General features: G+C 43.4%; 3 protein-coding genes across 3 annotated transcripts; 1 reads left to right on the forward strand and 2 right to left on the reverse strand.

The window, feature by feature from the left end:
* The first annotated feature begins 1,856 nt into the window (after window positions 1-1,856).
* On the forward strand, window positions 1,857-3,388 carry LOC129868875 (P2Y purinoceptor 14-like). The gene has a single exon (XM_055943198.1). The coding sequence runs from the start codon at window positions 1,857-1,859 to the stop codon at window positions 2,922-2,924; it is 1,068 nt and encodes a 355-aa protein (XP_055799173.1). The 3' UTR covers window positions 2,925-3,388.
* Window positions 3,389-11,996: 8,608 nt separating this feature from the next.
* LOC129868876 (V-set and immunoglobulin domain-containing protein 1-like) lies at window positions 11,997-16,393 on the reverse strand. The gene is made up of 7 exons (XM_055943199.1): window positions 16,351-16,393; window positions 15,994-16,157; window positions 14,386-14,590; window positions 12,973-13,131; window positions 12,748-12,864; window positions 12,503-12,638; window positions 11,997-12,400 (listed from the first exon to the last, which is right to left on the reverse strand). Exons 1-7 carry the CDS (start codon window positions 16,391-16,393, stop codon window positions 12,250-12,252), a joined length of 975 nt encoding a protein of 324 aa, XP_055799174.1. The 3' UTR covers window positions 11,997-12,249.
* Window positions 16,394-28,538: 12,145 nt separating this feature from the next.
* Window positions 28,539-104,272, reverse strand: LOC129868872 (gamma-aminobutyric acid receptor subunit beta-4-like). The gene is made up of 10 exons (XM_055943195.1): window positions 103,021-104,272; window positions 101,409-101,503; window positions 62,140-62,207; window positions 58,215-58,435; window positions 41,702-41,784; window positions 38,302-38,439; window positions 36,939-37,091; window positions 36,272-36,528; window positions 35,586-35,675; window positions 28,539-35,233 (listed from the first exon to the last, which is right to left on the reverse strand). Exons 1-10 carry the CDS (start codon window positions 103,098-103,100, stop codon window positions 34,880-34,882), a joined length of 1,539 nt encoding a protein of 512 aa, XP_055799170.1. The 5' UTR covers window positions 103,101-104,272; the 3' UTR covers window positions 28,539-34,879.
* Window positions 104,273-144,179: the final 39,907 nt, after the last annotated feature.

Genomic DNA, 144,179 nt, shown 5'->3' on the forward strand with positions numbered 1-144,179 from the left:
AGAAAGATGAACGGAGCAAAGTACAGAGAGATCTTTGATGATCTGCTCCAGAGCTCACAGGACCTCAGACTGGGGCGAAGGTTCACCTTCCAACAGGACAACGACCTTAAGCACACAGCCAAGACAACGCAGGAGTGGCTTCGGGACAAGTCTCTGAATGTTCGTGAGTGGCCCAGCCAGAACCCGGACTTGAACCCGATCAAACATCTCTGGAGAGACCTGAAAATAACTGTGCAGCGACGCTCCCCATCCAACCTGACAAAGCTTGAGAGGAACTGCAGAAAAGAATGTGAGAAACTCTCCAAATACAGGTGTGCCAAGCTTGTAGTGTCATACCCAAGAAGACTCTAGGCTGTAATCGCTGCCAAAGGTGCTTAAATTAACAAAGTACTAAAAAAAGGGTCTGAATACTTATATAAATATTTTTTATTTGTGATGAATTTGCAAAATTGTCTGAAAACCTGTTTTTGCTTCGTCGTTATAGGGTATTGTATTGATGAGAGAAAAAAACGATTTAATCAATTTTAGAACAAGGCTGTAATGTAACAAAATGTGGAAAAAGTGAAGGGGTCTGAATACTTTCCTAATGCCCTGTAGATTGAATACAAAACCTCCACTTGTGTTCTTGCTAATTAAAACTCAGAGAGTGGATGGAATGGGAGTGATTGTCTCCATAGGACTCCATAAGTGCACATAGCAGTTAACTGCAGATAGTTTTTAATGACGAACCAGATCAATTATACATATTTTTTGGTCATGAAAGGATAATAAACCTTCATCCTTCATTATGTCCGAAAGTTTATGAATTCCTTGTTCAGGCCATTGTTTAAAAATAATAGGTATCCAGGTCTGTATTGAGTGGGCGGTGATTGGTCCAAACTGAGTACGGAAAAACTTAGGAGGTAAGGCAGAGAACAGTACATATTGCAATGTAAATGGTGCCACTATATTTTCTTCTAGATCCAACAAAGGAAGACATTTACCTTGATAAAACCATTTCTTAAATGGGCGGAGCACTAGAGACAAAGCATATAACCTGAAGTTGAGTAAACCTAGACCCCCAAGACCTTTGGGTTGCTGGAGTGTGGTCATTTTAATTCTGTGACGTTTCCCTTTCCATATAAAATTCAAGACTGAACTTTGAATCTTTTCCCAGTACCCTAATGGCGTGGGCAAATTAAAAGTAATGCAATAAGTAATCATCTATTTTTCCAAAAGTATCTGTAATCTGATTACAATATTTATTGTCTTCACAACGCTTGTTTGTAACTCCATAGACCCAGGAGCAGTATATCATAACCTCATATAGTCCCCAAAACAATGAAGTCAAGACAATGTTGGTTTTTCTTCAAATATTACTCATCCTCATCTATCTAGAGATCAATGTCATGACAGGGCCCTCAGAACTGTCTGTCTCATTTTCCCTTCGCTGAAAGCTTTGCGATTGAGGAAGCAACATAAGCTGTCTTAACAGGGATGATTTGATGGTTGACTCACGTCACATCTCAGTATTTCCTTGATGGGACTTGGTTCTGTCAAAAGCACTGCTCATGCACAGGAACTCATTCATTTCAGTCTGAGACTGAGAGTGGAGCAGAGGGCAGGAGCAGCTACCCATGTAAGTTCTTGTTTTCTGGTTGTAATAACATGGCTTGATGATAGTTTATTTCAGACTTCAATCAACACAGCATAATATAACAAATATCGCAACTTTCATACATTTTGTTTATTTGATTTGATTATACTTTTTCTTGCATTGAAAGAAAACAATTGTATACATGGTGTTTATAAAACACTGTCTTTGAAATATATGGGTTTTAATTAAACTTTTGCCTTTCTTTAGCTGATTGATCAGCATGTGTCGTCCATGTGATTCAGCTTGTGTCTCGGCCTTTGGGACTAGATTGAATACCACCGTTAGTGGGACGATGATGGAACTAGGAGTAAACACCAGTGGAGTTGATGTAAACGGCAACTGTGAGATCCATGACGGCATCCTGTATCCTGCCTTACCCATTCTCTACTCAATAATCTGCTTCTTCGGCCTGGTCAGCAACACCATGACCATATTTGTGTTCTTCCTGAGGAAGCACTCCGGCTCGTCCATGGCTGTGTACATGAGACACCTGGCCATAGCTGACTTCCTGTTGGTGCTGTGTCTGCCTATGCGGGTCTATTACCACAACAGCCAGGGCCCCTTCTACATCTGCAAGGTGCTGGGCATCTTCTTCTACGTCAACATGTATGCCAGCATCCTGTTCCTCAGCCTGATCAGTCTGGATCGCTACCTGAAGATCATCAAGCCTGTGTGGGTCCTGAGAATCCACAGGGTGCGGTGGAGCCACCGGGCGTCCTTCTCGGTTTGGGCAAGCCTGGTCCTGGGCATGTCTCTGTTCTTCCTCAGGAATGACAGGCAGCAACCCTGTGACATGATCTGCTTCCACTTCCACCGTAAAGGTCTCCTGGGGGGCCTGGCCAACCTCACCATGGTGGCCTTCTTCTGTGCCACCTTCATCCTCGTCCTCTGCTTCTACGCCAGCATAACCACCAAGGTGAGGACCATGTCCTTAGGGAACCGGGACCCCAAGGCCCAGCGGAGGAAGAGCAGGGTGGTCCGGAAGACTTTTGTGGTGCCGGTGATCTTCACACTGTGCTTCCTGCCATACCACCTGGTGCGAGTGCCCTACGTGCTGGCCCAAATGGATCTGATTCAGGCCCTGGACAGTAAGCAGATTCTTCACATCCTCAATGAGCTCACTCTGCTCCTGTCTTCCCTCAACAGCTGTCTGGACCCCATAATCTACTACTTCCTGTCCTGCACCTATAGGAGGACCATCCTCTGTGCCCTGCAAGGACAGTTCAAGACCATGTATGCTGTTACCAGTAGACACATCATTATTAATCAATCTATCACAGAGATATAGAGCTATCTAAGGCAGGGAGTTTTTAACATTTTGCACAATGGGGTTAGAAATCTATTTAGATTAGTAACTGAGAAATGATGTATAATAATGTACAATACATGTTAATACTGTTGATACTATTGACTCTATAAAATAAAGTATAGAAGGGTATTATTGAATGTACATTATGAAAGATGAATATATATATGAACTATTGTTATCAAGTTCTTACTGGACTTTGTAGATATAATTGTTGGTCCAGTAAGAATGGTGTTTGTATGAGTATTTGTACAGTCTGCGAGTATATTACTCACACTTATGGTGACCTTAGGTTGTCATTGTTAAAAGGGCATTATAAACCGGGTGGTTCGAGCCCTGGATGTTGATTGGCTGAAAGCCGTGGTATACCACGGATATGTCCCCCAAAATTTTTATTGTCACAAAACTTCTGTTGACTGAAAACGTATTAATTCAATGAAGTACTAACAAAAGCTGTAATGGCCATGTTGTGTCAGTCTTGTACACTTTTTAAAATGTATTTTTCATGAGATCAATAAATGTATATTTCCACACAATAGAAAGCCTTGAAGTTTATTCATGTGAATATTTGCCTTTTACAGTTGCATAAGTTCATTAAAGATACTGATTAATTAAGTTCACCAAAGTTAGTTTCTTTTGATGTTCATGATGTCACGCCCTGGCCTTAGTATTCTTTGTTTTCTTAATGATTTTAGTTAGGTCAGGGTGTGACATGGGGAATGTTTGTGTTTTTGTCTTGTCTTGGGTGGTTATATGGTAAAGGGGGCGTTGGGTTTAGTGTATGGGGTTGTGTTTAGTAAATGTGTCTAGGTATGTCTATGGTTGCCTGAGTGGTTCTCAATCAGAGACAGCTGTCTTTCATTTGTCTCTGATTGGGAGCCATATTTAAGGCAGCCATAGGCATTATGCGTTTGTGGGTAATTGTCTATGTTTAACGTTTGTAGCTTGTGTATGCACTTACGTTTGTAGCTTCACGGTCGTTTGATGTTTTGTTTTGTAAAAGTGTTCGTTTTTCGTGTTTCGTCTTCTCTAAATAAAAGAAGATGTATTTTTCACACGCTGCGCCTTGGTCCACTCATTATCCTCAAGACGATCGTGACAGAATTACCCACCAAACCGGGACCAAGCAGCGTGTTAAGCAGCAGCAGGAGCAGCGCATAAAGGATCTTGGACTTGGGAGGAGATACTGGAAGGTAAGGGACCTTGGGCTCAACCGGGAGAATATCACCTCCCTCGTGAAGAGCTGGAGGCAGCTAAAGCCGAGAAGAGGCGATATGAGGAGGCAGCACGGAAGCAAGGCTGGAAGCCCGAGAGTCAAACCCAAAAATTTCTTGGATGGGGGGGGGCTACAAGGGAATGTGGCGAAGTCAGGTAGGAGACCTGCGCCAACTCCCCGAGCTTACCGTGGAGTGCGAAAGTACAGGCAGACACCGTGTTATGCGGTAGAGCGCACGGTGTCTCCTGTACGTGTGCATAGCCCGGTGCGGGTTATTCCACCTCCCCGCACTGGTCGGGCTACGGGGAGCATACAACCAGGTAAGGTTGGGCAGGCTCAGTGCTCAAGGGAGCCAGTACGCCTGCACGGTCCGGTATTTCCGGCGCCACCTCCCCGCCCCAGCCCAGTACCACCAGTGCCTACACCACGCACCATGCTTCCAGTGTGTCTCCAGAGCCCTGTTCCTCCTCCACGCACTCGCCCTATGGTGTGTGTCTCCAGCCCGGTACCACCAGTTCCGGCACCACGCACCAAGCCTCCTGTGCGTCTCCAGAGTCCTGTGCGTCCTGTTGCTGCTCCCCGCACTAGCCCTGAGATGCGTGTCCCCAGCCCGGTACCACCAGTGCCGGCACCACGCACTAGGCCTAATGTGCGTCTCCAGGGTCCAGTATGCCCTGTTCCTTCTCCCCGCACTAGCCCTGAGATGCGTGTCCCCAGCCCGGTACCACCAGTTCCGGCACCACGCACTAGGCCTAATGAGTGTCTCCAGGGTCCAGTATGCCCTGTTCCTTCTCCCCGCATTAGCCTTCAGGTGCGTGTCCCCAGCCCGGTACCACCAGTTCCGGTACCACGCACCAGGCCTATAGTGCGCCTCGAGAATTCAGTGTGCCCTGTTCCTGCTCCCCGCACTAGCCTTGAGGTGCGTGTCTCCAGTCCGGTACCACCAGTTCCGGCACCACGCACCAGGCCTACTGTGCGCCTCAGCAGGTCAGAGTCGGCCGTCTGCCCAACGCCGCCTGCACTGCTCGTCTGCCCAGCGCCGTCTGAGCTGCCTGCCTGCCCAGCTCTGTCTGAGCCATCCGTCTGCACAGCGCCGTCTGAGCCATCCGTCTGCCCAGCGCCGTCTGAGCCATCCGTCTGCCCAGTGCCGTCTGAGCCATCCGTCTGCCCAGCGCCATCTGAGCCATCCGTCTGTCCCGAGCCATCTGAGCCGCCCGTCTGTCCCGAGCCGTCAGAGCCGTTCGTCAGTCAGGAGCCGCTAGAGCCACCAGTCAGCCAGGATCCGCCAGAGCCGCCAGTCAGCCAGGATCCGCCAGAGCCGCCAGTCAGCCAGGATCCGCCAGAGCCGCCAGTCAGCCATGAGCAGCCAGAGCCGCCAGTCAGCCATGAGCAGCCAGAGCCGCCAGCCAGCCATGAGCAGCCAGAGCCGTTTTGTTTTGTAAAAGTGTTTGTTTTTCGTGTTTCGTCTTCTCTAAATAAAAGAAGATGTATTTTTCACACGCTGCGCCTTGGTCCACTCATTATCCTCAAGACGATCGTGACACATGAGGGATTATCTCCTCAGATAACCCTGATCCTTTCATTATTATTTTCTTGCTTTCAAAACATTTCTATTAAATGTATATTAAATGATAATAGAGTACTGATCAATTTAAGTAAGCATGTGAGTAGTATGTATAGTAGAGGCAGTATATTATCAAACTTTTAAGTAGTCTAATCCAATCACTGTCAGGATTTACTCAGTTATTCAGTAATTTATCAAATAAATGATGGGTTGAATTATTTAGTTTTATCACCTACTGCACAAAAACAGGCTGGGCTTCGACTGACAGCATAGATTGATCACAGAGGAGCGGAGGAGCAGAGGAAAGAGGGATATATACCTGTTGTTCAAAGCTAGACGCTCACTTTGATGATATCACTGTCTCTGGTGGATGATCAGCAGCCTTTCATTAAAGAGAACAAAGCCATTTCCAGTCTTTATCTTGGATAAATACTGTTTGGTGCATATTTAGGCTATTTGCATTTGGATGAGTTGACCTTGCAGTACAATACCTGAAGTAACAATGTCCATAGCTGACAAACATATTTTTTGTCATTTGTATAATAGAATGTAAATGATCCTTTGTCTGACATTTCTAACCGATTCTTATCCTTTTTAATCAAGGCAGTGCACAGACCTTTCAGGGGGCAGGTGCTCAAAATAAAAATACTTTCATAATTCATATCTTGATATTCCTAAAATATCAACTGCCTCTGTAGCGATGTATTTTTATTTTTAAGAAAAGGGCCATTTATTTGTACCAGAACACACTCATTACAAATTGTAAGCCTCCTAAAGACATGATTGACAGGGGAAAGAGGGTGGGCTTTCAGCTTGTCATTGTTGATAATTGATGTTAATCTGCTAGTTAGCTAGCTTGATTTTTTATTTTTTTGTACTGATTGTAATTTATCCTCCATGTTCTTAAATTCTTAAATAATAACTTTATAATGTAATACTCATAATCTTCTAACTCATGATATATGGCTGGCTGGCAAGTGGCTTGTATTGATATTTTAGTATTATGGTGGTCAGCACCAGTAGACTACCTGTGTTCCTGCTGCCCTGACACATGGTGCAACTCGCAGACTGAAGAAGGGATGGACTGAAGAAGGCATGGAGTTGAGTTAGAGGGTCCTTGATGAAGACGCTCCTCTGTCTTTCTGCCTCTCTCTGCTGTGTGTATTAGCCAACCAGACCAGGTATTGATGATGCTATTAATCTAGTGTTATCAAGTGTTAATAAAATATTATGCTGATGTTGCAGTACTGCTGATATTTAAACTAGGTAGCTGGCTAGTTGCAAAGGGTCGGAAACTTTCCGGTAAATTTCCGTATATTTTCCAAAAATCTTTCATGGTAAGTTAAGCCTGGGAATTTTGGGAATTTTGCTTAAATTCATCAAAAAAGTTAGCTTATAACAGTGAACCTTTTTTGTGGGATACACATAAGGCAATTCTAGGTCTGTGGCATATTTTGGTTAAACTATCCTCAATTCAATGGAATTGCAACCCTCTGCATGCACAGTACATTCTTCCATCACATGGGCAGCTGATTCTCAAGATCTTGCACACTAATGAGATGCTGTTGAGCCCACACTACTACACTGTCTGAGCCAAGGACTACATGCTTTCTGGTAAGCTTTGATTACAATACTGGGTGGGGTGAATATATTTTATATGACATCCATTATTTTTTTGTTAACTAGTAAATAGTAGCCTACAGCAAAGTGTGTTTAAATAATTTATAACTTGTTAACAATTTCTGCTAGTTAGTTTATGCTACCATGTGGGTTTTAGCTTGCTTGAGCCTGCTAAGTGAGAAGTGTTAATTCACCTGTTTCCATACATGTTTCATTAAAAAAAATATATCTTACAAAGGAGTTGTTTATTCTAACTGCTTAACTATTTACATAGATTGTACATAGATTGTATTCGTTTTTTTTACTCATTTTTTTCTAACCTTTACAGGAAAATGCCACCGGCACTATCTGATGTGTGGAAACATTTCACTGCAGCTAATGTAGAAGGAAAGCTGTGTACATTTGCAAATACTGTGCCAAATCATATGTGAAGAATGGAACAAAGATGCAGAATCATCTGGCCAAGTGCATTAAGTTCCCTCAGCGCTCACAACAAGCAACCTCTGACAAAAGTCCCTCTACTTCTATTCGAGGTGAAAATTATGAATCAGACACCTTATCGATAGCAACAGCTCACGGTCCTCCTGGACTTAGAAGTTTTTTGACTCAATGGAGGAACGTAGTCAGAGAAATGCTGATGAATGTCTTGCTCGGGCTGTGTATGCAACTGGTTCACCTCTGATGCTCACAGGCAATATGTATTGGAAGAGATTTCTAAATGTTCTTCACCCAGCATACACCCCTCCAACCAGACATACTTTATCTACTCATTTGCTGGATGCAGAGTTCAACAGAGTTCAAGTGAAGGTCAAGAAAATCATAGAGAAAGCAGACTGTATTGTAATCATCTCTGATGGGTAGTCGAATGTTCGTGGGCAAGGAAAAATGAACTACATCATCTCCACCCCTCAAACCAGTATTCTGCAAGAGCACAGACAGAAGAGATGACAGTCAAACCGGTCTCTACATTGTAGATGCGCTGAAGGCAGTCATCAATGACCTTCGACCACATAAGGTATCTGCACTGGTGACAGACAATGCTGCGAACATGAAGGCTGCTTGGTCTAAAGTGGAGGAGTCCTACCCTCACATCACACCCATTGGCTGTGCTGCTCATGCATTGAATCTGCTCATCAAGGACATCATGGCACTGAAAACAATGGATACAGTCTACAAGCGAGCCAAGGAAGTGGTTAGGTATGTGAAGGGTCATCAAGGTATAGCAGCAATCTACCTCACCAAGCAAAGTGAGAAGAATAAGAGCACCACATTGAAGCTGCCCAGCAACACCCGTTGGGGTAGTGTTGTCATCATGTTAGACATGGAGAGGAAGGAGTCTCTCCAAGAAATGGCCATATCACAGTCTGTCGATATGGACAGCCCCATCAAGAGGATCCTCCTGGATGATGTATTTTGGGAGAGAGTGGTAAGCAGCTTGAAACTCCTGAAGCCTGTAGCAGTAGCCATTGCACGGATTGAGGGAGATAATTCCATCCTGTCTGATGTTCAGACTCTGCTTTCAGATGTAAGAGAAGAAATCCGTACTGCCCTGCCCACTTCACTGTGCTCCAAGCAGAGGAAACTACAGTTCTGAAATACTTCAAAAAGTGTGAAGATTTCTGCCTGAAGCCCAACGTACATGTTGGACCCCAAGTATGCTGGCAAGAGCATCCTGTCTGGTGCAGAGATCAACGAGGTCTATGGTGTCATCACTACCCTGTCTCCCCACCTTGGCCTGGATGAGGGCAAGGTTCTTGGCAGTCTGGCGAAGTACACTTCCAAGCAAGGGCTTTGGGATGGAGATGCAATAAGGCAGTCGTGCCAACATAGGACTGAGGCTCTTTCCCCTGTTGCCTCCCTCATCCTTCAAATCCCACCATCATCAGCCGCCTCAGTGCGCATCTGGTCCTTGTTTGGGAACACACACACCAAAGCACGCAACAGGCTGACCAATACAAGGGTGGAAAATTGGTGGCCATCCGTGCAAATTTGAGGCTTTTTGAGCCTGACAACGAGCTATCCTCAACAAGGTTGGAAAGTGACAGTGAAGATGAGGCCTCAGAGGCTGATGTTCAAGAGGTGGACATTGAGGAGGTGCAGGGAGAAGACATGGAAGCCTGAGAGGAACCAAAGCTTTAGTTTCTAGACTTTCATTTTATGTTGAAAATGTTTTTGGGAGATGCGATGGATCATTGGGAATCATTCAATATTCACTTTCTTTTGTTGTTCAGTGAAATCATCCCATGTGAAGAGTCAACTCATTTAATTAAAGTTCAATTCGTAACAAATATATATATTTATTTTTCTATTGGAAGGATTTAATTATTTGCAATTATGTCTACTTATGATAAGGTAAAAGGTTTATGGTTCTGTCTCCATATGATATGGTAATTATATCCAATGCAAAAAACATCTACATTTAAATGGTATTAATATTAATTTGCATATATTTCCATTAATTCCCATATATTCCCATTAATTCCCATATTTTCCCGTTAATTCCCATGGAAAGTTTCCACCTCTGAATATTCCCCAAAATGTGCAACCCTAGTGGAGGGTGGTGGGGCATTGTGATCAGAACGATGACAAAAACTGTATACAAAAAACATACAGTGCCTTCAGAAAGTATTCATACCCCTTGACTTTTTCACCCATCAGACTATCCTCAATTTAAACTTGTATTTACTAATATGCTGTTACAGCCTGATTTCAACATTTAATAAATGTATTATTTTTCTCACCCATCAAGACACAATACCGCATAATGACAAAGTGAAAACATGTTTTTAGACATTTCTGCAAATTTATTGAAAATGAAATATCTTTACATAAGTATTCACACCTCTCACACCTCTCAAAATTCTTCAAGCTCTGTCAAATGGTTGTTTATCATCGCTAGACAACCATTCTCAGGTCTTGCCATAGATTTTGAAGTAGATTTAAGTCAAAACTACCTCAGCCACTCAGGAACATTCACTGTCTTCTTGGTAAGCAACTCCAATGTAGAGTTGGCCTTGTATTTCAGGTTATTGTCCTGCTGAAAGGTCAACTCATCTCCCAGTGTCTGGTGGAAAGCAGACTGAACCAGGTTTTCCTCTAGGATTTTGCCTGTGCTTAACTCCATTACGTTTCTTTTTTATCCTGAAAAACTCCCCAGTCCTTAACAATTACAAGCATACCCATAACACAGTGCTGCAACTTTGGTTTTAGATGTTTTTTTTTTTATCCAGTCGGATAAACACTCCAAACCACCTACCCAACGCTCGGAGGAGTCCGCATGGTCCTAAAGCACACCATCGCCTCAATTCATATCACATTCCAATGATAAAACTGGGGGGGGGGACAAAAATGTCACGTCCCCCCGTCCCCAGTGAAAGTTGCATCCCTGCCATAACATGATGCAGCCACCACTATGCTTGAAAATACGGAAAGTGATACTCAATTATGTGTTGTATTGGATTTGCCCCAAACAATGCTTTGCTTTCAGCATTTGAAAACCTCCTTGGTCTTTATAGTTGAATCTGTGCTTGAAATTCACTGCTCGACTGAAGGACCTTACAGATAATTGTATGTGTGGGGTACAGAGATAAGGCAGTCATTCAAAATCATTTAAAACTATATTATTGCACACAGAGCGAGTCCATGCAACTTATTATGTGACTTGTTAAGCACATTTTTACTCCTGAACTTATTTAGGCTTGCCATAACAAAGGGGTTGAATACTTATTGATTCAATACATTTCAGCTTTTCATTTTGTATTCATTTGTAAAAATTCCCTAAAACATCATTGCACTTTGACATTATGGGGTATTGTGTGTGACCCAACCCAGTGACCCCCAAAAAATCTAAATTTAATAAATTTTAAATTCAGGCTGTAACACAACAAAATGTGGAAAAGTTAAGGGGTGTGAATAGTTTCTGAACGCACTGTATATATACTACCACCCGAAAGGGCACTTGGCGAGTGGGAGTGCAAAGGGGCAGGTGCCCCTTTAACAAAAATGTATCTTATCTGTGCATGTATCTGGCTCTAATGTCAGTTAATTTTCCTGTGATTTTCCAGTTCTGGCCTTTCAGCTCCCCCTACTGGTCATTAATACTGTCTTTGAATCAGTATGTGGCATAATATTTGACAACAATGTTTTTTCTTTCTGTTCGGGCCAATTTTCTGGAGTATCCATCTGTCCGCACCAGAGACTTAAAGGTCCACACTCCTCTGTTTTCATGCATATATGAATCATGACTGTGGGATGAGATGGACTCTGTACTCACACAGCTCTCTCCCTCTCCTGATAATGAAAAAGGTGAAGGATTAACAGAACATTAACACAGAGCTCTATTCTAATCTTTTATACCATTCTTTTTCTCCATGGGCTCATTCTTAGAAATGTATTTCTTGGAGACAGCAGCAAGGTGTTAAGGTCAAGTGGTAGAGGCCACCTCTGATTGGCTGTGCTACTCTCATGTTGCTCTCCTCAGGTTGCCTGGAAAGGCCACAGGGAGTCATCACAGTCATTTCAGACCAAACATATTAGAGCTCTCCTCAGGATTTACCCCATGTCATTCCAGACCATGTGTATATCAACATTAGTAATGAAACGCTTGTCTCAGTTATGCAAAATTACATTTGTGTTTTATTGGTTAGATTGTCACAATGAATATGAAATGGGAATAAACATTTTGTCAGGGAAGGGGTGGATTACCACATTAATCAGGGTGTAGAGTGATTAGCATTTTTTTGGGTGTGTGAAATCAAGACAATTGGAATTCCTTATATCACATAAAACAAACATGAACCATTACTTAAATTGTGAATAAAAAAAAAACATCATACAAAAACACAAACTCCAGTGGAGTATTGTTTTTCAGAGTAGTGAGGTCACCCCAGACGTGTGTCAGGCCTCTCCTAAGCTTCGGCCTTCTCTCCGTCAGCGTCAGAATGGACGTGGCTGTTTGTTGCCATGGGAACCCCTCCGGAGGTCACATAGGCTTGATGGCCACTCCCCCTGGTAGGGACGCCTTCATATGCCACTGTGGCCGAACTCTTAGGGATGGCTCTGGCGGGGGAAAGGGAAACTGTAGGTAAAACACTGCACCACACATTTTAATTGTATTATTGTGAATGCGTGAAAAGTGCAGCACAAATCATAATCACTCACTGCATCTTTGTTGACTTTGAAGCCTTGTATTTCTGCTTCTTCATGGAGTGTGTCATGTACCAGATAATAAGGATAATAAGGACAGCTCCAAGAAGTGCTCCAATGACTGCACCAGCAATGGCCCCGTCTCTTAACTCTGTTAATGGTGGGATATTGGTGAGATGAATTACAGCAGTGTGTTTAAAGATTATATAGCCACATTCAATAAAAGTAAAAACAACAGCATACATATATATTACCCATACCATGGTTGAGCTCCACAGTGCAAGTAGCAGATCCTACAGCGTTAGAGGCACTGCAACAATACTCTCCAAACTCAAACTGGGATATGTTTCTGAAATACAAGGATCCTATTTTCGGATCTGAAAAGAAAGAGAAAGAACACAAGTCTAGCAAAAGCATTCTAATGAATCAGAGAACAACAGAGTGGTGGGGAATGTGTGTTACAGAGGAACAGTATGGCAACCCACCAGTGTTCCCCATTACAGGTGTCTTGGTCTTGTCCTGATCCACTCTGATCCAGGTATAGGTGGGGGTGGGGCTTCCCCGCTCACTGTGGCAGGTGAGGGTAACCAGGTGACCAGACTCCACATCACCATGGACAGCACAGAAAGGCACAGATGGCCTCTCTTACAGACCATGTAATAGAGAGAGAGAGAGCAAGAGTTAAGCTTACGTAATATGCTGCAAGCTGGACCCAGTTGATCCAACTACCGGCAATCAGAGAAAGTGCCCAAAGGGTATGGCCAAGTTAGACATAATAGTCAACACTTTGCCCTGGACCAGTAGCTAGCTATTTAAAATAATGACTTTATTATTCCCATGGGGACATTTTGGTTGCGACTCTATTCATAGATAAAAATATTATGAAACATAGACAAAGAACATATGCAATAAGTACAGGTAGAAAAGGGCAGTTCATGAGCGATCAATGATGAATCTGTACATTATACACTATACACAGCAGAACTACAGCAGAACTACAGCAGAACTACAAATTCAACTGTAGGCCAGCACGCTGGTCCTACTTGGGGTTTTTAACACTCAGGATTTGGTCTAGTACTAGGTACCGTTGACGCTGGAATGCAGAACACTGAATGCCAGGGCTTGATACGAGTCGTTACAGTGATACTTCATACATGAGCAGTCTAGTAAAGACGATGTCATCGCCCTGAGTGTCTCTTATGCTTTGCAATGGTGACAAAGGTGGCATTGTACTGTGCACAATGATACTGGCAGGGTTTACGGTGACTAAAATGAAGAATTTATACAACAGACATGACCAATTAAGACAATGATATATTTGTAAGATGAGCAGCCATTGGTACAATCAAATGTGTATGTAAACACAGCATGAAAAATAAAAGGCCAAGACCATTTCCATGGTAGGACTGAATACCGTGTATTACCTTCACCATATTGCTTCACTACAACCTCTCTGCTTTATCGAACTGGGAATCATTAATTTCATCTAAAATAGTCATGTGTCTCTCCAGTCTATTCCTGAGGAGTACAAGACATGTCGGAAGGCGGTCTTGTACTCCTGTGTTCCTGTTCTAATTTCTGACACTGACAATGAAGATACTAGTCTGCTCCAGTTCCCATGGAAACTACTGTGGACACTGAGGCCTGCAAGGTTGGCCCTGGTAAATCTGTGGATGAGTGGAATCACAGAAGGCACGTAATTCAACGATCACCAAACTCAGACTAGGAAAAACAGTGTAACTATTTCATAGATCTGCTCGCGTGTTGTGGTGACACTGAAATAGGAAGAAGATTTACGTTACTATTCAATTTATTAAATGTGACATCATTGTATTCATTTATGAAGTAAACCATGACTAATTTCAAAGCATTTGACCAAATGTAAAAACAGAACTTACCAAGAACGTTGACAATGATAGTGGCCTCAGTCTTCCCATTGACATCAGGGAAGTTGTGGACTTCGCAGGTGTAGGCCCCTGCATCTGACACTTGCATGTTGCTTATTGTTATTGAGGCATTGCTAGTAGTTGGATAGGTGGGAGCCTTCAACCTGCCTTCATACGGTTTAGAAATAACGTCCTCTCCTGACTGAGAGTAATACACCTAGAAAGTAACAGCAAGAATGTCTTATAGCTTACAGAAAAACAACCACTGGACAACGAACAGACTTTGTGCTGATATTTCAGAGACCTTACTCATTCTACAGAAGAAAGTTACAATATGTCTGTCACGCCCTGACCTTAGAGATCCTTTCAATTCTCTATTTTGGTTAGGTCAGGGTGTGACTAGGGTGGGCAATCTTTTCCTATTTCTTTGTTTGGCCTGGTATGGTTCCCAATCAGAAGCAGCTGTCTATTGATGTCTCTGATTGGGGATCATACTTAGGCAGCCTTTTTCCCACCTTAGTTTGTGGGATCTTGATTTTGTATAGTTGCTGTGTAGCATGCAGAACTTTACGTTCGTTGTGTATTGTGTTGTTTTTCGGTGTTCATTTAAACGAAAGTAAGATGTTTGCCTACCACGCTGCACCTTGGTCTCCTCATTCAAACGACGAAAGTAACAATGGCAGAAAAGTTGGAGCAACCTCAAGTGTTAGTGACTGTGTGACGTGAGAATTCTGATGTCTGAGGTTTTGCTCTACTGTAACACTGCCTCTGGTAAGAGGGCAGGGAGCCACTTGTGCTCTGGTGACTGTGCTTTTTTTTGTCGTTCCAAGGTGTGTCACAAAATGGGCGCTCAAGAGCAACCACCATATTGAATAGTACCTGCCTTGGCTTTTCTGAAAATACTGAAGCACAGCAATCAAGAGCGACGATGTACTGTTTGTGATTTAGGGGAGGTCCAGAATGAATTGCACTTTTTATTTTATTGTACTTTATATGATGATTTGAGAGCTATACTGTTTGATAAAATATTGAAAATATAACAGGAACTGTTCTGAATTAGAAAAACTTGAATGGTTATTTAGGAAAGAAGTATTCCTGGTTTCAAATTGTATCTCCAGCTTGGAAGACAAGATCAGTTGTATATTTGAAATGTTTTTGTTTTGTTCTCTCAATAGTTTTTCACTGCTGTATAAACGTATGTTTATATACTGTTTATGTATGTGTGCACATACAGACATAATGATTTTATTTTGCTACAGAAAATACAATGTCTTATATGCCCATGTGGGCATCCAGAAGATGCATGACACTGTAATAATAAAACAAATCAAATCATCGATCCTTGTGGGACCTCCTGCTATCCAACAGCATGCCCATCGACTGCAATGACTCTCCTGAACTTCCATGTATACCTGAAAGCAGTTCGATCACACATTTTCAAATTCAGACTTCTTTGTAAATCCCTGTAAGCACGATAACATTGCCTTTAGCACTCTTGTCCATGAACTGAACAATATCCTTTGGCGCACTAGGTGTGTAAAATGGTCCAGGTGAAATTGAGGACACAGAGGGAGTGTGACCATGTGGCAATATAAGACGTAGTAACGTCAGCCTACATACCTGCTGTGGCCCAATGGAGGTTTGGGCATCAAAACTCCACTGGATGATGATGTCGCTCGTGTTCTGAACGGTGGTAACAAACGTGCACTGGAGAAGAGCACTTTCACCATTTGTCACGTTCACAAATTTCTCGGGAACCGTCACTGTGATTAAATGCCCACATCCTAGAAAAAAAGAAGAATGTTAAAAAACTAAACTTTAAAAAAACTTTTATGAGTATTTTCCTCTGCTTGAACACGATCCTTTAATCTCAAATATGTCACACTCCAATGTGTAAGGCCAAGATATATACAGTAGTTACACAATCCTTCATTACTGTTTTTAAAAAGTATAATACAGGAACATATAGTTACTCACCCATCATGCTGAACAGCAGCGCCATTCTCAGTGTAGGTGACATTTTAAAGGAAATGTTCATGTGTCGTTCAATAAGCCAGTCGAGAGTGTTATCGTAGCAGTACCTGAAAAGCCCTCACCTTACTCAGTCCTTACCTATCAACTAAGGAGTAATGGGCAACGGCCAGGCAGAGTGTACTGTATTAGCCCGTGGTGACACTGTAGTAGTGGTCAGGCTGATTTTGTGCCTGTAGGTATCATGGGGATGTTTGCACAGCCATGTTTTCCATATCACCTAGACTGGGCGGGAACACTCTGACTGTTATCTTTCAAAATGCGGATTTGCATTTCCAAATTATTATTATTTGTTCATACTTCAGTGTTTAGACTTACAGGCAGGCCATGATGTCTGTGCTAAAGAATATATAACACAATTTAATATATGTTTTTGCACTTTACACCATCAGTTGTACACTATACCTTTTTGATTCTGTCTGTTAACCTTATTCCAGTGGCCCACTATGTATTGACAGTAACTGTTCCAGTAATTCATTATTTAGTATTTGGGCTGATGCTCATCTCTCCCTCTTCTATGCTCCAAATGTACCTTGTAATTCATTCTGGGTCAGGGCTTCTGAAAAAGGAATTAATGTAATGTAATCTCTACTTGGACTTTATCACCTGCCCCGAGGAAGTGTGAGCCAGAGCACTACAATACTCTGCTTATCTTTGGGGAGTTCACTCCCTGGCACTGCCGCTGAGTTATAAAAGCCAGTTTTGCCTGTGTCACTCTGCTCGTGCTAAGTGATCGACACGGCAGTAGGGGGGACAATGAATCACGTATAATTAATTGTGCATAATTACAATAAAGTGACATAAGAAATGAATGATGTGGAAATGTTGATCAGCAGTGACTAAACTGTCAGAGGGAAAACAGGGAAGGGGGATGTAGAGGGAGATGTGGAGAATGGAGGTGGTGTTGAGGAAGGGGAGTGGGAGGCAATCAAGTCATTGGGCACAGAGCTCATATACAGTACCCATCAAAAATTTGGACACACCTACCCATTCAAGGGTTTTTCTTTATTTTTACTACTTCTACATTGTAGAATAATAGTGAAGACATCAAAACTATGAAATAACACATACGGAATCACGTGGTAACCAAAAAAGTGTTAAACAAATCAAAACATATCTTATATTTGAGATTCTTCAAAGTAGCCACCCTTTGCTTGATGACAGCTTTACACACTCTTGGCACACTCTCAGCTTCGTGAGGTAGTAACCTGCAATGCATTTCGATTAACAGGTGTGCCTTGTTAATTTGTGGAATTTCTTTCCTTCTTAATGTGTTTGAGCCAATCAGTTGTGTTGTGACAAGCTACGTGTGGTATACAGAAGATAGCCCTATTTGGTAAAAGACCAAGTCCATATTATGGTAAAAACAACTCAAATAAGCAAAGAGAAATGACAGTCCATCATTACTTTAAGACATGAAGGTCAGTCAATGCAAAAAATGTAAAGAACTTTGAAAGTTTCTTCAAGTGCAGTTGCAAAAACCATCAAGCCCTATGATGAAACTGGCTCTCATGAGGACCGCCACATGAAACGAAGACCCAGAGTTACCTCTGCTGCAGAGGTTAAGTTCATTACAGTTACCAGCCTCAGAAAGGAAAGGAAGACCCAGAGTTACCTCTGCTGCAGAGGATAAGTTCATTAGAGTTACCAGCCTCAGAATTGAAAGGAAGACCCAGAGTTTCCTCTGCTGCAGAGTATAAGTTCATTAGAGTTACCAGCCTCAGAAAGGAAAGGAAGACCCAGAGTTTCCTCTGCTGCAGAGGATAAGTTCACTAGAGTTACCAGCCTCAGAAATTGCAGCCCAAATAACTGCTTCACAGAGTTCAAGTAAGAGACACATCTCAACATCAACTGTTCAGAGGAGACTGAGTGAATCAGGCCTTCATGGTCGAATTGCTGCAAAGAAACCACTACTAAAGGACACCAATAATAAGAAGAGACTTGCTTGGGTCAAGAAACATGAGCAATGGACATTAGACCGGTGGAAATCTGTCCTTTCGTCTGATGACTCCAAATTTGCGATTTTTGCTTCCAACCGCCATGTCTTTGTGAGACGCAAAGTAGGTGAACGGATGATCTCCTCATGTGTGGTTCCCACCGTGAAGCATGGAGGAGTAAATGGGATGGTGTGGGGGTGCTTTGCTGGTGACACTGTTTGTGATTTATTTCTAATTCAAGGCACACTTAACCAGCATGGCTACCACAGCATTCTGCAGCGATATGCCATCCCATCTGGTTTGCGTTTAGTGGGACTATCATTTGTTTTTCAACAGGACAATGACCCAAAACACACCTCCGGGCTGTGTAAGGGCTATTTGACCAAGGAGAATGATGGAGTGCTGCATCAGATGACCTGGCCTCTATAATCATCAGACCTCAATCAAATTGATAATAATGGCCCTGGAGGAGATTGCTGACAGTTTACGGTCCCGTAACCAATTGTGCTATAAGACAAGGGGTGGCGGTCTATGTGTATTTGTAAACAACAGCTTCTGCACGAAATCTAAGGAAATCTCAAGGTTTTGCTTGCCTGAGGTCGAGAATCTCATGATAAGCTGTAGACCACACTATTTACCAAGAGAGTTTTCATCTATATTCTTCGTAGCTCTCTATTTACCACCACAAACCAATGTTGGCACTAAGACCACACTCAATGAGCTGTATACGGCCGTAAGCAAACAGGAAAACACTCATCCAGAGGCGGTGCTCCTAGTGGCCAGGGACTTTAATGCAGGGAAACTTAAATCCGTTTGACCTAATTTCTACTAGCATGTTAAATGTGCAACCAGAGGGAATAAAGCACTGGACCACATTTACTCCACACAGAGATGCATACAAAGCTCTACCTCACCCTCCATTTGGCAAATCTGACCATAACTCTATCCTCCTGATTCCTGCTTACAAGCAAAAATTAAAGCAGGAAGCACCAGTAACTTGGTCAATTAGAAGTGGTCAAACGAAGCAGATGCTAAGCTACAGGACTGTTTTGATAGCACAGAATGGAATATGTTCCGGCATTCTTCCGATGTCATTGAGGAGTACATCACACCAGTCACTGGCTTCATCAATAAGTGCATCGATGAAGTCGTCCCCACAGTGACCATATGGATTACAGGCAACATCAACACTGAGCTAAAGTGTAGAGCTGCCGCTTCAAGGAGTGGGACTCTAACCCGGAAGCTTATAAGAAATCCCGCTATGCCCTCCGACGAACCATCAAACATGCAAAGCATCAATACAGGACTATGATTGAATTGTGCTACACCGGCTCTGACGCTCGTCGGATGTGGCAGGGCTTGCAAACTATTCAAATCAAATCAAATTGTGTTTGTCTTATACACATGGTTAGCAGATGTTAATGCGAGTGTAGTGAAATGCTTGTGCTTCTAGTTCCGACAATGCAGTAATAACCAACGAGTAATCTAACCTAACAATTCCACAACTACTACCTTATACACACAAGTGTAAAGGGATAAAGAATATGTACATAAAGATATATGAACAAGTGATGGTACAGAACGGCATAGGCAAGATGCAGTAGATGGTATCGAGTACAGTATATACATATGAGATGAGTAATGTAGGGTATGTAAACATAAAAGTGGCATAGTTTAAAGTGGCTAGTGATACATGTATTACATAAAGATGGCAAGATGCAGTCGATGATATAGAGTACAGTATATATATATATACATTATATTAAGTGGTGTTGTTTAAAGTGGCTAGTGATACATTTTTGATCAATTCCTATCAATTTCCATTATTAAAGTGAGCTGGAGTTGAGTCAGTATGTTGGCAGCAGCCACTCAATGTTAGTGGTGGCTGTTTAACAGTCTGATGGCCTTGAGATAGAAGTCGTTTTTCAGTCTCTCGGTCCCTGCTTTGATGCACCTGTACTGACCACGCCTTCTGGATGATAGCGGGGTGAACACCTCCCTCTGCAACTGGATTCTGGATTTCTTGACGGGCCGCCCCCAGGTGATAAAGGTAGGCTGGCTGGTTGGCTGACTGGTTGCATCACTACCTTGTATGGCAACTGCTCAGCCTCTGACTGCAAGACACTACAGAGGGTAGTACGTATGGCCCAGTACATCAATGGGGCCAAAGCTTCCTGCCATCCAGGACCTCTATATCAGGAGGTGTCAGAGGAAGGTCCGAAAAATTGTCAAAGACTCCAGCCACCCTATTCTAGGTCCAAAAGGCTTCTTAACTTCTTTGGGATATGTGGGACGCTAACGTCCCACTTGGCCAAAAGCAAGTAAAAATGCAGAGCGCCAAATTCAAATAAATTACTATAAAAATCTAACTTTCATGAAATCACACATGAAATACACCAAATTAAATCTACACTTGTTGTGATTCCAGCTAACATATCTGATTTCAAAAAAGATTTATGGTGAAAGCACACCTTGCGATTATGTTAGGTCAGTACATAACCACAGAAAAACACAACCATTTTTCCAGCCAAAGAGAGGAGCAACAAAAAGCAGAAATAGAGATAAAATTAATCACTAACCTTTGATGATCTTCATTAGATGACACTCAAATGACTTCATGTTACACAATACATGTATGTTTTGTTCGGTAAAGTTCATATTTATATCCAAAAATCTGAGTTTAGGCGGGACGCTACTGTCTCACTTGGCCAAAAGCCAGAGAAAATGCAGAACACCAAATTCAAAAAAATTACTTTATAAATCTAACTTTCATTAAATTACACATGAAAGATACCAAATTAAAGCTACACTGGTTGTGAATCCAGCCAACATGTCAGAATTCAAATAGGCTTTTCGGCGAAAGCAAACAATGCTATTATCTGAGTTAGCACCATAGTAAACACTTACTTTAATGTTAGTAAACACTTTCTTGTATGTTTACATACCTTACATTACTCATCTCATATGTATATACTGTACTCAATACCATCTACTTCATCTTGCCTATGCCGTTCTGTACCATGACTCATTCATATATCTTTATGTACATATTCTTTATCCCTTTACACTTGTGTGTATAAGGTAGTAGTTGTGGAATTGTTAGGTTAGATTACTCGTTGGTTATTACTGCATTGTCGGAACTAGAAGCACAAGCATTTCGCTACACTCGCATTAACATCTGCTAACCATGTGTATGTGACAAATAAAATTAGATTTGATTTGATTTGAGAGAGAGAGAGAAGCATATTTCAACCCTGCAGGCGCAACACAAACGCAGAAATAAAAATATAATTCATGCCTTTGACGAGCATCTGTTGTTGGCATTCCAATATGTCCCATAAACAACACAAATGGTCCTTTTGTTGGATTATTTCCGTCGATATATATCCAAAATGTCCATTTATTTTGCGCGTTTGATCCAGAAAAACACCGGTTCCAACTTGTGAAACGTGACCTACAAAATATCTCAAAAGTTACCTGTAAACTTTGCCAAAACATTTCAAACTACTTTTGTAATACAACATTAGGTATTTTTTTACGTAAATAATCAATAAAATTGAAGATGGGATGATCTGTGTTCAATACAGGATTAAAACAAACTGTAGCTAGCTTTCAGGTCACACGCCTCTAACTAACAGTAGACCCTCGTTCAAGATGGCCTTACTTCTTCATTACACAAAGGAAAAACCTAAACCAATTTCTAAAGACTGTTGACATTCAGTGGAAGTGGTAGGAACTGCAAGAAGGTCAATTAGAAATCTAGATTCCCAATGAAAATCTATTGAAAAGAGAATGACCTAAAAAAAAAAAATCTGAATGGTTTGTCCTCAGGGTTTCGCCTGCTAAATAAGTTCTGTTTTACTCACAGACATGATTCAAACAGTTTTAGAAACTTCAGAGTGTTTGCTATCCAAATCTACTAATAATATGCATATCTTATCTTCTGGAGATGAGTAGCTGGCAGTTGAATTTGGGTATGCTTTTCATCCAAACGGGAAAATGCTGCCCCCTATCCTTTAACAGCTAATCAAATGGCTACCCAGACTATTTGCATTGCCCCCCCCCCCCCCTCTTTTACGCTGACTAACCGGTGCCCCCGCACGTTGACTCTGTACCGGTACCCCCTGTATATAGCCTCGCCATTGTTATTTTACTGCTGCTGTTAAATTATTTGTCACTTTTATTTTCTATTTTTTACTTATCAATTGTTTTACTTACCACTTATTTTTCTTAAAACCGCATTGTTGGTTAAGGGCTTGTAAGTAAGCATTTCACTGTAAGGTACACCTGTTGTATTCGGCACATGTGACAAAGACAATTTGATTTGATTTGATTTGAGATGGTTTGGGATGAGTTGGACCGCAGAGTGAAGGAAAAGCAGCCAACAAGTTCTCAGCATATGTGGGAACTCCTTCAAGACTGTTGGAAAAGCATTCCTCGTGAAGCTGGTTGAGAGAGTGCCGCGAGTTTGCAAAACTGTCATTGAGGCAAAAGGTGGCTACTTTGAAGAATCTAAAATCTAAAATACATTTTCATTTGTTTAATACTTTTTTGGTTACTACGTGATTCCATATGTGTTTTGATGTCTTCACTACAATGTAGAAAATAGTAAAAACAAAGAAAAATCCTTGAATGAGTAGGTGTGTCCAAACTTTTGACTGGTACTGTACGTCTGCCAAGGTGTCATACCATGACCATCATTAGGATGTATGAAAAGGATCATCTGAAACAGCACCAGAAATGTCAGAGCAAAGCATGTCCATGTTATAGTTCTGCTGGGTTTATGAAAATGAAATGTGGCCATTGTGAATAAAACCTTATCAAACGGCATGACTAAACACACACACAAAAGAGAAAGAAAACATACAGGTTAATCATTGAAATCTCTAGGGCCTTACTGGTGTGGCCCTGCTAGCTCATCTAGTTTATGCAAACTGAAACTCAAGTATGCATCCACAGCAACCATACTGGGTGGGTGCTTTGCACTGAATGTGACATATAAGAGTGAGGAATGAAGACAATGTTATTGTTGGAAGTTACGTTTTAATGCCCAACAATTACAATAACATTTTGTCACCAATTAAATCAAAGAACTCAGAACAACATCCTTCCCAACATTATCTGTTGTCTGACTTCTCTCTTTGGTTGTTGTAGTTCTTTTTTTTCTTCAGGACATGGTCATGATTCCAATTGACCCTGAGAGTATCCAAAAATCCAACATGCAAGTAATTTACATTGGCCATAGATGCGGTAAAGAGGTCAATCGAACTCGACCAAAACAATGGAATTGCCATGGAAACGTGTTGGGGGAATGGGCTGTGGTGGAAAGATCCTCAGTCTCCTCATTGCCCCCCAGCAAAATTAGCCTACATTTAGGCTATTGTTTAAATGTGTATTTCTCACTAAGTTGAGGTAAAAATCGGAGTATAATACTTGTATGGATGTCAACCCCAGTACATATTCATGTCATTGTCACCAATCAACTGCATTACAGTTAAAAACGACTTTGACTACCACCATCGATTTATGTATGGTTGCTATGCTACCAGCTTATACAAATGGGAGTTAGCATTTAGTAGTCACTTCTTCTAAACCTGAAAAGGGACTTCAGCCAAATGTATCCAAATCGAGCTTAAGTAACCACATTGTGGGCCTGTTACAATACATAAATCATGACGGATTTGATGAATATCCACTTTGTTAGATTTGTTGAATGTGCGCCAATCTGGTCAATGGAACCTCTGCGTTCCATTGACTCCTTTACCGCATCTATGGTTTGTCACTGTGCTCTAGTCATCTTTGCCATGGAAATGCTCTAGACCTTTCCAAAGTTTTCCTCAGCATTCAGAAAGACAACTTCTGATATTTGAAGCACATTGGAAAACCTTATCAGTCTGCCTTTTTGAGAAATGTAAACAAAAAATGAACCGAAAAGTCTCCCAACAACGTTTGGCGATGGATAAGACGTTAAATACATTTTTATATCCGGATTTGAAATGACAACTACAGTGTATCAACATTTGTATTACAGGAAAGCCTAAAGGGGGTCTCACAGTAGTTTGAAGTTTGACATTACACAGTAGTTTAATATTTTACATTACATTAAGGCCTAGATTAATCATGAATACTCCATTTGGAATTCTGTTCAGAAATGACACATCGTTAACTGTTTTGAACAGGAGTTTATCATTCATGAGACCCAAGTCGTCTCTTCCAGCGATGGGTATGGACAAGGACAGGGTGACCTGGAGATAAAGACTGAGACTGCTGGGGCGTCCCAGCCAGAGGACTCCCAGCCCATCCAGAGCATCCAGAACCTCTCCTATGGCATGTACTATCCTACACCTTTGTGCCTGGGTATAAGTGATCGACAGGGCATCCATCAAAAGACACCGCGACGAGTCTGATGAAGAAGAGGAAATGTTTCAAAGACCCCTCTGAATTCCTCACAGGTACTCACATCTCTTTTTCTTCACTGTAGTGCAGAGAAGTGGACCAAGCAGTCACCGAATCCTGGAAAGAGCTTGGCGCCTTGCCCAATCAGTGATGGATGCAGAGAACGACTGTGGTCATATTTATGACATGGTGACCGGTCAGAGCGATAGTAGCAGTCGTCCTGTCATGCTGACCCTGGTTGTGAAGATGTCAATATTAGCGGTATCAGCCCATGTAGATCCTGAGGAGGACCACTGCACGCTGGTCCTGCCTCCCAAAAAAGGAGGCCCTGTCTGATTGATGCAGCATATTTACCTAGTTTAATAAAACTATCTATTAAAACTCCGCTTGTGACCTGTCCTCTCTCTCTCTCTGTCCATTAATCACGCTATAAAAAGAGGCCTTTGTAACTCTTCCAGGAGTCGTGACATGGTCTTAAATTCCAACGTGGCTCTCATATTTTAAACCTCTCTCTTGCACTCATTGATTTTTATGGTCTCTTAAAATGATCCCAATCAAGTAAGTGTCAATGTTTAGTGATATGATAAACTATGCTAGCTCCCTCAAACGCAGAGAGCCGAAGGGCTTCACTCTTACTGTGCTTTGATGAGAATATTAGCCTGGAGAACACAGTGTGCAGGTCTGCCTGTAATTACATATAATCATCTCATATTAGATTCGATTAGGTAACAAAGACGTTGGTTTTGGCTGCTGTTGTTGTTCAGCCAGAGTGGTTCATAAGAGATGTGATTTAGCAGTGGTGTAGTTAGATCCTCTGCCAACAGAGAGCAGTGTTGGCTGCCGACTGATGAGTGGGAGGGAAGGCCATTTGGGAGATGGAGGTGAGGGGAGTTTGAGGCGTGCGATGACAACAGAGAGAAGACCTCCTCTCTGTCCTCAACATGGCTCACTCCTTGCCCCTCGTCCCATCTTCCCAGCAGCCTGGGGAAAACAGGCCAGACATGTAGCATGACTTCACACAGTCCCCACAGCCGCTGAAAATACCATCAACACAAAATAGGGAGGGGACACATTGCAAATTCACATATGTGACAACAAACAACCATGTAAAAACTCTCACTAGATTGTTAAAAATAAACATTCAGGATTCGTTATTCAAAGGCAAATGCAATGCCAATGAACCATTCTCCTGCATTGCCGTCAACTGCAGGGATGCAATATTGTTCTACTGGAACTGTTGTAGTCATTTTGTTTGAAGCAAGATAAAATAAGAGAAGCCTAAACAGAGACAGTCAGCCTTTCTTGTCTTTTTTCCATCTCTGCCATTCCAAGTGTATTTGGTAGACATTTGTAGAGGTTTCTTTGTACGTGCTGAATAAACAAGGAAGATAAAATGAGGTAGATATAGAGACATAGAGAGAGAGAGAGACATAGAGAGAGAGAGAGAGAGAGAGAGAGAGAGAGAGAGAGAGAGAGAGATAGAGAGAGAGAGAGAGAGAGAGAGAGAGAGATAGAGAGAGAGAGAGAGAGAGACATAGAGAGAGAGAGAGACATAGAGAGAGAGAGAGAGAGAGAGAGAGAGAGAGAGAGAGAGAGAGAGAGAGAGAGAGAGAGAGAGAGAGAGAGAGAGAGAGAGAGCTAGGGATATAGATAGAGAAAGACATAGATCCAGCAGTGCAGCGATGGTCACATTGTATTGGATAAAGGAGCTGGGTCTTAATATTTTATTAGACGCATTCCGTCTCCACTCCCCCTCATTTCTCCACTCTTTCTGCTCAACCCCAAAACAGGAGCTCCAAAAGCAAAACATCTCAAAATGGATGGACATCCCAGAGTGAAGTGACCTCTCCCTTCGAGAGACACCACGGCCAGTCAGAACATGGTTTCTCTAAAGGTAAAAGCAACAAAGACGCGTATTCATAAAGTCATCAGTCACCAGTAAGAAATAAAGGTTTCTACGAGTAACATTTTGATCTTTAATTTGTTTTTATTTTAAAAGACCATCACTTACCAATGTGTGTTATCAATAATGAGGAGTTGGGGATGTGACTGCTGATATGAAGTAGTCATTTTCTCTCCCACTACTGAAGCACCTTCCAGAGAATCATAAGGAGTCCTTTGGAAGTCTGGCCTCTAACAAGACATTTCATTTCCTCAAGCAGTTTGCCAAGTCTATTTAAAAATCAACTCAAACAACACCAAATATCTGTCTCCATGAGATATTTGAGTAGATGATGCTCAGTGGCTTTTATCAAGCACAATTGTGACAACTACTGCCTTGCGCTTTACATTGTCAAAATCTGTGTTTGAACTAAACAACTCCATTCATCGCATAAGATGGCATGGTGATGTCAGGCTTATGATGACCACAGTTTTGAATCCATTGTCTTGATATCATCATCACGTTTACAGCTATGTACAGGTAACTGACAAAATAAAGGAAACACCAACATAGTGACTTAATAGGGCGTTGGGCCACCATGAGCTGCCAGAACATCTTAAATGCACCTTGGAATAGATTCTAAAGTGTCTGGAACTCTATTGGGGGGGATGTGACACCATTCTTCCAAGAAAATTCCCCTAATTTGGCGTTTTGTTGATGGTGACGGAAAACGCTGTCTCAGGAGCGGCTCCAGAATCTCCCTTACGTGTTCAATTGGTTGAGATCTGGTGACTGAGACACACAAACCCCTTTAAACCTCCCATGCTCCTTTGAGAACCCCTCTTTCAAAGTCACTGAGATCTCTTCTTCTAGCCATGGTAGCCAAAATAATGGGCAACTGGGCATCTTTATACATGACCCTAAGCATGATGGGATATTAATTGCTTAATTAACTCAGGAACCACATTTGTATGGAAGAACCTGCTTTCAAAATACTTTTTATCCATCATTTAGTCGTGTTTCCTTTATTTTGGCAGTTAACTGTTTTTTTACATAATCTTTTGTAAAAAATCTGATTTTACCACTAAACCCCAGCCAGTGCAGGGTAAGGGTTAGCTTTGCTTGTGACACAACAGATCAAAATACATCACTGCAGTAGAAAGTGTAAGCCATGAAGCTAAAGCATCATCTTCTTTATGACCATTTCTGCTCCTTTTTCCTCAGTGGAGCAGCCATCAATTTCTGGCCCATGTTAATGCACCCTTTCAATATTTGATGTTTTTATATGGAGTGCTGATAATAGAACATGGAAATGGAGGGCACATTTTGCCGATCTAGTTCAATGGCTCTGCATCCATCTTCTTAACAGAGCAATGCACTCCAATCCTGTGAGTGCTTCTCCTCCACCAGCCCCTCCACTGGGGCCATTTCCAAAGTTTACCATAGAAAGAAAGACAGAGCGAAAAGGGGGAAAACAGCAAAGATGTCTGGCTACCCATGGCATCATGGTAAGAGTTGCTCCTGGATCTGTCTAACATGTCCCACACCAAAAGTCATGGAAAACATGTATGGAACTAGGATCTACAGAAGCTCTTCAATAACAGAATGTGACTGTTTCTGAATGATAATCTTTAACTCCTGTAAGTATCAATGTGCTAACTTCACAAGACCAGATAGATGACTCTGGTCACGTGCTCTTTGTCCTCTGCTATCTCTCCAAATACCTTCACCACTCTACATACTCCAAAACATGGAACAGACTCAATACGAGCCAGAGGACTGAGCGGTCCAGCAAAATGATCTTAACGATAGTAGAGCAGTTAGTGCTAGGTGTCTATATTATGTTATCCATCTCTCTTCATGCAGATAAGGGGTAAGCAGTGCTATGGCTTGAGTTGAATAAGGGGCAAACATTACACTTCTCAGCAGGAATCACTTTGTGTCTTTATTCAGGAAATAGGGCATGAAAGGAGGTATACTCTCATTAATGCGTCATGGTTGTAATCAAATTAAAATCTGTAACAAGAAGACACTCTCTTGTCTTTTCTCTCTTTTGTACTCATGGCTGATAGCCCAACAGCCCTTATGAGAAAGCAACACACCAACAAATAGGTGAAACCTCCCACGACAGCTTGGAATTGCAATGGTAAAGAACTTATTTCGTTTTTCAATAGATTTTTTTTGCAACAGAGTATGTTATTTACCTTTTGGGGACTAACACATTAAAATGAACTCAGGAAAAATGTTAATTAAACAATAGATATTAGTCCTCAAAGGGCAAACAAAAAGACATTGTCATTCTTTACTGTATAAGCCTTTATTAGTAAAAAGTCCGTTGTTTGAATGATAACCCTTTTATACCACATACTTTAACACCTTGTATTTGTAAAAAACACATTTTGCTCAAACACCTAAAAAAGCTGATTGACACTATAACATTAATTGGCACTGACAAAAAAAAGTTAATACAACTTCATACTATACAAATGTTGATTCCATGAGTACAACTCATCCCCCAAATGAAATAAAACACCTCATTAGATAACTGAATCAAATAAAGCGCCCAATGTAAACTCAACAATTACAGTGCAAAAAATTAATACATTTTACTTCCAGGGTAGGTTGTAAGTACATGTCCTTTTTATGAGAAAACAACAGTAATAATAACAATCCTTAACAAAACGCAACAAATACAGCCAATTACGAAGAAAAAAAATCGAAATAAAAATAAATATAAAATACTGATTGAAATCTTTAAAATAGATATGGGCAGGTGGCCTTTCAATTTATTAATTTTTTAAATTTTTTACAGAATTTTCCCCATAGCTATTTGTTTTACAAGTAGTGTTTTCCCTGGTAAAAACTTATTGAGAGGGAGCTATACTGATGTATAATTGGGACTCAGCACAGCCTCCTGCAAGTATCATCATAATCAGTAACACACCAGAACCCCCCAGTCCAGAGGCAACTCATTTAAGAGAAACGGCTGGGAATACCCACTCAGCATGCAATCTCATGGCTTAAGTTCAGATGCTACTGGTAAGCATCCTTTACATCCTTTGTAGTTGAAGGGCGATTGATGTTAGTGCTAAAGCTAAACCTGATAAAACTACAGTATGTACTTGGTGCATTGATTCCAAATTGTATGTGCTTCGGGTACACAGTAAGTGAATATGATTGAGAGGTACATATTAATCATGTTGACCATGAATCATATAATGTACATCCTATTTTTCAGTTTTTCTCCAGTTTTATTGAATGTACAGTTTGTTTTACAGTGTTTTGTCGAGCTGGCTGTAAAACAAGTGCAACTAGAGCATGTAAACACTGGGTCCTTCCTTTCCTGGCTGTGAGAATGGAGCTGATGAACAGTGTGAAATAGAAAAATACGAAAATAAACCTTTCCAAACTTAGGTCATGCAAAACAAAACCTTAATCTTCTCTTCTTAACATTTTTTTTTAGGTTTTCTTTGCAGAAGTATGCCAATGCCATAGAAGCTGTCCATGCCATTAGCAGTGAAGCTAGCTGCTATTACGTACTGCCCTGTTTTGTTCATGCATTAAGAAATATTCAGTGAAAGATATCATATTTACAGTACAATTCACATATAATTACACATATACACAAGAGGCAAGAAAATTCACATTGAAATCAGTTCAACAGCTGTTTTTTTTTTTACCTCCACTAATTTTTACCTCCACTAAATGAATGTATCAACAAAACATATGTGGCATAACCAAAATAAATCATAACATGAAAAACATGTAGCTGGTATTTCCTCACAGCTTTTGAGACATGAAAGTGGTTTACATTTGCACGTAGAGTAGGTGTGAGTTCAATGTAATGAGTATATTTACTGCAAGCATGCAAGGGTTTCCATACAGACCAATCATAAGTTATTTCTGGTAAAAATGAAATCCTTTTCCACTGTATGTTATACTATGAAATTAACTGTCATTGTGTGAAAAACTAAAAAAAACACGTATAAGCTATTTAGTGCTTAGTGAAATTCAGATCAAATGGATTATTTCCAAACAAAAGGCCAAAAGTTGTAATCCATCTCTTACCTTTACTTGATATTTTCACTACGCAGTTTAAATGCAAAGTGCAACTGCTTAGCTAGTACATCTGGCCCTAAGTTGTTTGTTAGAGTTGGATGGCTTTATGTATTTTCTCCTTGTTTCTCAAAGCGTTGTATAGTATGCCTTTGTAAGACTTGTTTAGCATTTTAAATCATTTAATTTATTGTATTGCCATTGAACATTTTCACAAAATGTTTTGTGACCACCGTCTCGAAGCTATGTAAGCCAGGGTGATTTGCTATTTAGTCATATCTCATTTTGCTCAAGTCCTGGCAATTTGAAGGTGGGGAGGTTACCTAGCATGACGTTTAATATCCAGTGGGCTTTATCCATCCAGCCCAAACCTAACACACCATAGGTAGGGAACATGTGTAGTGTATGTTGGATCACTAACAGATGAAAATTGGACATCTAGTGCTACTCTGACAATATGATCAGCTGGTTGGACATCTAGTGCTACTCTGACAACATGATCAACTGGTTGGACATCTAGTGCTACTCTGACCACATGATCAGCTGGTTGGACATCTAGTGCTACTCTGACAATGTGATCAGCTGGTTGGACATCTAGTGCTACTCTGACAACATGATCAGCTGGTTGGACATCTAGTGCTACTCTGACAATATGATCAGCTGGTTGGACATCTAGTGCTACTCTGACAATATGATCAGCTGGTTGGACATCTAGTGCTATTCTGACAACATGATCAACTGGTTGGACATCTAGTGCTACTCTGACCACATGATCAGCTGGTTGGACATCTAGTGCTACTCTGACAATGTGATCAGCTGGTTGGACATCTAGTGCTACTCTGACCACATGATCAGCTGGTTGGACATCTAGTGCTACTCTGACAACATGATCAGCTGGTTGGACATCTAGTGCTACTCTGACAACATGATCAACTGGTTGGACATCTAGTGCTACTCTGACAACATGATCAGCTGGTTGGACATCTAGTGCTACTCTGACAACATGATCAGCTGGTTGGACATCTAGTGCTACTCTGACAATATGATCAGCTGGTTGGACATCTAGTGCTACTCTGACAACATGATCAACTGGTTGGACATCTAGTGCTACTCTGACAACATGATCAGCTGGTTGGACATCTAGTGCTACTCTGACAACATGATCAGCTGGTTGGTGTCTCAGTGACTGAGTGAGTGATAGCTTACAGTAAATACAACATGGCACATAGTTACTTATGAACTCTGAAAGCTAAAGCCCATGTAAGGCCATCTTAACCATGACACAATCTATACCAAAACCGTTCATAGAAATCCTGATGACACTAGCAAGCCTAAGTCCTTATATGTGACACCACAGGGGTCGTTTGCCAAAAGGAGATGCATGGTTAAAACAAGAGTTATGCCATGTTTATGAAGTATTGTGTAGGCTAGTTTGACATAGATCAATAGGGAGCAGAAGCGGAAGGTCCTTAAAATCTGATACCAGGTTCCTGAGTAACATCAAGTGACGTCATACAGTATTTCTTCCCCCTACGGATTAGCATCATCCACTGATTACGTTTTAGACTAAACAGAAACTCTTTTTTTCAACCTTTAGTCTCAATAGCTACACTGTACTGCTTCATTTTCTGCTGTAGTATAACCTGGCATTGCAGGTTGGACTTAGTGCAAACTCTGGTTCATTTCTCTCAAATGTGTTGCAGAGACGAGCCGTCATTGGTGGCGTAACATTGTAACCAGTGACAACAGTATGCTACAGTATCCCAGATACAGTTCCGTTTACAGTCAACTACAGGTAGAACATTGGAGTGGGATCCAACTCACTGGGGCAAAAAGCGTCAGGATCCAAGATCTCTTCTTTGCTCCACACTATGATCTTTCTCCTTTTCTGTATCTCTGTTTCTCGCTCTCTGTCCGTCTTTCTGTCTCTCCTCTCTCTCTGCCCCGTGGTGCATCCTGTCCTGTGCTAGTCCTCCATGGGGCCCGGGGCTCCCAGTTAAAGGTCCGTTTCCTTCCTGTCTGGTACCGGCCAGGGGAAGGAGACGTTGGAGAGAGAAGCTCTTGGAACTTAGGGGAGCCCATCAGTGAGTTCTGAGGAGATTGGTCCCTGCAAAGTGCAAGGCAGTAACTGTGATGCTCTCAACATTCTCTCCTCTCCTATCCTCTGGTACGTCCAAAGGACCCCATCTCTTTGTTTGGCTACCCTCTATCTGACCTGCGACTTTGCCTCCCTCTGTCACCCCATGTCATTTGATAACCATGCAAACCCAGTAGATTCAACAACGCTCTGCATGTATCAATCACAACCACATTTGACATTCCTTAGCATGAATATTCAAATCCACTGCGCTTCATTGCATTGTTGAATCAATGCAATACTAGTTTGAACACAGAGATAGCCTGTAAACGCCAGTTTAAATTGAAATGCCTGTTTAAATGTATGAATGCATTTGCTCTTCTCTTCACTCTAGGCAGAACCAAATAATGAAAAACAAGGTTGTCCTTTAAAGGTACAGTGTGGATCAAAATGGCATGGCATCAACTCTGCAGTGGACATCTCATTAGTGAGTGGATCTGAGCAGATGGAATGTAGTGACATTAAGAGCAAAACCCCAAAATAACACGGGGATTCTAGGCCTTTTTGGTTCTCAATTCAGTTCATGGCTATATTTATCACACATCTTGTCTTGCCCCTAAAAACTGAAAAACAATTTTTCCCGATTCTGCTGATGTTTCTGATCTTTGGGGTGTGATCCTCAGAGCCCATTTGAAGGGTGGGTATGTCTGCAGTGTTTTCAGAGCTAATGGATGTAATAGGTTGATTCTTTTTCTTCCTCTAATCCCGTTCCCCGCTACAACCGCTACTAAATAGTACATTTGAGAACACGGCCATTTGAATTTTAAGACAGGCACGTTTCATAGGAATTATAATATCAGTGCCCAACATTCTCGGGGTGAAAACTGTTTTACAGTGATAGAGTGTTACATTCAACTACAGGTCAAACTATGGGCTGATATGTTGATTTCACTCTCAAACAAATAAACAATGGCGATATCCCTTTTTTAATACACAATATTGTTTCTCGCATTTTTATAGTGGAATAACTTCAAATCGTTCATTCTAGGTATCGTTTCTTCCTTACAGAACACAGAGCTGAATATGAGGCAATATATACTGTATCTACAGAGCATGTGAAGCACTAGGAGGATGGTAAAGAAAAAGTACAATTATATTTGCCAACTATGTCCATGAGGATACTGAATTACAAAATGTACAGTATATGTCTATTTTTCAAACAATCAAAATGAGCAATTCATACCTGTGACTTTTTTTCTAGTAATGCACTAACTAGAACCTCGTTAAGTGACACACTCCCAAAAGCACAGTATTTTCAAGACAAAATAATAATTACAATAATCATCATCTGTATAACCATAATGAAAATACCCAAAGGAACTGCTCTAAAAACAAACATGAGTAGAGAAATGAAGAGAAGTTTGCACTGACTCTGAGCAGGAACGCAGTGGTCTAACAACCCATCCTGATGGCCCCCCAAACGCAGACCAGCATTGTACCAGAGCTGATGTCCCATAAAGAGAACGTCACTCGAAAAAAAGCCAAGGAACGACACATAATCCAAACAAGGTTGCTGTACAGAGTCGAACCGGAGAATTCCGTGTATGTTATCCATGGGAAATGGGGGGGGCTGGATATTAGGGACTTGACTCAGCCGATGCCTGAACACACGAGCCACCTGATTTGATGAGCTGCAGTAGAGGACGCCGATTACGGAGTATCAATAAAAAGCCAATAAGACTCTGAGACATCTCTTCTCTCAAGAGCTTTCGCTTTCTTTTTTAGCAAAAATATCATGCAGTCTTTAGTTCCAAAATCCCCCAAAGGGATCTGATGGTTGTTAGTTCGTTCGTTTCTTTGCTAGTTTGTTTGTTTCACAAGGAAAAGGAAACTCAAAGGCTTGAAATTATTCTTAAACATTCAAGTCATTCTAATAATACTTTATACAGGAGAAAAGTCCTTCAGATTTACACACACACACGTGTATATATAAATATAATATATAGAAATATGCATATACATACTGTATGTATCAACTTGTATATGTGTATACATATTTTCCAACTGTATCAAAGCCAATTTAATGTGCTCTCAAAATATGGCCCATGATTCCTAGTGGGATGCACATCAATTCACATAGTACAACCAGTAGATTAGGTTGAAAAATCCAAACATGATGGGGAAAAGGACCCGGGACCATTTGTCAATGGTGCTGACATCTGCCAGATTGGGGATTTTCAGCTTGAGCTTGGAGGAGCGCCGTCGTAGCCGACAGTTGGCCCTGCTGCGCATGGCGCTGCGGTCCAGTGAGTGGTGGCTGAAGCCGTCCCGGGGAGCCATGGGCTTCCTGAACTGGACCCCGGAGCTGTCGAATGACATCACTGAATTCCGGGAGTCACTGACGCTACTTCCCACATCTGACGGCATCACCTCGTTATTCATCTCCAGCGTGGTGAGCAGGATGTTCCCGTACGCGTCCACCTTGGAGGACAGAGGAGGGGTAGAGAGAGAACGTCAGGGAGAACCAGAACACGGTGACATTACCACAAACTGTCCGACCAAAACTCTACACCCACCCAGCGTTTCATTTCCAATTTTCAAGCTAAAGCAAATGTAATGATGATGTGGAAGGACATTTCATTTTTTTATGCCTCTTTAAAGAATTCTGAACTGATGCACTTTTCCCATTTTCTTCCTTATAGCTGATGCCTTACGGTGCTTTTTCACTGAAAGTAAATCGACACAAATGAATTGCCATCACTCAATCAACCATTGTATCAGACCTCTATTAGGCCACAGTGCCACAACTCATATGATTTCAAAATGCATGTACCCCAACTTTTCTTTGCTCCTCGAGGTACAGATTTCTTCTCTGTGTATATGACCTGAGGGTGTTGGTTTGAAACGGCGTGGCGATGGAGTCCTTGCAATGGAAAAAGAAAAGTGAAAAGAACATTAAACGCCTATAAAACACTGACAATTAAGCACAATTTCTTAAAAATACAGAATGCATAAACATAAGGTTAACAAGAACAACTTTGCATACGGATGACATGTCATTTTTCAGACACAAAGACAAGGGGCTTCGTTCAGTCGGACCGTTTTAGCATTTTCCTTTGAATACTAATGTTTCTGGCTGCATACCCATTACGATTTGTTACATTTTAGACGGAAGTGGGTGAATGTCGGTAAGAAAGCGACTCCCAGGACAGAACAGAGATAAGACTGAATCAAGCCCACAGCAAAAACATAGACAACAACCTGAGAGGAGAATGAGAATGTAGTTTTACACATCTCCAGAGTTAAATAAACAGCCACAGTATATCTCCAAGCCAAAATACTATGCTCAATCAAATCAAAGTGTCAGTGCTGGAGGAAAAGCAATGGAGGATGGTTGTTGGATGTGTATCTGGTGAAAGTGGCATCTATATGCTTGTAAAAGTACTGTCTTATGACAAACTAACATAGGGAGGGAGTGCGTAAAATAGGCAGAGAGAGAAGCCAGCTGAAGATACAAACCTGTTCTCTCAGGCGCTTCTCTTCGTATCGCGGGCGCTCGTTGTTGGTTTTGTTCAGCCGCTCGTGGATTTTCTTCTGTTGCTGGGGGCCCCGGCCAAAGAACACGTAGTTTACGAAGGCATATTCGAGCAGGGCCAGGAACACAAACACAAAACAGCCCATGAGGTAGACGTCGATGGCTTTCACATACGGGATCTTTGGGAGGGTCTCCCTAAGGTGGGTGTTAATGGTTGTCATGGTGAGCACCGTTGTAACACCTGGAAATTGCAAACACAAACACAAAGAAATTATTATTAGTAACAAAAACAATCAATAGTCATCGCCATCAAAGTAAGGTATTGGTCATCAGGAAGACCAACATGCAAAGTAATGATTGTGAGTGGGAAGTGTGTGCCTCTAAACATTGCTTGACAATTTGTTCCTGCTGGGTGGAGATTTATTCAATGGAAAGTGCACATTATTAGTGGTTGTAAGGGCTCCTTTGTGTAAGTGGGAGTTGGCCACTAATCTGTTTATGACGATTCCCAATTGTGCTGTGCGTAGCATTTCGTACTGCAACAGCAACATAAGTCACCTCAATGTTAGAGCAACCTACAAGGCAACCTTACCCACTCTGTTCACTGGGAATACTCTGTGTTGTAACACTGCAGTGGAAGCGGAGTCTTACCAAGGGCCACCCGAGCTGCAGAGGCATCGTAATTGATCCAGAAGGAGACCCAGGAGAGGATGGTGATCAGGATGGAGGGCATGTATGTCTGCAGGATGAAGTAGCCAATGTTCCTCTTAATCCTGAAACTCAGTGATAGCCTGGGATAGGAACCTTTCACAGAGAACAAGAGAGAAGGAGAGGATGGAGTGATGGAGTGATGGAGTGATGGAGCGGGGCAGAGGAAACACATCAGTGAAGAAAAGAAACGCTGGCACAACTTATGAGTTCCAAAGTCTGCACTTTGACAATACGCGGGGTAGTCATTTCTCCATTTGTTCAGACGGAGCACTTAATTTCCCCAAAGCAATGGATTCCTTTCCAGGGACAAGTTCGATTCCAATTAAACATGGCAGAAAGTCGCAAACAAGGCAGATTTTTCCTCAACCCCCCCATCTCAGCAGGCAGCTCCAGCGTCCCTGTGAGAATTGTCACGGAAAGCTGCTGTGCTTTTCTCTGTTTAGCACTTTCTCTGTCCTCTAAATAGCACCAAAAGGGGATTTAAAAAGGTCCGTAATTGGAGAGCACATCTTCTCACTACTTAAGTGAGAAGGAGGAACCCACATGAGACTGTGATGTAGCTGGTGGGGTGAACCTATGGCGCTTAACATTTATGCATGTTGCAGAGAAAAATGTCAGCTCGTTGTGATGCGACATTCATTGGTTCTATTGAATGTATTGATTATTCAAACAAGCTCAACAACAAGTTGTTAAAGAGAAATGCATCTCAGGATATTCCCCTGTGGCTTTGACTTTCCCATACTTCAGCTAGAGAGAAATGTTTACCGCTATGGATGCATAGCTAATTCCATCAAGGGAGTTTGTACGGCCACTTTATCAAAACGAGAGAAAGGGAATAAGAGAGCCATGATGGTTTTAATTTAAATGGCAATCGACTGTGAGATGCACAGAGTGAGAAATGACCCTATCATCTCGCTGGTCTGGTAAATCTTTTAATGAATCAATATTCAGGCATACATATTTTATCCCGGCAGGTCCTTCCTGCTGTACCTCGTGAATCTAAATAAACAAGTGCACGCACAAGGGCAAGACTACTTCAATCATGACAACCTTTTCCAAAGGAACTCAAGTTAACTGTCACATTAAGAGATGACACTAAATCTTCGCAGAATTGTTAAGCAGCTAGTTACAAGTGCTCCCCATTGGAATAACATTAACAACACAAAGCAGTGAGAGGAACTGGACTGACAATTTAACTCATCCTACAAGCACGCGTACATTAAAATATGTTTCTGAGAATGTATTCTTATGCCGTACTATACCCCTTCAGCACAGATAGGAGGTGTTGAAGTGGAGGCCTTACCTGTGGTAAACCTGACCTCCCTGGACACCAGCCGAAGCGCCACGATGGAGAACTGGGGAAGCTCCAGTTTGTCCACCCCCGTCACCGCATTGTCCCCTCCGTGCCAGTAGAACACTATGTCGTCTGTGGTGTACCCATCTGTCCCAGGTTACAGAGAATAGGTGGAGGGGATGAGAGGAGAATGAACAGGTTCAGTACTGGTACAACCTCTCACCTTAGACATTAGGGAAAGCCGAATAGACCAAAGCAGAGGAAAATAGGCCTTCATTCCATTGGTACTGTATAGAATATGGTCTAAGCTTATGTATGTCTCCCACTTCAGCAAAACTGAACTATATAAGAGCATGCATAATGACATGGCTAAGTTACGTCAGACAAACATGAATATTTATCACGTGTCAAGTCATGCTTCTGTTTATGATTCATGTTGACTCCACGGGGCTCCATCAAAATGCCAGTGGAATCAAAGCGAGAAGTGTAAGGTAGATTTATGTAGTGCAGTTCAGGCGATATACTGCCTTACATTCACTGTTAAACCTCATGGCAATTACATTTCCTGGATATAGGTGCCTTTACTGTATTTACATTTAATGACCACTCTTCTGCCCCCTGGCTGTGCCAGCTCTCTGTCCATGGTTATATACCAGCCAGCACCGGAGCACCATTCATCCACTTTTAATCTTTTTCTAAAGTTAGAGGTCCAGGAACTGAATTTGAATTTGACATGTTTTCATAAGTGGATGCTCCTTGTTAATCTATGATATTGAACGGTTGTTAATGAATTTTATCCCCCATGGCATTCTGCCTCTCCCAACATGTAGCAGGATATAGAAGATGTTAATTTCACAGCATGTCCAGATTTCCTCCCTTATCGACATGTAGTGGAAAAATATGTTATTGAGGGTGTGGGGTTATGGATGTGGTAGGTCTATCCATAATTACACTTTATGTCTATGGGGACCTAGGTAGGGCCAAGCCATGGACATGTTATGTTGCTTGGCTGTCACTAGTGGGGAAATCAATGGCATGAAATCATTGGTTTGGAGAGGAATACTGTAGCTGTGACTTCTCTGCATACATTGCATGTTTCACATTTGCATAAGTTAGGATGTGACAAACCTTTTTCACTCTGGCTGTAAAATTAAGGGAATTTGGGTTGATAAAGATATCCCTCCAATGCCATGCCTCTGTGCTGCTTTGCCATGAAAGGAGCATCGATGTTGTTATGACAGACGGGGTCCATCTGCCCACTCAAGTTGCATTCAGTGGTCAATATGTAACGGCTTCTAATTGAAATACAAGCAAGCATTAAAAATTTCACCTGCTTCCGTCAACGCAGTCACTGCCCTCTGAGTTAACGCATCTATAAGAAATGGCACTCAGAGTCAATGATGCCAATAATGTTGGCCAGGATAGCTGCTTTAAATGTTCCATAATGATCACATCTGCTGACAGCAGGCCTCTGCAGACTGGACCCAGAACCAATCCAGTCAAAGATACATCAGTACAGCTTAGACCTAAACCACCCCGGAGTCAAAGATACATCAGAACCACCCAAAGATACATCAGTACAGCTTAGACCTAAACCACCCCGGAGTCAAAGATACATCAGAACCACCCAAAGATACATCAGTACAGCTTAGACCTAAACCACCCCGGAGTCAAAGATACATCAGAACCACCCAAAGATACATCAGTACAGCTTAGACCTAAACCACCCCGGAGTCAAAGATACATCAGAACCACCCAAAGATACATCAGTACAGCTTAGACCTAAACCACCCCGGAGTCAAAGATACATCAGAACCACCCCGGAGTCAAAGATACATAAGAACCACCCAGAGATACATCAGAACCACCCCAGAGTCAAAGATACATCAGTACAGCTTAGACATAAACCACCCCAGAGTCAAAGATACATCAGAACCACCCATGCTGACATCAGGCCTCTGCAGACTGCACCCAGAACCACTCCAGTCAAAGATACATCAGAACCACCCATGCTGACATCAGGCCTCTGCAGACTGCACCCAGAACCACTCCAGTCAAAGACACATCAGAACCACCCAGGAGTCAAAAATACATTAGAACCACCCAAAGATACATCAGAACCACCCGGGAGTAAAAGATACATCAGAACCACCCGGGAGTAAAAGATACATCAGAACCACCCGAGAGTCAAAGATACATCAGAACCACCCGGGAGTCAAAGATATTAGAACCACCCTAAGATACATCAGAACCACCCGGGAGTAAAAGATACATCCGAACCACCCGGGAGTAAAAGATACATCAGAACCACCTGTGAGTCAAAGACATATTAGAACCACCCAAAGATACATCAGAACCACCCCAGAGTCAAAGATACATCAGTACAGCTTAGACATAAACCACCCCAGAGTCAAAGATACATCAGAACCACCCCAGAGTCAAAGATACACCAGAACCACCCATGCTGACATCAGGCCTCTGCAGACTGCACCCAGAACCACTCCAGTCAAAGATACATCAGAACCACCCATGCTGACATCAGGCCTCTGCAGACTGCACCCAGAACCACTCCAGTCAAAGACACATCAGAACCACCCAGGAGTCAAAAATACATTAGAACCACCCAAAGATACATCAGAACCACCCGGGAGTAAAAGATACATCAGAACCACCCGGGAGTAAAAGATACATCAGAACCACCCGAGAGTCAAAGATACATCAGAACCACCCGGGAGTCAAAGATACATCAGAACCACCCGGGAGTCAAAGATACATCAGAACCACCCGGGAGTCAAAGATATTAGAACCACCCAAAGATACATCAGAACCACCCGGGAGTAAAAGATACATCAGAACCACACGGGAGTAAAAGATACATCCGAACCACCCGGGAGTAAAAGATACATCAGAACCACCTGTGAGTCAAAGACATATTAGAACCACCCAAAGATACATCAGAACCACCCGGGAATAAAAGCTAGAGGGTGAAGTAAGACTGTATGGAGAATTTTGGCCTAAGGACTTGGGCTTCATCTTTCAGTAAGGATAATACAAATGGTTCAATTCCAAATATGTTTTGTGAATATTGACAGAAACAACTTGAGATGCAAAAGGCTCCTTTTGTATTTTTTGTCTAGAGACAAACAGTATGACAGGTCTAAAAGTTGACTTTTGCCTTAAATGTATAGAGACGTGAGCTGAATTATGAAAAAAAACACAAACTGCCTGCAATCATGGGCAGTCCCTTGCTGTGTTTTTAAAACGCTGTGATACCCAGTGAAAATGGCAGGAAGACATTCCTGCTGAGATGCTTGAGAAGCCAAGGCAGGTAGTTGGGGGAGGGATGGGAGGTTACTTAGCTAGAGTAGAGAGGAATGGGGCAGAAGACGTTTGTATTAAGTCCACCTACAGCTTTCAATTTCCAAGGTGCAGTTCTGTTCGTCGAGGGGGTACCTCCTCAAGTCCATCATGCAAGCTGCTGTGGTGGTTATTCTGGAAAAGATAGAGAGCAGAGACATAGAGGGTGAGAGAAAAGGGAGGGTAGAGAGAACCGCTGTTACCTTGGTAACCTTTAAGAAATCGTAGCTTAGCCTTCACTGCACGATGTGGATCTTTAATTGAGCAATGTTAGGCAGTTGTCTCGTGTTGGGAAAAAAAGAAAAAAGGAAATGCAATCATTGGCAAGCTAGTGTTGGATACAACCTGTCTGAGGTCTGATTTCTAGGAGCGAGGAATGAGTAGGGATGGGGGAAGAAGGGGAAGATACATTTAGGTCAGTTTCTAATAATCTGGCCCACTGTTTGAGATCTTCCATAATAGCCGTGGTCAGTTCTTTATGAATTTTGAATGAATGAAATTGCAGAAAGTGAGGTTGTTGGGAATGTGTTCTGACTGAGGCAAGTGGATTCCAAACGGAGAGAGGTTGGAATAAGAAATGGTATGTGTCTCAGTGAGCAGCATTTTAGTGCTCATATATAGGCCTCATGACAGCCCTGATCTATGTTGTGACTGCAACCTCGCACACAACTGGAGCCGTTTGCTTCATATTTACAGTTCTACCTATAGAAACATCATGAATTAATTCAAGCTGTTAAAATGTCAAACAAAACCATAGGTACAGTTGAAGTCAGAAGTTTACATACACTTAGGTTGGAGTCATTAAAACTCATTTTTCAACCACTCCACAAATTTCTTGTTAACAAACTATAGTTTTGACAAGTTGGTTAGGACATCTTCTATGTGCATGACACAAGTCATTTTTCCAACAATTGTTTACAGACAGATTATTTCACTTATAATTCACTGTATCTCAATTCCAGTGGGTCAGAAGTTTACATACACTAAGTTGACTGTGCCTTTAAACAGCTTGGAAAATTCCAGAAAATGATGTCATAGCTTTAGAAGCTTCTGAGAGGCTAATTTACATCATTTGAGTCAATTGGAGGTGTACCTGTGGATGTATTCCCAGGCCTAACTTCAAAATCAGTGCCTCGTTGCTTGACATCATGGGAAAATCAAAAGAAATCAGCCAAGACCTCAGAAAAAAATTTGTAGACCTCCACACTCTGGTTCATCCTTGGGAGCAATTTCCAAATGCCTGAAGGTACCACGTTCATCTGTACATACAATAGTACGCAAGTATAAATACCATGGGACCACGCAGCCGTCATACCGCTCAGGAAGGAGACACGTTCTGTCTCCTAGAGATGAACGTACTTTGGTGCGAAAAGTGCAAATCAATCCCAGAACAACAGCAAAGGACCTTGTGAAGATGCTGGAGGAAACTGGTACAAAAGTATCTATATCCACAGTAAAACGAGTCCTATATTGACATAGCCTGAAAGGCCGGTCAGCAAGGAAGAAGCCACTGCTCCAAAACCGCCATAAAAAAAGCCAGACTACGGTTTGCAACTGCACATGGGCACAAAGATCGTACTTTTTGGAGAAATGTCCTCTGGTCTGATGAAACAAAAATAGAACTGTTTGGCCATAATGACCATCGTTATGTTTGGAGGAAAAAGGGGGAGGCTTGCAAGCCGAAGAACACCATCCCAACCGTGAAGCACGGGGGTGGCAGCATCATGTTGTGGGGATGCTTTGCTGCAGGAGGGACTGGTGCACTTCACAAAATAGATGGCATCATGAGGCAGGAAAATGATGTGGGTATACTGAAGCAACATCTCAGGACATCAGTCAGGAAGTTAAAGATTGGTCGCAAATGGGTCTTCCAAATGAACAACAACCCCAAGCATACTTCCAAAGTTGTGGCAAAATGGCTTCAGGACAACAAAGTCAAGGTATTGGAGTGGCCATCACAAAGCCCTGACCTCAATCCTATATAACATTTGTGGGCAGAACTGAAAAAGCATGTGCGAGCAAGGAGGCCTACAAACCTGACTCAGTTACACCAGCTCTGTCAGGAGGAATGGGCCAAAATTCACCCAATTTATTGTGGGAAGCTTGTGGAAGGCTACCCGAAACGTTTGACCCAGGTTAAACAATTTAAAGGCAATGCTACCAAATACTAATTGAGTGTATGTAAACTTCTGACCCACTGGGAATGTGATGAAATAAATAAAATCTGAAATAAATCATTCTCTTTACTATTATTCTGACATTTCACATTCTTAAAATAAGGTGGTGATCCTAATTGACCTAAGACAGGGAATTTTTACGAGGATTAAATGTCAGGAATTGTGAAAAATGTATTTGGCTAAGGTGTATGTAAACTTCCGACTTCAACTGTACATCTTTAATGCTTAATGTAAACATCTAATTCATTCAAGCCCAAAAGCCAAAAATCAAACGCAGAAAGTAAATTTACCAAGCTTGTTTTATTCCCTTGGGATACATTGAATCAGTTGAAAAATGAAACAAAATGTATATGCTTTAATCTCACACTAAATTGTGATTGACTGCTATACGTATATGTTTCCGCCACGTGTGTTTATGAGGGGTGTACATTCATTGTATTCCTTTTCAATAAATCCAGAAACGTAGGAAAAGTGCACTGCTTACAGATTATTAGTGTGGGAGTTTATGGCATTGAACTGAGATATTAACTAGTGCAGCACATTTTAGTAATTACATTTGTGCTGTTAAATCATACCAGCTTGTGCCTGCTTTCAGGTTTTTCGTGTAAATGAACTAGGGAGCTCACTGGTTTGCCTGAATGGGAAAACTAATTGAGTTTCAACTCATCACCCCTGTGTGTCAGATGCACCGTCACATTCATGGGGAGAGTTTGAAAGGTAAACAATTTGCGTGTGTTAGGGGGCGGGAGAGAGTGGTGGGGAGTTTACCCTTTACAACAGCCTATTTTACATTTGGGAGGCCCAATGTAGGATAGCTGAGTCCATGCTGTCTTCCAGACTGCAGGACATTTCAGCACATTGCAAAAGATTCCCAGTGTGCAGGCTAATACAAGCCACCACAACTACTGTCAAACACATGCACAGGTACTGGTGAAGTGTATTGAGTGCAATAGGAAAACAATGTGAAGTGTTAGCAGGGCCTATACTATCATGATGAAAACAGAACCCATTTCAATACAGCGAGTCACCGTTTGGGACGATATACTTTTTGACTCCCTCTACTTTGGTGCGTTAGGACATAATGCCGTGGCAAAATTATTCTGACTCTCCCCGTGGCACAACACAACCTCATTATCACTCCCCTCCGGCTTTATCATAGACCAAGTACATTTCACTTCGCATTGTACATTGTTTTCTATCTCACAACTACTGTAAAAGACTAATGTAAAGCAAAGCTGCAAAATGTTGGGGAAAGAAAAAGAAGCCTGTGTCCCTTGGGGCTCTGGCTGCTGTGCTACTTTAAAAGGGCCCCAGGATGCTCCTCTCCCCCCAGCAGCCCCCCAGTCCTCTGGGTGGGTCCCTGTGGGCACCTCACTGCAGACTCACTGTCTGGGATGTTTCATTGATGAAACTGGGACATTGTGGTGATGAGGGTGTTTTGTGGCTTTTTTCTGGGGCACAGAATTCTGGATGGGAAGTGAGCCTCCTTTCCAGTCAAACAAATAAACAGAAATAAGTGGTGCACTATATTTGTTTGTCTTGTGCAGTACAATAGTGACTGCTACATGCAATAGTAAATGGTACATACAATAGTGACTGCTACATACAATAGTGGCTGCTACATACAATAGTGACTACTACATACAATAGTGACTGCTACATACAATAGTGAGAGCTTAATACAATAGTGACTGCTATATACATTAGTGACAGCTACATACAATGGTGACTGCTATATACAATGGTGAATGCATAAAACAATAATGACTGCTACATACAATAACGATTGCTACATACAATAGTGACTGCTACATACAATAACCACTGCAACATACAATAGTGAAAACTACATACAATAATGACTGCTACATACAATAGTGACTACTACATACAATAGTGACTGCTACATACAATAATGACTGCTACATACAATAGTGACTGCTACATATAATAGTGACTGCTACATACAATGGTGACCACTACATACAATAACGACTGCTACATACAATAGTGACAGCTTAATACAATATTGACTGCTATATACATTAGTGACAGCTACATACAATGGTGACTGCTATATACAATGGTGAATGCATAAAACAATAATGACTGCTAGATACAATAACGATTGCTACATACAATAGTGACTGCCACATACAATAGTGACTGCTAAATACAATGGTGACCAATACATACAATAACAACTGCTCCATACAATAGTAACTGCTCCATATAACAGTGACTGCTTAATACAATAGTGACTGCTATATACACTGCTCAAAAAAATAAAGGGAACACTTAAACAACACAATGTAACTCCAAGTTAATCACACTTCTGTGAAATCAAACTGTCCACTTAGGAAGCAACACTGATTGACAATAAATTTCACATGCTGTTGTGCAAATGGAATAGACAAAAGGTGGAAATTATAGGCAATTAGCAAGATACCCCCCGAAACAGGAGTGATTCTGCAGGTGGTGACCACAGACCACTTCTCAGTTCCTATGCTTCCTGGCTGATGTTTTGGTCACTTTTGAATGCTGGCGGTGCTCTCACTCTAGTGGTAGCATGAGACGGAGTCTACAACCCACACAAGTGGCTCAGGTAGTGCAGTTCATCCACGATGGCACATCAACGCGAACTGTGGCAAAAAGGTTTGCTGTGTCTGTCAGCGTAGTGTCCAGAGCATGCAGGCGCTACCAGGAGACAGGCCAGTACATCAGGAGATGTGGAGGAGGCCGTAGGAGGGCAACAACCCAGCAGCAGGACCGCTACCTCCGCCTTTGTGCAAGGAGGAGCACTACCAGAGCCCTGCAAAATGACCTCCAGCAGGCCACAAATGTGCATGTGTCAGCATATGGTCTCACAAGGGCTCTGAGGATCTCATCTCGGTACCTAATGGCAGTCAGGCTACCTCTGGCGAGCACATGGAGGGCTGTGCGGCCCCACAAAGAAATGCCACCCCACACCATGACTGACCCATCGCCAAACCGGTCATGCTGGAGGATGTTGCAGGCAGCAGAACGTTCTCCACGGCGTCTCCAGACTCTGTCACGTCTGTCACATGTGCTCATGTGCTCAGTGTGAACCTGCTTTCATCTGTGAAGAGCACAGGGCGCCAGTGGCGAATTTGCCAATCTTGGTGTTCTCTGGCAAATGCGAAACGTCCTGCACGGTGTTGGGCTGTAAGCACAACCCCCACCTGTGGACGTCGGGCCCTCATACCACCCTCATGGAGTCTGTTTCTGACCGTTTGAGCAGACACTTGCACATTTGTGGCCTGCTGGAGGTCATTTTGCAGGGCTCCGGCAGTGCACCTCCTTGCACTAAGGCGGAGGTACCGCTCCTGCTGCCGGGTTGTTGCCCTCCTACGGCCTCCTACACGTCTCCTGATGTACTGGCCTGTCTCCTGGTAGCGCCTGCATGCTCTGAACACTACGCTGACAGACACAGCAAACCTTTTTGCCACAGTTCGCGTTGATGTGCCATCGTGGATGAACTGCACTACCTGAGCCACTTGTGTGGGTTGTAGACTCCGTCTCATGCTACCACTAGAGTGAGAACACCGCCAGCATTCAAAAGTGACCAAAACATCAGCCAGGAAGCATAGGAACTGAGAAGTGGTCTGTGGTCACCACCTGCAGAATCACTCCTTTTTTGGGGGGTGTCTTGCTAATTGCCTATAATTTCCACCTTTTGTCTATTCCATTTGCACAACAGCATGTGAAATTTATTGTCAATCAGTGTTGCTTCCTAAGTGGACAGTTTGATTTCACAGAAGTGTGATTGACTTGGAGTTACATTGTGTTGTTTAAGTGTTCCCTTTATTTTTTTGAGCAGTGTATATTAGTGACAGCTACACACAGTAGTGACTGCTACATACAATAACGACAGATACATGCAATAGTGACTGCTACATACAATGGTGACAGCTACACACAATGGTGACTGCTAAATACAATGGTGTGTGCAAAATACAATAATGACTGCTACAGACAATAACAACTGCTAAATACAATAGTGACTGCTACATACAATAAAAGTGGCAGCTACATACAATAGCGACTGCTACATACAATAGTGACTGCTACATACAATAGTAACTGCTACATACAATAGTGACTGCTACATGCAATAACAACTGCTACATACAATAGTGACTGCTACATACAATAGTAACTGCTACATACAATAGTGACTGCTACATGCAATAACAATTGCTACATACAATAGTGACTGCTACATACAATAGTAATTGCTACATACAATAGTGACTGCTACATGCAATAACAACTGCTGCATACAATAGTGACTGCTACATGCAATAACAACTGCTACATACAATAGTGACTGCAACATACAATTGTGACAAGCACATGCAATATTGACTGCTACATTCAACGGTGACTGCAACATACAATAGTGACTGCTACATACATTAGTGACTGCTACATACAATAGTGACTGTTAAATGCAATAGTGACTGCTCCATACAATAATGACTGCTACATACAATAGTGACTGTTTGTCACGTTCCTGACCTATTTATGTTAGTTGTTATGTGTGTTAGTTGGTCAGGACGTGAGGTTTGGGTGGGCATTCTATGTTTTCTGTTTCTGTGTTGGTTTTGGGTTGCCTGGTATGGCTCTTAATTAGAGGCAGGTGTTTGGCGTTCCTCTAATTAAGAGTCATATTTAGGTAGGCGTTGTCACAGTGTTCGTTGTGGGTGATTGTCTTCCGTGTTTGTGTTATGTTTGCACCATATGGAACTGTATACGGTTTGTTCGGTTTATGTAGTCTGTTTCCTATTCGTGCGTTCTTCGTGTCTATGTAGTTCTCATGTTTAGGTCAGTCTACGTCGTTTGTTATTTTGTATCATTTCAAGTGTAGTTCGTGTTCGTTTTTCCGTCTTGTCATTAAATTCATTATGTATTCAAACTCCACTGCGCCTTGGTTCAATCCCTGCTCCTCTTCGGATGAAGAAGAGGAGGACAGCCGTTACAGAATCACCCACCACTCCAGAGCCAAGCAGCGGAGGCAAGGGAAGGCTCGACAGGGCAACAAGGATTTCTGGACTTGGGAGGAAATATTGGACGGGAGAGGTCCATGGGCACAGCAGGGAGAATATCGCCGTCCCAAAGCTGAGCTGGAGGCACGGAGGAGAGCAGAGGCTACCGGAGAGAGGAACCGGAGCTATGAGGGAACGCGTCTGGCACGGAAGCCAAAAAAGCCCGTAAGTAATTCCCAAAAATTTCTTGGGGGGGGGGCTAGGAGGTAGTGGGCCAAGGGCAGGTAGGAGACCTGCGCCCACTTCCCAGGCTTACCGTGGAGAGCGGGAGTACGGGCAGGCGCCGTGTTACGCAGTAGAGCGCACGGTGTCTCCTGTACGAGTGCATAGCCCAGTGCGGGTTATTCCACCTCCCCGCACTGGTAGGGCTAGATTGGGTATTGAGCCAGGTGTCATGAGGCCGGCTCAACGCGTCTGGTCTCCAGTGCGACTCCTCGGGCCGGCATACATGGCACCTGCCTTACGCATGGTTTCCCCGGTTCGCCTACATAGCCCGGTGCGGGTTATTCCACCTCCCCGCACTGGTCGGGCAACCGGGAGTATTCAACCAGGTAAGGTTGGGCAAGCTCAATGCTCAAGAGTGCCAGTACGCCTCCACGGTCCGGTATTTCCGGCACCACCTCCCCGCCCCAGCCTAGTACCTACATTGTTTACACTACGTACTAGGCTACCATTGCGTATCCTGAGCCCTGTTCCTCCTCCACGCACTCTCCCTGTAGTGCGTGTATCTAGCCCGGTGCCTCCAGTTCCGGCACCACGCACTAAGCCACCTGTGCGTCTCCAGAGCCCTGAACACACTGTATCTTCTCCCCCTACTAATCCTGATGTGCTTGTCCTCAGCCCGGTGTCACCAGTGCCGGTACCTCGCATCAGGGATAGAGTAGGCTTTGAGAGTACAGTGTGCCCTGTCCCTGCTCCCCGCACTAGTAGGAAGGTGCTTGTCATTAGCACGGTGCCTCCAGTTCCGGCACCACGCACCAGGTCTACAGTGCATCGTATCCGGCCAGAGCCATCCGTCTCCCCAGCGCCATCTGAGCCATCCGTCTCCCCAGCGCCATCTGAGCCATCCGTCTCCCCAGCGCCATCTGAGCCATCCGTCTCCCCAGCGCCATCTGAGCCATCCGTCTCCCCAGCGCCGTCTGAGCCATCCGTCTGCCATGAGCCTGCAAAGCCGCCCGTCTGCCATGAGCCTACAGAGCCATCCGCCAGACAGGAGCCGCTAGAGCCGTCAGCCAGACAGGAGCCGCTAGAGCCGTCAGCCAGACAGGATCTGCCAGAGCCGCCAACCAGACAGGATCTGCCAGAGCCGCCAACCAGACAGGATCTGCCAGAGCCGCCAACCAGACAGGATCTGCCAGAGCCGCCAACCAGACAGGATCTGCCAGAGCCGCCAACCAGACAGGATCTGCCAGAGCCGCCAACCAGACAGGATCTGCCAGAGCTGCCAGCGAGCCATGAGCAGCCAGAGCCGTCAGAGAGCCATGAGCAGCCAGAGCCGTCAGAGAGCCATGAGCAGCCAGAGCCGTCAGAGAGCCATGAGCAGCCAGAGCCGTCAGAGCGCCATGAGCGTCGAGAGCCGTCAGAGCGCCATGAGCGTCGAGAGCCGTCAGAGCGCCATGAGCGTCGAGAGCCGTCAGCCTGCCATGAGCGTCGAGAGCCGTCAGCCTGCCATGAGCGTCGAGAGCCGTCAGCCTGCCATGAGCGTCGAGAGCCGTCAGCCTGCCATGAGCGTCGAGAGCCGTCAGCCAGCCATGAGCGTCGAGATTCGTCAGTCAGCCATGAGCTGCCCTTCAGCCTGAAAAGGCTAGATACCCAGAACTGCCCATCAGTCCAGAGCTGTCTCTCTGTCCGGAGCTGCCTTTCAGTCCGGAGTTGCCCCTCTATCCTGATCTCCCTCTCTATCTTCATCTACCTCTATATTCTTATCTATCCCTCTGTCTTGATTTATCTCTCTGTCCCGGTGTTGTCCTTATTAGGTATATTATTAAGAGGATTTTGTGGGGGAAAAAAGAGGGTGGACATTCTTGGAGGGAGGAAGCTAGGATGGATTATGGTGGGGTGGGAACCGCGCCCGGAGCCTGAGCCACCACCGTGGTTAGATGCCCACCCAGACCCTCCCCTAGACTTTGTGCTGGTGCGTCCGGAGTTCGCACCTTGTGGGGGGGGTAATGTCACGTTCCTGACCTATTTATGTTAGTTGTTATGTGTGTTAGTTGGTCAGGACGTGAGGTTTGGGTGGGCATTCTATGTTTTCTGTTTCTGTGTTGGTTTTGGGTTGCCTGGTATGGCTCTTAATTAGAGGCAGGTGTTTGGCGTTCCTCTAATTAAGAGTCATATTTAGGTAGGCGTTGTCACAGTGTTCGTTGTGGGTGATTGTCTTCCGTGTTTGTGTTATGTTTGCACCATATGGAACTGTATACGGTTTGTTCGGTTTATGTAGTCTGTTTCCTATTCGTGCGTTCTTCGTGTCTATGTAGTTCTCATGTTTAGGTCAGTCTACGTCGTTTGTTATTTTGTATCATTTCAAGTGTAGTTCGTGTTCGTTTTTCCGTCTTGTCATTAAATTCATTATGTATTCAAACTCCACTGCGCCTTGGTTCAATCCCTGCTCCTCTTCGGATGAAGAAGAGGAGGACAGCCGTTACACTGTTACATACATTAGTGACTGCTCCATACAATAGTGACTGCTACATACAATAGTGACTGCTCCATACAATAGTGACTGCTATATACAATGGTGACCGCTACATACAATAGTGACTGCTACATACAATAACAACTGCTACATACAATAGTGACTGCAACATACAATTGTGACAAGCACATACAATATTGACTGCTACATACAATGGTGACTGCAACATACAATGGTGACTGCAAAATACAATAATGACTGCCACATACAATAGTGACTAGTATGTACAATGGTGACTGCTACATACAACGGTGACAGCAACATGCAATAGTGACTGCTACATACATTAGTGACTGCTACATACAATAGTGACTGTTACATACAATAGTAACTGCTACATACAATAACGACTGCCACATACAATAGTGTTGATTTACATTGTTTCTAAACATTGGAGTAAAAAAAGCTTATTTGGGGTTCTGATGCAGTACAACAGTTGAACGAAGCTCAAGAGTTATGTGATATATCCTTCAATTATCAATGGCTATAAATAAAAGTGGCAGCTACATACAATAGTGACTGCTACATACAATAGTGACTGCTACATACAATAGTGACTGCTACATACAATAACAACTGCTACATACATTAGCGACTCCTCCATATAATAGTGACTTCTTCATACAATAGTGAGTGCTACATACAATAGTGACTGTTACATGCAATAGTGACTGCTACATACAATAGTGACTGGTACATACAACAGTGACTGCTATACACAATAGTGTCTGCTACATAAAATGGTGACTGCTACATGCAATAGTGAGTGCTACATACAATAACGACTGCTTCATACAATAGTGACTGCTACATACATTAGTGAGTGCTACATACAATGGTGACTGCTACATGCAATAGTGACTGCTACATGCAATAGTGACTGCTACATACAATAACGACTGCTACATAAAATGTTGACTGCTACATACATACATGTTGTGTCCCCGTGTCACGCCTGCTACATGCAATGGGGACTGCTACATGCAAAAGTGACTGCTACATACAACGGTGACTGCTACATACAATGGTGACTGCTACATACAATAGTGACTGCTACATACAATGGTGACTGCTACATGCAATGGTGACTGCTACATAAAATGGTGACTGCTACATGCAATAGTGAGTGCTACATACAATAACGACTGCTCCATACAATAGTGACTGCTACATACAATAGTGAGTGCTACATACAATGGTGACTGCTACATGCAAACGTGACTGCTACATACAATGGTGACTGCTACATACAATGGAGACTGCTATATATATTAATGAGTGCTACATACAATAACGGCTGCTACATACAATAGTGACTGCTATATACAACAGTGACTGCTACATACAATAGCAACCGCTACATACAATAGCGACTGCTACATACAATAGTGACTGCTACATACATTTTTGAGTGCTACATACAATGTTGACGCTACATACAATAGTGAGTGCTACATACAATGGTGACTGCTACATGCAAACGTGACTGCTACATACAATGGTAACTGCTAAATATATTAGTGAGTGCTACATACAATAGTGACTGCTATATACAACAGTGACTGCTACATACAATAGCAACCGCTACATACAATAGTGACTGCTACATTCTAATAGTGACTGCTACATACAATAGTGGCCGCTACATATAATAGTGACTGCTACATACAATAGCGACTGCTACATTGTAATAGTGACTCTACTACATACAATAGTGACTGCTACATACAATTATGACTGCTAAATACATTAGTGACTGCTACATACAATTGCAACTGCTGCATACAATAGTGCTACATTCATTCTGTTGCACAGTCAAAATAATGTTGTGTCCCCGTGTCATGCCTGCTGAAAACATTCCAGGCTTATACTGTATGTTCCATCTCATGTAAGAGAAGCTCACATGCCAATCAAATGAACAGGAATGTCTTCTCATGAATGGTAAATGGATCATGGTCTTCATGATAAGTCATAGAGGCATATTTGTTTCAATCATGAATATATACCCTACAGGCAATCTGTACTCTACATAGGCATGACATTGTCCTCACTTCATCCTTCCACCTTTCACCAACTCCCTTTGGGTAACAAGAGACGCTACGACCAATTCCGCCCCTCCCTCCCTCCCTCGCTCCTTCCTCTGCACCCACAGCTGATTCCACCAAGAGACATATTAAATAAGCATTTACCAGACCATTAGTTTCCCGTCTCACTTCCAAACATCATCAAATTCTCATTAATACCACAGTCTGTCTGACAGATCCTAAAACATCTACCCCTCTGAGACAGACACCAAGATGTCCCTGTGTTTGGTGGGGTGGACTGGGGATGAGGACCTAGTTGATATGAACAATCTCAGAGTGATTTAGTGAGGCAGTGTTAACAAAGTGTATGCTGACTGGCTGAAAAACCACCAAAGAATGGAGAAGACTGTCATTCTCTTGCAGACACTGATAATGCTATCATGTATCTCATGTCAATGAGCAAGGGCATGCGCTAAGTCCCCCATTCTGGAAAATAACACAATCCTTTTCCAGAGGCTTACCTAAGCTATATTTAATCTACCAGACAATAGGGACATGACAAGAGCAAAATGCCATCTCCACTGATTGTGAAGTGGAATGAGGTAATAGAACCTCATAATAGAGCTACGCATAAGATAGTAATATAGCCATTACAGCAGCATATGTACATTTAGCTGTAAGCTTCCTATAATTAACAGTTGCAACTGAATTAGGTTTTTGCTTTGAAACATTTCAAAATGGGACTGCCCTATGTAACAAAGAAACAAACATCATTGGCCAAAGCACATCAGCATTATTTTAACCCAAAGAACAGTGATTCTCTGTCTTGTCTTCTGAGGCCTCCATTCACCGGAGACACATGATGCTAAACAAATAAAGTTAAGTCAAATTAATTTATTTAAAAGCGCAAGTACATGTGTACCATGTGTACAGTCAGGTCCAAAATGATTGGCACCCTTGATAAAGATGAGAAAAAAAGACTGTATAAAATAAATAATGCAAATACTGAGATATTTTTTATGCTACATTTTATACTAGTACAATTGCTCAGAGAAAGATATTTTGTTTAGCAAGTCATATTTTTTGGGGTAACACATTATTTGGATAGTCCATCTGGGCAATTCAATGGTAAGGGAATTAGGTTTTGACTCAGTATTTTCACCTTAAAATGTATGCCTGTAACGGCTGTCTTTGGGTGAAAGAGAGGAGGACCAAAATGCAGCGTGATGATAATCCATATTTTAATTAGGATATTTAAACGACGAACAAAAACAACAAATTGACAGAAAGAACCGAAAACGCTACAGTCCTGAACATGGGAACACAGAACAGATGAACACACAGGCTACCTTAATATGGTTCCCAATCAGAGACAATGACAAACACCTGCCTCTGATTGAGAACCATATTAGGCCAAACAACAAACCCAACATAGAAACACAAAACATAGAATGCCCACCCAGCTCACGTCCTGACCAACTAAACAAAGACTAAACAAAGGAAATAAGGTCAGGAACGTGACAATGCCAAACAAAAAACATTAATTTCAAAGTTTAGCTCTATGTACAAGGACTACATTTAACGATTTCCACTGAACATTTTACAAAAACTAATTTAGTGGAAGAACTGTGCAGATGCAAAGTTTGGTAACGGAATTATGGAAAAATCTCCAGTCAGGTTTTCATGCGACAACGTTTTCCACAAACTCTATTAAATATCTGCTTCGAACTAAGATTCAAAGATGTCTGCAGAAATAATGGGTGTGTCAGCTATGACATGACACCTTGAGTTAGAAAAAATCTATTTGAGTTTTTGAACTACAGTAAGTGAATTGGATTTACACCTGGTAACGGAATTAAGGGAATGGGTTTACATCATGGGTCCCTGATATGTACTACACAGAAATGCGTAATTATGGAAATCAATGTAATTCTCTTCATTTTTTCACAAGTTTGGACATCACAGCAGAGTACAGTACAGTGCAGTAAAGTAGAGTTCAGTACAGACGGATAAACCATGTGATTCTATGTTCAGCAAAGATCTTCTGTGTATAAGTGACGCGCGAGGGCAAAAAAGCATCTAACAACGCAATTCTACGAGTAGTCTGAGGCAGACGTTAGGTAACGAGCGTTTTCAAGTGCAACGTTAATAACGACGGTTTCGGGAAACAGTTCAGAGATTTTAATGTTCCTACGAAGGTTCTAACAATGAACTTAGCCTTAATATGCATTTGGGAAACCTGGTCCAGTACTGTGCTATCCAAACTTGGGAAACATACGTCTATGATAGGTTCATATTTGGTCCACTCGGTCCATCTGTGGACGTTAACATCAAGGCCAGAGTGGACTGACCACATTTCAACTACCCTAACCCTAACCGCAAACTTAGCAGACAGTTGCTTATCAACAGATAGTTTGTTGATAATATGACCATCTGTAGAGAATCAACAGATAGACTATCGAAATAAAGTTCAAATTTTTATACCCCAAAAATGGTGTCAAAACGACTGTTTTCAGTACCTCACCTTGCGAGGATAATGCCACTGAGCCTTTTTCAAAAATGTTTTACGAGATTGGAGAACACATTGGGAGGGATCTTAGACCATTCCTAGATACACAATCTGCCCAGATCCTTAATATGCTTTGTCACTGCTTATGGACTGCCGGCTTCAATTCACACACATACCAATGGGGTTCAAGTCCGGAGACTGACATGGCCATTTTATGGTCATTTAACCTCCTTTTTGGATATTGATGTGTGCTTGGGGTCATTGTCTTATTGGAAGTTTCAGCCTCCTGGTAGAGGCAACCAGTTTTTTGGCTAAAAGGTCATGGTACTGAGCAAAGTTCATGATTCCGTTGACCTTAACAAGGGCCCCAAGACCAGTGGAAGAAAAATAGCCCCATAACATCAAAGATCCACCATCATTGTAACAGCGTTCCTCCTCCTCTTCATCCGAAGAGGAGGAGCAGGGATTGAACCAAAATGCAGCTTCTTGATATGACATGATTTATTAAATTAAAGACGAAAAAACAAGTAAACACTTTAACAAACTACAAAACAACAAACGACGTAGACACACCTGAACATAAGAACTTACATGGCACGAAGAACGCATGAAACAGGAACAGACTACATAAACCGAACAAACAAACCGAAAACAGTCCCGTGTGGCGCAACGTACATAGACATAGACACAGACACAGACACAGACACAGACACAGACACAGACACAGACACAGACACAGACACAGACACAGACACAGACACAGACACAGGAGACAACCACCCACAACAAACAATGTGAAAACACCTACCTTAATATGACTCTCAATCAGAGGAAATGAAAACCACCTTTCTCTAATTGAGAGCCATATCAGGTCACCCTTAAACAAACATAGAAACACATAACATAGACTACCCACCCAAACTCACGCTCTGACCGTCAAACACATACAAAATAACAGAAAACCGGTCAGGAACGTGACAATCATATTTGACCGTAGTTATGAGGTACTTTTCTGCATATGCTTCTTTCTTTCAACACCAAATCCACCGCTGGTGTACGTGGCCAAACAGCTCTATTTTCATGTCATCTGACCAAAGCACCAGTTCCAATCCATGTGCAGTTTAGAAAACTCCAGACATTTACATTTGTTGGATGACATGAAAATAGAGCTCTTTGGCCACGAACAACAGTGGTGGGTTTGGCGTCGAAAGAAAGAAGCTTATGCAGACAAACTTGGCCGCAAGTGGATCTTCCAGCAAGACATTGACCCCAAGCACACACCAAAATCCATAAAGAAATGGTTAATTGACCACGAAATCTATATTTTGCAATATCAGTCTCTGAACTTGATCCCCATTGAAAACCTGTGTTTTGAATTGAAGAGGACAGTCCATAAGCAAAGGACAAAGGATATTAAGGATCTGTAAAGATTATGTATGGAGGAATGATCGAAGATCCCTCCTAATGTGTCTTCCAATCTCATAAAACACAAGAAAAAGGCTCAATGCCATTAAGGTGGGGTACTGAAAGGTATGTTAAACAGGGGTGTCAATCATTTTGCCCCGTACTGTATTTTTTTGAGAAACAAAAGTATTACTTGTTAAACAAAAATCTCTTTCTCTGAGCAATTGTATTAGTATCTAATAATATAATTATCTATTTTTTTGTATACAATATAGCTCAGTATTTGTATAATTTAATTTACAGTCTTTTTTACTCATCTTTATCAAGGGTGCCAATAATTTTGGACCTGACTGAGTATACAGTTTCTTCCATGACATAGACTGACCAGGTGAATCCAGGTGAAAGCTATGATCCCTTATTGATGTGACTGTTAAATCAACTTCAATCAGTGTTGATGAAGGAGAGGAGACAGGTTAAATAATGATTTTAAGCTTTTATCAGGGATTCTCTGGACTCATGTTATTTTTTATGGAAGTAAGGAAAGTGAAAAGGCAGGAGGGCCGTGCTACTATTTAGACTCAGACCTAGTTTCTCATATGCCTTCCCAAGGTCTCTTCCAGTCCTGTCTGACAGGCCAGGCTTTAACCAGTTTAGTTACAGTAGAATTCCAATGAAAGTTAGCTGTACCTGAGCCCATATAACACGGTGCCATCAGGATGCAGTCGAATCATACGGTTCTTCACTGTCACGCCATGCAGGAAGGACTTCTTGTCATTGAGGAAGTAGGTGTCTGGGAGCCACAGCTGGTCTGCTACACGGTTATCCAGAGTCAGGTTGAGGGGCAGCTCAGCGTATGCCAACCGCTTGTCTCGCCAACTTTGCTGGAAATACATTGTGATGGTGTAATCCTGTGGAAAAAGGGCAAACAGCACCGTGAGATTGGAAAAAAAATAGCTGCTACACTCTTAGAAAAAAATGTGTTATCTAGAACCTAGATAACACATTATTTGGCTGTCCTCATGGGAGAACCCTTTGAAGAACCTTTCCAGGTAGAATCCTTTTGGTTCCAGGTAGAACCCTTTTGGGTTCCATGTAGGTTCTCCAAAGGGTTCTCCTATGGGGACAGCCGAATAACCCATTTGGAACCTTTTTTTCGAAGAGTGTATGCATTGACAAAAGCTTCAACTATGGGAAGTATAAGTTACCCTTACTGTAATTGCCCTATCCTACACCATACACTTACTACCCAATGTGCATAAATATATGTACATCTAAACGTATCATCATAGTCATTATGTGCAGAGTATATCAAAAAGCATTAACAGTGTTTTTCAAGGATACAATGGAAACATAATGAAAATGGGAGACTTACAGGGAAGTGATTTAAAGACCAAGTTAAGTTGAACACCTCCAGTGACAGTACAGTATTTCTGAGTTTCGCATGATAAATGCTGCCAATTATTCTGGGAACCTCAGTGTCCCGAAATCTCAATATAATTGTCTTAAAACCATAATATACATCACATTTTATAAGCGGACTGAGAGCTAATCTTAGTGGTTATTCAGCTGGACATAAAATGACCTATATTCTCACAGGGTGTACCCTATCAGAAGAATATTCCATATTTTCCAGAAAAAAATATACTTGCTGCATCGTGCAAAAAAAATAATGAAATGAAATACTAACACAAAGTAATTTTGTTTTTCATGGCTTTCGTCTGAAACGATGTGGTTTTCTTTAGCTATGACTATGTTGGCTGGCTGACAAAATACAAAAATGAACAGCTAAAATAGACGAGTTATGGCGTTAGACATAACATACATGTTGAGATTATACAATGTTTTCCAAATTGACAATAACCAGGTTTCCATCCAACCTTTTTATGCGAGTAAAGTACATGTCGGATAAAAAAAATGTAATGACAGGCCTTTGTCGGTAAACTTTCCAAATGTCAACAAAACAAAATACGCCAGCTAAGGTGGGATCTTTTTGTGTCGGTAAAATTAACTATGCGAGAAATATCGGGGGAAATGCTTTTAATGCACAAATACTGATATAATAATGACATTGTGTGGTCCTCCACGACGACTCGTCGGGAAAGCATGCCGTTTATTAGGCTACAGATGAAATAACATAATATTCACAGGGAGGTGAAAGTGCAAGGTGATGAACTTGATGATCCTTTCTAATAAATATTGAGGGTCTTATTCTGGTGACATGATCAACGATGCTTGACTGCCGTTTGACAAATAGAAAAAATCTTGCTCTTTTGTCCATAATAATCTCATCATGTAGGCTATACCCGCATTGTATCTGCAAGCTGTTGGCTAGAGCTCACGTTCCAATTTTTCAACCTTTTCAGCCCTGCACCTGATGCTACCTTCTCAAATGTCCAGGGAAACAAAAATAACATAAAACATAAGATAAAACTTGCTGTGTCTTCAAAAACACCGGAGTAGAAAATAAATCTCAGAAATAAAAAATGAATATATCAAAGCGCCTCACGTGCTTGCTCTTAAAAATAAAGAAAACAGCTTTGTACATGAGTGACTACCTCTAACAAATGAAAAATAAAATGTGCTATTGCTTGAAACTGGATGAAAATACTCTCGTGATTCGAAATGGCAACATTGCAGGGAGAACAAATCCAGAATAAAAAAACAAAACTCCTCTGGCTTGTGGGGGGGGGGGGGGGGGGGGGGGGGAGTGAACTCTTGAGTGTGTCTGTGCCACATTAAAGAAAAGAAAATACAACGGAGAGCAGAGAGACAGAAGGATGTCATTGCAGAGACACCAGCCATGTTGTCTTCTTTAAAGAAGAAGACTGAGCCTGATTTCTCACCGCTCTCTAATAAACAGAAGTTAAATACGTAATATAATCAAGTAAATCAGATGCACAACATGTCTATGGTTATCCAATGTTTGCAAGGCCAAATACGATTGACTGAAATGGTATTATTGCATTGCAAATACACCGAACAAAAATATAACACCTGAAATACACCATACATGTGCTATGTGGAGGTCATACAGTGCCTTTAGCAAGTATTCATACCACTTACTCCACTATTTGTTGTGTTACAGCCTGTATTAAACATTTATTTAAAAATAATGTCACTCATCTACACACAAGAAGTGAAAACATGTTATTTACATTTTTTTGCAAATTTATTGAAGATGAAGTACAGAAATATCTTATTTAAAAAAGTAATCACACCCCTGAGTCAATACTATACTGAACAAAAATATAAAACACAACATGTAAAGTCATCAAAAAGAAAGGAGGACCAAGGCACTCTTCATATAATTAATTAAAATGCCTTTATTAGTATGGCATGTTCAATAGAAACAAAGTTTTTTAAAAACCGACGCGTTTCGGCTGCATAGCCTTCGTCAGGGAGTACATGTAAAGTGTTGGTCCCATCTTTCATGAGCTGAAATAAAAGATCCCAGAATTTTTCCAAAATTTCTCTCAAATTTTGTGTCCAAATTTGTTAACATCCCTGATAGTGAGCATTTCTCCTTTGACAAGATAATGTATCCATCTGATAGGTGTTGCATATCAAGAAGCTGATTAAACAGCATGATAATTACACAGGTGCACCTTGTGCTGGGGACAATAAAAGGCCACTCTAAAATGTTCAGTTTTGTTACACAACAAGTTTTGCGGGAGCATGTAATTTGCATGCTGACTGCAGGATCGTCCACCAGAGCTGTTGCGAGATAGTTTAATGTTCCTTTCTCTACCTTAAGACACCTCCAACGTCGTTTTAGAGAATTTGGCAGTACGTCCAACAGGCCTCACAACCGCAGACTACGTGTATGGCGTTTTGTGGTCAAGCGTTTTTTCTGATGTCAACGTTGTGAACAGAGTGCCCCATGGTGGCGGTGGGGTTATAGTATGGGAAGGCATACGCTATGGACAACGAACACAACTGCATTTTATCGATGGCACTTTGAATGCACAGAGATACCGTGATGAGATCCTGAGGTCCACTGACGTGCCATTCATCCGCCGCCATCACCTCATGTTTATGAATGATAATGCACGGCCCCATGTCGCGAGTATCTGTACACAATTCCTGGAAGCTGAAAATGGCCCAGTTCTTCCATGGCCTGCTTACACGCCAGAAATGTTACCCATTGAGCATGTTTGGGATGCTCTGGATTGACGTGTACGACAGCGTGTTCCAGTTCCCCCCAATATCCAGCAACTTTGTACAGCCATTGAAGAGGAGTGGGACACACCAGATACTGACTGGTTGTCTGATCCATGCCCCTACCTTTTTTTTAAGGTATCTGTGACCGACAGATGCATATATGTATTCCCAGCCATGTGAAATCCATAGATTAGGGCCTAATGAGTTCATTTCAATTGACTGATTTCCTTATATGAACTGTAACTCAGTAAAATAGTTTACATTTTTGCATGTTGCATTTATATTTTTGTTAGTATGCTGTACATTGAAACAAATGAAATTATCAAAATTGTAGTTTATAAAATGGGTGCATCATGCTTTAACCACGAACCCTAATAAATAAAAATAGACACATTGAGTCAATGTTCTATATGGACAGTGCTACTGTAAGATAAGGGGTTTTGTAACTCACCATGTTCACTTCTGAGATGGAGTCAATGCTAGCGATGTTGATGCTCATTCCTACGATGACTGGGGCACCTGAGGGAACACAAGAACCAGTACAGTCACACAACAAATTCACACCATTATTCACACTGGGCCAAAAATACACTTCTAACATAACATAGGACAACACGTACACACATTATAATGTACTTTATTTGCAAAAGTAGTATGCAATAAGCAAGGCATGTTTTCTTCTGTTTGGTTTTTCTTTTTTATCTTATGAGATTATTCTGTATAATGAAAAGCGCTTTACAAATGTAATCAACTATTATTATTATTATTATTATTAATGTTAAGATAAGAAAATAATCCAATTATCTCCACATGCTGGGTTATCTCAATAATTATCAGGATATTATTGTGTGTACCATGATATAACTCCTTCTTTTTTTTTAGATGCATTACATATGAGACTGGACCTGGACATTTCTGATGTGGGAGAGTGAATCAGACATTTTTGGGAAAACTGTCATAAATGTGTCACTGTGGGAACAAGCCTCGTATGAGCAGGAAGAGACCACTGACGGAATCGAGAATGAAGAAAACATACCATAATTACTTAAACCCATTGACCTTTATCATACAATCTGTGGAAAGTGACCGAAAAAGGCTGCAGACTTTAAAGTAGGAACAAATTGGTGGGGGAAAAAAATCATAAAAATTACAGAGGCTGATGAATAGTCAAATCCAATTTTTGGGAGGCTTAAAACAGCCATATAAAATCTGACTAAATCTTTCTTTAAACTTCATAAAATTGTAATCCATATGAGATTCAGGTACATCATGCTAATTTCACGGTCAATATTCTCGCCCCCCAAATCATGTAATCTTTGAGTATCTCATCCTACCTCTTTCACCTCACAAGAAACGTAAACATTGAAGTGAAAGGGATGTAAAAGTGTGTTGATATTCAGCAATGTCAAAAGGGAATAATTAAAGGCCCAGTGCAGTCAGAAATGTGGTTTCCCTGTGTTTTATATATATTTCCACACTATGAGGTTGGAATAATATTGTAAAATTGTGAAAATAATGATAATGCACCTTTAGTCTATGAGCTGTTTGAAAAGACCGGCTGAAATTTCAGCCTGTTTTGGTGGGATGGAATGTTGCCTTCCATGGTGATATCACTAGGACCATAACTACATATGAGGATGCCGTATTATTAATATTAATAACAATTTTTTTTGACAAATCTTTTGGGAGCAACTCAATCGGGGTCTCAACTTACAGTTGAAAGTGAGAATAGTAGAATACACAAGGTGCCATTTAATAACTTACTGTTGAGAGTGAGAATTGTAGAATACACAAGGTGCCATTTAATAACTTACTGTTGAGAGTGAGAATAGTAGAATACACAAGGTGACATTTAATAACTTACAGTTGAGAGTGAGAATAGTAGAATACACAAGGTGACATTTAATAACTTACAGTTGAGAGTGAGAATAGTAGAATACACAAGGTGCCATTTAATAACTTACAGTTGAGAGTGAGAATAGTAGAATACACAAAGTGCCATTTAATAACATACAGTTGAGAGTGAGAATAGTAGAATACACAAGGTGCCATTTCATAACTTAATTATGCATCAGCAGTTTTCATCTTGTTATATGTCACTCATTGACAGTCATTCAAAATGTCAGCGATTTTCTTTTTAGATTGGTAAATTAGTCTAGTTAGTCTAGCCAGCTATCTAAACATGTAGTAATCATGGCCGAATTACCGACCGGAGACGCAGGGCACATGCCCAAGGGGGCGCTGACCCCCAGGGGGCCCCCATTGATTTTGTTAGTCACTCTCATTTAGAGACTGTTTCAGATACCCTGGTTACGGCCCTGGACATCACCATGCGGTAAATTAGTTAATAGACCAATAAGAAAGAAAGTTACAAATCTCTCTGCCAATAACAGCTCATTTTCAGTTTTTCCCTCCCCACTAAGACCACTCCCAGACAGTCCTAGCAAAATTCTTGCTTGAGAAACTGCCCTTTGCTAATAAGCCATTTTTTGTCATTTTTGACTGTTTTAATTGGAAACAATCAATGTAAGGTACTTAATTGTTACCCAGAAAGCATTTGGTATAGAGATAAAAACGGCAGCATTGGAACTTTTCAAGGCAACATTCCTACATTTTTAGTTCTATTTAGATCTTGCTGCCCTTCAGTTTAGAGCAGCCTGGATTTTATAACGGACACTAGATCAGTCTTGAGTCAGTTAAAATAACAAATAAAAACAACATTATGTGCGTGGGCCGATGATGAAAGTAATAGCAAATGGAAGGTCAAAAAAGGTTTCGAACTAACCACAAATATACTCAAGCACTGCGTATGACAAATGTACTAAATTTGTCCTTTGCCTTCATAGTGTGGAGTTAGTCAACCCTCTACAGATGCCCCGGGGAGTGCTTTAACTGTTGTTAAAAACAATGATATTAGAATATACCGGTTGACCTTAACCCCCATAGGAAATAGCAGTTGTCATTTTGTATTGTTCAAAGCGAATGCTGAATCCTTAGTTTTAAGAAGTGCTGTGCTGAACATGTGACGGCGGGGTGCGAGAAAGACCACGAATCTTGTGCATAATCAGAGTTCAATTTGCAATTTCTTTGAAAATGTGTGCATATTTAACATAATTGCACCTGTCCATATATACTGTTTATCCATCGTCTGAAAGGTTGAGTGGTGAAAGAATGACGCTGAAATAGTGGAATGGTCAAAGTGCCACAGACTGTACTTGAAGAGCTCTCTGTCTAGAAATTGAGGTTAAATGCGGTGTTTTGGAAAACAACAGAGACATACTGACAGTACTGACACAAAGAACATAGTCTGAATGTCACCCAACTTGTGAATTTCTCTGGATAAGAGCATCAATGAGGAGGATACAGTGTATCTGCACACAGTATGTTAGTGATAGAAACAGAATGTGGCTAAATCTGTAACCTGGCATTACAATGGATACACGTGTTTCATTCACAAATATTAAGGCCAAGAGTGCATTTCCCCCCCCCAAAAAAGTGAAAGACATTCTGGAAGTTGGGCTTTTTCATCCTGTAGGTCTTTCACCTTCACAACATCTGGTGATAATTCATGCAGTGCCAACTTTGGAGCTCAAAGCAAGGACTCCCCACTCCCCTCACTTCAAATGTTCACTCCTTGATTTGTAACAATTGCAACATTTCTGCACAAGGGAATTGTGTCAACCCCACAAGGGATGAATGAGTCATTTCCCAGTCAGCAGACCACTGAATCATGATGATCAGGTGAAGGAGGAAGGAATTGTGACCACAAAAACAATGACCAAACGCTCACAGAAAAGGCTGAGAGTAACATCCCAACTTTTTGTTTTGGGACTTCTCCAAAGGTTCTTCCTGTTTTTAGCAGTGGCCGGGGAAGTACCATCTCAACCATTGGGTTCAATGCAGGTTTGCTACAGCAGTGTATTTTAGGTGAACTACAATTCCCTTGAGCTAAGAGTGGCGTAGGCAACAAAGGCACTTCCATACAGCTAGTGTATGTTCTGAACGTACATGTAATGTACCGTGCAGCTGCAGATAAGCTGTTAAAATGAATTGAAACATTGTCTAATGTAACACCTGTTTCAAGTATCTTTCATACAATTGAGAGCTTCCAAAGTAGCCATTACGGTCCAGTAAGTTCTTACTTTGTTACGAGAAAAAATCTGCACTTATGATTTTTGTCACAGACCAACACTTGGGACATTTTCTTGAACAGTTACCTGGGCATTGCCAACTTTATCAGGTGTGAATCACAGATTTGCTTCTGAGAAACATACTGCCTGTGGGTTTTTGAAATGGCTGGCTGCCAACAGAAATGTTTTCTTAGTTGCATTAATATTTCAGAGGTGGTTTACCCACAATACACACAACAGGACATTTTGTAAAGCACTGCAACGTTGGGCATTGAACAACATTTTTCTCAAACCACGCCAGGCAAAGGAGGCTGGCCCTGTAACTCATCCAGCCAAAGGTGTTCCACCTTCCCTCCAGAGACACAACACACAGACAAAGAAACAGAGAGAGAGAGGACTGTGAAAGATGGTCTTGAGAGTATGGCTTCTGTAACTGCATCTCAGAATCCCTTCCAATTTGTGCAAATTTAAAATGAATCTCGAAAACAGTGATTTTCTGAGTTTGTCTCAAATCCATGACCATTGTTTGTTTACTTTCGTTCCTACCTTCAAATAATCCGCAGATTACTCTGGCTCCGGCCAACTCTGGAAAGATCTGACAATTACCATGTTTCTCCTAATACTGGCCCTGAAATTTTAAGCAGCACAGCACTTGACTGATAGTGTACATCTCTCCTATCTCTTCTTCTCTTCTTGACGGATAGTGCACATCTCTCCTATCTCTTCTTCTCTTCTTGACTGATAGTGCACATCTCTCCTATCTCTTCTTCTCTTCTTGACTGATAGTGCACATCTCTCCTATCTCTTCTTCTCTTCTTGACTGAGAGTGCACATCTCTCTTATCTCTTCTTCTCTTCTTGACTGAGAGTGCACATCTCTCCTATCTCTTCTTCTCTTCTTGACTGAGAGTGCACATCTCTCCTATCTCTTCTTTTTTTGTAATCCTATTTTCTTTCCCCCTCTCCTCCAGCTCTAGCTGCAGTGTTGCCACGGCAGACCACCTCTCTCTTAAATGCCCTGCAGCTTTGTCATATTTCCTGACCCATCTTATTTTTTTTAAAGAAGGAAAAAGTGGGGCCATTTTCCATTGCGCTTTGTGAAGGCAACTAGTAACAATTTTCCCCAGAGATGTCAAAGTACATTCGTTCGCTGGTTGTAAACAGAAAGCACAAAGATCTCTCTCTCTCTCTCTCTCACTGCATATTTTTGACCCTGCTTCAATGAAACAGAGGGATCCACTTTGCCACCGTGGCTTTCTCAAAATATAAGCACTTACCTGCAGCAGCACTTTCGTGAGCTGAAGCTAAATATCGCCTCGACAACAGCAGACTGAGATCCTGATAGAATGTTTCTATCAATTCATGTTTTCACATCGGAATATATTTGAGATTTTTTTGTAAATAGTTGTACATAAGTGGCATCTGAAAATGGAAGAAGCAGGATCTCAAATCAGATGATTGTGTGCTAGTGTGTACGTGCATGCATTTGTAAGTGCTTGTGTGTATGCTTTTGTGTGCTATGGGTGCTATTGTGTATGTGTGTGTGTGTGTGGGGGGGGGGGGGGGGGGGGGCATCTGTAATTTACTTTACTATTTATATTTGTTATTATTTTTCCTTTAACTTCACTTCATTCCTAAAGAAAATAATGTACTTTTTACTCCATATATTCCCTGACACCAAAAAGTACTCGTTACATGTTGAATGCTTAGCAGGACAGGAAAATGGTCCAATTCACAATTATCAAAAGAACATCCCTGGTCATCTCTACTGCCTCTGATCTGGCAGACTCGCTAAACAGAGAACATCCCTGGTCATCTCTACTGCCTCTGATCTGGCAAACTCACTAAACAGAGAACATTCCTGCTCATCTCTACTGCCTCTGATCAGACTCACTAAACAGAGAACATCCCTGGTCATCTCTACTGCCTCTGATCAGACTCACTAAACAGAGAACATCCCTGGTCATCTCTACTGCCTCTGATCTGGCAAACTCACTAAACAGAGAACATCCCTGGTCATCTCTACTGCCTCTGATCAGACTCACTAAACAGAGAACATCCCTGGTCATCTCTACTGCCTCTGATCTGACAGACTCACTAAACAAAGATGCTTCATTTGTTAAGGATGTCTGAGTGTTGGCTATCCGTAAATAAAAAAAAACAAGAAAATGGTGCCGTCTGGTTTGTTTACAGTTTTTTCCAACTGCTTACACACAAAATCTTTTCATGTCACACGATTTTTGAAACCTCTCACTCAAAGTGCAAAACTACACACCAAATATCCAAAACCATAAGCTATTTCTCAGCCTTTGACTCAGTTGTCAATTGCATAAAACACTTTTTTGAAAACACTACACACAATTCTCTACCTAAAACACAAAAATCTAACAGGAAGTGACTTGCTTTCCTTTTCCAAACACAACCAATCAAAATGCTACACTTATTCACCAGGTCACACACACACACTCCTCACATGTGCAAACACTAATAGCTTAAGTGATCCCTAACCAATCACTGCTTTACTGTAGTATAGGCCTATACATAGGTCAAAGGTCAGATTACCTGTTTTGAACAATGGATGCCAACAATGGACAGAGAGCAAGAGGAGTAGGAGGGAGAGGAAGAGGAAGAAGAGGATGAGGGCAAAGAAGAGAAGGAAGGAGAGCCATCTCTGATGAGATTAGGGCAACACTTGTTGATCATGTGATCAACCACGGTCTGACCATGAGAGAGGCTGGACTGAGAGTCCAGCCCAACTTGAGTCGGTTTACAGTGGCGTCCATAATTCGAACCTTCAAAAATGAGAACAGGTATGCAACTATCTAATGACTATTTTAGCATTACAGTAATGTACTGTAAAATACGTATGACTGCATAGTATTGCATAAACATTTGTAACTCTAAGCCATCCATTTACTGCACTGCATTGAATGAATGAAGTTGGTTATCATGCTGTACTACATTTTTTTGTACATTGTTTACAGTTCCTATGCTGAACACACACTGTGTTTGAATTCTGTACAGAGTGGAAAGGTAAAGACATCATGGAGGACGAGGACGCTTGTTTACAGATGTACAAGAGACTGCAATTATAAATATGGTTTTGGCCAAAAATGCAATTAGGATTCGAGAGATAAGAGAGCATATCTTGAATAATGACACCATATGTAACAACATCAATGCTGTAAGCCTGTCGACCATACAACGCATCCTCCAACGGCACCGAGTGACGATGAAACAACTTTACAAGGTGCCATTTGAGAGAAACTCTGACAGAGTCAAGAATATGCGACATGACTTTGTAGAGGTATGTATGCAACACTACTTCCAGTACTTCAGACATACCATATTTACTCATCTGTATATCCTTTTGTCTGTTACAGAGAGTATTGGAGCTGGATGCCCATGTAATTCGCCATTTATTTATTTATGTGGATGAGGTTGGCTTCAACCTCACCAAAACCAGGCGCCGCGGAAGAAATGTAATAGGACAGAGAGCAATTACCAATGTCCCTGGACAGCGTGGGGGTAATATAACTATGTGTGCTGCCATCACTCAAAACGGGGTCCTCCATCACAGTGCTACACTCCATCACAGTACAACACCGGCCATATGCTCACTTTTCTGGATGCAATTTACACAATGCTTGTCCCTGATCCAGATCAGGAGCCTGCTAGATTTGTGGTTTTATGGGACAATGTTAGTTTTCACCGGGCTGTTCTGGTCCAAAACTGGTTTGCCACCCATCCACAATTTGTAGTTTTGTACCTACCCCCATATTCACCTTTTCTAAATCCCATAGAGGAATTCTTCTCAGCCTGGCGCTGGAAAGTGTATGATCGCCAACCCTATGCCCGCATGCCGCTTCTCCAGGCAATGGAGGACGCATGTGGGGACATAGAGGTTGCCTCTATTCAAGGTTGAATATGCCATGCTAGGAGATACTTCCCTCGATGTTTGGCAAGAGAAAACATATCTTGTGATGTGGACGAAGTATTGTGGCCGGAGAAGAGATGAAGCGTAGCTGCCCCCCCCATGAAGCGTGACTGCCCCCCCCCCCACCTACCAATTCCTGGACTGCATTTTCTATAAAGGTATCTTTACTTTTACTCAAATATGACAATTGGGTACTTTTTCCACCACTGTGTGTGTGTGTGTGTGTGTGTGTGTGTGTGTGTGTGTGTGTGTGTGTGTGTGTGTGTGTGTGTGTGTGTGTGTGTGTGTGTGTGTGTGTGTGTGTGTGTGTGTGTGTGTGTGTGTGTGTGTGTGTGTGTGTGTGAGAATAAGAGATGGGGGAATATCGATGTCCAGGCCAAACCCCAACTACTATTAGCAATTATCACATCACAGTGTGTCAGCACTTTCCATTACTTTCTCAAATAAGCCGCATCTAAGCCACTGACTGGCGTGACCTGATGCTGTTTGCCGACAAACTCTGACCTGATCTCCCGGAGTAGGGACTACTTCCAGCTGAGTCCCATAACTCGCCAGCTATTGATGTGGCATATTAAAGGAGTGTGGAGTATGGAAAATAGTCTTTAATAAAGTCAGGCTTGGATCCAACTCAACGTCCAGCATCCAGGAACTTCATCTCCTGATCTTTGATCGTCTGCCAGTTTCCTCTCTCCTCTCTGATCTCAGCACATTCCCCCCTACCAAGGAAGGCACAGCCCTCAAGGAACCAAACAAATTCTACCACTTTGCTACAGTTTTAATTTAACAGAAGAAGAATGGATGTTCTTAATCCATGCTTTACAGTTGTTTATCTCAGTGTCTTTGATAAAGGCTGTGAGTTTATGATGCATCTATTGGCAATGGTGGGTGTGGTCCCTATGTCAAGAAGCATAGTAACTGCACAACCTGCAATTCATCACCACTGAGGTTAGTATCAACGCTAATGCAGACACACACCAACAATAAATCCACTCCTGAGAGCAACATTGAAAAAAGCATGAGTACTTTCCGAAATATTTCAATAACACAATCACAGTTCACTAACATGCAATGATAAAATAGGGCGGGAAACATTAGCACTACATTCCTGCGTCTGCCATTGAAGAATAATCATCTTTGGACAGTACCAGTGAATGAGAAAAACAAGTTTATTTGTCAATAGAGCTGCATTCTAGACCCCTCCAAGCCATAGTACACAGATTACTCACTCCTCTCTGCCTTTCTTTGTTTGACATTTTGCCTCTACTCTCTCTACTTCCTGTATGTAGTGCTTTTGGGCTTCTCTGAGCAGGTCCACTGCTTCCTCAAAACGTGTGTTATTTTCCTCCATTTTTACACTCAGCAACCAGATGGCCCCATCATCTGTGTCCATATTTAAATGACAAATGCAAAGCAGGTGGCATCTCTGGAGTGCCTAGGTTTGGTTTTTATTAAACAGAGGGCCCCTCCCTGGAAGCCTGGGAGATGCTCAATGAAACACACAGCCAGTGTTTTCAGGAATACCTCAGGTGGATGGGGCCGTTTAGACTGGCTCCCTCTTCAGGGGCAACAATCCCCGCTCAGCATGTTTTTATCCCTGGCAGTGTTTCCTGTCATACAGGTAAAGACGATAATAACGATCTCAAATTGCTTTACAGTAGGAAGTTGGGGACTGAGAGGGAATCACTCGCAGCCGGTACAGTATATCTGCACACCAGGGAAAGTGATGGTTTCGAGGTGGATCGGGTTTGATTTGGCTGATGGTAGGGCTGGTGTTGGGAGGCATGTTGGTGATTAGATATTGTGACGTTAGAACATCAGGACCTAAATATGTCAGGATGAAGCCCACCCCTCCCACCCCGCCCTGAATATGCTCAAAGAGGCAGTTCAACCCTGTTGGATACGTATACTATATATACAAAGGTATGTGGACACCCCTTCAAATTAGTCGATTTGGCTCTTTCAGCCGTAGCCGTTGAGGACAGGTGTATAAAAACGGTAGAATGGCCTTACTGAAGAGCTCAGTGACTTTCAACGTGGCACTGTCATAGGATGCTACATTTCCAACAAGTCGTTAAATTTCTTCCCTGCTGGAGCTGCCACGGTTAACTGTAAGTGCTGTTATTGTGAAGTGGAAACGTGTAGAAGAAACAACGGCTCAGCCGCGAAGTGGTAGGCCACAGAACGTGACCTCCAAGTGCTGAAGCGTGTAGCGCGCAAAAAGGGTCTATCCTCGGTTGCAACACTCACTACTGAGTTCCAAACTGCCTCTGTAAGCAATGTCAGCACAATAACTGTTCGTCGGGAGCTTCATGAAATGAGTTTCCATGGCCGATCAGCCGCACACAAGCCTAAGATCACCATGCGCAATGCCAAGCGTTGACTGGAGTGGTGTAAAGCTCGCTGCCATTGGACTCTGGAGCAGTGGAAACGCATTCTCTGGAGTGATAAATCACACTTCTCCATCTGGCAGTCCAATGGATGAATCTGAGTTTGACGGATGCTAGGAGAACACTACCTGCCCCAATGTATAGTGCCAACTTTAAAGTTTGGTGGAGGAGGAATAATGGTCTGGGGCTGTTTTTCATGGTTCAGGCTCCTTAGTTCCAGTGAAGGGAAACCTTAACGCTACAGCAAACAATGACATTCTAGACGATTCTGTGCTTAGAAATTTGTGGCGACAGTTTGGGGAAGGCCCTTTCCTGTTTCAGCATGACAACGCCCCGTGCACAAAGCGAGGTCTATTCACAAATGGTTTGTCGAGATCGGTGTGGAAGAACTTGACTGGCCTGCACAGAGCCCTGACCTCAACCCAATCAAACAACTTTGGGATGATTTGGAATGCCGACTGCGAACCAGGCCTAATCACCCAACATCAGTGCCAGATCTTACTAATGCTCTTGTGGCTATATGGAAGCAAGTCCCCACAGCAATGTTCCAACATCTAGTAGAAAGACTGGAGGCTGTTATGGCAACAAGCAAGTGTCCACATACCTTTGATCATGTAGTGTATGTATGCAGTACACACCATGAAGTGCCCTCTACTGGCTTTTCACTGATTCTACACTCTGTTTTGCTGTTGATCACCAGAAAAAGGACAGTGTTTTATAATGGCTTACAAAGAACACAAATATAAATAGATACAGTGAGGTAAGATGTAGATTCATGAAATGGGTTACTTGTCATATCACACTGCTATTTCTCAGGTGGTGACTGCAGTAATACTCTTTGTAGATGATAAGGAAGTTGATGTTGCTGTCCTTTGATTTGTGCCCATTTCATGTTACTCTGGTGTAATTGCATTATTTGGGAGGTTTGTGTCCATGGATGCAGTCAATTGCAAACTGAAAACAAATTTAATGGATAACGCCATTGCACAGAAAATACCACTCTGCCTCTAATATAAAAAATCTAATAATCGACTCATTGCTTAGCAACAAAGGGTTCCATGGCAACTGCGCAGCATTCTCACTATAACATTACAAGGGAAGCACGTTGCATTGTGTTGAATCTGCACTCATTTTTGTATTCAATGGCCACTGCTGTCATGAAAGCTCCTTCTTGAGACAATAAACCAAAAACTAAACACATGCTGTGTCGCCTTGCAATGCTTCCTATTTATCAAACGTATGACCTCACGTGTGCCAATATGCATATCTAATTTGAGACAAGGGATTGAATGTCTGTGGAAGTATCTCAAATATTTTTTATATCCCTCAAAACTGATATGTGTCATCATCAATAGATTGTTGACATTTCCAACATGTGTAGCTGGAAGCTATGAGTCATAAATAAGGGCTGGCTCGTTATGCTTTAATAGTCATTGGAAACACCCCCTCTATTAAGAGCACTTTGGAGACGAACAAGGGAATCATAGATAATTAGTCCACAACATCATCATTTTTCAATCACATTGTGGTTATCATCATGATATATGTGTTAATATTACTACTAACGTTAATAGTAGTAGCCGAGCTGGTCGATGCAGTAGTGACAGCAGAGTTGTAGCAAAAGCTGTGCTACATACATTTAGTTACTCAACGTATCCCTATTTGCATGCTGCAGAGCTTGTCTTCAAATGACTCCCCATCATACGATGTTCATTGCTTTCCTCAGACATTTATGGTAACAGAACCTCCAGCTGCGACACGCCTGTGGTTCAGAAGCCACGGGCTAATGAAAGCACACCTATGAGTGCATCAGTAAACCGAAAACACTATAGCATCTTATCACAGGCACTGAGATCAGACATGCAATTAACGTAACTCTTGCTAATGAAATAGCCTTCTGAGTTCTGACACTTAACGATCGCGGATGAATGAAGGGAGATCATTTCACTAGTTATATTGTGATGTCAGACGTTGAGGACACACTGATGAGAGAGTACATGAGAAAGGGAGAGGGAGAGAGAGAAAGAGGGACCGAGCCTGCAGAGGTAGTAAATTAAGGGACTACACCGGGACATAGAGACAGGGAAGAAAGAAAGGTGGCCCTATCCAACAAAAACATCCAGTGACTCCAAAGAGCTGAGGTTAAGTAATGAGATGGGCTTTTAAGCTTCCTGCCATTGGGGCTGTTGGCATCGATCACTATGTGCCGTAAATGACATTTATATCCTTGTTTATCTATCTGAACAATTGGATAGCCGCATCCCGTCCTTGGCCGGTCCCTCTCGGCCTGCTCAAGGACACACCTCCCATCAATCACTGGGGTTGCAAAAAGGGCGTGACTGGGGGCATGAGGAGGGGAGTTGAAAAGCAAAAGAATGCCTTGTGAGTTGCCTCACCGGTGTGCGACCTATGGTTTCTGTACTTCACAGACGGCTGAGATACATTTTGAGTCTAATTTCCATCTGAGCTTTTTTTTCTCTCCTTCAGTTCAAAGTTGCTGGATACAACACTTTGTTTGATGAAGCCCCTCCCATCCCCTGCATGCCCCCCCCCCCTTCCCTCCACACACACACACACCTCACTGACTCAGAGCAGAACAGAGCAGTAAGAAGAGGGAAAGCGCTGTGCTCCCTCCTTAAGCATTTTCGCCTTCTGCTCCCTCTGCAATAAATCATCTGCTGTTCTCTCTTCATCAGGATAGATATCAACCTTGCACACCCGAGCATCCATCCTGCTGTTCTCTCTTCATCAGGATAGATATCAACCCTGCACACCCGAGCATCCATCCTGCTGTTCTCTCTTCATCAGGATAGATGTCAACCCTGCACACCCGATCATCCATCCTGCTGTTCTCTCTTCATCAGGATAGATGTCAACCCTTCACACCAGAGCATCCATCCTGCTGTTCTCTCTTCATCAGGATAGATATCAACCCTTCACACCCGAGCATCCATCCTGCTGTTCTCTCTTCATCATGATAGATGTCAACCCTTCACACCCGAGCATCCATCCTGCTGTTCTCTCTTCATCAGGATAGATGTCAACCTTGCACACCCGAGCATCCATCCTGCTGTTCTCTCTTCATCAGGATAGATATCAACCCTGCACACCAGAGCATCCATCCTGCTGTTCTCTCTTCATCAGGATAGATATCAACCCTGCACACCTGAGCATCCATCCTGCTGTTCTCTCTTCATCAGGATAGATATCAACCCTTCACACCCGAGCATCCATCCTGCTGTTCTCTCTTCATCAGGATAGATATCAACCTTGCATACCCGAGCATCCATCCTGCTGTTCTCTCTTCATCAGGATAGATGTCAACCCTTCACACCCGAGCATCCATCCTGCTGTTCTCTCTTCATCAGGATAGATATCAACCCTTCACACCCGAGCATCCATCCTGCTGTTCTCTCTTCATCAGGATAGATATCAACCTTGCACACCCGAGCATCCATCCTGCTGTTCTCTCTTCATCAGGATAGATGTCAACCCTTCACACCCGATCATCCATCCTGCTGTTCTCTCTTCATCAGGATAGATGTCAACCCTTCACACCCGAGCATCCATCCTGCTGTTCTCTCTTCATCAGGATAGATATCAACCCTTCACACCCGAGCATCCATCCTGCTGTTCTCTCTTCATCAGGATAGATGTCAACCCTTCACACCCGAGCATCCATCCTGCTGTTCTCTCTTCATCAGGATAGATATCAACCTTGCACACCCGAGCATCCATCCTGCTGTTCTCTCTTCATCAGGATAGATGTCAACCCTTCACACCCGAGCATCCATCCTGCTGTTCTCTCTTCATCAGGATAGATGTCAACCCTTCACACCCGATCATCCATCCTGCTGTTCTCTCTTCATCAGGATAGATGTCAACCCTTCACACCCGAGCATCCATCCTGCTGTTCTCTCTTCATCAGGATAGATATCAACCTTGCACACCCGAGCATCCATCCTGCTGTTCTCTCTTCATCAGGATAGATGTCAACCCTTCACACCCGAGCATCCATCCTGCTGTTCTCTCTTCATCAGGATAGATGTCAACCTTGCACACCCGAGCATCCATCCTGCTGTTCTCTCTTCATCAGGATAGATATCAACCCTTCACACCCGGGCATCCATCCTGCTGTTCTCTCTTCATCAGGATAGATATCAACCCTTCACACCCGAGCATCCATCCTGCTGTTCTCTCTTCATCAGGATAGATATCAACCCTTCACACCCGGGCATCCATCCTGCTGTTCTCTCTTCATCAGGATAGATATCAACCTTGCACACCCGGGCATCCATCCTGCTGTTCTCTCTTCATCAGGATAGATATCAACCCTTCACACCCGAGCATCCATCCTGCTGTTCTCTCTTCATCAGGATAGATGTCAACCTTGCACACCCGAGCATCCATGCTGCTGTTCTCTCTTCATCAGGATAGATGTCAACCCTTCACACCCGATCATCCATCCTGCTGTTCTCTCTTCATCAGGATAGATGTCAACCTTGCACACCCGAGCATCCATCCTGCTGTTCTCTCTTCATCAGGATAGATATCAACCCTTCACACCCGAGCATCCATCCTGCTGTTCTCTCTTCATCAGGATAGATGTCAACCCTTCACACCCGAGCATCCATCCTGCTGTTCTCTCTTCATCAGGATAGATATCAACCCTTCACACCCGAGCATCCATCCTGCTGTTCTCTCTTCATCAGGATAGATATCAACCTTGCACACCCGAGCATCCATCCTGCTGTTCTCTCTTCATCAGGATAGATGTCAACCCTTCACACCCGAGCATCCATCCTGCTGTTCTCTCTTCATCAGGATAGATGTCAACCTTGCACACCCGATCATCCATCCTGCTGTTCTCTCTTCATCAGGATAGATGTCAACCCTTCACACCCGAGCATCCATCCTGCTGTTCTCTCTTCATCAGGATAGATATCAACCTTGCACACCTGAGCATCCATCCTGCTGTTCTCTCTTCATCAGGATAGATGTCAACCTTGCACACCAGAGCATCCATCCTGCTGTTCTCTCTTCATCAGGATAGATATCAACCTTGCACACCTGAGCATCCATCCTGCTGTTCTCTCTTCATCAGGATAGATGTCAACCTTGCACACCCGAGCATCCATCCTGCTGTTCTCTCTTCATCAGGATAGATATCAACCTTGCACACCCGAGCATCCATCCTGCTGTTCTCTCTTCATCAGGATAGATATCAACCTTGCACACCTGAGCATCCATCCTGCTGTTCTCTCTTCATCAGGATAGATATCAACCCTTCACACCTGAGCATCCATCCTGCTGTTCTCTCTTCATCAGGATAGATGTCAACCTTGCACACCCGGGCATCCATCCTGCTGTTCTCTCTTCATCAGGATAGATGTCAACCTTGCACACCCGGGCATCCATCCTGCTGTTCTCTCTTCATCAGGATAGATATCAACCCTTCACACCTGAGCATCCATCCTGCTGTTCTGACAACACACTCCTGTTTTGTGCTGAATGGGCATTTATTTTGCACTACGTTACAGTGGGTCGTGTAATGAGCCCACATGCAAAACGGCCTATCGTTTAGCATGTGGCGACACACCATGTAAAGACAGTCAATGTTGTTCTCCCCCTTAGACGAGAAGGAGCATGGATAGGACCAAGATGCGGATTGAGGGAAATAAGCCATCTTTTAATGAAGAACAGCAAACAAGACACTACAAACTACAAAACAACAAACGTGACTAACCTTCAACTGTCCTGTGAGGACACAGGAACAAACACCCACAAAACACCAGTGAAACCCTGGCTGCCTTTGTATGACTCTCAATTAGAGACAAACAATACACACCTGTCTCTAATTGAGAATCATACCAGGCCGAACACAAAACCCCACATAGAAATACAAACATAGACAAACCCACCCAACTCACGCCCTGACCAACTAAAATGAATACAAAACAAAGGAAAACAGGTCAGGAACGTGACAGAACCCCCCCCTTAAGGTGCGAACTCCGGGCGCACCAGCACAAAGTCTAGGGGAGGGTCTGGGTGGGCGTCTGTCCACGGTGGCGGCTCTGGCGCTGGTCGTGGTCCCCACCCCACCATAATCAATCCCCGCTTCTTTATCCCCCTCCCAATGACCACCCTCCCACTAACACCACCTAAATGAGCGACCAGCACCGGGACAAGGGGCAGCACCGGGACAAGGGGCAGCACCGGGACAAGGGGCTGCACCGGGACAAGGGGCAGCACCGGGACAAGGGGCAGCACCGGGACAAGGGGCAGCACCGGGACAAGGGGCAGCACCGGGACAAGGGGCAACACCGGGATAAGGGGCGGCAGGTCCTGGCTGAGGGACTCCGGCAGGTCCTGGCTGAGGGACTCCGGCAGGTCCGGGCTGAGTGGCAGCTCCGGACTGTAGGGCAGCTCCGGACTGTAGGGCAGCTCCGGACTGTAGGGCAGCTCCGGACTGTAGGGCAGCTCCGGACTGTAGGGCAGCTCCGGACTGTAGGGCAGCTCCTGACTGGCGGGCGTCTCTGGCAGCTCCTGACTGGCGGGCGTCTCTGGCAGCTCCTGACTGGCGGGCGTCTCTGGCAGCTCCTGACTGGCGGGCGTCTCTGGCAGCTCCTGACTGGCGGGCGTCTCTGGCAGCTCCTGACTGGCGGGCGTCTCTGGCAGCTCCTGACTGGCGGGCGTCTCTGGCAGCTCCTGACTGGCGGGCGTCTCTGGCAGCTCCTGACTGACGGACGGCTCTAGCGGCTCCTGACTGACGGACGGCTCTACTGGCTCGGGACAGACGGGCGGCTCTACTGGCTCGTGGCAGACGGCTGACTCTGGCCGGCTGAGACGCACTATAGGCCTGGTGCGTGGTACCGGAACTGGAGGTACCGGGCTGAGGGCACGCACCTCAGGGCGAGTGCGGGGAACAGGAACAGGGCACACTGGACTCTCGTGGCGCACTCTAGGCCTGGTGCGTGGTACCGGAACTGGAGGTACCGGGCTGAGGGCACGCACCTCAGGGCGAGTGCGGGGAGAAGGAACAGTGCGTCCAGGGCTCTGGAGACGCACAGGAGGCTTGGTGCGTGGTGCCGGAACTGGAGGCACCGGGCTGGAGACACGCACCATAGGGAGAGTACGTGGAAGAGGAACAGGGCTCTGGAGATGCACTGGAAGCCTGGTGCGTGGTGTAGGCACTGGTGGTACTGAGCTGGGGTGGGAAGGTGGCGCCGGATATACCGGACCGTGAAGGAGGACACGTGCTCTTGAGCACCGAGCCTCCCCAACCTTACCAGGTTGAATGGACCCCGTAGCCCTGCCAGTGCGGCGAGGTGGAATAGCCCGCACTGGGCTATGCAGGCGAACCGGGGACACCACCTGTAAGGCTGGTGCCATGTACGCCGGCCCGAGGAGACGTACTGGAGGCCAGATACGTTGGGCCGGCTTCATGGCATCCGGCTCGATGCCCAACCTAGCCCTCCCAGTGCGGCAAGGTGGAATAGCCCGCACTGGGCTAAGCACGCGTACTGGGGACACCGTGCGCTTCACCGCATAACACGGTGTCTGACCAGTACGACGCCCTCTTACTCCACGGTAAGCCCGGGGAGTTGGCTCAGGTATCCAACCCGGCTTCGCCACACTCCCCTTTAGCCCCCCCCAAGAAATTTTTGGGTGAGCCTCTCGGGTTTCCAGCCACTCTGCCTTGCAAGCGCCTCATAATGCCGCCTCTCCGCTTTCGCTGCCTCCAGCTCCGCTTTGGGGCGGCGACACTCCACTGGCTGTGCCCAGGGTCCTTCTCCGTCCAGAATCTCCTCCCAAGTCCATTCCTCTTTTCCCCATTGCTGTAGTTCCTTTTCTCTCTCCTCAATCCGCTTGGTCCTGTTGTGGTGGGTGTTTCTGTAAAGGCAGTCAATGTTGTTCTCCCCCTTAGACGAGAAGGAGCATGGATAGGACCAAGATGCGGATTGAGGGAAATAAGCCATCTTTTAATGAAGAACAGCAAACAAGACACTACAAACTACAAAACAACAAACGTGACTAACCTTCAACTGTCCTGTGAGGACACAGGAACAAACACCCACAAAACACCAGTGAAACCCTGGCTGCCTTTGTATGACTCTCAATTAGAGACAAACAATACACACCTGTCTCTAATTGAGAATCATACCAGGCCGAACACAAAACCCCACATAGAAATACAAACATAGACAAACCCACCCAACTCACGCCCTGACCAACTAAAATGAATACAAAACAAAGGAAAACAGGTCAGGAACGTGACACACCAGGAAGAGATTGTCTCCAAAATGCTAAATGTGTGGGGTGAAATTTAGATTGGAGCATCATAGGAATATATGCACAAAACATTTTAAAGGCTGTTGCTGATATATGCAGGCTTGTACAGATGGGCTTGTATGCATAAATTACGAGTCATGTTTAGAAAAGACACATTTCCCAGAATGGGAATCACTCTCTCTCTGCATACGTATAGAGTAAATGTTCTTTGTGAGCCATTCCGCTCTCATAAACAGACTTGAGGGGGCGCGTTTCATTGGATACTGTTCAGATAATATAGCAAAGAAGAACACTATTATGGTGACATGAATAAAGCTAGCCCTCACCTCCTCAGATGGAAGACACGCTTGAATCTCACAAACAACTTGTGCATTCGGTCAGTGAGATGCACATACTGTACTGTACTGAGCATCAATGTCACTGCAATGACTGTGCTGTTTCATGACTACATTACATTTACTGCTCTGCCATTACAAATAAGATCAGGCTGCAGCTGGGACTCATTTGAGCTCAATGGGGAATGAGATCAGTAAAAAGAGGGCTGCGTGTGGAGGAGGACTGGTGGCCGTGTTCAGATACCATGGCTGAGGGGTGAACTGGCACTGAAACACATTAGACTGTTAGAGTGTGTGGGCCTGGGCCACCCTTAGTGGGAGAGCAGGTGCTCACGGTTGTGGCTGCATGATACGTGGCCAGGCTGACTTCTCAGACTCCTACTCCACATGGCTGTGGCTCCCCACCACGCTTCACATCTACATCTACATGATACGTGGCCAGGCTGACTTCTCAGACTCCTACTCCACATGGCTGTGGCTCCCCACCACGCTTCACATCTACATCTACATGATACGTGGCCAGGCTGACTTCTCAGACTCCTACTCCACATGGCTGTGGCTCCCCACCACGCTTCACATCTACATCTACATGATACGTGGCCAGGCTGACTTCTCAGACTCCTACTCCACATGGCTGTGGCTCCCCACCACGCTTCACATCTACATCTACATGATACGTGGCCATGCTGACTTCTCAGACTCCTACTCCACATGGCTGTGGCTCCCCACCACGCTTCACATCTACATCTACATGATACGTGGCCAGGCTGACTTCTCAGACTCCTACTCCACATGGCTGTGGCTCCCCACCACGCTTCACATCTACATCTACATGATACGTGGCCAGGCTGACTTCTCAGACTCCTACTCCACATGGCTGTGGCTCCCCACCACGCTTCACACTGTACATTATCCTGGATCTTTGGAATGTGCCTGGCCCTTTGACTAGAACCAATAACACAAATGGCCTGGAGCTTTACAGTAGACTGGGACCAACCCCCAGGATAGGTACTTTACAGTAGACTGGGACCAAACCCCAGGACAGGAGCTTTACAGTAGGCTGAGACCAACCCCCAGGACAGGAGCTTTACAGTAGACTGGGACCAACCCCCAGGACAGGAGGTTTACAGTAGACTGGGACAAACCCACAGGACAGGCTTATGGGAGTCATCAAAGAATGTTTGCTACACACCAGCTTCTGAATCTGGCTCCACAGGAGGGCCAGCCAGGTAATAGGACGTACCAGAGGCACCTACACAGGAAGAGAGCGTGTCAACCTTTTAGTTGTAGGGATAAAAACGTATGATGGGCATGCTGAGAAATAAGACATAGTAACCGCCTTGGGCCTGTACTGAACTTCCAGCAAATATCATTGTCTTTCACGTCATTTTTGATTATTTGTCTAGAGACAATGACTCTCCATTTGGCACAACTTTCATTTCAATGGCCGCTCTTATATGAAGGTAACCTACCTCCCACCCACCCACTCACACACACTAACACACACGGCAAAGTATGAAGACGGCATTGAGGAGAGGCCTAGGGATGCCTAGCTCTGGGCCCAGGGGCGAGAGGGGCATGTTCATAGCACCAGTGATATGTCACCCACATTTCAAGCTTTGTTAACAGTGGAAGCTGAGACCATAAAACCCATTTCAGCGGTGATGACAGCTAGATTTAAAGTGCGTTCTCCAAGGGGAGGGGAGTGGGATGGAGCTAAGCCAGGCTCTCTCGCCACTTGGCACGGACTCGGCTGAGGCTTTGCTTTTTGTTTTGCGACTCTTGTGCGAGATCATTACACTGAATTCCCCTTGGTAGGATCCAGAGCACCGCGGCACACCGGTGACTCATGATCCCCGCTCCTCTGCCCAAATCAATGACGGCGGGCAGAGACAAAGACAGAGACACAGGCAGAGCCATGCTCCAGTCTCTCCGCCCCTCCACCCACAGCCAGGCAACAACGCAGCCCACAGAGAAGACATCCAGCAGCAATAGTACTGTCGTGTCATGACAGTACACACCGCTGTAGAGAACAAACTAGCAGTCTCAAACAGAGACTTGCAACACAATGAGATAACACAACACGAGAGAAACATTTTATCGCCAAGCAACCCACAATATATCGATGTTTTTGGCAGCTTAGCAGAATGTTCTTTAACAAATTAAGTATTCACTGAGAGGTCAACTGGCATTTACCAAATTAATAAAAAATGACTACTTGGATGTACAGTATCGGGAGAACTTGTATTGTGGTATTGTTAACCCATGAAACAACAATCACAGGTGGATAGAGAACAATGCGTTTGATTTGAACAGCCTCGTACTACAAAGCAGGACTCATTGTAACAGGCGGCGGATAGCCTAGTAGTTTGATTATATAACCCACTGTCACAGCGGTTAGGAGTGTTGGGCCAGTAACCGAAAGGTCACTGCTCCCTCTGCTGTATCCTGAAGTCCACGATCATCTCCTTTGTTTTGTTGACATTGAGTGTGAGGTTATTTTCCTGACACCACACTCCGAGGGCCCTCACCTCCTCCCGTTAGGCTGTCTCGTCGTTGTTGGTAATCAAGCCTACCACTGTAGTGTCGTCTGCAAACTTGATTATTGAGTTGGAGGTGTGCATGGCCACGCAGTCGTGGGTGAACAGGGAGTACAGGAGAGGGCTGAGAACGCACCCTTGTGGGGCCCCAGTGTTGAGGGTCAGTGGAGTTCTTGTTACCTACCCTCACCACCTGGGGGCGGCCCATCAGGAAGTCCAGGGCCCAGTTGCACAAGGCGGGGTCGAGACCCAGGGTCTCGAGCTTAATGACGAGTTGGGAGGGTACTATGGTGTTAAATGCTGAGCTGTAGTCAATGAACAGCATTCTTACATAGGTATTCCTCTTGTCCAGATGGGATAGGGCAGTATGCACTGCGATGGCGATTGCGTCGTCTGTGGACCTATTGGGATGGTAAGCAAATTGGAGTGGGTCTAGGGTGTCAGGTAGGGTGGAGGTGATTTGGTCCTTGACTAGTCTCTCAAAGCACTTCATGATGACGGAAGTGAGTGCTACGGGGCGGTAGTCATTTAGCTCAGTTACCTTAGCTTTTTAGGGAACAGGAACAATGGTGGCCCTCTTGAAGCATGTGGGAACTGCAGACTGGGATAAGGATTGATTGAATATGCCCGTAAACACACCAGCCAGCTGGTCTGCGCATGCTCTGAGGACGCGGCTGGGGATGCCGTCTGGGCCTGCAGCCTTGCGAGGGTTAACACGTTTAAATGTTTTACTCACGTTGGCTGCAGTGAAGGAGAGCCCGCAGGTTTTGGTAGCGGGCCGTGTCAGTGGCACTGTATTATCCTCAAAGTGAGCAAAGAAGTTGTTTAGTCTATCTGGAAGCAAGACATCGTGGTCCGCGACGGGGCTGGTTTTTCTTTTGTAGTCTGTGATTGACTGTAAACCCTGCCACATACCTCTCGTGTCTGAGCCGTTGAATTGTGACTCTACTTTGTCTCTATACTGACGCTTAGCTTGTTTGATTGCCTTGCGGAGGGAATAGCTACACTGTTTGTATTCGGTCATGTTTCCGGTCACCTTGCCCTGATTAAAAGCAGTGGTTCGTGCTTTCAGTTTTGCGCGAATGCTGCCATCAATCCACGGTTTCTGGTTGGGGAATGTTTTAATAGACGCTGTGGGTACAACATCACCGATGCACTTGCTAATAAACTCGCTCACCGAATCAGCGTATTCATCAATGCTGTTGTTCGACGCTATTGCGGAACATATCCCAGTCCACGTGATCGAAGTAATCTGGAAGCGTGGAATCCGATTGGTCGGATCAGCGTTGAACAGACCTGAGCGTGGGAGCTTCCTGTTTTAGTTTCTGTCTATAGGCTGGCAGCAACAAAATGGAGTCGTGGTTAGCTTTTCCGAAAGGAGAAAGGGGGAGGGCCTTATATACGTTGCGGAAGTTAGAATAACAATGATCCAGGGTTTTGCCAGCACGGTTAGAGCAATCTATATGCTGATAGAATTTAGGGAGCCTTGTTTTCAGATTAGCCAAGTTAAAATCCCCAGCTACAATAAATGCAGCCTCAGGATATGTGGTTTTCAGTTTACATAGAGTCGAATGAAGTTCTTTCAGGGCCGTCGATGTGTATGCTTGGGGGGGGGGGGGGGGGGGGGGGGAATATACATGTCTGTGACTATGATCGAAGAGAATTCCCTTGGTAGATAATGCGGTTGGCATTTGATTGTGAGGAATTCTAAGTCAGGTGAACAAAAGGACTTGAGTTCCTGTATGTTGTTATGATCACACCACGTCTCGTTAATCATAAGGTATACACCCCCGCCCTTCTTCTTCCCAGAGAGATGCTTGTTTCTGTCGGCGCGATGCATGAAGAAACCAGGTGGCTGTACCGACTCCGATAGCGTGTCTCGAGTGAGCCATGTTTCCATTAAACAAAGAACGTTCCAGTCTCTGATGTCTCTCTGGAAGGCAACCCTTGCTCGGATTTCGTCTACCTTGATGTCAAGAGACTGAACATTGGCGAGTAGTATGCTCGGGAGCGGTGCGTGATGTGCCCGTCTACGGAGCCTGACCAGAAGACCGCTGCGTCTGCCCCTTCTGCGGCGCCGTTGTTTTGGGTCGGCGGCTGGGATCCGATCCATTGTCCTGGGTGATGGGCCAAACGGAGGATTCGCTTCGGGAAAGTCGTATTCCTGGTCGTAATGTTGGTGAGTTGACATTGCTCTTATATCCAATAGTTCCTCCCGACTGTATGTAATAAAACCTAAGATTTCCTGGGGTAACAATGTAAGAAATAACACATAAAAAAACTAAATACTGCATAGTTTCCTAGGAACGCGAAGCGAGGCGGACATCTCTGTCGGCGCCGGAAGTACTCAGTCGACGGGCCAGTAGTGGAGAGGGTGGAAAGTTTTAAGTTCCTTGGCGTACACATCACGGACAAACATAAATGGTTCACCCACACAGACAGCGTGGTGAAGAAGGCGCAGCAGCGCCTCTTCAACTTTAGGAGGCTGAAGAAATTCGGCTTGTCACCAAAAACACTGACAAACTTTTACAGATGCACAATCGAGAGCATCCTGTCGGGCTGTATCACCGCCTGGTACGGCAACTGCTCCGCCCATAACCGTAAGGCTCTCCAGAGGGTAGTGAGGTCTGCACAACGCATCACCGGGTGTAAACTACCTGCCCTCCGGGACACCTACACCACCCAATGTCACAGGAAAGCCAAAAAGATCATCAAGGACAACAACCACCCGAGCCACTGCCTGTTCCCCCCGCTATCATCCAGAAGGCGAGGTCAGTTTAGGTGCATCAAAGCAGGGACCGAGAGACTGAAAAACAGCTTCTATCTCAAGGCCATCAGAATGTTAAACAGACATCACTAACATTGAGTGGCTGCCGCCAACATACTGACTCAACTCTTTAATAACTTTAATAATCACTTTAATAATGGAAAAATTTATGTAATAAATGTATCACTAGCCACTTTAAACAATGCCACTTTATATAATGTTTACATACCCTACATTACTCATCTCATATGTACCATACCATCTACTGCATCTTGCCTATGCTATTCGGCCATCACTCATTCATATATTTTTATGTACATATTCTTATTCATTCCTTTACACTTGTGTGTATAAGGTAGTTGTTGTGAAATTGTTAGGTTAGATTACTTAGATATTAGTTAGATATTACTGCATGGTCGGAACTAGAAGCACAAGCATTTCGTTACACTCGCATTAACATCTGCTAACCATGTGTATTTGACAAATACAATTTGATTTATTTGAATCCCTGAGCCGAACAGGTGAAAAGTCTGTCAATGTGCTCTTGAGCAAGGCACTTAACCCTAATTGCTCATGTAAGTCACTCTGGAAAAGACTGTTTGCTAAATGATGTAAATGTATCAGTCATCTCCCTGACTATGACAGCCATACACAATACCCTCCATTTTGTAAAAGACAAAAAAAAAATAAAAAAAAATATGCTCTGAGCTCTTTCTCATTTGGCACGTATAATTAAGCAATAAGGCCTGAGGGGGTGTGGTATATGGCCAATATACCACGGCTAAGGGCTGTTCTTACGCAGGACGCAACACAGAGTGCCTGGATACAGCCCTTAGCCGTGGTATATTGGCCATCTACCACCAACCCCCAAGGTTCCTTATTGCTATTATAAACTGGTTAACAACGTAATTAGAGCAGTAAAAATAAATGTTTTGTCATACCTGTGGTATACCACAGCTGTCAGCTAATCAGCATTCAGGGCTCAAACCCCTCAGTTTATAATGCATAATAAATATTAATTCAATACAAATGCATTATTGTGCTTTATAATGCCTTTTAAAAGAGGCATGCTTTATAAAGGCCTCACATATGTGTTACAGATGCATGGTGGGAAGGGGCCTGTCAGAACCGGGAGGAACCAAAAGCCCTTGGTCAGTGTTGTTCTGTGGGCTGGCCGTCCCTGTCTGTGGCTGGGGCTGTTAAATCACATAACTAACGAGTCCTGCGCCCCTCAGGCTGCTGAATGTTGTCATTTGTCTGAGATATGCTGTCCATTCGACTAATATTTGGCGCTGCAATATAAATTGCCATATAAATCAGATGCGTATGGCCACACCTTGTTTAAATTCGTAGTTCAACCTTGTGATAGTAGTCAGAGTACTCTACAGCAGGTTGGAGTATAGTACGACAACACATGGCTATAAACACACCCATATTACTACAGTAGACTAAGATAGTCAGCAACCTCCAACTAAACCCTGCAGCAAATTCAAGTTGAGAAAACTTACTTCTGGAAAGGAATTTCACATCCATTCCTCCATTCCATTACACAGAAGGCTGTCTACATGTAATAATATTGAAGACGGACATATAGACAGAGTGAGATACAATTGTGCTAATTTCCCTTTTTAAAACAAATTTGGCTATAAATAATTTGACAAAGCTTTTAAAAGTAACCGTCAAATGTTGGAAGATGTAGATAACAGAGAAGAAAAACACTTACTGAAACAATTTACAGACCACTGGTTTTTATTAGATTTCCCACAGTCCTTTAAGGCCACTTAAAACTCCAAATGATGAGCTGCTCAAAGATAATGTAATTAGGGGCTTTCAGTTCACAGTGTCATTTCTAGGAGATCTCCTATTTGACCATAGCCTTAATTATTCAGCCCTTATTGACTGATATGACCACCTGACCACCGTGATCACATGATTGTTTGGCGGACAACCTTGTTTGGAGAAATATGTGACACAAAATGATTTCTGTACTAATAAGTGGTCATCATGTGATAGTTGACAATGTCAAGCTCGGAAATTTGGATGGACTTTGATCCCAAAAATTGTACTATCCTCAACAACATTTAAAAATACATTACAGGCCTAATGGTTTGTCAGAAGTCATGGCTGTCTCAGTCTTGCATTTGCATTGTGCGTCTTATCATAGCATATCTTAAAACCAACCAAAGACAACATGCACTGTACTTCAGCAGCTAGTATTCTATCCCCCTGGTGAAGTCGGACTGAAAAGTCAGATATAGCCGTCTGGGATGTGCACTTTAGATTCTAATCATGGTGACTAGGATAGGGATCTCAGTACAGAAGGATCCTCTGATGCAAAGAGATAGGCAGCCTCTAATGCAGTCTGAGCGTGTGTGTGTGTCAAATCAAATCAAATCCAATTGCATTCGTCACATGCATCGTAAACAATAGGTGTGGACTAACAGTGAAATGCTTACTTACGGACCCTTCACAGCAACGCGGAGAAAGAAAATAATAGAAAAGTAAAACATGTAATAATAAAAGTATTAATAGATTCACAATGAGGAATGGAAACTTGGCTGTAGACAAGGGGTACCAGTACTGAGTCGATATGCAGGGGTATGAGGTAATTGAGGTAGATATGTATAGTACATGTAAGGTAACTAGGATTAAAGTGACAGATAGTAAACATGTCTGCATATGTGTGTGTGTCCGTGTGTGTCCGTGTGTGTGTGTGTGTGTGTGTGTGTGTGTGTGTGTGTGTGTGTGTGTGTGTGTGTGTGTGTGTGTGTGTGTGTGTGTGTGTGTGTGTGTGTGTGTGTGTGTGTGTGCGCCTGCCTGCGTATGTGACGGCGTGTGTGCTGGCAGGGGCATCATGCACCCCAAAAATCTGCGGGGACACAAAGCATGTGAGGATGGTTGTAGAATTTAGCATTTTTCAAACACCTGAAACAGCTTTTAGCTGCGATCTAGAGTCATAATGATTATACATAATTCTATGTAAAAAAAATATGTCTATTTTTCGGCTGTGTGCTTAGTCATTGTCCTGTTGGAAGGTGAACCTTTGCCCCAGTCTGAGGTCCTGAGTGCTCTGTAGCAGGTTTTCATCAAGGATCTTTCTGTACTTTGCTCCGTTCATCTTTCCCTCGATTCTGACTCGTCTCCCAGTCCCTGCCCCTGAAAAACATCCCTACAGATAATGCCTCCACCACCATGCTTCACCGTAGGGATGGTGCCAGGTTTCTTCCAGACATGACGCTTGGCATTCAGGCCAAAGAGTTCAATCTTGGTTTCATCAGACCAGAGAATCTTGTTTCTCATTGTCTGAGAGTCTTTAGGTCCCGTTTGACAAACTCCAGGTGGGCTGTTATGTGCCTTTTACTGAGGAGTGGCTTCCGTCTAGCCCTTCTACCATAAAGGCCTGATTGGTAGAGTGCTGCAGAGGTGGTTGTCCTTCTGGAAGGTTCTCCCATCTCCACAGAGGAACTCTAGAGCTCTGTCAGAGTGACTATCAGATTATTGGTCACCTCCCCGATTGGTCAGTTTGGCCGGGTGTCTTGGTGGTTCCAAACTTCTTTCATTTAAGAATGATGGAGGCCACTGTATTCTTGGGGACCTTCAATGCTGCAGAAATATTTTGGTACCCTTCCCCAGATCTGTGCCTCAAAACAATCCTGTCTCGGAGCTCTACGGGCAATTCCTTCAACCTCATGGCTTAGTTTTTGCACTGACCTGCACTGTCAACTGTGGGAACTGAAATAGACAGGTGTGTGCCTTTCCAAATAATGTCTAATCAATTGAATTTACCACAGATGGACACCAATCAAGTTATAGAAATATCTTTGGGATGATCAATGGAAACAGGAGGCACCTGAGCTCAATTTCGAGTCTCATAGCAAAGGGTCTGAATACTTATGTGAATAAGGTATTTCTGTTTTTATTTTTTAATAAACTTGCAAAAAAATTCTCTAAAACTGTTTTCACTTTGTCATGATGGAGTATTGTGTGTCGATTGCTGAGGATTTGTATTTATTTAATAAATTTTATAATAAGGCTGTAACGTAACAAAATGTGGAAAAAGTCATATACTTCTCTGCATCTCTACTAAAATCTGGATAAAAGATTGAAAGCAATGTGAGTCTTATTCAATACATTTAGTTATTGCTTGTTTTTTTAAAGTCTACCAAACTGGACAGCAGGCATGCTAACTAAGATAGTTAGATAAGCTAGCTACTCTAACTTGATTAATAGCCTGAAATTGATTCTCCGTAGCTAGTTCTAAGATTGGGAGATTGGGAACCTATCTGGGCGAGCTAAAGCCATCTTCATAAAATTGCTAGGTGGCTAGTAGTAAACAGGAAGAATCTGAGGGTCCACGTGCCCCTGTGCCCCCTATGGGCATGACTCCTCTGTGTGCTGGAGTGGTCAGGAGTGTGTATTTGGGAGCGTGTATGCATGTGTGTATTTATCTGAGAGGGAAAGAGAGGGTATTGGTGACTAAGATGGGGATGAAAAGGGATAGATTAAGATTGTTAGTGCTGTGTGTGTGTGTGTGTGTGTGCGTGCGTGCGTGCGTGCGTGCATGCGTGCGTGCGTGCGTGAGCGACCGTGCCTGTGTTCATGCGGGAGGGGCTTTAGTTCTGACCACATGCTCCCAGCGCTGTGACTTCCCTGCAGTGACAGAGGGATGGTGATGTGTCCTCACATCGTTGAAATGAACAAATTCAAGTGCAACACATTACTTACTGCTGAAATCACACCACATCTTTCTCTCCCTATTGTCATCACAAAGAAAAATCTAAAGGGGAGAAATTCCCTTGTCACAAAAACCCTTAGTGTATCATAGCCTTGGGTGTGACATGTCGCGTATCCAGGCAACTTCCCTTTTCAAATTTTGCTAATTAAACACTGGACCGTGTTTTATATGATCTGACCGTAAATGGGCGCCTTGGTCATGAGACCATCCATGTGTGGGGCAACATGGGGCTGTCTTTGTTGAAAGGCCTGGCTCCAAATGACAAACCACAATCTCGTAACAATCAAGGTTGTCAAAAGCTGACCTGATAAGAGGTTGTAAATAAAGCCTTTATGGGAGGTCATTTATGTAATGGCAGCATCTCTGAGACAACAGCTGATTCCATTTCCTTTTTATGGTGGAATTGTTACACCGTGCATTCAGAAAGTATTCAGACCCTTCCCCTTTTCCCAGTGGTGGAAAAAGTAGGCAATTGTCATATTTGAGAAAAAGTAACGATCCCTATATCGAAAATGACTCAAGTAAAAGTGAAAGTCACGCAGCAAATTACTACTTGAATAAAAGTCTAAAATATTTGGTTTTAGATATACTTAAGTATCAAAAGTAAATATGAATGCAAAAATATACTTAATTACCAAAAGAAAAAGTATAAATCATTTCACATTCTTTATACTAAGCAAACCAGACAGCACGATTTTCTTGTTTTTTAAATTTACGGATCGCCAGGGGCACACTCCAATACTCAGACTTCATTTACAAATGAAGCATTTTGTGTTTAGTGAGTCCACCAGAGGCTGTAGGGATGACCAGGGATGTTCAATTGAGAAGTGTGTGAATTGGACCATTTCCCTGTCCTGCTAAGAAGTGAAATGCAACAAGTACTTTTGGGTGTCAGGGAAAATGTGTGGAGTAAAAAGTACATAATTATTTTTAGGAATGTTGTGGAGTAAAAGTAAAAGTCGTCAAAAATATCAATAGTAAAGTACAGATACTCAAAAAAAAACACTTAAGTAATATTTTAAAGTATTTTTACTTAAGTACTTAACACCATTGCCTTTTCCACATTTTGTTGCGTTACAGCCTTACTCTAAAATTGATTCAAGAAAAATGTTTCCTTATCAACCTACAAACAATACTCCATAACAAAGCGAAAACATTTTTTTTGCAAATGTATAAAAAAAAAAAAGACAGACCTTATTTACATAAGTATCCAGAATATTCAGTTCCTCTGTGGAGATGGGAAAACCTTCCAGAAGGACGACCATCTCTGCAGCACTCTACCAATCAGGCCTTTATGGCAGAGTGGACAGACGCCACTCCTCAGTAAAAGGTACATGACAGCCCACCTAAAGGACAGTCAGACTATGAGAAACAAGATTCTCTGGTCTGATGAAACCAATATTTAACTATTTGGCCTGAATGCCAAGCATCACGTCTGGAGGAAACCTGGCACCATCCCTACAGTGAAGCCTGGTGATGGCAGCATCATGCTGTGGGGATGTTTTTCAGCATCAGGGACTGGGAGACGAGTCAGGATTGAGGGAAAGATGAACAGAGCAAAGTACAAAGAGATCCTTGATGAAAACCTGCTCCAGAGCACTAAGGACCTCACCTTCCAACTGGACAATGATCCTTAGCCCACAGCCAAGACAACGCAGGAGTGGCTTCAGGACAAGTCTCTGAAAATAGCTGTGCAGCGACGCTTGAGAGGATCTGCAGAGAAGAATGTGAGAAACTCCCCAAATACAGGTGTACCAAGCTTGTAGCATCATACCCAATAATACTCAAGGCTGTAATCGCTGCCAATGGTGCTTCAACAAAGATACTGCGTAAAGGGTCTGAATACTTATGTAAATGTGATATTTCAGTTTAACATTTTTTATACATTTGCAAAAATGTATAAAGAACAGTTTTTGCTTTGTCATTATGGGGTATTGTGTGTAGATTGATTAGGGGGGAAAAATATAATTTAATGGATATTTAGAAAAAGGCTATAACTTAACAAAATGTAGAAAAAGTCAAGGGATCTGAATACTTTCCGAATGCACTGTATAAATCCATACATTAACAGGCCATAGGTGCATAAAAACATTTGTTCAATTAGAGGGGCAGTGTACTTTATGATTTAAGAGACTCTTGTCTACATTCAAACTAGCAGTTGACAACAACCCTCATATTGACTACATAAGAGCATTTATACTGAACAAAAATATAAACACAACATGCAAAAATGTCTAAGATTTTTCAGAGTTACGGTTCATATGAGGAAATCAGTCAATTGAAATAACTTTATTAGGCCCTAATCTATGGATTCCACATGACTGGGAATACAGATATGCGTCTGTTGGTTACAGATACCTTACCAAAAAATGGGCCTCACAGTGAGCCTCAGGATCTCGTAGCAGTATTTTTGCGCATTCAAATTGCCAATCAATATAATGCAATTGTGTTCGTTGTCTGTAACTTATGCCTGCCCATACCATAACCCCACCGCCACCATGGGGCACTCTGTTCACAATGTTGACATCAGCAGACCGCTCGCCCACACAACGATATACACGTGGTCTGCGGTTGTGATGCCGGTTGAACATATTGCCAAATGCTCTAAAACGACATTGGAGACAGCTTATGGTAGAGAAATGAACAATCAATTCTCTGCCAACAGCTCTGGTGGACCTTCCTGCAGTAAGCATGCCAATTGCAAGCTCCCTCAAAACTTGAGACATCTGTGGCATTGTGTTGTGTGACAAAACTGCACATTTTAGAGTGGCCTTTTATTGTCCCCAACACAAGCTACACCTGTGTAATGATCATGCTGTTTAATCAGCTTATTGATATGACACACCTGTCAGGTGGATGGATAATCTTGGCAAAGGAGAAATGCCCACTAACAGGGATGTAAACAAATTTGTCTTAAAAAAATTAGAGAAATAAGCTTTATGTGCATTTGGGAAATGTTTGGGATGTTTAATTTCCGCTCATGAAACATGGGACCAACACTTTACATGTTGTGTTTATATTCTTGCTCAGTGTAGTTTTGAGTGACTACAACTAGCCCATTGACTTGGTTGCATTTTTTAAAAGACAATGAAGAGTCTTGAAACAACAGCAAATAAACAAAACATTGAGAACACACTTTACTTTGGTCCTACTCTAAGAAGGAACAGAGACAAGAGAGGTTGAACGTTGACAGATAAACACTCTCTCTCTCTCCTTATCTTCTTCTTATAATTTTTCCTATTGTCAAGATATATTAGCCAAGGCTAAAGCAAGACGATTCTACAGCAATATAACAATACAATGAATGTATTGCCATATATAAACCAACCACTGGCCTTACCACCATGACCCATTATAGGGCTGGGCGGTACACTGTATTTTAGTAAATACCGGAATTGATGCACGGACCAGTTTGGGGTTTTACTTTACCTTCTCTAACGATATTTGAATGTTTGGTTTGTTAAATGTGGATACGCCTTGTGTAACGTCCATTTTTATAGTTTACTCCGCTACTTGAGTCATCCCTCTGCGCTCTCTCTCTCTCTCTCTCTCTCCACGCCGCTTTCCACACAGACCTAGTCCCATCCCCTGTCACTCAAGGAGCGCATTTTCTGTTACTTGACCACGAGACACTTTCGTTCAGTCTGCATAGTCAGTGCAGCACATGCAATAATGTTGATTACAACAATGCAATAATGTTACAGTGCAATAATGCAATAATGTTACAGCACATGCTGTAACATTATTGCAATAATGTTACAGCACATGCAATAATGTTGATTACAACAATGTTTCCAATTTGATCTTAATGTAGATCCACAAGCGTTCAATAATTACAACATTAGTTTGTGTTTCTTACATCTGCAAACAACTAGTTTGTATTTTCTTAGCCAGTTAAGCTAAATCATGTTAACCACTAATGCTAATCGCTAATTAGCTGGGTGGCTAACTAGCTAATTAAAGTACTGAGTCAGTGCAAACGTACTCATTTTCAACCCTTCCTTTAAACAGCTTGGAAAATTCCAGAAAATTATGTCATGGCTTTAGAAGCTTCTGATAGGCTAATTGACATCATTTGAGTCAATTGGAGGTGTACCTGTGGATGTATTTCAAGGCCTACCTTCAAACTCAGTGCCTCTTTGCTTGATATCATGGGAAAATCAAAAGAAATCAGCCAAGAAATTGTAGACCTCCACAAATCTGGTTCATCATTGGGAGCAATTTCCAAACGCCTGAAGGCACCACGTTCATCTGTACAAACAATAGTACGCACGTATAAACACCATGGGACCTCGAAGCCGCCATACCGCTCAGGAAGGAGACGCATTCTGTCTCCTAGAGATTAACGTACTTTGGTGTGAAAAGTGCAAATCAATCCAAGAACAACAGCAAAGGACCTTGTGAAGATGCTGGAGGAAACAGGTACAAAGTATCTATATCCACAGTAAAACGAGTCCTATATTGACATAACCTGAAAGGCCGCTCAGCAAGGAAGAAGCCACTGCTCCAAAACCGTCATAAAAAAGCCAGACTACGGTTTGCAACTGCACATGGGGACAAAGACCATACTTTTTGGAGAAATGTCCTCTGGTGTGATGAAACATAAATAGAACTGTTTGGACCTAATGACCATCGTTATGTTTGGAGGAAAAAGGGGGAGGCGTGCAAGCCGAAAAACACCATCCCAACCGTGAAGCACAGGGGTGGAAGCATCATGTTGTGGGGGTTCTTTGCTGCAGGAGGGACTGGTGTACTTCACAAAATAGATGGCGTCATGAAGCAGGAAAATTATGTAGATATATTGAAGCAACATCTCAAGACATCAGTCAGGAAGATAAAGCTTGGTCGCAAATGGGTCTTCTAAATGGACAATGACCCCAAGCATACTTCCAAAGTTGTGGCAAAATGGCTTAAGGACAACGAAGTCAAGGTATTGGAGTGGCCATCACAAAGCCCTGACCTCAATCCCATAGACAATTTGTGGGCAGAATTGAAAAAGCGTGTGCGAGCAAGGAGGCCTACAAACCTGACTCAGTTACAGAAGCTCTGTCAGTAGGATGGGCCAAAATTCACCCAACTTATTGTGGGAAGCTTGTGGAAGGCTACCCAAAACGTTTGACCCAAGTTAAACAATTTAAAGGCAATGCTACCAAATACTAATTGAGTGTATGTAAACTTCTGACCCACTGGGAATGTGATGAAAGAACTAAAAGCTGAAATATATCATTCTCTGTCACGCCCTGACCATAGAGAGCTGTTTATTCTCTATGTTGGTTAGGTCGGGGTGTGATTGAGGGTGGGTTATCTGGGGGAATTATATATCTATGTTGGCCTGGTATTGTCCCAATCAGAGGCAGCTGTTAATCGTTGTCTCTGATTGGGGATCATATTTAGGTGGCCATTTCCCCATTGTGCTTTGTGGGATCTTGTCTAGGTATAGTTGCCTGTGAGCACTACTCTGAGCTTCACGTTTCGTTTGTTCGCTTTATTGTTTTTTGTTCTTTAAGTTTCTCCTCCTAATAAAAGGATGGGAACATACCACGCTGCATCTTGGTCCACTCCTTATAACGATCGTGACATTCTCTCTACTATTATTCTGAAATGTCACATTCACATTGAAATAAAGTGTTGATCCTAACTGACTTAAGACAGGGAATTTTTACTAGGATTAAATGTCAGGGATTGTGAAAAACTGAGTTTAATAAATGTATTTGGCTAAGGTGTATGTAAACTTCCGACTTCAACTGTAGTTAGCTAATACAGCCTGATACCAGTGCTGGTGGAGGCCTAAATCAGCATGTTGTTTGTGCAACAGTATCTTCTAAATCAAAGAGGATTAGGCGAAGCATGAATATGTTTGCTATATGACTAAAGATTTAATAAAGCCAAAGATTATAGGGTCCCCTAAGAAACACAAAATTAGTGCAGGAAATGCAGAAATTGATGGAAATGCAGAAAATTATTTTAGGCTGAAGTTGAATTGAACAGTATAAACAATCAGAATGGAGAAAGACCCATTGAAATCATTTAGAAGGTATGTGTTGCCACCCTAGGATCACGCACTACTCATAAAGCAAATGTAGAAATGTTATTAATCAAAAACATAAAATACCGTCAGATACCGTCATACCTTCAACAATTTGAAAAATACCATGATCATCATCCTCCTCCTCCTCCTCATCAACATCAAGCACTGATGTATTATTTCCCTACCTTGATTGTCTGTCTAGTTACCTCAATACATAATCAGATTCGACAGAGCACCTGGGTGGTTTGGATTGTGCTTAGCACAGGCTATTTCTCAGTCAGACAGTACACTACATCCATGGGCTATTTGTTGAGAGGTAAGAGCCAAAGCCTATAATCTACACAAACATGAAAAGAGTAAAAGAGGTAAGAAACACAAGGCCTCAGCATCGGCAACTAACCCAACACTGAATATTACAGAAACATAGCAGAGGAGAGTGCAGTGAGATGGAAAAGCTGTCTTTATTGTTTCACCATACTATCTTAACATTTTGCTAACCTCGCGGATCATACTCTGGACTATATGCAAATAAACTGCAAAATTAGACACAGATACGCTTAGAGAAAAGTCACAGTAGCCCTTGTTGTCATTCACGCTACAAAGTAAAGGTTGACTAGTTTGTCCTTAAACTAAAGCATAAAGAATGAAATCCAATTTATATGATTCCCCTTAGTAGTGGAGGTAGGTGGATGTGGGGGTGGGGAGATAGTGTGTGAAAGCCTGCTGTTGGATTGTGTTGACCGTTTTAGGGCTCTGTCAGTTGAATTCCAGTTTGGCTCAGAGATCAATGAAGAGGCGAGGGGACAGGGGGCTGTGTGGAGCGAGTGCAGCCTGCATTTTCATGAAGATCTACCAGCGATAAGGCCACCACACATCAACTGGTTCCCACGGCAGCACCCTGGGCAAGCCAGGATTCAACCATTTAAACCACAGGCCCTATCATCGACAAGTATAGCGTTCTGGGTCAGTTTTCTCTATTCTGGTTCCAGCACAATAGCTTCAAATATCTCAGTCCAGCATGGGGCACCAATTAAAAGGCCTCCCTCATTCTTTTGGCTCTCCAGAGCTGAAGTTGGTCAGCAGTTGTGTCAGGACAGAAGTGGCTGATTGATGATGGAGTTATCAGGATGTGATGGACTACAGCTCCCTGGCCTGAGGCAGCCGTGGCTGGAGGAAGAGGCGCTGCCGCTGCCTGCCCGGGACACTCAGACTAACAACTTAGTGTGCTGCAGTGTGGAGGAGCAATGGGAACTGACTAGAGCTGCAAAGCAAGGAGAGAGCTGGACGAGAAAAAGCTTAATGCAATGTTTTTATGGTGACCTCAAGTGTAGACCGCTAAGCAAGGCATAATTCAAAGGCGCGCGAGAGAGAGAGCGACATCCCATATACACAATAGCACATCTCTGTCAAAGGTGCTCTTTTCTAGCTTGACGTTAACCACTGAGAGAGAAAAAAGAGGAGAGAAAAGTACAACAAATAAAGACATAATGGCTGAATTATGTTTTACAACCGTTTTTGTTGTTGAAACCCTGTTTAAGTTTCAGGTATCTGATCATGGTTGTTACTGTGCTTTTTACAACAACACCGATTGGCTGCTTTAATGTTCAAGCAAAAATAACATGTTTTTTGGATAACATGTAAGTGATTAAAATATGTGTATTTTAAGGTACTATGATTATATGTGATTATGTATATATATATATATAGTACCAGTCAAAAGTTTGGACACACCTACTCATTCAAGGGTTTTTCTTTATTTTTACTATTTTCTACATTGTACAATAATAGTGAAGACATCAAAACTATGAAATAACACGTGGACTCATGCAGTAACCAAAAAAGTGTTAAACAAATCAAAATATATTTTATATTTGAGATTCTTCAAAGTAGAAACCCTTTGCGTTGATGACCACTTTGCACACTCTTGGCATTCTCTCAACCACCTTCATGAGGTAGTCACATGGAATGAATTTCAATTAACAGGTGTGCCTTGTTAAAAGTTAATTTGTGGAATTTCTTTCCTTCTTAGTGCGTTTGTGCCAATCAGTTGTGTCGTGACAAGGTAGGGGTGTTATACAGAAGATAGCCCTATTTAATAAAAGACCAAGTCCATATTATGGCAAGAACAGCTAAAATAAACAAAGATAAACTACAGTCTATCATTACTTTAAGACATGAAGGTCAGTCAATACGGAACATTTTAAGAACTTTGAAAGTTGCTTCAAGCGCAGTCACAAAAACCATCAAGCTCTATGATTAAACTGGCTCTCTTGAGGACCGCCACAGGAAAGGAAGACCCGGAGTTACCTCTGCTGCAGAGGATGAGTTCATTAGAGTTACCAGCCTCAGAAATTGCAGGCCAAATAAATGCTTCACAGAATTGAAGTAACAGACACATCTCAACATCAACTGTTCAGAGGAGACTGCGTAAATCAGGCCTTAATGGGTGAATTGCTGCAAAGAAACCACTACTAAAAGACACCAACAAGAAGGAGAGACTTGCTTGGGCCAAGAAACAAGAGCAATGGACATTAGACCAGTGGAAATCTGTCCTTCGGTCTGATGAGTCCAAATGTGAGATTTTTGGCTCCAACCGCCATGTCTTTGTGAGACGCAGAGCAGGTGAAGGGATGATCTCTGCATCTGTGGTTCCCAGCGTGAAGCATGGAGGAGGATGTGTGATGGTGTGGGGGTGCTTTGCTTTTGACACTGTCTGTGATTTATTTAGATTTATTTAGAACCAGCATGGCTACCACAGCATTCTGCAGCGATACGCCATCCCATCTGGTTTGTGCTTAGTGGGACTATCATTTTTTTTTTCAAGACAATGACCCAAAACACATCTCCAGGCTGAGTAAAGGCTATTTGACCAAGAAGGAAAGTGATGGAGTGCTGCATCAGATGAACTGGCCTCCAAAATCACCCGACCTCAACCCAATTGAGATGGTTTGAGATGAGTTGGACCGCAGAGTGAAGGAAAACTCCTTCAAGACTGTTGGAAAAGCATTCCTCATGAATCTGGTTGAGAGAATGCCAAGAGTGTGCAAAGCTGTCATTAAGGCAAAGGGTGGCTACTTTGAAGAATCTCAAATATAAAATATATTTTGATTTGTTTAACACTATTTTGGTTACTACATGATTCCATATGCGTTATTTCATAGTTTTGATGTCTTCACTATTATTCTACAATGTAGAAAATAGTAAAAAATAAAGAAAAACTCTTGAATGAGTAGGTGTGTCCAAACTTTTGACTGGTACTGTATATATATATATAATCAGCTGTTACCATAATCACATGTGTCACCAGCTGTGCTTGACCTTGATCACTAATTTGACTAGATCTGCTCTTATTGATGTCTTGAATGCATACGATCAGACAAACTGATCTGCTCTGATTGATGTCTTGAATGCATACGATCAGACAAACAGATCTGCTTTATTGATGTCTTGAATTCATACGATCAGACAAACAGATCTGCTCTGATTGATGTCTTGAATGCATACGATCAGACAAACAGATCTGCTCTTATTGATGTCTTGAAGGCATACGATCAGACAAACTGATCTGCTCTTATTGATGTCTTGAATGCATACGATCAGACAAACTGATCTGCTCTTATTGATGTCTTGAATGCATACGATCAGACAAACAGATCTGCTCTGATTGATGTCTTGAATGCATACGATCAGACAAACTGATCTGCTCTTATTGATGTCTTGAATGCATACGATCAGACAAACAGATCTGCTCTTATTGATGTCTTGAATGCATACGATCAGACAAATAGATCTGCTCTGATTGATGTCTTGAATGCACACGATCAGACAAACAGATCTGCTCTTATTGATGTCTTGAATGCATACGATCAGACAAACAGATCTGCTCTGATTGATGTCTTGAATGCATATGATCAGACAAACCGACCCCACTCAGTTATAAGGCTGTTATGACAGAATTATCTTTCAAGATAATGCTGTTGCTTTCCTATTACTATTGAAGTAACATTTAAACCTCACCAATGAGCTTTCATTTTATACAACTTTCTCTTTTTGTCAGTGTTTTGCCAGTACGACTGACAAACTGGACAATAATAAACGTATTTTGCCTGCCCTACATTTTAGAGAGGACTGAACTCACTGCTATGGTTACAGTCTGAATCACTTGTCTTCAGCTTGTTTTCAAAACTCACCACTCTAGTGGTTCAACCCATTATGTTGTTCTCTACAATTATACCAATCTACTAGCCTAGATTCCCACTATTAATTGCTTCGGTAGGTAAACGCTTCATGTCTTTTTCTATTACAAAGACTTTGTGTACTAGCATAACCCTTGGTTAACAATCTGTCAGTGTAGCTGCACATCAAGAAACCTAGTATTAGACAGGTTCTGTATGCGCCCCACTTCTAGAGAACAAGCCATCTTCCATATGTGGTGGTTAATAGATGCGGAGCAAATGAGATGGTAGCAGTCACTTCAAAGCCTATGCCTTTGGTGTTCCAAAAGGCTAACAATTCAAATGGTTTCAGAGAAATAACAAGCAATAGCACAGGTGCAATATATCTCACACACCTCCAAAATCAGGCCTCAGACGGATGTCATACCCCTTCAGCAACTTGTCCACGGTGGCCTTGGCCACAGATATTCCGGTTTGTCCAGTGGAGGTGCTGTGGAAAGAAATCAGTTTTAAGACCCTGTCAGGAGCCATGAGTTGAAACTAAACATGAAGCTCAGTTAGCCTACTTTTGAACATGTTTCACATTACACTTGTAGTCTTCAACTTGCTCAATATTCAGTAGCAAACCTCAAAGATGACATTTCAATATTTCTGACATTTCTAATTGGTAAGTCTATGGCAACAACCACTGCTTTAGTGGGGGTTGGGAGCCTGCTTTCTTGAAGTGATCTGAATTAGGCTACACCTGGCATGCTAAAGACTCAGCTCTTACATCTAATTGCATGTGTCAGTGGGACATTGAGAAACACATAAGTATTTAAATTCCGTAATTAAATAAAATACCTGATTGATATGTTACTTATTTACACTGAATAACAATGTAATTAACCACATAACTTACGAGGCATAAACAAGTATGAAATCAATGAGCTGACGAACGTGTCAATGCGTGTAGGAGCGTGAGAAGCGTAGTGATCACCCCGTATATTTCCTGTCATGATAGGCCACTAAAATGAAATTGAAATGTCAAAATGGAAGACCCAGTTTGGGGCCACGACTGTTTGATTAGCGAGCGAATGTTGTCAGTCTCAGTAGGTTAAATGCAATGTAGCCCAGTGGGGAATATATCATGTGAACGTGGTGAATATAGATCTTTTGTTGGCCTACCTGTATGTCTTGATTTACACTGGACATGACAAAACATTAGTCAAGAAATCGTCCTTCTATTGCTAAGCCTACTTCACCATCTCCACTAGGCGGTTACAGGTGCTCAAAATACGCAATATTGGAGAGGACTGAAGACTTGAAGAGTAGTGTGAATGTTGAATTAAAAAAGGTTTTATCAAATTCTAAATCATATGTGTTGAAGTGATGATGACCTACTTTAAACGACTGACAGGCGTTTGGGTTTTATTTTCTCCCGCTGATCAATGATGAATCGGTAGTAGGTAGGCGACATGGTGTTGTTGATGGGGGTGGAATCAAGACATGGTCATTTGCACTTAGGTGGATTTATGATTTTCTTCTTTCCATAAACACTGCGCAGATATACGTCTATAGTCAACGTCTTAAAATTTCAGTACGGATGAGGCTTTGGCTACATTCCTCTGGCTAACATCCATTAAAAAGCTATTCGTGCTGATGATTGATCAATGGTATGGCTAATTTAATAGACTCAGCATTGTACCTAATTATCGGGTATGTACGGTTTGATTGTATTTAATATGATTGATACTCGCCCCAGCCAATTAGCAGCTATTTACAATTTGGATAGGAGTGCGTTTTAACAATAGACAACATGAACGCGCGCCTCTTGCTCGCACACAGCCGCGTGCGCCGCAGAAAATGGTTTCGTGTTAGATTGCAAACGCAATATGAGTAGTAATGTCGCCTTAATGTCGGTGCTGACAAAATCTGATTTCAGTGGGGTTTTTCCTTCCTATAGCCCTCTGAACATTATGATAAGCTTTTGCTCTCATGGAAATATATCTTAGAATGCTGTCTTACCTTTGAGCAAAGCAAACGAAGGACAGAGCCGCCAAAGCAGAGAACATTCCACATAATTTATCTTCTTGAGGACCCAACATTTCCACAAATCCTTATATAGTTTCAATAATCCAACCGCTTGTGCTCCAAAGAAAATTGTGAAAAGAAAGTAAAAAAAAGCAATTAAAATAAATTGCTGGAAAAAAATATATGATACATTTAGTCATGTAATGGCTTTATACAAAATGCGTGTTAAACCTCGTAATTGGTCCAAGCTGTTTTCCCAAGCTATGGAAATCCGTGCAGGTCACAGACCCCCTCAACCAACACCAGAAGATCCGACATCTTGCTCATTACAGCCTACACAAGACTTTCAAAAAGTGATAACAAGCCTTTTTCTTTAAAAACGAAAAAGTCCAGCAAAAATGAGAGACGTCTGATAAGGAACAGCAGCGTCTTGTTGATTAAATTGGCAGTTGCAATTTCCCAGTCCAAACCTGCAGAAGAGGCATGGTTCCAGCGATGCTCCGGCGCTAGAGATTGTTCCACAATGTAGGCTATGATGTGTTTAAGAATTTGTTTTAGCTGTAAATGTTTGGGGGTGAAAGGGGAGGCGTGGGTAAAAAAAAGAAAAAAGAAATATTCATTCCCCTTTTGTTGCTGATGATGATGTAAATTTGCTTCTCTCAACTCAAAGTCAGTGAGGAAAAAATGTCCATAAAAAAATGCAATGGACAATATCTGATGCAGACGTCAGAGCAGGCTATATCACCCTTCTAGTGAAAAATTAGGCACAGCGAAATATGGATGATCCTTCATGTATATCGGCCAGTGTATGTATCACAACATTGTATTTAATGTCAAAAAGGATAACCAAGTGAAAAGCCCAGTCGTCGCCGTTGTCCAACCTTATCTCTTGATTGAATACCTTACATGTTTCGTTCATCTTCTTCTCGACGCACTGAGCAAATAATGACAACGATTGAGGAACACCCGCAAGAGCATTTGTGGTGAAAACAAGTGTTGAAATTCCCTTGTACAAGATTTCATGGGAAATAAGTTCAGCCAAATGTATTGTATAAAATTCTAATCTTAATTGAAATTTAAAACATCTGAAATCTAAGGAGAAATTTCAACGGCAGCCTATCCATGCACTGAATCGCCAAGGAATGAAATGAAATGATGGCCATATGAGTCTATTCTCCCTGCAACCCATTAGAATGTTGCTAGTACGTTCCGGTGCGTTTCATGCATTACCACTTTACCACATAGCCTATTTGAACACACATCAACACTCACAAGGTACTCACTGAAGACAACAAACACCAACACACACACACACGCACGCACGCACACACACACACACACACACACACACACACACACACACACACACACACACACACACACACACACACACACACACACACACACAATTGAAATGCAGCTAAATGCAGTTCATATTACATCCATGCAGTTGTGTAAGTAGATAAAGAACATACAGGCACTGCTGCAGCCACCTGAGCATATTAGATCAATAACTTAAATAGCATAAAACATTATTCAAGTATTTATTTGAATGATAATCACATTATTACTCAAATGCACATCACATGGTACAATCAGACAAGATGTGTTTCATACAGAAGAGGAGGCTTTCTGTAGGGATCTATGTGCTATCCAGTTGCTAAGCAACCCAGCGAGCACTGATGCAGTTATGGTGTTTCGAAGGCTATGTGCAAAAGCTCATTGAAAGAACCACTGCCACTACTGTGGCATCATCTGTGGGACAGAGGAGCAGACATTCTGATGTATAGGCCCATGTGTGAACCATACTTCCAAATGCTAACATTTAATTAGGGTTCAGTGAGTGATGGGTCTGGAATACCGTTTGAACGATATGTGTTCTCTTTGTCAGTGTTTTAACAAAGACAAACTTGTTTTCCCACTGCACAATAATAAACGTATTTGGCCTCCCCTGCATTTTAGAGAGACTGAACTCACTGCTATGGTTACAGTCTGAATCACCTTATTGTCTCAGCTTGTTTTCAAACCTCACCACGGTCTTGTTCTCTTTGTAAGTGTTTTAACAGAGACAAACTTGTTTTGCCACTGCATAGTAATTAACTTGTATTTTAGAGAGGACTGAACTTACTGCTATGGCTACACTTTGAATCACCCTGCCTCACCTCATCGCCATCATCATCATCATCATGACAATAACATAGTGTAACACAATCTGGCAAGCTTTGAAATAGAACAAACAGAATAGAAAAAAAGTTACTGTAACTTACTACTGTACACACCAAGTAGGAAGAGAGTTTGATAACACTATATTTGGATAGTCCATCCCTAGATGCTCTACAGACCGTCTACAGACTATCAGTGACATTTCAACTATCTACTAACCCTAACCTTAACCTTTATCCTAACCCTAACCATAACCTTAGCAAGCAGTTGCTTCTCAACAGATAGTTTGTTGATAGCATGACCATCTGTAGAGCATCTACAGACGAACAATCTGGACTATCCAAATAAAGTGAGTGACTGAGAGTGGAGAGTTTGTATTGATTGTCTGTGCTAGAGAGCCAGCCACTCTGTCAGTGGTGCTGGACTGATTGATATTGAGGTCAAACCAGCAACTATTTGGGCTTTCTCTGTTTCATGAACTTAATTGGTGATGAAAAAGTACACATTTGTACAAAAAAGTGTTAAAACAGCTAATCTATAACAGTGGACAGCGCATCGTCAGACGTGTCAATAGCTGACGCCGATCTTAATCAGTAGCAAGCCTTTATACACTTAAACAGCCTTAATCCACGGCAATATGCCTGGAAACATTTAATTCACTTTTATTCTCTGCCTTTATATTTACATTTTAAAAGTTAATTATATTTGTTGCATGAATAATTTAATTCAAATATACAGTGTTGTAGAGAGCATGATGTTGAATATGTATTTTTGTTATAATTTCATTGAATTAATTAATTTTCCTGTATGATTGTAAAAAGACAAACTTAAGATGCATTCTTAAAGAGGAAAAGGGAGAGAGAGCGAGAGAGAGAATTGCATCTCACTGAAGCCAAGGCACTTATTTTTGCTGACTCAATGAACACAGCCAAGCCTGCTGTTTGGAAATGCAACACTGCAATGAATTGATGGCAACACCCTTTCACTCTGTAAATATCACACATTTTGGTTGTTGAATCTCAAAATTGTATATGTCAAACATTTTCAACAATTATTCGATTACATTTATTAGTTTCTTACTAGTGTAGGTGTTGGTATATGGTTAGGGCTGGCATACAGTATACGTGTCACGCTCGTCGTCCTCCTCATCTGAGGAGGAGAAGTTTGAAGGATCGGAGGACCAATATGCAGCGTGGTAAGTGTTCATCTTGATATTTATTAACACAGAGAACACTTAACGAAACTATACAAAAATAACAAACAACGAACGTGAAGCTAATGAATAATAGTGCTGACACAAAAACACTACACATAGACAATCACCCACAACCCACAATGACAAAACAGGCTACCTAAATATGGTTCCCAATCAGAGACAATAACTAACACCTGCCTCTGATTGAGAACCATATCAGGCCAAACACAGAAACAGACAAACTAGACATACAACATAGAATGCCCACTCAGATCACACCCTGACCAAACAAAACATAGAAACATACAAAGCAAACTATGGTCAGGGCGTGACAATACGCAAAAAAGTAAAGATTCTTGTATATTCCACAATATCTTGCAAGAAGATGATTAGTTCATTGATATTGTTCATGAACCAACAGAAAACGGATGAAAAGGTGGAAAATAGCTAGAGATTTCCCTTTCATTTCCTTTTCAGACAACCCTTAGCTATAGGTCTTCACCAGGGTGGCTTGTGTCAGAGGAAGATCGAGGGTCAGCTTAGCTGGAGCGCCAGCTAGCTGTGGGGAGAGAGACGGAGCGTCTCAGACAGTGTGCCAGATGGGTCCCCCTTAGCACCGTCTCTGAGGGACACAAAATCGACACCTCTATCCACTTGCCTTTCCCCCCAAAGCCCATCCATGCATGCTGGAACCCTAGTCCCCGGGGTCACCTGACCACAGGATCTGGCTCTAATTGGCTTCTGTGGAAGGCCATCCAAGCCCCTGAGATGTGTGTGCTCCCTGCTCCTTTTTTCCCTTCGCTCACATGTTGCATAACGCATGCGAGTTATTGGGTCACCCTTACTCCTCTGATATAAATAGTATCACATGCTTAATGCATTGCTGCCTCCCAGTCACTATTTTGCTCTTCTTCTCTAGCTATGGGCGGCAGGTAGCCTAGTGGTTAGAGAGTTGGGCCAGTAACCCAAAGGTCGATGTTTCCTTGAGCAAGGCACTCAACCCTAATTGCTTCAGGGGGCCATACTACTACGGCTGACCCTGTAAAGCAACACATTTCCTGCACCTATACGGTGTATGTGACATGCCTGGGTGTCACGTTCCTGACCTATTTCTGTTAGTTTGTTGTATGTGTTAGTTGGTCAGGACGTGAGTTTGGGTGGGCATTCTATGTTGTCTGTTTCTATGTTGGTTTAAGGGTTGCCTGGTATTTACATTTACATTTAAGTCATTTAGCAGACGCTCTTATCCAGAGCGACTTACAAATTGGTGCATTCACCTTATGATATCCAGTGGAACAACCACTTTACAATAGTGCATCTAACTCTTTTAAGGGGGGGGGTTAGAAGGATTACTTTATCCTATCCTAGGTATTCCTTAAAGAGGTGGGGTTTCAGGTGTCTCCGGAAGGTGGTGATTGACTCCGCTGACCTGGCGTCGTGAGGGAGTTTGTTCCACCATTGGGGTGCCAGAGCAGCGAACAGTTTTGACTGGGCTGAGCAGGAACTGTACTTCCTCAGAGGTAGGGAGGCGAGCAGGCCAGAGGTGGATGAACGCAGTGCCCTTGTTTGGGTGTAGGGCCTGATCAGAGCCTGAAGGTACGGAGGTGCCGTTCCCCTCACAGCTCCGTAGGCAAGCACCATGGTCTTGTAGCGGATGCGAGCTTCAACTGGAAGCCAGTGGAGAGAGCGGAGGAGCGGGGTGACGTGAGAGAACTTGGGAAAGTTGAACACCAGACGGGCTGCGGCGTTCTGGATGAGTTGTAGGGGTTTAATGGCACAGGCAGGGAGCCCAGCCAACAGCGAGTTGCAGTAATCCAGACGGGAGATGACAAGTGCCTGGATTAGGACCTGCGCCGCTTCCTGCGTGAGGCAGGGTCGTACTCTGCGAATGTTGTAGAGCATGAACCTACAGGAACGGGTCACCGCCTTGATGTTAGTTGAGAACGACAGGGTGTTGTCCAGGATCACGCCAAGGTTCTTAGCACTCTGGGAGGAGGACACAATGGAGTTGTCAACCGTGATGGCGAGATCATGGAACGGGCAGTCCTTCCCCGGGAGGAAGAGCAGCTCCGTCTTGCCGAGGTTCAGCTTGAGGTGGTGATCCGTCATCCACACTGATATGTCTGCCAGACATGCAGAGATGCGATTCACCACCTGGTTATCAGAGGGGGGAAAGGAGAAGATTAATTGTGTGTCGTCTGCATAGCAATGATAGGAGAGACCATGTGAGGATATGACAGAGCCAAGTGACTTGGTGTATAGCGAGAATAGGAGAGGGCCTAGAACAGAGCCCTGGGGGACACCAGTGGTGAGAGCACGTGGTGCGGAGACAGATTCTTGCCACGCCACCTGGTAGGAGCGACCTGTCAGGTAGGACGCAATCCAAGCGTGGGCCGCGCCGGAGATGCCCAGCTCGGAGAGGGTGGAGAGGAGGATCTGATGGTTCACAGTATCAAAGGCAGCCGATAGGTCTAGAAGGATGAGAGCAGAGGAGAGAGAGTTAGCTTTAGCAGTGCGGAGCGCCTCCGTGACACAGAGAAGAGCAGTCTCAGTTGAATGACTAGTCTTGAAACCTGACTGATTTGGATCAAGAAGGTCATTCTGAGAGAGATAGCAGGAGAGCTGGCCAAGGACGGCACGTTCAAGAGTTTTGGAGAGAAAAGAAAGAAGGGATACTGGTCTGTAGTTGTTGACATCGGAGGGATCGAGTGTAGGTTTTTTCAGAAGGGGTGCAACTCTCGCTCTCTTGAAGACGGAAGGGACGTAGCCAGCGGTCAAGGATGAGTTGATGAGCGAGGTGAGGTAAGGGAGAAGGTCTCCGGAAATGGTCTGGAGAAGAGAGGAGGGGATAGGGTCAAGCGGGCAGGTTGTTGGGCGGCCGGCCGTCACAAGACGCGAGATTTCATCTGGAGAGAGAGGGGAGAAAGAGGTCAAAGCACAGGGTAGGGCAGTGTGAGCAGAACCAGCGGTGTCGTTTGGCTTAGCAAACGAGGATCGGATGTCGTCGACCTTCTTTTCAAAATGGTTGACGAAGTCATCAGCAGAGAGGGAGGAGGGGGGAGGAGGGGGAGGAGGATTCAGGAGGGAGGAGAAGGTGGCAAAGAGCTTCCTAGGGTTAGAGGCAGATGCTTGGAATTTAGAGTGGTAGAAATTGGCTTTAGCAGCAGAGACAGAAGAGGAGAATGTAGAGAGGAGGGAGTGAAAGGATGCCAGGTCCGCAGGGAGGCGAGTTTTCCTCCATTTCCGCTCGGCTGCCCGGAGCCCTGTTCTGTGAGCTCGCAATGAGTCGTCGAGCCACGGAGCAGGAGGGGAGGACCGAGCCGGCCTGGAGGATAGGGGACATAGAGAGTCAAAGGATGCAGAAAGGGAGGAGAGGAGGGTTGAGGAGGCAGAATCAGGAGATAGGTTGGAGAAGGTTTGAGCAGAGGGAAGAGATGATAGGATGGAAGAGGAGAGAGTAGCGGGGGAGAGAGAGCGAAGGTTGGGACGGCGCGATACCATCCGAGTAGGGGCAGTGTGGGAAGTGTTGGATGAGAGCGAGAGGGAAAAGGATACAAGGTAGTGGTCGGAGACTTGGAGGGGAGTTGCAATGAGATTAGTGGAAGAACAGCATCTAGTAAAGATGAGGTCAAGCGTATTGCCTGCCTTGTGAGTAGGGGGGGAAGGTGAGAGGGTGAGGTCAAAAGAGGAGAGGAGTGGAAAGAAGGAGGCAGAGAGGAATGAGTCAAAGGTAGACGTGGGGAGGTTAAAGTCACCCAGAACTGTGAGAGGTGAGCCATCCTCAGGAAAGGAACTTATCAGGGCGTCAAGCTCATTGATGAACTCTCCAAGGGAACCTGGAGGGCGATAAATGATAAGGATGTTAAGCTTGAAAGGGCTGGTAACTGTGACAGCATGGAATTCAAAGGAGGCGATAGACAGATGGGTCAGGGGAGAAAGAGAGAATGTCCACTTGGGAGAGATGAGGATCCCAGTGCCACCACCCCGCTGACCAGAAGCTCTCGGGGTGTGCGAGAACACGTGGGCAGACGAGGAGAGAGCAGTAGGAGTAGCAGTGTTATCAGTGGTAATCCATGTTTCCGTCAGTGCCAAGAAGTCGAGGGACTGGAGGGAAGCATAGGCTGAGATGAACTCTGCCTTGTTGGCCGCAGATCGGCAGTTCCAGAGGCTGCCTGAGACCTGGAACTCCACGTGGGTCGTGCGCGCTGGGACCACCAGGTTAGAGTAGCAGCGGCCACGCGGTGTGAAGCGTTTGTATGGTCTGTGCAGAGAGGAGAGAACAGGGATAGACAGACACATAGTTGACAGGCTACAGAAGAGGCTGTCAACTATGTGGACTACACGTCTCGAATGTTCAGAAAGTTAAGCTTACGTTGCAAAAAATCTTATTGACTAAAATGATATAGTACTGCTGGCTGGTGAAATAGGCTAGCTAGCAGTGGCTGCGTTGTTGACTTTGTTTGAAAGTGTAGCTGGCTAGGTAACCTCTAACTGGCTAGGTAACCTCGACAATTACTCTAGACTACACAATTATCTTGGATACAAAGACGGCTATGTAGCCAGCTAAGATCAAACAAATCAAACTGTTGTACTGTAATGAAATGAAATGTAATACTACCTGTGGAGCAAAGCGGAATGCAACTACTCGCTCCAACCCGGAAGTGCGTATCGTAGAGGGAGAGGCAATAGAAGTGTTGTTTCTTGTATTATTGTCTTTTGTGTCTTTAGAGGACTGCTTCACCTTAATGTCCCCTTTCCCCCCTTTCCCTTTTCTTCTGTCCTTATTTTGTCCCACTTTGTCCCTTCTTTGTCCCTTCTTCTCTTCTGCCAACTAGACACTCCTTGTTAGCTAGCTAGCTTCTTCCAGGAATGTCCCTAGCAACTGCCTAGCAACAGGTAAACAACTTAGCTAGCTAAGAAAACGGTATAATTTGATGAAAAAAAATTGTTACTTTTTCAAAAGCCTTTCTTCTTTGTTTGCTGCTTGTTTGGTCTCCTATTCAGTTTGCAGTTTTCTTTTGATTTTTTTTCGATGTACTTTACTCTAAAAAAAACATTTAAATTTCAATATTTGTAGGAGCTCATCTTTTCAGCTGCTGCTGCTTAATTTAGCACTCTGGAACACCCATATGGTATGGCTCTCAATTAGAGGCAGGTGTTTGGCGTTCCTCTAATTGAGAGTCATATTTAGGTAGGTTGTTTCACAGTGTTCGTTGTGGGTGGTTGTCTCCTGTGTCAGTGTTTGTCGCACCATACGGGACTGTTCGGTTTGTTTTGTACATCGTTCTTTTTGTGTAGTCTATTTTTCTTGTTCGTGCGTTCTTCGTGTTTTATGTAAGTTCGTAATATTCAGGTCTGTCTACACATTCGTTTTGTTATTTTGTTAGTTAATTCAAGTATAGTTCGTTTTCTGTCTTCGTTGTTTTGTCGTGTCTTTATTAAATATGTCATTTCACAACGCTGCGCCTTGGTTCCATCACTATTCCTCCTCTTCGGTTGAAGAGGAGGAGGACTACCGTTACACTGGGCACGATGACATACATAAAACCACGTTGCACTTCTCTCTCTCAACATCTCCCTTACTGTGGTGGGTTCATCTATGAACTATGAAATTGCAATGTTTCTGCAGGATTATCTGTGGTGACTGTCACAATAGAAAAAGGTCCGATGGTGAAGGAAACCAACAATGTATAGCAGCGATTGGAGATTCAGCACCATGGACAGCGTCAGAATGGGAATCCTGAAGTTCAGCAGCAGAAGACAATGGTCAGCAACCATCTAGGCGCAGCCGAGAATCCCTGGAAATAAATACAGTACTAGGCTACATCTACATCCAACTAAATCTCATCCTTTACAGAGAGGTCCTTTGGTTATGCTTTATAAACGATAGTGGACATTTCTATTAGTTAAAACATGTAATCATGTGCTTCTCTTTCCTACAAACAGCACAGACCAACTTTAGGTAATGATCTCATTCAAGCCACTCAGTGATTGCTGTGACATATCTGATTTGGCAGGGTCATATCGGCCCAATAGTGGGATAGGGAGGGTGACAGTGTTGGGTAAATGGCTCCAGTCCATCTCCCCTGGACCATCAATGTTGTTCCTGTTTTCACCCTCCATAGGGAACAGAGAGTTCCAGCAGACCTCCAGGGAGCAACAGGGATTGAAAAATAATGCCTTTTCTCATGTTACACCTGACAACAACTGCCTGGGCTAAAGGAAGAAAGGAATGTGAAATTCAATGGTTGTATAACTGATGTATGCTCTGGGCTTTCTGCTAAGGGTACCATCTCACTGACGAGTTTCCACATGCACTCACTCACACTGCAACTCTCTCCCTGGTCACTGTCGCAAGGCCTGATCAAACATGAGGGGTTCAGTTCACTATATTTAGACAAAACACAAATCGTAAAGCCCAGTAATAAACTGTGTATTGTACGGTAGGCGAGCAGGTGAATCCCCTTACATGATGCTGTTCTAAAGGGGAGTTCATTGTAACTGTAACCCTCACATTTGCTTTGAAGAGGTTCAGAATCAGGTCATTTGTTTGAGTGCTACAGTATATGCAATGGTATGGCAAAAGGTATAGTGTGAATAAAGAGGAACTGAAGCAAAATGATATAGAGAGAATTACTTTAGACTTCATAACAACATGACAATTCATAATAAACGACCCCAGTGACACATTTCCACAGTGTATTATAACAGTGATATATAATACATGCTACGGGATGCTACTTGGAACGTCAAGCGTCCTGTACAGTACTGTGAATAGTCTTAATGAGCCAAACAATGTAACTCACGGTTTGGGGGTTCCCATCCATGTGGATCCACAACTGCCATTAAAAGCTGTGTTTACAGATGAGGGCATTTTAACACAGCCATTTAGGCCACACAATTGGATTACATGTACTTCTAGTCTGTACATTGTTACTGTCATTATGTTAGGCTTATATTGGTCAGAGAGAGAGAGAGAGAGAGAGTTAAGGGGCGGATGAACAAGAAATACAGTAGATCTGAACCAAAATGGATGAGCAAATCTTGACAAAGCATAAACAGAAAGGGTAATGAACAAAACCAACTAACAGCAATGCTGGATGCAGCCAATCGTGCGTTATGAGGCCTTTAGATCCCACAGCATTAGTTTGTTCAACTACCATGCTATCTCACTAATTTCAATAGGCTGCAAATGGCAGAGAAAAACCATGCAGTCATTAAAAAGGGTAATGAATGTGTACTATTTTGCCCAAATAAATACTGGAACAGCAATGAGGCCAATAAATTGCAACGTACATGCAGTGCCTTCGGTTAGTATTCAGACCCCTTGACCTTTTTCCACATTTAGTTACGTTACAGCGTTATTATTCCTATCAATCTACACACCATACCCCATAATGACAAAGCAAAAACAGTTTTTTTGAATATTTTGCTAATAAAAAAAGGAAATATCAAATTTACAAAGGTATTCAGACCCTTTACGTGGTGCTTTGTTGAAGCACCTTTGGCAGTGATTACAGCCTCGAGTGTTCTTGGATATAATGCTACAAGCTTGGACAACCTGTATTTGGGGAGTTTCTCCCATTCTTCCCTGCAGATCCTCTCAATCTCTGTCAGGTTTGATGGAGAGCGTTGCTGCACAGCTATTTTCAGGTCTCTCCAGAGAAGTTCGATCGGGTTCAAGTCTGGGCTCTGGCTGGGCCACTCAAGGACATGACCTCATGGCTTGGTTTTTGCTCTGACATACACTGTCAACTGTAGGACCTTATATAGACAGGTGTGTGCCTTTCCAAATCATGTCCAATCAATTGAATTTACAACAGGTTTACACCAATCAAGTTGTAGAAACATATCAAGGATGATCAATGGAAACAGGATGCAACTGAGCTCAATTTCGAGTCCCATAGCAAAGGGTCTGAATACTTACGTAAATCAGGTATTTCTGTCGTAATATTTCATTTGCAAAAATGTTTAAATACGTGTTTTTGCTTTGTCATTACGGGGAATTGTGTGTAGATTTAATTAATCAATTTTAGAATAAGGCTGTAACGTAACAAAATGTGGATGAAGTCAAGGGGTCTGAATACTTTCTGAAGGCACTATAGAAGAGCTCCAGTTTGTGCTGATGCTGTCACTACTCACTCTTCCCCACATCCCACAAAACGCTGTACTCCCATATAGAACCACCTCCCTCCAGACACCACGTTGTACTCCCATATAGAACCACCTCCCTCCAGACACCACGTTGTACTCCCATATAGAACCACCTCCCTCCAGACACTACGCTGTACTCCACATATAGAACCACCTCCCTCCAGACACCACGCTGTACTCCACATAGAGAACCACCTCCCTCCAGACACTACGCTGTACTCCACATATAGAACCACCTCCCTCCAGACACCACGCTGTACTCCACATATAGAACCACCTCCCTCCAGACACCACGTTGTACTCCCATATAGAACCACCTCCCTCCAGACACCACGCTGTACTCCACATAGAGAATCACCTCCCTCCAGACACTACGCTGTACTCCACATATAGAACCACCTCCCTCCAGACACTACGCTGTACTCCACATATAGAACCACCTCCCTCCAGACACTACGCTGTACTCCACATATAGAACCACCTCCCTCCAGACACCACACTGTACTCCACATATAGAACCACCTCCCTCCAGACACCACACTGTACTCCACATATAGAACCACCTCCCTCCAGACACCATGCTGTACTCCACATATAGAACCACCTCCCTCCAGACACCACGCTGTACTCCACATATAGAACCACCTCCCTCCAGACACCACACTGTACTCCCCATATAGAACCACCTCCCTCCAGACACCACGCTGTATTCCCATATAGAACCACCTCCCTCCAGACACCACGCTGTACTCCACATATAGAACCACCTCCCTCCAGACACCACACTGTACTCCACATATAGAACCACCTCCCTCCAGACACCACACTGTACTCCCCATATAGAACCACCTCCCTCCAGACACCACGCTGTACTCCACATATAGAACCACCTCCCTCCAGACACCACGCTGTACTCCACATATAGAACCACCTCCCTCCAGACACTACGCTGTACTCCACATATAGAACCACCTCCCTCCAGACACCACACTGTACTCCCCATATAGAACCACCTCCCTCCAGACACCACGCTGTACTCCACATATAGAACCACCTCCCTCCAGACACCACGCTGTACTCCACATATAGAACCACCTCCCTCCAGACACTACGCTGTGCTCCACATATAGAACCACCTCCCTCCAGACACCACACTGTACCAGACACCACGCTGTACTCCACATATAGAACCACCTCCCTCCAGACACCATGCTGTACACCCCATATAGAACCACTTCCATGCTGTTAAACTGTACTTGCCCATACCTGTTTGACCCACAGGCCCAGCTCCTTCCAGACAGCTTACTACCTGACCTTAAACACACAGCTGTCCTCTGAGCCCGGACACTACACATCTCACCGCATCATGTGACGTGACCTACTCCAGAAGTTAGCTGGGACATGACCGTGTGGCTCCGCCTTACACTTGATTCATGTTAGTGACAGAGAATGTATAAGACGATGTACGTCTGTGTTATCTTCCGTATACTCAACCCTGTTCCCTCTCAATTTATTAACCTTTCGTTATACAGACATGGCAACCATTAATTCAAAACACATGAATAATTAAGTATTTGTAAAGGGCAAACAAAAGGTTAATCTTTGCAATGGTCTATCATTATTGAACCATATTCAGAGAAGTCATTGTTGTGTCGATGGAGTATATTTTGTGCACAAGTCAAGTCATGTTGCTTCACACACTTGCACATATGCGCAAGCAGGCACATGCAGGCTCAAGTGCAAAATCACATGTGTTCACACACATACACACCGACTGTACACACACACACACACACACACACACACACACACACACACACACACACACACACACACACACACACACACACACACACACACACACACACACACACACACACACACACACACACACACACACACACGTAAGAGTGGCTACTGAGCCAGATGAACAGGCAGGGGACTGATGTCTGTGAAACCTCAGGTGTTGTGTTCACTTACGCCCCCACGTCTTAAGCAATCTGCTGGATAATCATCACTGAGGTGTCAGGTGTGTGTGTGTACATACCTATCTGCTTGGGTGCCTGTGTTTTGTGTGTATTTCTCTCTCTCTCTCTCTCTCTCTCTCTCTCTCTCTCTCTCTCTCTCTCTCTCTCTCTCTCTCTCTCTCTCTCTCTCTCTCTCCCAGTCTCTCCTCTCTTACTCCTCTCTCACCTCTCTCTCGCTCTCTGTCTCTCCTCTCTCCTCTTTCTCTCTCTCTCTCTCCTCTCTCCTCTTTCTCTCTTTCTCTCTCCTCTTTCTCTCTCTCTCTCTCTCTCTCTCCTCTTTCTCTCTTTCTCTCCTCTCTCTCTCTCTCTCTCTCTCTCTCTGTCTCTCCTCTTTCTCTCTTTCTCTCCCTCTCTCTCTCTTTCTCTCTCTCCCTCTCTCTCTCACTCTCTGTCTCTCCTCTTTCTCCCTTTCTCTCTCTCTTTTTCACTCTCTGTCTCTCCTCTTTCTCTCCTCTCTCTCTCTCTCTCTCTCTCTCTCCCTCTCTCTCTCTCTCTCTCTCACTCCTCTCTCTCTCTTTCTCTTTGACAAGCTGCATTTCAGCCAGCTGTTTGTTTATTATACATTTTGAGCCAATCTCTATCTATCTGTGATGTGGACCCGACTTAAAGAGCTACATCTGGACATTCTCTTAACCCTCTATTCACAGCTGGCATGTTTAACACAGTGTTAGTCTTGATGCACATTTCACCTGGATGGATCATGGGAAATTAAGACAATTCTAATGGATTTCCTTTCCTTTAAATTTAGACTCAAGACACACCTAACAGGCTCTCTTTCTAGCTAGTTTGAATTTGAACAAATTCATCAAGGCTTATCTATACTAATATCATGTAAATTCATGAAAACTACAGAAGTCAGCAAAATGTGCCATGACCAAAAATAAAGCCTGCATGGATTTACTCTCATGTATCAAATGTGAGAAGGCTTCCGTAAATAGAAGCATCCCTGCCTGTTTGCCTATATGTATTCTACGTGGGATTTCTGCGCGGAACCCCTGCGAGAAAGGGTTAATGAATTCCTCTCACAGATATATATTGCCATGGAAACAGCAGCGTGACTGCTTGCAGCTTGTATTCGGTACACACAGGAGGAAAAAAAACAATGGTGCTGGAGGTATTTTGAAATTCAGTGAGCAGAGGCTTTCCAGCATACATAGCTGCATTTAAAAGCATTACCACAAAGCGTGAGGAGTATCCACCTTGCAGCCCCCCCCCCCATGTCCTCCTCCCCTCTCTCCATCTCTGTCTCTTTCAGATTCAGAGGAGTGCGACTGGGACTGGGGCTGCATGGGGGATAACCATGGAAATATGAGGTCCAGGCAGTAGGGAAGTAGGTGGGACATAATACTTTGTTCTATATTCTGTGGGCTTACTGTGCTGTGCTTACTGACACTGTGGAATTACAGCGTTCATACACATGACCAATAATAACAGAATACTTGATAGATTCATTCCTTCACGGGATATGGATGAGACGTTACGGAATGTGCCTGGCAGTCAGAGTGAGTGAAGAGGGGAGGAGAGATAGAAGGTTGTGATGACGTTTACACACATCCCCCCCAGCCCTTCTCTGACACACACAAGCACACACACAATTGTGTTTGTTATTCTTTACTTTGATGGATACTCCTAATGGTTCCATTATCAATGAACAATAGTGGCTGCATAAATCTAATCTGAGTAAAAAGAGTACAGAGTTTTGTATTTTGAAAGTCTGTATTGTGTGTTTTGTGTGCCATAAACTGCCATACACCACATAAAGCAAATTCAAAAGAGCCATAGGACAGTAATATGGAGATGCAAGAAAGGAATTAGACCTGCACATAACCATCTAACCTGGTACCCTCTCTAAGCAGAAGAACATGTTTTTTCTTTGCCATTAAGTACCCTCCATGCCAATGGCAAGAAAATAATATCTAGTGCTGCCCAAATGTACTTTTATGCTTCAGTCTGCAAATCTGGTCCTATCGGTTTTACAGCATTCACCATCGGTACAGAACTTAGAAACTGCAGTGATAAATGGATTTGGATTCATACATATTTTGAGATTCATTTTAAAGCTTTTTTAGGTCCATAGGGACTAGTACTGTCTGGCAAAGCATGGGTTTGTGGGTGAGAGAGAGGGGACAGAGCACAGTGTGTTCTGTGTAAAAACCCTTCCCTCTGGTGACTCACAGCACTACATAGAGGGCCTTTCTGTCCATAAGTGAAGACTAAAAGGGCCTGCTCACCTCTCTAACCCCTCCTATTCCAACCCTGACCCAGGGAATTCACTCTACAGCCCAACCACATTCCTAACCTTCCACCTGATCCTTTGGGAAAATGAAGCCTGCTCTACCTATGTCAAAATTAGGTGTGAACACACACACACACACACACACACACACACACACACACACACACACACACACACACACACACACACACACACACACACACACACACACACACACACACACACACACACACACACACACACACACACACACACACACAGAGAGAAATAACACAAAGGACTTAGCTATCATGTTTGTTGTTCATCTCTCTTTCGTTAGAAAAAAAGTATCAAATATCGATTGCAATCAGTAAAGAATTTCACTGTGGATCAGTCGATTCATGACTTGAGCCCAGGCCAGCGCGTCAGCTGTGAAATGCTCCATTCTATCCGTTTCTGAGCCGTGTCAGCAGAGGTTAATTAGGAAGGGATGGATTGTAGCATCTGCCTCCAACACACATGGGGGCATAATTACAGAGCTGCAAGCAGGCCACAATGGGTTAATCATTCGCTAGAGTTCCTTTTGGGATCCCATCCTCATGTGGGAATTTCTAATTGACGGGATCGCTCAACTCTACCCTGTGTTACACGATTTAGGTGGCTTTTGTGGATCATTGCGGAGGTGCTGTGAATAGAGTTGTGCAGCAAACGAGAGAGATGCTCTGTGACATTGTCGGGCAGGCAGAGTATAATGTGATGACCACTAGCCATTATCACAGGGGCCAGAGAAACCAGGGGGCCAGAGGTTCCTCCTGTTTGTCTGTAGAGACAGCAGACCGTTTACTGTAGGTTGTAGAGGTCATACAGCCGCTCGTACTGTGATGATGATGTATGACTGTGTTCCATGTGTGAAAACCTTTATGGGACAGTTGGGGGATGGTCGGTATGGGAAGGTAGAGGTAGGATATGGTCTCAGCACAATGAACAGTTGTTCATTTGATGTCTGGCGGTGCTACAGTAGTGCCTTTTGTTTATGGTCATGATACAGTAGGAGAGGGACATTGCATAGTTATGTGTGGAATCAAGACCAGCATGCATCACCCGGTCAGACATCTGTTGTGGTGCACACGGTCATCCCTCAGGGCAGGCATCCCTCAGGGCAGGCATCCCTCAGGGCAGGCATCCCTGGTCACAGAGGTCAACAGGAATCACACTCACCATCATACAGTAAATATTCACAAACATTGTAGTGCTTGTAAAATGATTTGGGACAAGATCATTAGGATGGAATCGAATATCAGAGGGGGAGGGGTGACTTCCTTGTCCTAGCTATACATTTTAAACGGACACTTAACCCCTTCAGTAGCTGTTTACCAAAAGCAGCCTTGTGTTTTCTTATTCATGAATCACCTTGTAAAGGTACTGCCCAGCAAGACAACCTCAATACAAAAGGAATCTTATAATGTCTTATGTCTTCACCAGAAATAGTAGATCAGGACAATATTCAATTTTCTTCCACAAAGGCTGTTGTAAATTGCCATAATCATAAAATATCCATCTGGACTTATTTGTTGGTAGATGACGGACAGCATATTGAAATATTTTTTTTAACATAATTATCGTTTTGCCCAAATGCGCTGTATGTCTAGATTTGAGACCTGGTCTTTTATAACAAGGGCAGATGAATGTAAACATTCTATATGGCAGGAGTGCAGTAATCAGTGCTTTACTATAGAATGCAAAGCTCACATTTTACGGTTAAATCAGGATGATACAGACACCATTGGTCTCAAATATAATGTCCTCTCCTATAAGTAATGCACAATAACGTTGCTTTATAGCTTAATCAAAATGGGCATTAAAGAAAGGACAGCAAATGTGTCATTCCAAGGTCCCCATGTCTACATTGAACCTGCTCCATTGGTGCACTAGACATGAGGTCAGAATGCAAAGAGTGTAAAAACAATCAATCCTGTGGAGCATCTCATTTTATCGTTGCATAGCACAGCCCTGTATTTCCATCCATGCATCTGCTTCCACTGTGAGCTCAGTTATATTTGGAGATGTTTCTCAGGGATGACACGCTTTTCACATTTCTCCTCAGGCGCTGTGGATATGGGGGTGGGGGTGTGAGATGGAGGGGCAGGGGCTATTCACCAAGGCTAGTCTAGGTGGACAGCAGCACGGTCAAAGCCACTGTGTTCATCCCTGTGCTGCTACAATGTCTATTTTGTCAGAAAGGCTCCTAAATTAATTGAGATTGAAGTGATTTTAACCTGGCCTATCTACTGTACCGTCTATGCCTCATTGGCCACGTTCATCGCGGTTGGATCAATACATTGATAGAGGGGGTAGATTGGGGGGAGGTGGCAGTTAAACAGGCCTCCTTTTCTCCCATAATACCTGATGACTGATGATTCATTAATTTGACAGGCCATGCAGAGCACGGCTGGATTACACAAAACAATCACAGTCTGTGTTGGGCACAGCTAGCATACCGATGAGGAGAGAGTGTATTAAAAAAAAGATTGGTGGAAGGATCCCATCTTCCTTAAAACAGCCCTCAAGTGCAGGGTAAAACGACAACAAATAATGTGAATGGGCGACATATTCATACATAATCAAACTAACGGCTCTCCAAATGTTGACCCACAGTGTTCACATATCGATGATGATGGGATTGAAATCCTACTGAAACTGTTTAGATTACTAATAACGACATCATCTTATAATGCCATGCACTGGAGCAGACGGAATTTCTTAATCCATCTATCTATTTCCAAAGGTGTGATGTTCAGTAATTATTGGAGGAGGAATAGAAGGCAAGTCCACACCTGCTCAGTGATCACACTGTGCCTAAGTGTCGTTCTAGCAGAATGCAGGAGGATTCTATGCGCATCCTTCCCCCTACATTTCATACAGTCTTGTCCTATGATGGTTTTACTATCATTTCTAGCTAGCTACATTTCAGTCAGTGATCCTCCTTAGTGCTGTGGTCAATGGATAAACTAGCTATAATTTGAACATGACTAAAAATGAAGTAGTTGCCAGTTGTCGTTGCCCATTGTGAAATCATAGCTAACCAGCTGGCTTCTGACACCTAATGTGCCCATAAGCACTTTGTCTGTGTGCTAACAGGAATTAGCTGGCTAGCATTTTATTAGAAAATGGCTGAGATTACTCAAAACCTCAATTAGCTAGCAAGCCAGCATACTCTAGGTGGTTATGTGAGTAAGGTGCAGGAATGATATAGTAGCAGGGCAAATGTGCTTCAATTATGTGTAATTTCAGTGCCTCTTCCAATTTTGGGCTGATCATGCTTAGCCTAATGTACCTATAAGTTATGGGTCTAGCTAGCTTGCTAGCGTCACAACTTGCCATTTAACATAGGCTAGCTGAGCTGTTGTATTAGAAAAAGTCTGAGATGACTCAAAACCTCAATGCAGCTAGCAAAGCTCGCATCTGCGGCGATGCAAGGGAATGTTTATATTAGTCTTTAAGATAAATTACATTGAAGTTTGCGGTTACAGATACAAAGCGAGGGATACATGTCCACCATGTGTTTTGTATTTGTAACTCAGAGCCCAGAGTTGGCGTGTGCAAGAAGCCCGTATGCCATCTCCCGGTTCTGAGTGACAAAAACAAAAAACAAAGTGGACATTTCCCTCGCCTAGTACCTGTAACCAGTCGTCAACACCAACTTTTGTCACAGCAAGTTGTCTCACAGAAGTGAAATGGAACAGGAGACGGAGTGGAGGAGGCAGGCAGGCACACCAGTGTCCAAGTCCAGCAGAGCAGCACTGGGGTCCTAGGTGAGAGTGACAGTGACACCCTGCCAGGCTTTGCTATGTGAGGCCGAGGTGAGACGTTTCGATGTATAGACTTAGCATGTGGAGTCCTCTGAGAGTCCTCGACACACACTGGACCATCAAGAGTTCTGCCGCATTAATCTTACTGCTGCTTTGTCCTGGGACTCCGGCACCTTGCATAAGGTCAACAATTAAAGTCCCCGAGATAAATCATTCTGCATAATATTGCTATGAAAATAGAAAGGGGGGATGAGGGTGGAGAGGCCTAGGATAGGGGGTAGTTTGGTCACTGTTCATGTTACACAGGCATGTGGGAAAGGACACGCGTTTTCCCCATGTTTTGACTTACAGTAGGTGTTGGATTTTTGGGAGAGGGATAGAATGGGGATGGGGAAATTCTCTGTGAAGAACAAAAAGGACACTAAGGCAATCTCACGTGTTTTAATTCAACATAACTATAGAGTATATAAACCATATAGTCTTGTGATATTAAACATTTTGACCAATCAATCTGCTCTTGACTGTGCAGTATTCAGTAAAGCGATGAAACGTTGGCTGCTATATGTGCTTTGTTTTGCCTTCCTGTTAAGTCATTACTTTTCATAAAGGCAATATAGCCTTTTAAACAGCGTTGACATATCGAGAGCTTGGGACTATAAGGTTCTATCTGCATAAAGATGATTTTGAGATACTTGGCATTAAAGTTCCGAACCCTCATTGGTTTGAATGGTGTCAGCGATATTATATAGGTAGAGAACATGGAACAGAACAAGGCTATGTCAATAACTCAATTTTGACAAAAACGCAGATAGAACCTTATAGTCCCAAGCTCTCGATATCTGACTGCTTCTATTGCATACATTTTAATCTCAAATGTTAAAAAATGTGTATAACTTTAATCATACACTTTCTTACATGTCTGATTTGTAGCCATAGCAGTGATCATAGTATTTTAGAGTGGCAATCTTTTGTATGTATTAACCCAATGGTTCAATTCAAGCAGCTTCTTAGATTCTCTGCAATTACGAAGTACTAAAGTACAGGACCTCTAGAGATTACTGAGTTCCTATTACCTAAAAGAAATGCAGGAAAGAGATACTGTGGTACCTCCAGCTAGATGTTCCTAGTTTATTAGGATGTAGGGCCTAATGTTGCATTCCTTCTAGTTTGTCATCCCCAGGGAGCTCCTGTTTGAGTCAAGTATAGACTCATTTGGGAGCCAGCCTTCAATCAGGTTTTCCAGTATTCAGCTCATACTGTTACGAAATCAAATAACAATATGTTGCAGATAGGAATCGCTGATTTGGAAAATAATCTCTGTATGAATGTCACCATATATTTTGGAACAAGATCTTGGACAGAGAGGTTTTCTGGTTTTAAATGGCTCATGGGATTGTAATGCAGGAGCACATAACGTTCTGAGAACCATCTGTTCCTTAGAGCGTGGTTGTCCTATTGTCACGTTCTGACCTTAGTTCCTTTTTTATGTCTTTATTTTAGTTGGTCAGGGCGTGAGTTGGGGTGGGCATTCTATGTTGTTTTTCTATGTTTTGTTCTGTTGTTATATTTCTATGTGTTTGGCCTAGTATGGTTCTCAATCAGAGGCAGGTGTCAGTCGTTGTCTCTGATTGGGAGCCATATTTAGGTACCCTGTTTTCTATTGTGTTTTGTGGGTGATTGTTTCCTGTTTCAGTGTTTGCACCATACGGGACTGTTTCGGTTGTTTGTTCGTGTTTTGTTATTTCTGTTCTGTGTTCATTTTGATTTATTAAAAATCTATTATGGACACTTACCACGCTGCACATTGGTCCGATATTTCCTACTCCTCTTCAGACGAAGAGGACGAAAGCCGTTACACCTATGGTTATTTTGCCTACAACATTCCCACAACATTCTGGGAATGGCACAGGATACCCAGAATTTCAGTACTTTAGCATAACGTTTCTTACAGGTTTCCTCATGGTTCAATTTAAAGTCATGTTCTTAAACTTTCCATAAAAACCACAAGAAAACATTAGTATTGTTCAAAGAACGTTCTAATAAATGTATTTAAAAACATTTACATTCCATTCTCAGCTTCAACAAAATTCTATCTCAGGGCTCTCCAACCCTGTTCCTGGAGAGCTACCATCCTGTACAGTAGATTTTCACTCCAACCATAGTCTAGCTTACCTGATTCTAATAATTAGCTGGTTGATAAACTGAACCAGGTAGCCCTCCAGGACAGGGTTGAAGACCCCTGATCTATCTTGTTAAGTGTGTTCAGGTGAGTTGGCCGCCTCAACTAACTGGCCACACCTTATCTTAATGTGTCCTTGTTTCTTTGAAATGGGGTCTGTTTGAATACACTGAAATGAACAGCTTTGTAAGAGCTTTGTAATTCCATCGATAGAAAACAGAAGATCATAGGTTTGAATCTCGCTGACGCCGTGCCACAATTTAAAAAAACATGTGTTTGCATGATTAATGCCTAAGAAATTAATTTCATGTGTCCTATCTATGCTTCGAGTTCAAAACAGTTAACACAAACTAAGCTTTTTGTTTTAGTTCGTTTTTTTTGTTTAGGGAGTAGATCAGCTTTAATATTGCAGACAGATTGTGTCTTCTATCATTGTAACTGTCTGCATCCTTTCCCAATCCCCCATATATATATGTGACTCGTTTCAGGAAACTAGGCGTATGTCGCACGTTACTACTTCACAGGAGAGCCATTTGAATGTAAACATGATCAAAATGCATTTTTGGCAGGAATGCCTTCTGGAACATGTGAACTTTCATGTGCCTTATCAACAAATTTGTATTCCATCCATAAATAGGAATGGAATTGTTAAACTACGAGCCTAGTTTCTTTCACCATGGAAAAAGTCAGGAACCTTCCCGCTAGCCATGATTGGCTGAGATAATGGTTGGCCTGGCCATGACGGGATATGAGTTTGGATTGGTCTGCCATGTAGGATGCTTCTGTCTATAGTGTGAGCTGTTCACTATGTGTTGACAGTCCTTTCAACCATGCCGTTTTTGAAAGATATACCATTAGCCACCGAGAACTGCAAAGGTTTTGCTACTTTTCTCAACAACATTGATGCCCTGAAATTAGCAGGCGCTATCGACAGATCAGTGTGAACAGGAGTGACTTGACACAATGCTGGCCAAACAAGATGTAGCTACAAACATGGTTAAATGGTTCCAGTCTGCCGTGAAGCATTCATCCATTTATACGGGTAAGAGTCTTGCTACATTTTCAGATACAAGTTTCAAATTTAGTCAGAAAGTCGTTTTTATTGCAAGCTAAAGCATACTGTTAGTTAGCTAGCAAACGTTAGCTTGCTAGCTCGCTAGCTAACATTATGTGTATGATCTGTGTAGTAATATTATTAGGATCAGAAATCTAGCTAACATTGAACCCAGTTTATTATCTTTAGCTACGTGCAGATTCATACTACAGCTATGACAATGTTTGTATTGGTAGTAGTATGAGTTGGGATTATGTTGGTTCATTGTTTAGCTAGCTAGCTACATGTCTAAACAAAAGACTCAATTTCGGCCGGATTATTACATGACGCATCAAATTAGCCAGGTGTGTCTGGAGGCGATTACGGCCATCTATTGTAATTCATGAACATGTGTACATGTCTAGACAATAGTGACCCATCCACTTAGCTAGATGTGGCTGGGGGGTGGTTATAATATTTCCTTCACATGACCCACACACACACACACACACACACACACACACACACACACACACACACACACACACACACACACACACACACACACACACACACACACACACACACACACACACACACACACACACACACACACACACGAGAGAGATTCCTCTCAGAGATGTTCAGTTGAATTAGTCTTGAAGCCTGATTATTCATTATTCCGTAATGCAGCCTTCAGTGGCCGCTTAATTAGTTGCAGCACTTTCCCTAGGGCTTATTTCTGCTTTACTTGGTATATAAACTCCTATATATACAGTTGAAGTGGAAGTTTACGTACACCTTAGCCAAATACATTTAAACTCAGTTTTTCACAATTCCTGACATTTAATCCTTGTAAAAATTCCCTGTCTTAGGTCAGTTAGGATCACCACTTTATTTTAAGAATGTGAAATGTCAGAATAATAGTAGAGAGAATGATGAATGATTTATTTCAGCTTTTATTTATTTCATCACATTCTCAGTGGGTCAGAAGTTTACACACACCCAATTAGTATTTGGTAGCATTGCCTTTAAATTGTTTAACTTGGATCAAACGATTCGGGCAGCCTTCCACAAGCTTCCACACAATAAGTTGTGTGAATTTTGCCCCCCCCCCCCCCCCCCCCCGTGCTTTACGGTTGGGATGGTGTTCTTCGGCTTGCAAAACTCCCCCTTTTTCCACCAAACATAACGATGGTCATTATGGCCAAACAGTTCTATTTTTGTTTCATCAGACCAGAGGACATTTCTCCAAAAAGTACAATCTTTGTCCCCAAGTGCAGTTGCAAACCGTAGTCTGGCTTTTTTATGGCGGTCTTGGAGCAGTGGCTTCTTCCTTGCTGAGCGGCCATTCAGGTTATGTCGGTATAGGACTCGTTTTACTGTGGATATAGATACTTTGTACCTGTTTCCTCCAGCATCTTCACAAGGTCCTTTGCTGTTGTTCTGGGATTGATTTGCACTTTTCACACCAAAGTATGTTCATCTCTAGGAGACAGAACACGTCTTCTTCCTGAGTGGTATGCCGCCTGCGTGGTTACATGGTGTTTATACTTGCGTACTATTGTTTGTACAGATGAACGTGGTACCTTCAGGCGTTTGGAAATTACTCCCAAGGATGAACCAGACTTGTGGAGGTCCACAATTTTTTTTCTGAGGTCTTGGCTGACTTATTTAGATTTTCCCCTGATGTCAAGCAAAGAGGCAACACGTTTGAAGGTAGGCCTTGAAATACATCCACAGGTACACCTCCAATTGACTCAAATTATGTCAATTAGCCCATCAGAAGCTTCTAAAGCCATGACATAATTTTCTGGAATTTTCCAAGCTGTTTAAAGGCACAGTCAACTTAATGTATGTAAACTTCTGACCCACTTGATTTGTGATACAGTGAATTATAAGTGAAAGAATCTGTCTGTAAACAATCGTTGGAAAAATTACTTGTGTCATGCACGAAGTAGATGTCCCAACTGACTTGCTAAAACTATAGTTTGTTAACAAGAAATTTGTGGAGTGGTTGAAAAACAAGTTTTAATGACTCCAGCCTAAGTGTATGTAAAGTTCTGACTTCAACTGTATATATAGTACCAGTCAAAAGATTGGACACACTTACTCATTCAAGGGTTTTTGTTTATTTTTACTATTTCTACATTGTAGAATAATAATGAAGACATCACAACTATGAAATAACACATATGGAATCATGTAGTGACCAAAAAAGTGTTAAAACAAATCAAAATATATCTTATATTTGAGATTCTTCAAATAGCCACCCTTTGCCTTGATGACAGCTTTGCACACTCTTGGCATTTTCTCAACCAGCTTCACCTGGAATGCTTTTCCAACAGTCTTGAAGGAGTTCCCACATATGCTGAGCACTTGTTGGCTGCTTTTCCTTCACTCTGTGGTCCAACTCATCGCAAACCATGTCAATTTGGTTGAGGTCTGGTGATTGTGGAGGCCAGGTCATCACTTTATCACTCTCCTTCTTGGTCAAATAGCCCTTACACAGCCTGGAGGTGTGTTGGGTCATTGTTGTGTTAAAAAACAAATGATAGTCCCATTAAGCGCAAACCAGATGGGATGGCGTATCGCTGCAGAATGCTGTGGTAGCCATGCTGGTTAAGTGTGCATTAAATTCTAAATATATCAGTGATTTGTTTATTTTTTAAAGTGTTATTTGTTTATTTATTAGTTTTGAGGTCGTCACTATTATTCTACAATGTAGAAAATGGTACAAATAAAGAGAAACGCTTGAATTAGTAGGTGTGTCCAAACTTTTGACTGGTACTGTATATTATCTCACATTTTCAGAGACGTGGGTTCTGAACCCATGGGCAGGTCCTGCCGGGTCAGGGTTTGGACCTTCCTCTTCCTGTTAGCAAGGCATTCTTTTACACAGAACAAACCAAACCAAAATGCATGCAGCACACCTCAATGCAGGAAACCCCTTCTCCTTGTGATGTCAAACCAAATGTAAACTAATCTATCAACCTAAATGTGCACAGCTCAGTATTCTGCATGCATGTAAGACCAGCTACTCATACAGTTTATAAAGCAGAGTGGAGATGAGAGCCTACTCAAGGGTCGTGAAAACAAAATTAAAGGGAATTAATACAGTAGGTACAAGCAGAGTCACAAAGACAAGAGACTGAGAAAGACAGACAGAAAGACAGAGAGACAGAGAGACAGAGACATATATAAACTGAGAGAGACATACTGTACAGAGAGAGAGCGACGGAGAGACAAAAATAGGAGAGACATACAGACAGTGAGAGACAAAGTACCGTAGGCTTAGCTCCTGTAAGCTCTAAGGGGGTGGGAGATCTTACTCATCCACAGCAGGACTATTATGAATTTCCAAGAAGTCTGTTGTTCAGGCTGAAGATAGTCCTATGTCATTTCACATGCCACTCCTACCCTTACCCTAACAGTGCTGATTTGTGCAGATGAGGACAATCCTAAGGGAGCCCTCTGCACACGCGCTCTATTAATTTCCCAACAGAGGTTACCTCAGCGACCAGGGGTCAGAGCCGTGTGCCCTTGCACAGCTCTCTATCCTTCTGGGGTGAGAGAAGCAACACAACATCTTGGGAAGACGTGTCACCCGTGTGATGTGTCAACGTGTGGATTTCTGTGATTTCCCCTGACGGATTTATTACAATATTCATATGACACACACGGCAAATGTGATTTTTGTGCATTGAGTACATCCTATCAAAGCACAAGCAGTTCGTAGACGTCAGAGAATATGATACACTACTGTACATGACCAAAAGTATGTGAACACCTGATCATCGAACACCTCATTCCATAATCATGGGCATTCATTTGGAGTTGGTTACCCGTTTACTGGTATAACAGCCTCCACTCTTCTGGGAAGGCTTTCCATTAGAAGTTGGAACATTGCAGCGGGGACTGTCTTTCATTCAGCCACAAGAGCATTAGTGAGGTCGGGCACTGATGTTGGGCTTGCAGTTGGCGTTCCAATTCATCCCAAAGGTGTTTGATGGGGTTGAGGTCAGGGCTCTGTGCAGGCCAGTCAAGTTCTTCCACACCGATCTCAACAACCCATTTCTGTATGGACCTCGCTTTGTGCATGGAGGTACACAATTATCTAGAATGTCATTGTATGCTGTAGCGTTAAGATTTCCTTTCCCTGAAACTAAAAACATCCCCAGAACATTATTCCTCCTCCACCAAATTTTACAGTTGGCACTAGGGTAGCGCTCTCCTAGCATCCGCCAAACACAGATTCGTCCGTCGGACTGCCAGATGGTGAAGTATGATTCATCACTCCACAGAACGCGTTTCCACTGCTCCAGAGTCCAATGACGGCGAGCTTTACACCACTCCAGCCGACGCTTAGCATTGCGCATGGTGATCTTAGGCTTGTGTGCGTTTCCTCAGCCATGGAAACCCATTTCATGAAGCTCTTGATTAACTTTTCTTGTGTTGACGTTGCTTCCAGAGGCAGTTTGGAACTCGGTAGTGAATGTTGCAACCGAGGACAGAACTTTTACTCGCTACGCACTTCAGCACTCGGCAGTCCCGTTCGGTGAGCCTGTGTGGACTACCACTTTGCAGCTGATCCATTGTTGCACCTATACGTTTTCACTTCGCAATAACAGCACTTTCAGTTGACCGGGGTAGCTCTAGCAGGGCAGAAATTTGACGAACTGACTTGTTGGAAAGATGGCATCCTATGACAGTGCCACTTTGAAAGTCAATGAGCTCTTCAGTAAGGCCATTCTACTGCCAACATTTGTCTATGGAGATTGCATGACAGTGTCCACGATTTCATACACCTGCCAGCAACGGGTGTGGCTGAAATAGCCAAATCCATAGTGTACCTAGTCTACCTTCATGTTGTATGAAATAAAAATAATGCTTAATCCAATGTCGTTTACAAGTCTTGTTTATGCCTGCATTTGTGTTTTGATGTGCTTTTATTCTGCAAGAAATTAGCAGAAAATTCAAAGCAGTTTCTATTTGTCCTCTACATACTTGCCCTTGGCGGGGCAACTTGAGTGGAAACAGTGAGACTGAAAAGTATCCTGGGCCATCTGAGCGATGTGAGAGATGGCCCAGGGGATGTTTACAGAGTGGGAGAGAGGAGGGACACAGCCTCACATTGGTTCTATTTTCTCTTCAGGTAGAGGGCATCAGAACCCACTAAATCATTCCACACAAACTGCAGCACAGAAGTGACGCACAACTGTCTGTCTCCACATTTATCATGCAATAAAAGCTGAGGGATGGTAAGCATAGCCAAGAGAGGGGAAAAAAGAAAGAATTGTACATTTCACGCCACATGGAATTTATCAATTTTGTCACATAGCAGTACATGAAGTGCTGTTCATTGGTCCAGTAGTTTGGTATCATTCCATTCTCCATCAAAGTCATTTCCCTGTTCAAAACAAGTCTATATGCCTCTCTGTCTGGTGCGTCAATGGTTTATAAAGTGCTGCCTAATAGAAGTTAGTTTCATGCAGGTTCAGCAGCAATGATTTTCTTGGTCTACTGACTTCTGTTCACAATGTCTTTAAAAAAATATGTTTCCCCCGGAGCCAGGATGCATCATTTTTACAAAACTAATTTGTCCCCAAGCTGCTAACATACAGTATCTGCCTTGTCTTGCCGTTCTAAGTGCTGCGGGACAAGCAGGACCTGAAGGACAGGATTGATTTATGAATCTGCCTCCCTCTGCCCGGAGGTGTGGATAGACCACTCGTCACATCGCTTCTCATTGCCAATATTGATTGGACCGTATTTCAGGTTGGGCGGCTGTGACCTCAGACACTGTTACAGATTGCCTGACTGTCACTCACTCCAGTTTGGGGTCGTACCCCCTCACCAAAGCCCATAATGTCGGCCGCATGAGATGCACTCTGTGATTATTCAGGTGCATACTCTCTCTTTCTCTGGACAACAGACTGCAGCCACTTTGATTTTATTGCATCGTGAATATGTTCTTTTGAAAGGTAGGCAAACACTGAAAGCCAACACAATCTTTACACAATGGATTGAACACACATACTGTAGTCTCCCCACATCAAGTAACGTGCTGTAGTGTATACTACTGTGTAATTAACAGCAAATCAATCAAATACAAATAGCTACCTTGGGTATAGAGTCTACATAAGTAATTTTCTGTATACTATAACATATGGTTAGTACATAGACTGCAGTAGTCTCAAAAACTCAATTAGCTGTGAAATCCAACTGGACTCTGCTAGGCCAGCCAATGCTCCCAGATATGCTCTGAGAGATTCTTAGGGAGAACACTGCTTGTTTCAACCTGGTTCAAGCAGAGGCTGGTTCTGTAAACCCTAGCAACCTCAGTTTTAAATGAAGATTTCTGGACATTTGTGTATTTTTGTGCACGATTATGTGTGTGTGCATGCATGTTTGTCTGTAATAGTTCTGGAAGCGTGACAGGTGTGGCAGGTGAAGCCGTTACCCACACAGCTGGCCATGCTGTGTCCACCTGCTCCCTCATTGGCAGGTGACGTGGTGGGGGCTGGCCGTCGCCATGGAGAACGGAAGGACAGTGACAGGGCCACCTGGCGGCATCCTGGAGGACCACAGGGAGAGCAGGAGGAGAGCGTTTAGTACCCCAGGAGTAGTGAGCTCCGTCAGCAGCACCTCACCATCACATGGGAAGACTGGCACAGGATGCAACTGATAATTACCTTAATTAATTATCTCACTAGCTTTTAAAAGCCTGCACGTTCACTATTTTTACCACAGGACTCAGTGGTTTGCAGGCCCTGCGAGTGTGTGGGTGTGTGTATGTGTATGTGTATGTCTACACATGGAGTATAAGCCTCAATGGTCCAGAGTTATTTCTGTCTTGTTTGCTAGCCTTTCATTTGAACGCCTCCTCTGAACCTCCCCCTCTAATGTGTCTATACAGTAATAGCTCCTGTGATTCTTTATGCATCAGTGTGGATGTGCTGTTGTGTTTCTAATGCTACACTGAAGCCTCTAGTTATACCATGTTTGTACTGCCAGTCAGCGGCCACAACGTGACTACCAGGATCCCCGCTAGCAGGTACACATACAGGCACTCATGCACATTCCCCCACTCACTCACTCACTCACTCACTCACTCACTCACTCACTCACTCACTCACTCACTCACTCACTCACTCACTCATCCACCCACCCACACGTATACACGTGCACACACTCACGCACACTCAGTAGATGGCAGACAACACAAGGACCAGCGGATGACTAATGGCCTAAGCACCAGCAGTAGAGTGACGTGCATGCTGAAGAGAATGCTCCTGACTAAACAAATATCCTGAGGAGGAAGTGGCATTACCTCCTCTCATAGATACGGTATCCAAGCAGAGACATGGTGGTGTACTGCACAGGGCATTTGATCCAATCCACGCGGATGCGGGTGAAAGAGAGGCACTGGATGCACAGTGACATGTTTCTGCTGAGGGAGGAGGTGTCATGAGACATGGATGCATTCTAAAACCGAGGAAACCCCTGCGCGAAGCACACAGAGATTTTCCCTTTCACAAAAGAAGGCCTCACAGTGGTCGCAAAATGCATGGCATCCAATCGGATCGTTTGAGGCGTGGGATAGCGCCGATTTACTCTACAACAGCATGCCCATTGGCTCAGAGAGGAAAATACAGCTCAATCTCACCCTGGGGGGAAGGGGGTGGTGATGGGGACACAGCATGGAGAGAGATGCAGGGGACGGCATCATAAATTGAAACGGTGTGGCAAAATACTGATCTCCACCAAAGTAACAATTAGAATTGACCAAGAAGGCATAGAAAGCAGAAAAGGGAACCGTATTAGACAGTTAAGGCTTATAATACAGTTGCCATGGAGATGAGCAAATCTCCCAAGCCTCGTCATCTCTCTGACTCCTCCCGTGAACACGGGGATAAAAATAGACGTGGGCAGAGAACAAAGAGCTATTTAAAAAAAGGAGAACTAGTTAAGAAGAAAGGATTGGGTTGAAAAGGGGGGGGACACATGATGGGGGTGTGATGTGTATGGGAAGCGTGACACAGCCATGCTCTGCTTTAAAATGGCGGGTCAGATTGAGTGACAGGAGCAGCCTGATTGTCTGGGCAAGGAAATCCCATCATTACCACTTGCATTTATTAAAGCAACAGAGCCGTCTGGGTCTGGTTGGGGTAGCACTGCCTCCTGGGCCCCAGCTGGGCCCACACACACTGGGGTCTGGCTGGGGTAGCACTGCCTCCTGGGCCCCAGCTGGGCCCACACACACTGGGGTCTGGCTGGGGTAGCACTGCCTCCTCCCAGCTGGGCCCACACACACTAAGATGGAAAGGTTGACTCAACCACTATATGGCACTGATATGGGTCCACACTCCTATAGTGACACAGTATATAAAGGGTCATTACGCATAAGACTGTGACATAGACTGTATGAGCCTTCTTAAAGAAGTACTTAATTGATTTCAAAGTGTTTCACTGGATTTCAAAGCCTAAATCACTCTGATTCAAAGGGCAGGATGAATATCAGCAGGTTTGAGTCCCTCCAGGAGTTTGGTTTGACACCCCTGGTGGTGCTTAGACTATGCTGCTGATACACACTGAGTGTACAAAGCATCAGGAACACCTTCCTAATATTGAGTTTCACCCCCTTTTTGCCCTCAGAACAGCCTCAATTTTTCAGGGCATGGACTCTACAAGGTGTTTAAAGCTTTCCACAGGGATACTGGCCCATGTTGACTCCAATGCTCCCCACAGTTGTCAAGTTGGCTGGATGTCCTTTGCATGGTGAACCATCTTGATACACACACAAAACTGCTGAGCGTGAAAAATCCAGCAGCTTTGCAGTTCTTGACACACTCAAACCGTTACGCCTGGCACCTACTGCCATACCCCATTCACAGGCACTTAAATATTTAGTTTTGGTCATTGACCCTCTGAATGGCACACATACACAATCCATGTCTCAATTGTCTCAAGGCTTAAAAACTCTTCTTTAACCTGTCTCCTCCCCTTCATCTACACTGATTGAAGTGGATTTAACAAGTCACATCAATAAGGGATCATAGCGTTCACCTGGATTCACCTGGTCAGTCTACATTATGTTTCTAATGTTTGTGTACACTCAGTGTAAGCTTATAAATCCCTAAGATAATGCCAGAAGCACACAGAAACGCTAGCCACATTCAATTACATTTTCGGTGGTATGACTCATCAAGCACTTTTAATTTGAAATATTGAATCTAATATTCAGATTGTGAGATACAGGACTGGACAGTTCCATAAAAACATACTGTATCAGCCAGTTAGAAGTATGGCATAAAGTTGAAATCCCACTGCCACGATGTAATATAATGTCAAATTCAGCAACATTCCCATAAAGTTCTCCTCACCCCTATAAAGCAGAATGCAGATGTGTTCATGTGAAAGGGCAGAGTCTGTGTATTCTGGGATTGGCTTGCGCTGGGGGGCTGAGGGGGACTCCTCTGAGGGCGCTGACCCACCCTCTCAGAGACACACAGAGTGGCAGCTGGCTCTGACTGACGGGACACTACTAATGGGATGCCCAAACCCCTCCACTCCTGTCCCCCTGCCTACCCCCCTCCCCCCCACTCATGTCCCCTTGCCTACCCCCCTCCCCTTCACTCATGTTCCCTTGCCTACCCCCCTCCCTTCACTCATGTCCCCTTGCCTACCCCCCTCCCATTCACTCCTATCCCTTTGCCTACCCTCCCCTTCACTCATGTCCCCTTGCTTACCCCCCTCCCTTCACTCATGTTCCCTTGCCAACCCCCCTCCCATTCACTCCTATCCCTTTGCCTACCCCCCTCCCCTTTACTCATGTCCCCCCGCCTACCCCCTCCCCTTCACTCCTATCCCTTTGCCTACCCCCTCCCCTTCACTCATGTCCCCTTGCCTACCCCCCTCCCTTCACTCATGTCCTCTTGCTTACCCCCTCCCCTTCACTCCTATCCCTTTGCCTACCCCCCTCCCCTTCACTCCTATCCCTTTGCCTACCCCCCCCCCCTTCACTCATGTCCCCTTGCCTACCCCCCTCCCCTTCACTCCTATCCCTTTGCCTACCCCCCTCCCCTTCACTCCTATCCCTTTGCCTACCCCCCCCCCCCTTCACTCATGTCCCCTTGCCTACCCCCCTCCCCTTCACTCCTATCCCTTTGCCTACCCCCCTCCCCTTCACTCCTATCCCTTTGCCTACCCCCCTCCCCTTCACTCATGTCCCCTTGCCTACCCCCCTCCCTTCACTCATGTGCCCTTGCCTACCCCCCTCCCTTCACTCATGTCCCCTTGCCTACCCCCCTCCCTTCACTCATGTCCCCTTGCCTACCCCCCTCCCTTCACTCATGTCACCTTGCCTACCCCCCTCCCTTCACTCATGTCCCCTTGCCTACCCCCCTCCCTTCACTCATGTCCCCTTGCCTACCCCCCTCCCTTCACTCATGTCCCCTTGCCTACCCCCCTCCCCTTCACTCATGTCCCCTTGCCTACCCCCTCCCCTTCACTCATGTCCCCTTGCCTACCCCCCTCCCTTCACTCATGTCCCCTTGCCTACCCCCCTCCCTTCACTCATGTCCCCTTGCCTACCCCCGCTACCTTCCATTCCTGTCCCTCTCTCCCTTCCATTCCTGTCCCCCTGCCTACCCCCCTCCCCTCCACTCATGTCCCCTTGCCTACCCCACTCCCTTCACTCCTATCCCCTTTCCTCCCTCTTCCCCTTCATTCCTATCCCCTTCCCTCCATCTTCCCTTCCATTCCTGTCCCCTTTCCTCCCCCTTCCCTTCCATTCCTGTCCCCTTTCCTCCCCCTTCCCTTCCATTCCTATCCCCTTTCCTCCACCTTCCCTTCCACTCCTATCCCCTTTCCTCCACTTTCCCTTCCATTCCTATCCCCTTTCCTCCATCTTCCCTTCCATTCCTGTCCCCTTTCCTCCCCCTTCTCTTCCATTCCTGTCCCCTTCCCTTCCATTCCTGTCCCCTTTCCTCCACCTTCCTTTCCATTCCTATCCCCTTTCCTCCCCCCTACACTCCATTCCTGTCCCCTTTCCTCCCCCTTCCCTTCCATTCCTAACCCCTTTCCTCGACCTTCCCTTCCATTCCTGTCCCCTTCCCTTCCATTCCTGTCCCCTTTCCTCCACCTTCCTTTCCATTCCTATCCCCTTTCCTCCACTTTCCCTTCCATTCCTATCCCCTTTCCTCCCCCTTCCCTTCCGTTCCTGTCCCCTTTCCTCCACCTTCCCTTCCATTCCTATCCCCTTTCCTCCACTTTCCCTTCCATTCCTGTCCCCTTTCCTCCCCCTTCCCTTCCATTCCTGTCCCCTTTCCTCCACCTTCCCCTCCATTCCTATCCCCTTTCCTCCCCCTACACTCCATTCCTATCCCCATTCCTCCCCCTTCCTTTCCATTCCTATCCCCTTTCCTCCACCTTCCCTTCCATTCCTGTCCCCTTTCCTCCACCTTCCCTTCCATTCCTGTCCCCTTTCCTCCCCCTTCCCTTCCATTCCTGTCCCCTTTCCTCCACCTTCCCTTCCATTCCTGTCCCCTTTCCTCCCCCTTCCCTTCCATTCCTATTCCCTTTCCTCCCCCTTCCCTTCCATTCCTATCCCCTTTCCTCCCCATTCCCTTCCATTCCTGTCCCCTTTCCTCCCCCCTACACTCCATTCATGTCCCACTGCCTACCTCCCTCCCCTCCCTGTGCCAACCTCTGAGCTACTGGGACTCCTGAGTTCCCCTCCTACTGCACCACAGTTTTATTTACAGGCACATCCACAATTCCCCAATAACTTTGCTTACTTCCAATATGCCACAAGGCACGACTAACACATGACCAGCTGGTAGATAGAGTATATCAGTGGGTTAATGAAGCCAGAGCTGGGGGAGAAAAAGACTTCACGTCTAAGCTGCTATAAGTCCACCACCTCCATTTTTCACTATGCCTACTTTATTAGGAAGAGTCAGTAAGCGTGAAGAATGAACGGCACTACAGTGTATCGCCCACAGCAGCACTCAGCCAAGCACTATCTGGCTGATTATCTTGGTGTGGATCTCATGCTCTGAGGTTTGGTGTTGAATGGATTATCATCACTATTGGCAGTTGTCATTTCACTAATGCCCCCTCATTGACAATTTGAGACCAGAATTGTATGTAATTTCTATTTAATCACAAAAAAAACGGTGTAATTAGCAACATTTTACACACTAGTTGTGTATTCGTAGTAACAAACAAATGGTTGTTTCCTCTCTTCAGAAGAGAGAAGAAAAGGCAGTGACTAACCCTTGGGGTTGCTTTGTGTCAGAGGAGTGGAAACTGTAGTGTCTGTCTGCCTGTATGCTGTGATGATAAGGTATGGCTCTTCCCCAGAGCAATAAACCCCCCCCCCCCCAATTCATAACGTATCCGTCTCCCCTGTAGCCTGTATGACAGCCTCTTTTCTCAGCAGCCATCACTCCCTTGTCTGCACGCCAAGTTATGATGATTATCCTGACGTGGGTGCATCTCTACTTCCTCATTCCTCCATTCTCAGGAGTCCTACTGCTGCTGCTTAGCTGAGCAGCACATCGATTAAACCTCTGCAGCACCACCTGCTGGACACTGCATTGGCAACAAAAAAACTGGAAAAAGAATCATCCAGCCTTCATGTTTCTCTGACTGCCTGTTGCCTGCAATGCCACCATGGTCCTCCGGAGGGTGTCTCAACCCTCTGTCCTCCACCCTCACCAGTAGATTACATTATTTTCGTTTGAACCTGCATACAGGCACACAGAACAGAGGGAACGTTTCCCTAGTCAGCGCCGTTATTAGTGCAATGCCCCTTAAAGTGTTGCTCTGTGCTACCCAGTGGGGCGGGGTAGGAGTACACCCCCCCCCTCCCCTTCCTCCTCCCTTCCCCATGGGCTAGGTCTGTCTGCTGTGCGCTGCTCTGCGGCCCGTCCCGTGCACCCTGCCCTCGTGCCTTGAACCTCATGCGCACACCGCTGTCTCAGTGGATAAAGCTGCAGGGCAATCCCATTGTGCTGGCTTCTGATTAGAGGTGATTTCCTCTCCACCATGGCCATGTGGTCGCAAATAACTGCAGAGAGAGAGAGCAGAAAAAGCCCAAAGCCCCACACAGAGAGAAAGATCCTTAAGTGAGAGGAGAGCGAGAGAGAAAGAGCTGAATGGACTCTAATCCCGGCCAGTGATTATTTTCACAACGTTTCTTGACCAACAGAGGGAGAGTCTTTTTATTTATTTTTTGCATTGTGGGATGAAACAGACTCATAGTGTGCCCATAGGGGGTGTTCTTCAGTATGAACACCAACACAACAGCAACATAGATAGAGTAGGATACAGAATATGAGGTCCAGGCATGGGACCATGCTGCATATTCAGGAAGTGGACTAACACCCAAATTATACAGTCCGATATTAGATATGGACATACTGATTATGAAGGAGAAAGATTTAGTCGAGTGTTTTCATTTCAAGGGATGTAGCGTGACGACATAATGCCATTTAACTGCAAGCGAATAATGTTTGGGATTTAATTACAAGTTTGATGTGCAGTACCAGTCAAAAGTTTGGACCCACCTACTCATACAAGGGATGTTCTTAATTTTTTATATTTTCTACATTGTAGAATAATAGTGAAGACATCAAAACTATGAAATAACACATATCGAATCATGTAAAAATCTAAAAAGTGTGAAACAAATAAAAATATATGTTATATTTGAGATTCTTCAAAGTAGCCACCCTTTGCCTTGATGACAGCTTCGCACACTCTTGGCATTCTCTCAACCACATTCATGAGAGAGTCACCTGGAATGTATTTCAATTAACAGGTGTGCCTTGTTAAAAGTTAATTTGTGGAGTTTCTTTCCTTCTTAATGCGTTTGAGCCAATCAGTTGTGTTGTGACAAGGTTGTGGTGGTATACAGATGACAGCCCTATTTGGTAAAATACCAAGTCCATATAATGGCAAGAACAGCTCAGATAAGCAAAGAAAAACAACAGTCCATCATTACTTTAAAACATGAAGGTCAGTCAATCCGGAAAATGTCAAGAACTTTGAAAGTTTCTTCAAGAGTAGTCACAAAAACCATCAAGCACCATGATGAAACTGGCTCTCATGAAGACCGTCACAGGAAAGGAAGACCCAGAGTTACCTCTGCTGCAGAGGATAAGTTCATTAGAGTTAACTGCATCCCAAATAAATGCTTCACAGAGTTCAAGTAACAGGTACATCTCAACATCAACTGTTCAGAAGAGACTGTGTGAATCAAGCCTTCATGGGTGAATTGCTGCAAAGAAACCACTACTAAAGGAAACCACTACTAAAGGACACCAATAAGAAAAAGAGACTTGCTTGGGCCAAGAAACACGAGCAATGGACATTAGACCGGTGGAACTCTGTCCTTTGGTCTGATGAGTCCAAATTTTGAGATTTTTGGTTCCAACCGTGTCTTTGTGAGACGCAGAGTAGGTGAACGGATAGTCTCTGCATGTGTGGTTCCCACCGTGAAGCATGGAGGAGGAGGTGTGATGGTGTGGGGGTGTTTTGTTAGTGACACTGTCAGTGATTTATTTTGAATTTAAGGCACACTTAACCAGCATGGATACCACAGCATTCTGCAGCGATATGCCATCCCATCTGGTTTGCGCTTAGTGGGACTATCATTTGTTTTTCAACAGTACAATGACCCAAAACAAACCTCCAGGCTGTGTAAGGGCTATTTGACCAAGGAGAGTGATGGAGTGCTGCATCAGATGACCTGGCCTCCACAATCATCAGACCTCAATCCAATGGAGATGGTTTGGGATGAGTTGGACCGCAGAGTGAAGGAAAAGCAACCAACAAGTGCTCAGCATATGTGGGAACTCCTTCAAGACTGTTGGAAAAGCATTCCTCATGAAGCTGGTTGAGAGAATGCCAAGAGTGTGCAAAGCTGTCATCAAGGCAAAGGGTGGATACTTTGAAGAATCTCAAATATAAAATATATTTTGATTTGTTTAACACTTTTTGGTTATTTTTTTGTGTTATTTCATAGTTTTGATGTCTTCACTATTATTCTACAATGTAGAAAATAGTACAAATAAAGAAAAACCCTTGAATGAGTAGGTTTCTCCAAACTTTTGACTGGTACTGTACATGCATTAAAAGTATGCATCATCTAATTATATTTAAACATCGATTCTGGAAATAGTTAAGAGTAAAGCCAATGGAAACAGGTCCTGGAAATAGTATGGGGAAGCAGTCTTATGTAGCCTATAGCTTTGTAAGTAACCCTGAAGCAATATTCTTATCTTATGGAAAGAGAAACAAAAGTAGGTTACCTCTTTGTCTTGGAAGCAGAAAACAAAGTTAATATACAGTGCATTCAGAAAGTATTCAGACCCCTTGACTTTTTCCACATTTTGTTACGTTACTGCCTTATTCTAAAATGGATTCAACTGTACACCCCCCCCCCCCCCCTCCCCCCATTGATCTACACAACATAATGACAAAGCAAAAACAGTTTTTTAGAAATCTTTTAAAAATATATACAAAACATAAACTGAAATATCACATTTACATAAGTATTCAGACCCTTTACTCAGTACGTTTTTGCAGCACCTCTAGCAGCGATTACAGCCTCAAGTCTTATTGGGTATGATGCTACAATCGTGGCACACCTGTATTTGGGGAGTTTCTCACATTGTTCTCTGCAGATCCTCTCAAGCTCTGTCAGGTTGGATTGGGAGCGTTGCTACACAGCTATTTTCCGGTCTCTCCTCATTTGACTAAGTTCAAGTCCGGGTTCTGGCTGGGTCACTCAAGGACATTCAGAGACTTGTCCCGAACTCCTGCATTGTCTTTGCTGTGTGCTTAGGGACGTTGTCCTGTTGGAAGGTGAACCTTCGCCCCAGTCTGTCCTAAGTGCTCTGGAGGTTTTCATCAAAGATCTCTCTGTACTTTGTTTGTTCAATTAATCTTTCACTCGTTCCAGATGTGACACTTGGCATTCAGGCCAAAAAGTTCAATCTTGGTTTCATCAGACCAGAGAATCTTGTTTCTTATGGTCTGAGTATTTTAGGTGCATTTTGGCAAACTCTGAGTGGGCTGTCATGTGCCTTTTACTGAGGAGTGGCTTCTGTCTGGCCACTCTACCATAAAGGCCTGATTGGTGGAGTGCTGCAGAGATGGTTGTCCTTCTGGGAGGTTCTCCCATCGCCACAGAGGAACTCTGGAGCTCTGTCAGAGAGGATATCTGATTCTTGGTTACCTCCCTGACCAAGGCCCTTCTCCCCCGATTGCTCAGTTTGGCCTGGCGGCCAGCTCTAGGAAGAGTCTTCGTGGGACCTTATATAGACAGGTGTGTGCCTTTTCAAATCATGTCCAATCAATTGAATTTACCACTGGTGGTAAAGTTGTAGAAACATCTCAAGGAAGATCAATGGAAAAAGGATGCACCTGAGCTCAATTTCGAGTCTCATATCAAAGGGTCTGAATACTTATGCAAATAAGGTCTTTATGTTTTTTATTTCTTTTACATTTGCAAACATTTCTAATAACATGTTTTTGCCATGTCATTATGGGTTATTGTGTGAAGATGGATTAAAAACTTTTTTTCTCATCAATTTTAAAACAAGGCTGGTACGTAACAAAATGTAGAAAAAGTCAAGGGGTCTGAATACTTTCTAAATGCACTGTTTATGGACATGTTTATTGTTTATTTCTAATACCCCGCAGCATCCATCTGTCAGACAGCCCACAATAAAAGTTTGTTTCAGGAGTGAACTCCGACATGAAATAAAAAGGATAATTGATCATGAATGAAATTAGTTTCATTTGTGGGCTTCTGGGGTGGTGCAGCGGTCTAAGGCACTGCATCGGAGTGAGGCGTCACTACAGACTCGGGTTTGAGCCCAGGCTTTGTCACAGCCGTCCGTTACCGGGAGACCCATGAGGCGGCGCACAATTGGCCCAATGTCATACGGGTGAGGGGAGGGTTTGGCCGGCTGGGATTTCCTTGTCCCATTGTGGCGGGGCGGGCGTCTGCAAGCTGACTCCGGTCGCCCGCTCGACTGTGTTTCCTCCGACACATTGGTGCGGCTGGCTTCCGGGTTAAGCGAGCAGTGCGGCTTGGCAGGGTCACGTTTCAGGGGACGCAGGGATCTCTGCCTAGGGCTTACAGTGCTAAAACTGTCATTTTCCATAGAAGTCTCTCACAAAGAGAAAAACAGAAGAGAAAAACAGAACACTGAAAGTTTCACATCCGACTGAGTGCCTCCTAAGCATAAGTTCAATTTAAATATATTTTCCTGTCAACAATGAGAATAGTTTATTAGGAAGTGACAAACAAGCATGATAATGTACTGTAGTATAAAGAGCTCACTTTCCTCCCCTCAGAGTCAGTATGAAGGCTGTCTTAGGCGTTGTGGGACCTGACATCAGAGGGAATGTTTGAGTTGAGTATGACCTGGCTGTGGAGCTCACATCCTGTATTTCCTCCTCCTCAAAATCCAACAGCCACTTCACTAAATCTACCTGTGTACAGAACTGTAAAACTTCAAGCTACATCACTGAGCCAGGAGATTTCTCTTTGAAGAATCCCAGGTTTTGAAGTGAATGAAACAGAAAAAACAAATCCATCCAGGGGAATAAAAGTTTCTGTGAGTGGGTGCTATTTATAGGTGATTTACTTAATTTCACAGCATAGAACATTTTCTTTATATCAGGGAGGATAATTGACTCAGGCCATTTAGGCCAAGGATCGATACTTATTTGGTCATTTTGATTGCATTACTTGGCAAATTAGTGAATTTGAGCTGAATGTGCCAGCGATCAATGAAAAGCTCTGTCAATTGTCAGGAGTAACACACACACACACACACACACACACACACACACACACACACACACACACACACACACACACACACACACACACACACACACACACACTAAAGCTTCCTGGCTCCTCTGCAGTGCTTCCCATCTCAGCTTAGTATTCAGGCTGTATTGGCTCGCATGATTAAATTATCATGTGGGATGAGCTCCAGCAAGACGATTGGAGATAGTGATAGTGTAGTACGGGCCGAGAAGAGGCAGAGGAGGAGGAGGAAGAAGAAGCAGAAGAGGAGTGGTAAAGTAATGTGAGAAGGAAGAAATAGGCCAAGGCTAATCCCCAACATTAGAGCCCAGCATATGATTAGGGGGAGAGGGAGAAACTGCATAACTAACTAAAATCCCATGAAGTCCTAAAAATAATAGGATATTTGTCTGTCCTTTGTGACCTTTTCCACTTTCTCAGAGAAGCGTTTATTTTGGTAAACTGCCAAACATGAAAACTTATTCAGATTAAAAGCTTACTAGGACCCACTTGTCTTAACCAATGCTTCATCAATG

The sequence above is a fragment of the Salvelinus fontinalis genome, chromosome 13, assembly GCF_029448725.1.
Source record: "Salvelinus fontinalis isolate EN_2023a chromosome 13, ASM2944872v1, whole genome shotgun sequence".
Lineage (NCBI taxonomy): Eukaryota > Metazoa > Chordata > Actinopteri > Salmoniformes > Salmonidae > Salvelinus > Salvelinus fontinalis.

Excerpts from the sequence above, each read along its gene's own strand:
- LOC129868875 (XM_055943198.1), top strand. The coding sequence starts at position 1,857 with ATGTGTCGTCCATGTGATTCAGCTTGTGTCTCGGCCTTTGGGACTAGA.
- LOC129868876 (XM_055943199.1), bottom strand. The coding sequence starts at position 16,393 with ATGTCACCTACACTGAGAATGGCGCTGCTGTTCAGCATGATGG. Across the intron at positions 14,591-15,993 it reads CCTCCATTGGGCCACAGCAG|GTGTATTACTCTCAGTCAGG; the intron begins GTATGTAGGCTG and ends GTTACTTTCTAG. Across the intron at positions 12,865-12,972 it reads ACCTGTAATGGGGAACACTG|ATCCGAAAATAGGATCCTTG; the intron begins GTGGGTTGCCAT and ends CTTTCTTTTCAG.
- LOC129868872 (XM_055943195.1), bottom strand. The coding sequence starts at position 103,100 with ATGTTGGGTCCTCAAGAAGATAAATTATGTGGAATGTTCTCTGCTTTG. Across the intron at positions 58,436-62,139 it reads CCATCTCAGAAGTGAACATG|GATTACACCATCACAATGTA; the intron begins GTGAGTTACAAA and ends CTTTTTCCACAG. Across the intron at positions 38,440-41,701 it reads CACCTTGGAAATTGAAAGCT|ATGGGTACACCACAGACGAC; the intron begins GTAGGTGGACTT and ends AACCTGGGACAG.